Source organism: Diorhabda carinulata, chromosome 6 (assembly GCF_026250575.1).
Source record: "Diorhabda carinulata isolate Delta chromosome 6, icDioCari1.1, whole genome shotgun sequence".
NCBI classification, from domain to species: Eukaryota; Metazoa; Arthropoda; class Insecta; order Coleoptera; family Chrysomelidae; genus Diorhabda; species Diorhabda carinulata.
In genome coordinates this window covers 31366851-31511029 of record NC_079465.1, presented here as the reverse complement: position 1 = coordinate 31511029, position 144179 = coordinate 31366851, and the positions used below count along the sequence as shown (strand labels likewise).

The window sequence follows — 144179 nt, the reverse complement described above, 5'->3', positions numbered from 1 at the left end:
AATAATAAGAAAGTTTATCCACAATGTTGTTATTTCGTAAACAAATCGCTTATTTTCGATGTTAACTTTGTTAATTTTCGATTAAAAGAAATACATTCTTGAAACCAGTATGAAAACAGTTTTTAGTAACTAAAGTAGGCATCGATGCACCTTCGAGCCGGATTAAAAGAGTATTATTAGTTAAATGTTGGTCCTTCGAGCCTCATCGACAACAATTGTTCTAAAAATGGATAAATCTTGTTCCTGATGGTTTTGTTTGGTAAAAGAATCGATTATTTCCACTTTAAACTTTCCAAATTGTATAAAAATTCGATGATACTGATTGGAACTCAACTTCCATTGGTCCTTCGAGCCGGATTATTCGAATATTCAGTCAGAATCAATCAAAAATCAGTTTTTTGTAACTAAAATTGACATTAAGGCACCTTCGAGCCGGATTAAAAGGTATTGTTTGTCCTTCGAGCCTCATCGACGACAATTGTTCCAAAAATGGATAAATCTTGTTCCTGATGGTTTTGTTTGGTAAAAGAATCGATTATTTCCACTTTAAACTTTCCAAATTGTATATAAATTCGATGATACTGATTGGAACTCAACTTCCATTGGTCCTTCGAGCCGGATTATTCGAATATTCAGTCAGAATCAATCAAAAATCAGTTTTTTGTAACTAAAATTGACATTAAGGCACCTTCTAGCCGGATTAAAAGGTATTTTTGGTCCTTCGAGCCTCATCGACGACAATTGTTCTAAAAATGGATAAATCTTGTTCTTGATTGTTTTGTTTGGTAAAAGAATCGATTATTTCCACTTTAAACTTTCCAAATTGTATATAAAGTCGATGATGCTGATTGAACATCAACTTCCTTTGGTCCTTCGAGCCGGATTATTCGAATATTCAGTCAGAATCAATCAAAAATCAGTTTTTTGTAACTAAAATTGACATTAAGGCACCTTCTAGCCGGATTAAAAGGTATTGTTTGTCCTTCGAGCCTCATCGACGACAATTGTTCTAAAAATGGATAAATCTTGTTCCTGATGCTTTTGTTTGGTAAAAGAATCGATTATTTCCACTTTAAACTTTCCAAATTGTATAAAAATTCGATACAGATTGAGACTCAACGTCCCATGGTCCTTCGAGCCGGATTATTCGAATATTGAGTAACTAAAATTGACATTAATGCACCTTCGAGCCGGGTTAAAATGTATTGTTGGTCTTTCGAGCCTCATCGTTCTAATAATAAATTACTGATGGTGCGAATTCTTTCAAAATAGTCAAAAAAAAAATGTCAAACTCACCGTTTGATCAAGGCATTCCAGTTTTTCCTCAAGAAATCGAAAGCAATCTGCGTTCCGATTTTATTACTAACAACCGACCCGAACAAACGATCGGCGTCCTGAATCCTTATGCTGTAATCATCGAGAAGTTTATCGAGATACCTGGAAATGAATCATTTTTAAATCTTTTTTTTAACAATCCCACTTTTAGAATTAAAGATCAACTGGGGTTATTTATATAATGGAATCGAAATTATAGCGTGTACCTGGAAAGCAGCCACGTCAATTTCGTACAACCCAAAGCGTCCAAAAGGATTTTTTTCTCGGAAAGCGATGCCGTTTCCAAGAATTTCTTGTAAGCGAAATTCCATTCGACTTGTCCGCCTTCGCGTAACGCCGTACAATAAACGATTTTACGTAGATTAGGCTCGATCCTTCGAACAAAAAAAAAATAACAAATTCGATTATACGGATTAAAGAGTGTCCTCAACAAATTACTTTTTCGTTCCTGATAACCACGATCTGAAAAACGTCCTCGACATATGAGAACATCTGGAATCCGGACTTCGACACGACCAATTCAACACAGTCGAACGTATTCTTCTTGTCCTATAATCATCTATGGGATCTACTAATGTCACTTTGTCGTAAGTTTCCTTGAATATCGTCCTGTGATATTCCTGAAATAAATTTTTTGTAAACTAGCGAAATATTTCGAAAAACAAGCGTATCTATGGTCGAGTCTAGCGCAGCTATTTTATTAAACTAAAACTCTTACCCCAGCTTCGAATTTTGAAAAAAGCTGCAGGAAATTAAATACGGCTTTCCGATTTAAATATTTTTATTGTTTGCTAATTATTAAAAATAATCGAGAGTTTATACAAAATCGATAGTTTTGGCAACGCCGAAAGGTCAGTAAGTCATCTGTCATATGTCATATGTCACCTTGCGCTTTCTGTCATCTATTACCGTATGACATATGACACGTGTGAGCGTCAATTAAATATACCGAGAACTCTCGTAATTTTTAATTTTGGAAATATATAATTTAGACAAAAAAAAATCGAGAAATCGATTACCACTTACCTCGAATAAACCGAAAGCCGGGGTCGAGGATAATATGTCGCTCAAATACCTCAATTTTTCGAAAGCTATGGCGGTCGGTACGAACATAATGTCTTTATCGTTGACGGCCATTCTTGCGATCATCTTCAAGGGTATATCGTAACTGATCAAATTTGCCCTCGCCAAATCCATGGAATCAGCGATGAGTTGCGCCCTTATCGTCGTCGGTAATACCATGATATTATCGATGAGGTTCATCCAATTTCTTTCGTCGTAATTAACGACGAAATAACCTTAAAATTAATCGAAAATTAATCCAGTATATTCGCCAGATTTAGTGCCGCTATACCTGTTTGATATAAATTCAAGAGATACCAGGTGGCGTTGGTGAGATCGACGTCTCGGTCGATTTCGTATTCACCTTTCAACCAAAATTTCGGCGTGGTATCGTTATACGTGGTGTTTATATTAGTCGTGAACGATAACGGGATCCACCAAGAAGATTTTTCATCTTTTTCACGGAAATAGAATCGTTTCTGGAAAAAAAAACATTAATATTCGTGACGATTTTTTTGTATTCCCGTGTTCTAGACTAATTATTTCGAGAATTATAAAAAAATTGGTCCTTCGAGCCGGATTATTTCATTATTTCGTTCATATTTGTCACTATAAAGTCGTAAGTTGTATAAAAGTCCTAAGAAGGAGATTATTTTAGAGTCACACGTCGCATATTGGTCCTTCGAGCCGGATTTTTTCATTATTTCGTTCATATTTGTCACTATAAAGTCGTAAGTTGTATAAAAGTTCTAAGAAGGAGATTATTTTAGAGTCACACGTCGCATATTGGTCCTTCGAGCCGGATTTTTTCATTATTTCGTTCATATTTGTCACTATAAAGTCGTAAGTTGTATAAAAGTCCTAAGAAGGAGATTATTTTAGAGTCACACGTCGCATATTGGTCCTTCGAGCCGGATTTTTTCATTATTTCGTTCATATTTGTCACTATAAAGTCGTAAGTTGTATAAAAGTCCTAAGAAGGAGATTATTTTAGAGTCACACGTCGCATATTGGTCCTTCGAGCCGGATTTTTTCATTATTTCGTTCATATTTGTCACTATAAAGTCGTAAGTTGTATAAAAGTCCTTAAAAGGGGATTATTTTAGAGTCACACGTCGCATATTGGTCCTTCGAGCCGGATTTTTTCATTATTTCGTTCATATTTGTCACTATAAAGTCGTAAGTTGTATAAAAGTTCTAAGAAGGAGATTATTTTAGAGTCACACGTCGCATATTGGTCCTTCGAGCCGGATTTTTTCATTATTTCGTTCATATTTGTCACTATAAAGTCGTAAGTTGTATAAAAGTCCTTAAAAGGGGATTATTTTAGAGTCACACGTCGCATATTGGTCCTTCGAGCCGGATTATTTCATTATTTCGTTCATATTTGTCACTATAAAGTCGTAAGTTGTATAAAAGTTCTAAGAAGGAGATTATTTTAGAGTCACACGTCGCATATTGGTCCTTCGAGCCGGATTTTTTCATTATTTCGTTCATATTCGTCACTATAAAGTCGTAAGTTGTATAAAAGTCCTAAGAAGGAGATTATTTTAGAGTCACACGTCGCATATTGGTCCTTCGAGCCGGACTATTGCATTATTTCATTATATTTTCCAATTTTACTTCGTTATTTTTATAGAAATCCTTATGATATGACTATTTCGATGAACCTACTTTCGTTATTTACCAAATTCACTAAAAAAACGTTTTTTTTTCAATTCAAAGTATTATTATTGGTCCTTCGAGCCGGGTTATAGAATCGCCGCTCATTAATATTGGTCCTTCGAGCCGGATTGTTTTGATACTCCTTCCATTATCGTTTATTAATGTGACAAACTAAGTTTTCTATGAATATTTCAAAGTTTTTCTATGAATTTTCTTTAAATACCGACATTTTTCAATCATCTGAAGTCGACGCCATGTTTTTATCCATTTTAAACAACCAAATTCTATGGAAAACTTTTTTTTTTCAACTAAAATTATTATTATTGGTCCTTCGAGCCGGGTTATAGAATCGCCGCTCATTAATATTGGTCCTTCGAGCCATTATCGTTTATTAGTATGACAAACGACGTTTTTTGTGAATATTTCAAAGTTTTCTATGAATTTTCTCTTAATACCGACATTTTTTTAATTATTTGAATTCGACGCCATGCTTCCATCCATTCCAGACAATCAAAATTACTAGAAATTATTATTAATGGTCCTTCGAGCCGCATTATAAACCACTGTTTGTTTATTATTGGTCCTTCGAGCCGTAATATTTCTATAACTTTGGTTCATTGTTATATGGCGTAAGTTTTTATTGAGATTCCAATGTTTCCCTTTATTTTTTCATGAATTATAGTTTAATATCGACAATTTCTATTTCAAACCGACGTCATATTTATTTCCATTTGAAGATAATCAAATGGAATATTCGATTCGGCTTATAAAAACGCTATTTGTCAATAATTGGTCCTTCGAGCCGGGTTATAAAAGCGCTTTTTGTTATTTATTGGTCCTTCGAGTCGGATTTTTTACAACTTTTCGCGAAAATATCGAATAAATTTTAAATAGAACTCACCTGAAACAATTTGATTTTATTCTGTGCGTAATTAGCAATAGCGTTAACGACAGGATAACCGGCACGCTCCACCCAAGTATCCATGATCGTTTTAACGGATTCATTCGATGGTAAAACGTTATTTGTATGCGCGGCTTCAGTAAAAGTTTCGAATAAATCATCGCGATCAGCATTAGAATTTTGATATTTTTTCAAAAACTTGACGAGACCCGCTTTGAACGTTTCTTCGCCGAGAAAGTGATTCATCATTCTAATTATAGCAGCACCTGAAAATATATCAAAATCACCGGTTTTTTTTTCCCTTAAAAATGGTGCTTAAACTATTATACCTTTACTATACGAGATGGGGTCGAAAAGTTGCCGGATTTGATTCGAATTTTTCGCTTCGTCCAACGATATCGGTCTGGAATTTTCCAGAGCGTCCTCGTTCATCGCTACCAAAGTTTCGCTCGGTATAAATTCCTCGCCGAATCTCCACGTCGGTTCTACCGTATCGATGCCCATGTATACCATGTAATTAGAAAAACCCTCTTTCAACCACAAGTCGTTCCAAAACGAAGGGGTAACTAAATTACCGAACCACTGATGGGCTAATTCGTGCGATAAAACCGTAGCCGTAAGTCTCTTATCTTCATTCGTGGAACTTGAGGGATCGTATAAAAGAACGTCTTCTCTGAATGTTATCAACCCCCAATTTTCCATGGCGTTAAAACCGAATTCGGGAAGAGCGACGACGTCGATTTTCGGTAAAGGAAATTCAACATCGAAATATTCCTCGTAGAATTTCAATAATTTCGAACCGATTTCGGCGGGGTAAGCAGTTTGAGATACCAAATCTTCCCTAGCCCAAAATTTTATTATCTCGCCCTTAGTCGGACTCTCTATTAAATCCGTCACCATAAAGGCAACTAAATAAGTCGACATCTTCGGCGTTTCGGGGTATTCGTCCCAACTCCAAACACCAGATGTGTTTGTTCTAAAAACAAAACATTTCACAATTTATTATAAAAATAGAAACATCAATTTCACATCATAAAAAAAGTGAAGGTTTGAGGTGGAATCTGCGTTAATTCGGATCCAGTAGCTCGAGACCTGTTAATCCGAATGAAAAGTAACAAAATTTTTGACTTACGCGAATAAAGTTGAGTTTAGAATTGGCATATTAGATAAAGTCGTCATGGAAGACGGTCTTCCTAAGGTAATTTGAAATTTGGCTTTGAAAGAAGGTTCGTCGTAGCAAGGAAAAGCACTTCGAGCGTCGACTGGCGAAAACTGAGTGGACGCTATCAATCTACAATAAACCAAAAACTTTATTGACGAATTTCAATATAAACATAACCTCACCTTTTCTTTCCTTGACGATCGTAGTATTTACTTTTGTAAAAACCTTTTAAATGACCATTTAATTTCCCTTTAAACTCCAAATTTAATACGTATTCTTCATTTTTGTTTAAATTCTTTGAAAGTTTTATTTTGTATTTATCGCCTTCGATATAATTTTGTTCTTTGATATCCAATTGACTAGAATCGCTCGTGGATCTTATACTAACGGAATGTTTATCTATGAAAATGTCTCTAAGATGAAATAAAACTTCATCGGTGTCTTGTATTACTTTCAAAGTTATTGCAATCGAACCTTGAGTCGTACCGTTTCGCAAATCCGGTAAAATCCTTAATCTAAAAGAAATATAGACGATCTGACAACAGTGCTTGCATAAAATGACCTTCCTGAAGAAAAATTTAAGGTTATTAGATGAATGATGAATAATTACGTCATTTTCTCTAAATTTTTTTCACTTATTGAATACAGTATGATTGTTTTAGAAAAAAACAATCAACAATCAACAAAAATAACCACCAATAATCGCGTAGGTTAGTAATGAAAAGATCGTAAAATTTCTAATGTCTATTTTATTATTTTAACTATCGATTTTCATATTTCTAAAATTAATGATCGTTAAATTTGATACGTTTTCATGGTTCCAATTAATTTTCAATATCTTGTTACATATCGTGTTTTCGGAAAAATCTTTCGAGTACAAATTTGGATTTTCTAGAACCGCCGTACTGAAAAAAATCACTACTACACTCGGGTAGTACAAGTGGTGCCTTTTTGGTTCGATGGAAGTGCCTTTTCAAACCAATTGGTGCGATAAAAAAGAAATGCATCTCAGGGAAACTCTACTGAAATGTATCTATCTAGATACTCATATGATTAGTATGCCTGATCCTGTCAAAAACATTCGATATGTCTATGAAGATGATTATTTAGTTAGGTTATGTTAGGTTAGGTATGCCTGATCCTGTCAAAAACATTCGATATGTCTATGAAGATGATTATTTAGTTAGGTTATGTTAGGTTAGGTATGTCTGATCTTGTCGAAAGCATTCGATGCGTCTCTGAAGATGATAATAGATAGATAGAAATCTCACTTGTAATGCGTCGGTTCAACGTTTTTAGGTAATCTCTCATCAATTTCGTGTCCCACGGCGGATTCTTCGATTTTTTCGGGCGTATCATTGACAGATGAAGTTTGTTGATTAGGAGAAACCGCTGGTAACTTTTCTTGATCACAGTATCGAGGAACTACGAAAAATACTATCAGACCTACTAATATAGCCAAAAGTAACGCCCCTATGACCATTAGGACGCATAGAGCTGTCGGAATTACGACGCCGTGTTTTCCATTTCTATTCACGGTGTATTTTTTTTGATTCGAGTTGTTTTCCAAGTCCGCCGAATTGGGAACACCTTAAAAAGAAAATTTCCGAAGTTTATAATATATAAAGCAAATTAGATGTGTTTACGTAATATAGTGAGGTTATAAAAAAATACCTTGATAGAAATTGAATTGAAACGTAACTTGATGCATCGTTTTTATGTAGAAAATTAAATGTAGATTCTATAGACTACTAATTATAAATAAATAAATGACTAAATTGGTAATTGCGCCGATTTTAAACCGAATTTAGTCCAGTAAACAACAACAATTCCTTTTAAGTACGAGAGCCGTTGTTTTTTCAACCTCCGATCGCTCCGTGCAGACGTGCCGACGGGCAAAAGAAAGCGCTGTAAGCGACTGCGAAGCTTTCGCACTACACACTCCGCCATTGTTGACATTGAGGCGTCAGTCGGCGTTGTGCTACAGCTACAAGTCCCCCAAGTGTGAATTGCATGAAAACTCACAGTTTTATATTGAAAATAAAGTATCTGGAAGCATTTTAAGGGGCGAAAATTAGGGGTGGTTTCTTTATAAATAAATCACGAACCGCTACATTTAAAAAAATCTAATATTCATCATAAATACTTTGTTCAAATTCAAAATTTTCATACAAATATCTTATTTTCATCTTTGTTGACTGGACTAACGGTGTAGGTCATTGAAATAAGGAAAAACAAGTCACGATAATGAGAATTTTGTTTGTTATGGTCGTTGTTTTTTTAGTTCATCTATATTGAAAAAAAAAAATAGGTTTCTTTGTGGTTAATATCTGATATCGAATATAATCAATGAAATTTATTTCAATACCACCCTATATAATCGAAACTACATCATGTTTATTCCTTTTGTGAAAAATTTGTGAACAAATAATATCGGGTCACTGTTATTTTCGATTTTCCCCGTATATTCATATCGTTGTACGAGAATTGCCCCAGAAATACCCCTAGATACGATCCTGTATATTTAAAATCAAAGTAAAAATTTAAATTGTGAATTTTCTTGTACGTTAATTTCATTTTTTTTGTATTCGTTTCATCGAAAAAATAAAATGCCCAGATTGTTTTACGAGGGTCAGTCGTATTTCTTTGAGTTAAAATTAACCAATGATAATTTATAAATACGTCAAATTCAGTTGTTCACTTGTACACGAAAAAAAAAAGCGATAAATCATCTTTACCAATAGTTTGTGGAATGAGGTCGAATGAAACACATGGCGAGCTGAAAAAAAAACTCTCCGCCGGCTTGTAAATATTATCAATAACCCATGAAATTAACTGCAACTTCTCAAGCATCCTACGTACAACTATCATGGTGCAATTAATAAATATACGGTGAATACTAAAAAAACACATAACGACCTCTGAAGAAATCTCAAAATTTGGTCTAGAAAGTTCTAGAATTAGTGCAATTTAATACGATTGATTTATAATGTTCTAGAAAGATTTTAAAGTTTCTAGAATGATTTGGAAAGTTCACAAAGAGAATGCGTTTTATTATGATTAACTTAGAACGTTCTAGAAAGTTCTAGAAATCTTCCAACTGATCTGATAAGTTCCAAAATGAGTGCAAGCTAGTGTAATCAATTTCTAGTGTTCTAGAAAGTTCTAGAAACTTCCCAAATGATCTGAAAAGTTCCAATATTAGTACAATTAATTGAGATTGATTAAAAACATTCCAGAAAGTTCTAGAAACCTCCCGGATGATCTAGAAAGTTCCCAAAAGGAGTGTAATTTATTATGATTAATTTAGAACGTTCTAGAAAGTTCTAGAGACTACTCGAATGATCTGGAGAGTTTCAAAAAGAGTGCAGCTTATTATTATTGATTTAGAAGGTTCTAGAAAGCTCTAGAAATTTCTTAAATGATCTGGAAAGTTTCAAAATGAGTGTAATTCATTATGATTTATTTAGAACGCTCTAGAAAGTTTTAGAAACTTCTCAAATGATCTGGAAAGTTCCAATATTAGTACAATTAATTGAGATTGATTAAAAACATTCCAGAAAGTTCTAGAAACCTCCCGGATGATCTAGAAAGTTCCCAAAAGGAGTGTAATTTATTATGATTAATTTAGAACGTTCTAGAAAGTTCTAGAGACTACTCGAATGATCTGGAGAGTTTCAAAAAGAGTGCAGCTTATTATTATTGATTTAGAAGGTTCTAGAAAGCTCTAGAAATTTCTTAAATGATCTGGAAAGTTTCAAAATGAGTGTAATTCATTATGATTTATTTAGAACGCTCTAGAAAGTTTTAGAAACTTCTCAAATGATCTGGAAAGTTCCAAAATTAGTACAATTAATTAAGATTGATTAAAAACATTCCAGAAAGTTCTAGAAACCTCCCGGATGATCTAGAAAGTTCCCAAAAGGAGTGTAATTTATTATGATTAATTTAGAACGTTCTAGAAAGTTCTAGAGACTACTCGAATGATCTGGAGAGTTTCAAAAAGAGTGCAGCTTATTATTATTGATTTAGAAGGTTCTAGAAAGCTCTAGAAATTTCTTAAATGATCTGGAAAGTTTCAAAATGAGTGTAATTCATTATGATTTATTTAGAACGCTCTAGAAAGTTTTAGAAACTTCTCAAATGATCTGGAAAGTTCCAAAATTAGTACAATTAATTAAGATTGATTGAAAACATTCCAGAAAGTTCTAGAAACCTCCCGGATGATCTAGAAAGTTCCCAAAAGGAGTGTAATTTATTATGATTAATTTAGAACTTTCTAGAAAGTTCTAGAGACTTCTCGAATGATCTGAAAAGTTCCAATATTAGTACAATTAATTGAGATTGATTAAAAACATTCCAGAAAGTTCTAGAAACCTCCCGGATGATCTAGAAAGTTCCCAAAAGGAGTGTAATTTATTATGATTAATTTAGAACGTTCTAGAAAGTTCTAGAGACTTCTCGAATGATCTGGAAAGTTTCAAAATTAGTACAATTAATTAAGATTGATTAAAAACATTCCAGAAAGTTCTAGAAACCTCCCGGATGATCTAGAAAGTTCCCAAAAGGAGTGTAATTTATTATGATTAATTTAGAACGTTCTAGAAAGTTCTAGAGACTTCTCGAATGATCTGGAAAGTTTCAAAATTAGTACAATTAATTAAGATTGATTAAAAACATTCCAGAAAGTTCTAGAAACCTCCCGGATGATCTAGAAAGTTCCCAAAAGGAGTGTAATTTATTATGATTAATTTAGAACGTTCTAGAAAGTTCTAGAGACTTCTCGAATGATCTGAAAAGTTCCAATATTAGTACAATTAATTAAGATTGATTAAAAACATTCCAGAAAGTTCTAGAAACCTCCCGGATGATCTAGAAAGTTCCCAAAAGGAGTGTAATTTATTATGATTAATTTAGAACGTTCTAGAAAGTTCTAGAGACTACTCGAATGATCTGGAGAGTTTCAAAAAGTTTGCAGCTTATTATTATTGATTTAGAAGGTTCTAGAAAGCTCTAGAAATTTCTTAAATGATCTGGAAAGTTTCAAAATGAGTGTAATTCATTATGATTTATTTAGAACGCTCTAGAAAGTTTTAGAAACTTCTCAAATGATCTGAAAAGTTCCAATATTAGTACAATTAATTGAGATTGATTAAAAACATTCCAGAAAGTTCTAGAAACCTCCCGGATGATCTAGAAAGTTCCCAAAAGGAGTGTAATTTATTATGATTAATTTAGAACGTTCTAGAAAGTTCTAGAGACTTCTCGAATGATCTGGAAAGTTTCAAAATTAGTACAATTAATTAAGATTGATTAAAAACATTCCAGAAAGTTCTAGAAACCTCCCGGATGATCTAGAAAGTTCCCAAAAGGAGTGTAATTTATTATGATTAATTTAGAACTTTCTAGAAAGTTCTAGAGACTTCTCGAATGATCTGAAAAGTTCCAATATTAGTACAATTAATTGAGATTGATTAAAAACATTCCAGAAAGTTCTAGAAACCTCCCGGATGATCTAGAAAGTTCCCAAAAGGAGTGTAATTTATTATGATTAATTTAGAACGTTCTAGAAAGTTCTAGAGACTTCTCGAATGATCTGGAAAGTTTCAAAATTAGTACAATTAATTAAGATTGATTAAAAACATTCCAGAAAGTTCTAGAAACCTCCCGGATGATCTAGAAAGTTCCCAAAAGGAGTGTAATTTATTATGATTAATTTAGAACGTTCTAGAAAGTTCTAGAGACTTCTCGAATGATCTGGAAAGTTTCAAAATTAGTACAATTAATTAAGATTGATTAAAAACATTCCAGAAAGTTCTAGAAACCTCCCGGATGATCTAGAAAGTTCCCAAAAGGAGTGTAATTTATTATGATTAATTTAGAACGTTCTAGAAAGTTCTAGAGACTTCTCGAATGATCTGAAAAGTTCCAATATTAGTACAATTAATTGAGATTGATTAAAAACATTCCAGAAAGTTCTAGAAACCTCCCGGATGATCTAGAAAGTTCCCAAAATGAGTGTAATTTATTATGATTAATTTAGAACGTTCTAGAAAGTTCTAGAGACTTCTCGAATGATCTGGAAAGTTTCAAAATTAGTACAATTAATTAAGATTGATTAAAAACATTCCAGAAAGTTCTAGAAACCTCCCGGATGATCTAGAAAGTTCCCAAAAGGAGTGTAATTTATTATGATTAATTTAGAACGTTCTAGAAAGTTCTAGAGACTTCTCGAATGATCTGGAAAGTTTCAAAATTAGTACAATTAATTAAGATTGATTAAAAACATTCCAGAAAGTTCTAGAAACCTCCCGGATGATCTAGAAAGTTCCCAAAATGAGTGTAATTTATTATGATTAATTTAGAACGTGCTAGAAAGTTCTAGAGACTTCTAGAATGATCTTGAAAGTTCCAAAATGAGTACAATTAATTGAGATTGATTAAAAACATTCCAGAAAGTTCTAGAAACCTCCCGGATGATCTAGAAAGTTCCCAAAAGGAGTGTAATTTATTATGATTTATTTAGAACGCTCTAGAAAGTTTTAGAAACTTCTCAAATGATCTGGAAAGTTCCAAAACTAGTACAATTAATTAAGATTGATTAAAAACATTCCAGAAAGTTCTAGAAACCTCCCGGATGATCTAGAAAGTTCCCAAAAGGAGTGTAATTTATTATGATTAATTTAGAACGTTCTAGAAAGTTCTAGAGACTTCTCGAATGATCTTGAAAGTTCCAAAATGAGCACAATTAATTGAGTTTGATTAAAAACATTCCAGACAGTTCTAGAAACCTCCCGGATGATCTAGAAAGTTCCCAAAATGAGTGTAATTCATTATGATTAATTTAGAACGTGCTAGAAAGTTCTAGAGACTTCTAGAATGATCTTGAAAGTTCCAAAATGAGTACAATTAATTGCGATCGAATAAGATCATTCTAGAAAGCTTTAGAAAGTTCTCGAATAATCTGGAAAGTACCCAAAATGAGTGTAATTTATTATGATTAATTTCGAACGTGCTAGAAAGTTCCCGAATGATCTGGGAAGTCCTAAAATATGAGTACAAGATATTATCATCAATTTAGAACGTTCTAGAAAGTTTTAGAAACTTCCGGAATGTTCTGGAAAGTACCCAAAATGAGTGTCATTTATTATGATTAATTTAGAACGAACTAGAAAGTTCCCGAATGATCTGGAAAGTCCTAAAATGAGTAAAGGATATTACGATCAATTCATAACGTTCTAGAAAGTTCTAGAAACTTCTCCAATGATCTGGAAAGTACCCAAAATGAGTGTTATTTATTATGATTAATTTCGAACGTGCTAGAAAGTTCCCGTATGATCTGGAAAGTTCTAAAATGAGTACAAGATATTACCATCAATTCAGAATGTTCTAGAAAGTTGTAGAAACTTACGGAATGTTCTGGAAAGTACTCAAAATGAGTGTAATTTATTATTATTAATTTAGAACGTGCTAGAAAGTTCCCGAATGATTTGAAAAGTTCCAAAATGAGTACAACTTATTATAATCGATTTAGAATGTTGTAGAAAGTTCCAGAAACGTCTAGAATGATCTAGAATCAGTATCTGTCGGGTTTAGTTGTTAGTAAGTTCTACAAACCCAATTTAATTATCGATTTATATAAAATTATTTGTTTACATCATAAATAGTTTTTAAACAGCTATCACATTAACAAAGCTCGATATTTTTTTCACGAATGTTTATACGGAAATATATTTATAAAAAAAAAAATCTTTAACCAGATCACCGTTTAGATAAACATTCTAAAAATAGAATACGTTCAAGTAAAAATAAAATCTACCTGATTCAATTTAATTATTGTCTCTAAACAAACAATCATTAACGTTCGTTTATTTATTATAAATACCAGTTATATACGGGGTGCATGTAAAAAAATGTTAACGTAAACGTTAGATTAAAGTTACAGTTTACATTTGAAGAAAAAGTTTCATCCAGAGTAGAATCTAGTGGAGTTTTTATATTGGTTGGGATAAGATATTTCAAATAAAAGTGTCGTATTCAAATATTGATTCTTATACAGTGATATTTCTTAAGCAACTACTACAATTTCTAGGTTAGGTCAAGTACTTCTCGAATCATCCTCGTATACTATTTATTATAAAATATTGAATCGTCAATAAACATAGAAAGAAAGTGAATAAATTGTATTCTACAACTATTATCAATATAATTAAATTGAGACGTGGATATTTTCAAATATCAAAACCGATATTACTTAGAAGACTTGATATAAGATATTTCGTATGAAAAAAAATTCCCGAGCGCTTTAAATTTCAATCTCCGTAAACAAAAACTAAAAATAATAGTCCTCAATCTAATCTAAATATAAATACCTTGGTTATTATAATATCCCACCATTGCAACGCGTATCTATATATTTTTTGTTTTTTTTTTCCCTACGACGAGATCCGTCGTTTGCGCCTAATTAGTTACCCGAAAAAAAAAAAATTAACACATCCCGATGGCACCTGTCACTGTTAACAAGTCGCACGCGTCGAGACGCTTTTCGATATCCGTAAAATGAGAGACGCTTTCGGACTGGACGTCGAACTTCCCGGTCGTTCGTTCCGAATGTTTTTGCGAAGATTTCGCGCAAATGTATCAGCGACTGACTGATTTTTTTCTACCTAATACATTGTTATTTTTTTTATATAAACTAATACTGCAATTCCGACAGTATCGTAGAATTTTGAGGAAGTAAACTAACCGATTGGATTGACTTAAACAAAATATTAATGTCTTGAATGATATCTACGTAATCAAACAACATCCAAGCACTTCAATAATAATTTAGAAGCTTTTGGTTGTTTTGGTACAAGAAAAAATCAATTAGAACAGGTAATGAATGACGATTTTACTCCTAGGTAATCCAGGAATCGATTGGAAGCGCAACCAAAGATGTAACCGTATAAATGGATAGTTCCAATGGCCAAAATCTGAACATATATATATATATATTGTGACTTCTAAAACTACATATCGATCTATTTTAACATCAAATTTGTAGCTCCAACTGCTAAAAGAAAGTATAGAAACGCAGTTGTACCAAGACGATCCGCAGTTCCAGATATAACAATCTTCGAGCTGAAATTACAGTCAACGCGACTAGAATTCGTTGAAGAAGAATTAATCTTGCTTGGGGTCTCGTGGATCCGTACTTTTTTGAAAGTCACGTGACTAAACCAAAGTTATCGGGAAACAACGATCCAAAATTCGTTAACATCCTTCATTTCACGCAGGTTGGAGGTTCGTCGTTGGAATAATGGATCGCGTTTTTTGTAGAGGATCACGCGCTATTCCCGAGCTCCGAACTGCAAAAGAAGAAAAAATTTTGAACCCTTCGTGAACAGATTGACATATTTCGTCAGACCTACCGGTCCCCAGACAATTTTAGGAAGCATTTTATCCATTTCGATAGAGGTATCATCAAAATATGTAATTTGAACGCTTCAACCGCTTCTTCACGTGTCAAAAAACGTTGAACTCGCAATTTATTTTTATAACAACAAATGATTGAGTGCCAAACAAGGCAGACGACTCATCAATTCGATGTTTTAACTGTTCAAAAACGTTTTCGTTTGAACTGATTCGTGAGAATTCACAAAAAAACGAGAAAAATGAAACTGGATGACCCTAATTTTGTGCTCGGCAGTGTATTTTTATCAAAAAACAATGATTGAGTGCCAAACAAGGCAGACGACTCATCAATTCGATGGTTTAACTGTCGAAAAACGTTTTCGTTTGAACTGATTCGTGAGAATTCACGATAAAAACGAGAAAAATGAAACTGGATGACCCTAATTTTGTGCTCGGCAGTGTATTTTTATCAAAAAAAATCATTGAGTGCCAAACAAGGCATATGACTCATCAATTCGATGTTTTAACTGTTCAAAAACGTTTTCGTTTGAACTGATTCGTGAGAATTCACAAAAAAACGAGAAAAATGAAACTGGATGACCCTAATTTTGTGCTCGGCAGTGTATTTTTATCAAAAAAAATGATTGAGTGCCAAACAAGGCAGAAGACTCATCAATTCGATGTTTTAACTGTTCAAAAACGTTTTCGTTTGAACTGATTCGTGAGAATTCACGATAAAAACGAGAAAAATGAAACTGGATGACCCAAATTTTGTGCTCGGCAGTGTATTTTTATCAAAAAAAAATGATTGAGTGCCAAACAAGGCAGACGACTCATCAATTCGATGTTTTAACTGTTCAAAAACGTTTTCGTTTGAACTGATTCGTGAGAATTCACAAAAAAACGAGAAAAATGAAACTGGATGACCCTAATTTTGTGCTCGGCAGTGTATTTTTATCAAAAAACAATGATTGAGTGCCAAACAAGGCAGACGACTCATCAATTCGATGTTTTAACTGTTCAAAAACGTTTTCGTTTGAACTGATTCGTGAGAATTCACGATAAAAACGAGAAAAATGAAACTGGATGACCCAAATTTTGTGCTCGGCAGTGTATTTTTATAAAAAAAATGATTGAGTGCCAAACAAGGCAGACGACTCATCAATTCGATGTTTTAACTGTTCAAAAACGTTTTCGTTTGAACTGATTCGTGAGAATTCACGATAAAAACGAGAAAAATGGAACTGGATGATTCTAATTTTATGCTCGGCAGTGTATTTTTATCAAAAAAAATGATTGAGTGCCAAACAAGGCAGACGACTCATCAATTCGATGTTTTAACTGTTCAAAAACGTTTTCGTTTGAACTGATTCGTGAGAATTCACGATAAAAACGAGAAAAATGAAACTGGATGACCCCAATTTTGTGCTCGGCAGTGTATTTTTATAAAAAAAAATGATTGAATGCCAAACAAGGCAGACGACTCATCAATTCGATGGTTTAACTGTCGAAAAACGTTTTCGTTTGAACTGATTCGTGAGAATTCACGATAAAAACGAGAAAAATGAAACTGGATGACCCTAATTTTATGCTCGGCAGTGTATTTTTATCAAAAAAAATGATTGAGTGCCAAACAAGGCAGACGACTCATCAATTCGATGTTTTAACTGTTCAAAAACGTTTTCGTTTGAACTGATTCGTGAGAATTCACGATAAAAACGAGAAAAATGAAACTGGATGACCCAAATTTTGTGCTCGGCAGTGTATTTTTATAAAAAAAAAATGATTGAGTGCCAAACAAGGCAGAAGACTCATCAATTCGATGTTTTAACTGTTCAAAAACGTTTTCGTTTGAACTGATTCGTGAGAATTCACGATACAAACGAGAAAAATGAAACTGGATGACCCTAATTTTGTGCTCGGCAGTGTATTTTTATCAAAAAAAAATGATTGAGTGCCAAACAAGGCAGACGACTCATCAATTCGATGTTTTAACTGTTCAAAAACGTTTTCGTTTGAACTGATTCGTGAGAATTCACGATAAAAACGAGAAAAATGAAACTGGATGACCCAAATTTTGTGCTCGGCAGTGTATTTTTATCAAAAAAAAATGATTGAATGCCAAACAAGGCAGACGACTCATCAATTCGATGTTTTAACTGTTCAAAAACGTTTTCGTTTGAACTGATTCGTGAGAATTCACGATAAAAACGAGAAAAATGAAACTGGATGACCCTAATTTTATGCTCGGCAGTGTATTTTTATCAAAAAAAATGATTGAGTGCCAAACAAGGCAGACGACTCATCAATTCGATGTTTTAACTGTTCAAAAACGTTTTCGTTTGAACTGATTCGTGAGAATTCACGATAAAAACGAGAAAAATGAAACTGGATGACCCAAATTTTGTGCTCGGCAGTGTATTTTTATAAAAAAAAAATGATTGAGTGCCAAACAAGGCAGAAGACTCATCAATTCGATGTTTTAACTGTTCAAAAACGTTTTCGTTTGAACTGATTCGTGAGAATTCACGATAAAAACGAGAAAAATTAAACTGGATGATTCTAATTTTGTGCTCGGCAGTGTATTTTTATAAAAAAAAATGATTGAGTGCCAAACAAGGCAGAAGACTCATCAATTCGATGTTTTAACTGTTCAAAAACGTTTTCGTTTGAACTGATTCGTGAGAATTCACGATACAAACGAGAAAAATGAAACTGGATGACCCTAATTTTGTGCTCGGCAGTGTATTTTTATCAAAAAAAAATGATTGAGTGCCAAACAAGGCAGACGACTCATCAATTCGATGTTTTAACTGTTCAAAAACGTTTTCGTTTGAACTGATTCGTGAGAATTCACGATAAAAACGAGAAAAATGAAACTGGATGACCCAAATTTTGTGCTCGGCAGTGTATTTTTATCAAAAAAAATTTTTGAGTGCCAAACAAGGCAGACGACTCATCAATTCGATGTTTTAACTGTTCAAAAACGTTTTCGTTTGAACTGATTCGTGAGAATTCACAAAAAAACGAGAAAAATGAAACTGAATGACCCTAATTTTATGCTCGGCAGTGTATTTCACGTCTTTTGATATCAATAGAACGTATGATGGAATATGTAAAATAAAATCTATTCGAAAATACTACGGATTCTCTTTACTAAATTTACAAATCGAAGAATTTCTTGATTGATCATTTCAATTGATCATAATTATTTTAACTGTCATTTTTGTTTGATTTTCTATAAGTTCAAACGATAATTATTTCGTTTTGAGTTATTCGCTGATGATTTAAATGAAACATTTTGTGAATATCACATCTCGAAACGTAAATATTTTAAATAAACTTTGAGTGATATCCCCCACATTTATAAGGTGGATGGTATTCAAGTGGTATCAGTCGTAGATCTATAAAAAAGAAGACGAAATCAATTATTGACATAACCTACAGGACTACAGACTAACAGGACTTCAATCTACAAACACCTGAAGACTCTAGATTAAATTAAACTCATAAACGTGACTCAAAAATCGGTAATACAGTCAAGATCTAAAAATACGTACTGCATCAGTTTCCGTTGGAAACGTTTTACATGAAAATTTAGTCATTGCTTAGAATGACTGAATGCAAACAATGATGTAATATAAACAATTAAAAATCCTGCGGTATTGCGATTGGAGGATAATAAAAATTAACAGACGACGCGTATTACGAATAGAAATAAGTCGATAATAAGACAGATAAATGACCAGTCGTATTGTCGATAATTTTTTTTTAGGAATCGAGTTAAGTGTTAATGGGATTAAGCAATTCTTATACATTCACATTAGTAGGTAGAATGTTTCAAAAAAAAAATAATAAGTAGGTCAATACCTACGTGATTTATTATAATAAAAATAAAACGTAAAAGAAATTACTCGATTTAATAAACTCTTTTTTTCGAATTTAGTTATTGCCACCAGAAGGCGTTACTTATAATACGAGGGTGATTCTAATATAAACCGAAATATTAAATGATATAAAAGTGGTTGAACTGGGGCCAGGTATTCAAGCATTTCCCCTCCAAAATAACAACAGAAATCGAAAGATCGGGAAATTTAAAGTAAAAAATTTTATATAAAATATTTTCCCAAGATCAATAGTTTTTGAGCTATTCTCAATTGAAAAGTACGTTAAAAAAACCGCATTTTTCAATAGTTTTTTACGTATAACTCTGTAATAATGCATTTTATCGAAAAAATTGTAATGAACAAAAATAAAGTATATGAAAAAACAAACAAATTGAGATATATTTTAAGATCTTAATGTTCTAATTAAAACAAGTTATAGATACTTGAATAGTTTTTCTTTTACGTAATTGAGAATTTAACCTCAGATAACGGGAAAAAAGTACATTTTTCAAAAAAAAGTATATAAGAATACTTTTTATAGAGCTTAAAAAGATCTTTCGAATGATTATTAATAAGAGTCGTTTCGACTAAAATTACAGTGAGATATGATGTAAAATAGTTAAAACTTAAAAAAAGAAATTGTACTAAAACTAATGCCATTTCATTGAAAATCAAAATTAAACTTATTCCTTGTACCAAATAGTTTATTTGGATGTTATTTACGACATATGAAAATTTGGCTGATTAGAAATGCATAATTTTGAAAAAAATAAGAATTATATAACAAATTTTTAAAAAAAATTTCTTTTGCTCAATTTTTCTCCATAATTATAAGAGATACAAAAACAAATTAATAGTCAAATTAAAGCATTTTTTATGACGATTATTTTGCTTTTTTTATTTTTTTAGTAGCATAAAAATTGACGGAGCTATAACCAAATTAATGTCACTATAGTGCGAGGATTGCTTATCCACAGCCCTTTGACCCTTTATTAATAAAATGTGGAGGATCTCAAGCCCTTTTAACATATATAGACTTGTAGCCCTGAAAATTACCTTTAAAATGGTTTTTTGTAGGATGTAATAGCTTCAAAATTAATGGAGTTATATAAAAAATTTTTGGTGAATTATAATTTCAAATTTTGGCAAATATTACCGAACATAAAATTTTTTTGCTCTAAATTTCGACTCCCTAGACCTTCAATAGAAACAATTTATAGATAATTCTCTAATTAATTAAGCACGTCATAACAGATGTTATCAATTATGATATGAATAAATTATTAATTGATGGATCAAATTCTTTGGATACAAACAGAGGTCGAAGAACTTTTCTCGTTTGTTATGATTTTCTCTATTGATTCGAAATACGATAAATGTTAAAAAGTACGTTATCAATCATAAAAATGTATATTTTTTCAATATATACCTCGTTAAAAAGTAATTAAACAAGAATTAACGAGAGAAAGTTATTATAGTGTTAAATACTAACATAACCTTATTGTTTTACATTTCCTTCAACGCCTTATTACATTCTAAACGTGGCAACGTTGTCTACATGTGCGCGACACCTGCCCTCGACAATTATTGTGTATTATGAAAAATTTGACCCTGAGATACTTTCGAAAAAAAAAATTTTAATAATTCGGGCGTCGAGAAAGGATGGTAATTTTTTTTTTTTTGAACATATGCTACAGGAAAATTTATATTATCAATTTACCTAGCGGTTATTTTTAGAAATATCATCATTTTGAACCTTGGAAATGATTAAAAAAAATCGGAAATACACACTATTAACTTTTTATCAACTTATTAGCTATTCTACATTCAAGTACGATCATAATAATTATAAAATGTACAATAATCGAGTACTTATCGTGTGGATACCAGTGCGGAGGCGGCTGTATTTATATAAATCATCGAAGAAAAGTGATAACAGAGAGAAAGGAGGGTTTAAGAGAGAGAAATTAGATAAACTAGAGAAAGGAGGGATTGGAGAATGTATAGAAATTGGAGAAACTACAATAAATCGAGTCTACAAACATTAAATAACCCCAAATAGTTGAAAGAGATGATTGGAGAAACTACAGAGACTACAACGAATAGAAAAACTACAATAATTCGATTGAGGAACATAGATAAAAGGAAAAAAAGTGTTTAGAAAGACCGAGAAGGTTGGAGAAACTGTAGAAACTACAAAAATAGTTGAACAAGATCAACCAAGAGGAAGGAGGGATTGGAGAATGTATAGAAATTGGAGAAACTACGATAAATCGAGTCTACAAACATTAAATAACCTCAAATAGTTGAAAGAGATGATTGGAGAAATGGCAGAGACTACAACGAATAGAAAAACTACAATAATTCGATTGAGGAACATAGATAAAAGGAAAAAAAGTGTTTAGAAAGACCGAGAAGGCTGGAGAAACTGTAGAAACTACAAAAATAGTTGAACAAGATCAACCAAGAGGAAGGAGGGATTGGAGAATGTATAGAAATTGGAGAAACTACAATAAATCGAGTCTACAAACATTAAATAACCTCAAATAGTTGAAAGAGATGATTGGAGAAATGGCAGAAACTACAACGAAAAGAAAAACTACAATAATTCGATTGAGGAACATAGATAAAAGGAAAAAAAGTGTTTAGAAAGACCGAGAAGGCTGGAGAAACTGTAGAAACTACAAAAATAGTTGAACAAGATCAACCAAGAGGAAGGAGGGATTGGAGAATGTATAGAAATTGCAGAAAGTACGATAAATCGAGTCTACAAACATTAAATAACCTCAAATAGTTGAAAGAGATGATTGGAGAAATGGCAGAGACTACAACGAATAGAAAAACTACAATAATTCGATTGAGGAACATAGATAAAAGGAAAAAAAGTGTTTAGAAAGACCGAGAAGGCTGGAGAAACTGTAGAAACTACAAAAATAGTTGAACAAGATCAACCAAGAGGAAGGAGGGATTGGAGAATGTATAGAAATTGGAGAAACTACAATAAATCGAGTCTACAAACATTAAATAACCTCAAATAGTTGAAAGAGATGATTGGAGAAATGGCAGAAACTACATCGAAAAGAAAAACTACAATAATCCCATTGAGGAACATAGATAAAAGGGAAAAAAGTGTTTAGAAAGACCGAGAAGGTTGGAGAAACTGTAAAAACTACAAAAATAGTTGAACAAGATCAACCAAGAGGAAGGAGGGATTGGAGAATATATAGAAATTGCAGAAAGTACGATAAATCGAGTCTACAAACATTAAATAACCTCAAATAGTTGAAAGAGATGATTGGAGAAATGGCAGAAACTACAACGAAAAGAAAAACTACAATAATCCCATTGAGGAACATAGATAAAAGGGAAAAAAGTGTTTAGAAAGACCGAGAAGGCTGGAGAAACTGTAGAAACTACAAAAATAGTTGAACAAGATCAACCAAGAGGAAGGGGGGATTGGAGAATGTATAGAAATTGGAGAAACTACAATAAATCGAGTCTACAAACATTAAATAACCTCAAATAGTTGAAAGAGATGATTGGAGAAATGGCAGAAACTACAACGAAAAGAAAAACTACAATAATTCGATTGAGGAACATAGATAAAAGGAAAAAAAGTGTTTAGAAAGACCGAGAAGGCTGGAGAAACTGTAGAAACTACAAAAATAGTTGAACAAGATCAACCAAGAGGAAGGAGGGATTGGAGAATGTATAGAAATTGGAGAAACTACGATAAATCGAGTCTACAAACATTAAATAACCTCAAATAGTTGAAAGAGATGATTGGAGAAATGGCAGAGACTACAACGAATAGAAAAACTACAATAATTCGATTGAGGAACATAGATAAAAGGAAAAAAAGTGTTTAGAAAGACCGAGAAGGCTGGAGAAACTGTAGAAACTACAAAAATAGTTGAACAAGATCAACCAAGAGGAAGGGGGGATTGGAGAATGTATAGAAATTGGAGAAACTACAATAAATCGAGTCTACAAACATTAAATAACCTCAAATAGTTGAAAGAGATGATTGGAGAAATGGCAGAAACTACAACGAAAAGAAAAACTACAATAATCCCATTGAGGAACATAGATAAAAGGAAAAAAAGTGTTTAGAAAGACCGAGAAGGCTGGAGAAACTGTAGAAACTACAAAAATAGTTGAACAAGATCAACCAAGAGGAAGGAGGGATTGGAGAATGTATAGAAATTGGAGAAACTACAATAAATCGAGTCTACAAACATTAAATAACCTCAAATAGTTGAAAGAGATGATTGGAGAAATGGCAGAAACTACAACGAAAAGAAAAACTACAATAATTCGATTGAGGAACATAGATAAAAGGAAAAAAAGTGTTTAGAAAGACCGAGAAGGCTGGAGAAACTGTAGAAACTACAAAAATAGTTGAACAAGATCAACCAAGAGGAAGGAGGGATTGGAGAATGTATAGAAATTGCAGAAAGTACGATAAATCGAGTCTACAAACATTAAATAACCTCAAATAGTTGAAAGAGATGATTGGAGAAATGGCAGAAACTACAACGAAAAGAAAAACTACAATAATTCAATTGAGGAACATAGATAAAAGGAAAAAAAGTGTTTAGAAAGACCGAGAAGGTTGGAGAAACTGTAGAAACTACAAAAATAGTTGAACAAGATCAACCAAGAGGAAGGAGGGATTGGAGAATGTATAGAAATTGGAGAAACTACGATAAATCGAGTCTACAAACATTAAATAACCTCAAATAGTTGAAAGAGATGATTGGAGAAATGGCAGAAACTACAACGAAAAGAAAAACTACAATAATTCGATTGAGGAACATAGATAAAAGGAAAAAAAGTGTTTAGAAAGACCGAGAAGGTTGGAGAAACTGTAGAAACTACAAAAATAGTTGAACAAGATCAACCAAGAGGAAGGAGGGATTGGAGAATGTATAGAAATTGGAGAAACTACGATAAATCGAGTCTACAAACATTAAATAACCTCAAATAGTTGAAAGAGATGATTGGAGAAATGGCAGAGACTACAACGAATAGAAAAACTACAATAATTCGATTGAGGAACATAGATAAAAGGAAAAAAAGTGTTTAGAAAGACCGAGAAGGCTGGAGAAACTGTAGAAACTACAAAAATAGTTGAACAAGATCAACCAAGAGGAAGGGGGGATTGGAGAATGTATAGAAATTGGAGAAACTACAATAAATCGAGTCTACAAACATTAAATAACCTCAAATAGTTGAAAGAGATGATTGGAGAAATGGCAGAAACTACAACGAAAAGAAAAACTACAATAATCCCATTGAGGAACATAGATAAAAGGAAAAAAAGTGTTTAGAAAGACCGAGAAGGCTGGAGAAACTGTAGAAACTACAAAAATAGTTGAACAAGATCAACCAAGAGGAAGGAGGGATTGGAGAATGTATAGAAATTGGAGAAACTACAATAAATCGAGTCTACAAACATTAAATAACCTCAAATAGTTGAAAGAGATGATTGGAGAAATGGCAGAGACTACAACGAATAGAAAAACTACAATAATTCGATTGAGGAACATAGATAAAAGGAAAAAAAGTGTTTAGAAAGACCGAGAAGGTTGGAGAAACTGTAAAAACTACAAAAATAGTTGAACAAGATCAACCAAGAGGAAGGAGGGATTGAAGAATATATAGAAATTGCAGAAAGTACGATAAATCGAGTCTACAAACATTAAATAACCTCAAATAGTTGAAAGAGATGATTGGAGAAATGGCAGAAACTACAACGAAAAGAAAAACTACAATAATCCCATTGAGGAACATAGATAAAAGGAAAAAAAGTGTTTAGAAAGACCGAGAAGGCTGGAGAAACTGTAGAAACTACAAAAATAGTTGAACAAGATCAACCAAGAGGAAGGAGGGATTGGAGAATGTATAGAAATTGGAGAAACTACAATAAATCGAGTCTACAAACATTAAATAACCTCAAATAGTTGAAAGAGATGATTGGAGAAATGGCAGAAACTACAACGAAAAGAAAAACTACAATAATTCGATTGAGGAACATAGATAAAAGGAAAAAAAGTGTTTAGAAAGACCGAGAAGGCTGGAGAAACTGTAGAAACTACAAAAATAGTTGAACAAGATCAACCAAGAGGAAGGAGGGATTGGAGAATGTATAGAAATTGCAGAAAGTACGATAAATCGAGTCTACAAACATTAAATAACCTCAAATAGTTGAAAGAGATGATTGGAGAAATGGCAGAAACTACAACGAAAAGAAAAACTACAATAATTCAATTGAGGAACATAGATAAAAGGAAAAAAAGTGTTTAGAAAGACCGAGAAGGTTGGAGAAACTGTAGAAACTACAAAAATAGTTGAACAAGATCAACCAAGAGGAAGGAGGGATTGGAGAATGTATAGAAATTGGAGAAACTACGATAAATCGAGTCTACAAACATTAAATAACCTCAAATAGTTGAAAGAGATGATTGGAGAAATGGCAGAGACTACAACGAATAGAAAAACTACAATAATTCGATTGAGGAACATAGATAAAAGGAAAAAAAGTGTTTAGAAAGACCGAGAAGGTTGGAGAAACTGTAAAAACTACAAAAATAGTTGAACAAGATCAACCAAGAGGAAGGAGGGATTGGAGAATATATAGAAATTGCAGAAAGTACGATAAATCGAGTCTACAAACATTAAATAACCTCAAATAGTTGAAAGAGATGATTGGAGAAATGGCAGAAACTACAACGAAAAGAAAAACTACAATAATCCTATTGAGGAACATAGATAAAAGGGAAAAAAGTGTTTAGAAAGACCGAGAAGGTTGGAGAAACTGTAGAAACTACAAAAATTGTTGAACAAGATCAACCAAGAGGAAGGAGGGATTGGAGAATGTATAGAAATTGGAGAAACTACAATAAATCGAGTCTACAAACATTAAATAACCTCAAATAGTTGAAAGAGATGATTGGAGAAATGGCAGAGACTACAACGAATAGAAAAACTACAATAATTCGATTGAGGAACATAGATAAAAGGAAAAAAAGTGTTTAGAAAGACCGAGAAGGCTGGAGAAACTGTAGAAACTACAAAAATAGTTGAACAAGATCAACCAAGAGGAAGGAGGGATTGGAGAATGTATAGAAATTGGAGAAACTACAATAAATCGAGTCTACAAACATTAAATAACCTCAAATAGTTGAAAGAGATGATTGGAGAAATGGCAGAAACTACATCGAAAAGAAAAACTACAATAATCCCATTGAGGAACATAGATAAAAGGGAAAAAAGTGTTTAGAAAGACCGAGAAGGTTGGAGAAACTGTAAAAACTACAAAAATAGTTGAACAAGATCAACCAAGAGGAAGGAGGGATTGGAGAATATATAGAAATTGCAGAAAGTACGATAAATCGAGTCTACAAACATTAAATAACCTCAAATAGTTGAAAGAGATGATTGGAGAAATGGCAGAAACTACAACGAAAAGAAAAACTACAATAATCCCATTGAGGAACATAGATAAAAGGGAAAAAAGTGTTTAGAAAGACCGAGAAGGTTGGAGAAACTGTAGAAACTACAAAAATAGTTGAACAAGATCAACCAAGAGGAAGGAGGGATTGGAGAATGTATAGAAATTGGAGAAACTACAATAAATCGAGTCTACAAACATTAAATAACCTCAAATAGTTGAAAGAGATGATTGGAGAAATGGCAGAAACTACATCGAAAAGAAAAACTACAATAATCCCATTGAGGAACATAGATAAAAAGAAAAAAAGTGTTTAGAAAGACCGAGAAGGTTGGAGAAACTGTAGAAACTACAAAAATAGTTGAACAAGATCAACCAAGAGGAAGGAGGGATTGGAGAATGTATAGAAATTGGAGAAACTACAATAAATTGAGTTGAAAAAGATGATTGGAGAAATGACAGAGCCTACAACGAAAAGAAAAACTAAAATAATTCGATTGAGGAACATAGATAAAAGGAAAAAGATCATAGATCATAGAAACTATACAATCAAGAGAAATTCTATAAACTGAAAAAAATTAAAATTACTAGAAACCGTAGAGGGAGGTCATCTCAATATATTTTACTTGCAAATGCTTATTTTCTAATAAAAATTCCATCGGTTTCCATTATTTACGTGAATAGATTGTTTAAATGGCTACTCTTTTATCATACAGGGTGTTGATCTTAATGACGTACATCGCGATGAGATATTCGATCGAAAAATTGAAGCTCCGATTATTTTTATTGTACTCGAGCCGCAATTATTATTAGAAAAAAACCCCCCGACATTACATTGTTCCAGTTACATTGTACGTATGTGTATATATGAGCTAACTAATATATTTAAAACACATAAACTTCGACTAATATGGGCCGGGGTCGATGACTCGACTTTTTTTTTTTTCGATTTTAACGATGCAGGAAATACTCTACGGCTTTTATGAAAGCGAAGAATGCAATACTTCATCCATAGTTTATGAAGGGATGTGATTTTATGGCTTATTCAATACTAATATCGATTTATATTTGTATTATACCGGACGTATCGACGAAATTATATTATTTTCACCCTGTAATATTGATACTAGATAAATAATTCCGACCAATTAATGGTATTTCATCTGTTTCGTATATATTTTATATCTTAAACGTCGAAGAAAAAACAATATAATCCACCGATTCACAAGTTTCCTCGACCACCTTATAATGCAGATCTAGCCCACAGTGATTACTGATTTTTTAATCCACCAAATACTTCAAAAATTTTATTTTGAACAAATTAAGACGATTTTTTTTTAATTTTGGAGCACACAGTATAAGGTTAAGTCGACGTAAATTTTTTAAGGGTTGAAAAATATAAATAGTATCCTAAATTATCTTTATTTTAATCCTACAAATTTTTTTATATAACTTTCTAAAATTTCTAAATTTTATTTAATTGAATTTTGACGATATAGGGGGTAGTTTTTACCACTCACGATAATTTTTACGTATTGGTATAGGGTAGATTTTGTAGTGAAGGGTAAATAGAATTTAATTCCAGAATTTCACGTAAATCCATGCGTTTTTACATCTCAAATCCGTAGTTTAATATTTATGGTATTGATGAGTTTTTAATCTATTTTCTAAATACCGAGATGTCTGTCCTATGTAAATAGCCTAATCATCATTACAAGCTACTTGATATATAATATTATTTTATTTTTTTTTGTTTTAGATTGAAATTTAGTGAAATATTTGGATAATATATAATGTTTTTAATGACACAAAGTAATATCATATTTATTAAAATAATTCGATAATTTTTTGGAAAAACCTTGTACATAGGGTAAGAAAATTTAGAATAATAAAAGAAATTTATATTAAAATACGTACTAGAATAATCCACTTTTCCAACCATGGTTTATTAAACGAAATCACCACTCGCGAAATATAAAAAAAAAATTGTCATTTAAACAAAACTTTCAACGATTGTTTTCACTCATGATACGTAATCGAAATTCTGACAGCATTTAACGTAATTCGAGACTCGAGATGGTAATTCGTGTAAATCAAGTAAACAAATTCTCTAGTCGTGTGAGTGAGGGAGACAGTGAGGGCCCTAACACCCACCAGAAACGTTTTGTCACCAGCCGGTTCACCTACGATGACTCATTTTTCTTTTTAATAAATATTTTAATGACTTTACGATCACCGGTATATATCTATTGTTTAACAACTACGAAATGACAATAATCACTATACATATAATATATTTATAGTGTATGACACTATTAAGCGGTTAAAAACGTACCGGGGGTACCGAAAAGTGTAGTTAAAAACACGGAAAAACGTTTTTCTCGTTGTTTCACTCTAGAACACCGAAAAATCGTCGCAATTTTCGTGATATCTTTGTTTTTTATAAAAAAAAAAGTTCAGAGATCACTTTTTTTAACTTTTTCAACAATATATACAATAATTTTCAACTCATTCTAAAAAATATTATGTTTTCCTTTTATTTTGTTTTAGAATTTCTATTTAAAACTTTTCTCAACGTATAATTTTGTATTTAACATATTTCTCCTATAAACCGCACTTCATTTTCATAAATTTCAACTGGCGCAGTCAATAGGATACGCAATCTTGGTCGCATATACGACGAATCGTTCTCTTCTGTAATGAGTCGAGCGTCTTCAAAGAACGAGCACGAAACGTGCGAGCAAGAGTCCAAAGATGGACGAATCTGGGCCTTCTAGAAGATTAGAAACAGTATTGGTGTGTAATATTATGTTATCCTTTTATTTTGTTTTAGAATTTCAATTTAAAACTTTTCTCAACGTATAATTTTGTATTTAACATATTTCTCCTATAAACCGCACTTCATTTTCATAAATTTCAACTGGCGCAGTCAATAGGATACCAAATCGTGGTCGCCTATACGACGAATGGACCTTCTAGAAGATTGGAATCATCTAAAAAACGACTTATCTTTCCAATTTCGTAAAAACCTTTGTGTTAAACAACTTTGAATTACTTTGAAATTGCGCTGTTCAATAATATTATTGAGTTTATTAAAAATTTTGACCAATGGAATCAACTAATTTCGATAATTTTAAGTAATTCATTGCCCCCTTTAGATATGGTAACACAAATTTTTATCTAATTTCAAGGTTTTAATGAAATATTTTATCTAAAAGTTAGTTTATAAACAATTTTATTGATTTATTTTAAAACGGCCGGTAAAGTTTAATAATTTCTATATTAATTTTAGTAAATGTACATTATCTTTTAATTGCTTTAGTTATGTGTAAGGTCATGGGAATTTCGAAAGATAATACATTTTTGATTGAATTACGAGTTTCAAATTTCGAAATTGTAAATATCTTCAATGTCAAAATCAAATAAAAAAAAAGTTATTTAGAAATTATTCCTAATATTCTCGAAATTTCAATTTTTGGTGTACGATTCAGAGAATTGAGAAATCCAATGAATGCAGCTACTGTTTTTTTGTGATTCGCTCTGTATAATTCTTCTAGGCGCGGTCAGTGTACTATTCTGTATATAATATAACGTTTGGCTCGCGATCTGACAATCTACTTGACGTCTGCACGTCATAATCGAATGAAATCGAAGTTAAGATATCGTTTTACCTTCTCATATTATACAATAGATTAGATCCCTTATTTTAACCTAAATAATAGACCTAAATGAACGGAAAAGGGCTCGTCCTAAAAGATATATCGTTTTTATACAGATACCACGATAAAAAATATAAGGATAGTCCATTCGAACTTTTCGTTTCTAATCACTTTTAAATTCTTATAAATTTGATCATATAAACACTTTGAAATTCCAAAAATAATGAATAAATCCGGATTTTAATGTATCCTTTTACAAAAAAATTAAAAAATTATTATTTTATTTCAATAACACGCAGTATTTTTTGACCTCATTAACATGTTAAACATGTAAACGTATACATAACTTAAATCGTGTGACTGACATACAGATGACGCTGTCATTGTCAATTTCATATGACGTTTACGAAGTACCAACTTTAAGTAAATTATGTGTCAAATTTCGTGACATTTCGATTAGTCAAAAAAAAGTGACAGCCATTTAAGTAAAATGGTTGAAACATCAAGAAAATCCACAAATACCTTATATCTAATCGTAAATTTAAATTGCGTGAGTTATATTAGAATGTAGATATGTGATAATGGATGAAACATGGATCCATCACTTCATTCTGGAATCAAAACGATCGTCATCTGAATGGAATACAGGCAGTTAATCACGTCCGAAGCGTCCAAAAGCACAACAGTTAGCTGGGAAAGTTATGGCTTGAATTACATTTCTAATTGCCACTTTATAGTCCAGATTTAGTCACCAGTGACTACTGATCTCAGAAAAAATACTCTCCGGTAAGAAATTCAGCTCAAATGAAGAAGCAATTGGTGAAAATGAAGTCTTGGATGGATTTTTTTTTATATTATCACACGATTTAAAGTGTAAATAATTTGTTTACCAATGAATTAAACATTTCTATATTTGTTTAACACATTTTAGTACCTCTCATCTAATATTTGCCTATTATTTCGACACCAAGGTCGATATTAGATAATATATACAGGGTGTCTATACTTAAACGATGTATTAGATATTCTAGTATGAAAAAAATAGTTTTTTCATTCGAATTAGTGCCCAAATTTTCACATTACAAGTGATTAGAATCGTTTTATATTGTCCCAAATATAATTTGATAATCGTGGGGGTAATAAAATTCTAACTGTTTATCCTAGAAAATAAACGCGTTTTCGCTCGTGATGATGACATCATCGAAATAATGTTTGCTATAAAATTAGAACAGATGGGTCAACAAAAGTTATACCCTAATTCGGTCGCTGTACTTAATTATTTTCATTAAATTTTCTATTTTACGTCTAAATAAAATTTTAAACAAACGGAACGTATCGTAAAAATATATTTTCTAAATACAGGGTGTTTAAAAAAAAAGGTGATTCGGTATAAAACCGAAAAATAAAACGGGTTTGATTAGTAAAAAATCCGTATTCGAAATACAAAACGAAACTACTGACAACATTGTAATGGCATATGTTTTTGTATCTTACACTCATAGAGGGCGCTAATTATACAGTTTGTACGAAGTTTTATCACACGTACCTTTTTTGAGGTTAGATTTACGAATCAAAACGATCTTGAACAACTTTCTGATCTAAATTTTCAAATGAAAAGTGTTTTACGTGGTTAATTTTAACTATCAGGCGTTGAGCTAGAATCAGGTATAAATATGAAGGTAAAATCTGTATTATTACATCTTAGTATTCAAAATACAAGACGAAACTATTGGCAACATTGTAATGGGATATGTTTTTGTATCTTACTCTCATAGAGGGCGCTAATTATACAGTTTGTAGGGAGTTTTATTGAACGTAACTTTTTTGAGGTTAGATTTACGAATCAAAACGATCTTGAACAACTTTCTGATCTATATTTTCAAATGAAAAGTGTTTTACGTGGTTAATTTTAACTATCAGGCGTTGAGCTAGAATCAGGTATAAATATGAAGGTAAAATCTGTATTATTACATCTTAGTATTCAAAATACAAGACGAAACTATTGGCAACATTGTAATGGGATATGTTTTTGTATCTTAGTCTCATAGAGGGCGCTAATTATACAGTTTGTACGGAGTTTTATTGAACGTAACTTTTTTGAGGTTAGATTTACGAATCAAAACGATCTTTTCTTCTTTTCTTTCTTAGAAAAAAATGACAGTAATTTAAATACCAAACAACCCTCGTAAAGTAACATTAATAAACGATATTTAGATTAAACAAATTAAAACCGACTTCTATTATTGTTTGTTTTATGTTTTTCCTAACATAAATTTTATAGTAATAAATCGTCATAATCAAAAAACTTTGATGACACCCTCGCAATATCTATTTTAAAAACGTCGACCATAAAATTTCGATGATTACTTTAACAGACGCACATACATTTTGTGGGAATACAAAGCGAGTGATTAGGTGTGATAAATTCGAACTACGACAAAAATTTAACACGTCGACTGCCGAAGAAAACATCGACCACGTTTCATTTAAAATAGAAACTATTTTCGGAATTTAGAAACAATGTGTTTGTCCTAAAAACGAAGCCCTTGACATTTCTGTTTATTTCCTTTTGTTAACCTGACACTTTAATTACATAGGGAATCATAAAATCTATTTCGGTTTCTTTTTAAACATCGACCTTAGCCTTTATTTCCTTTTGTTAATGGAACAGTTTCTATTTGAGGTTTATTACTTTGGACATTTCGTCTATTCGGCGATACCACGAGCTCTTATTTTTTTCATTGATCTACGGGGGGTATCGAAAACATTAGAAGTTTGTATAACAAAAATTACGCAAAAAAAAAAATCATAAATAAAGTAAATCATCTCGCAATTTTAAAGACTTTCATGGATTAGTTTGAAATTTTGACAGAAGCTCGAAAATGATGCAAATAACAAACCTGATTTGGTGCCAATGTATGGTTCTACCGTAGGGGTGAATGCCACCCTTACTCGGGGGTGGTAATTTAAAATTTGAAATTAACACCGGGAATCGATAAAGAATTGAATTTTATGAAGAAAATGTGGAATGAAGTTTTTAAATTAACTCAATAATTTATGAGTTATTCGTGATTGAAAATTTAGAAAAAAACCACGGTTTTCAATATTTTTTCACGAAAAACTCGAAAATTACGCATTTTCTGGAAAAAATTATTCTTATCAAAATTGAAGCTTATAAAAAAACAAAGAAATTAGTCGGTTTAGATTAAATTTTTTTAATAATATTCGGCAACTTATAAGTCACTGAAAACCAATTTTTTCTTTTCGTAAATTTATGCAAAAGTTTGAGCTCAAATAACGGAAAAACGATAAAATTTTCATGAAAAACTGTAATAAACATTTTTAAAGTACTTTTTGAGACCTTCAAAATGAGGTTTTATAAAACCGTCTAGCAAGAAAATTAAGCGAGTTATGACGAAAATTTAAAAAAAAACATGTTTTTCAACATTTTTTCACGAAAAACTCGAAAATTACGCATTTTCTGGAAAAAATTATTCTTATCAAAATTGAAGCTTATGGAAAAACAAAGAAATTAGTCGGTTTAGATTGAATTTTTTTGATAATATTCAGCGACTTATAAGTCATTGAAAACCAATTTTTCCTTTTTCGTAATTTTATGCAAAAGTTTGAGCTCAAATAAAGGAAAAACGACGAATTTTTCATGAAAAATTGTGATGAACATTCTTAAAGTACTTTTTTAGACCTTCAAAATGAGGTTTTATAAAATCGTCTAGCAAGAAAATTAAGCGAGGTATGACGAAAATTTAAAAAAAACATGTTTTTCAACATTTTTTCACGAAAAACTCGAAAATTACGCATTTTCTGGAAAAAATTATTCTTATCAAAATTGAAGCTTATAAAAAAACAAAGAAATTAGTCGGTTTGAATTAAATTTTTTTGATAATATTCAGCGACTTATAAGTCATTGAAAACCAATTTTTCCTTTTTCGTAATTTTATGCAAAAGTTTGAGCTCAAATAACGGAGAAACGATAAAATTTTCATGAAAAACTGTAATAAACATTTTTAAAGTACTTTTTGAGACCTTCAAAATGAGGTTTTATAAAACCGTCTAGCAAGAAAATTAAGCGAGTTATGACGAAAATTTAAAAAAAACATGTTTTTCAACATTTTTTCACGAAAAACTCGAAAATTACGCATTTTCTGGAAAAAATTGTTCTTATCAAAATTGAAGCTTATAAAAAAACAAAGAAATTAGTCAGTTTGAATTAAATTTTTTTAATAACATTCAGCAACTTATAAGTCACTGAAAACCAATTTTTTCTTTTCGTAAATTTATGCAAAAGTTTGAGCTCAAATAACAGAAAAACGATAAAATTTTCATGAAAAACTGTAATAAACATTTTTAAAGTACTTTTTGAGACCTTCAAAATGAGGTTTTATAAAATCGTCTAGCAAGAAAATTAAGCGAGTTATGACGAAAATTTAAAAAAAAACATGTTTTTCAACATTTTTTCACGAAAAACTCGAAAATTACGCATTTTCTGGAAAAAATTGTTCTTATCAAAATTGAAGCTTATAAAAAAACAAAGAAATTAGTCAGTTCGAATTAAATTTTTTTAATAACATTCAGCAACTTATAAGTCAGTGAAAACCAATTTTTTCTTTTTCGTAAATTTATGCAAAAGTTTGAGCTCAAATAAAGGAAAAACGGTGAATTTTTCATAAAAAATTGTTATGAACATTTTTAAAGTACTTTTTTAGACCTTCAAAATGAGGTTTTATAAAATCGTCTAGCAAGAAAATTAAGCGAGTTATGACGAAAATTAGTTGAGTAACTCGAATTTGAAAAAAAAAATGTCTATAAATTTGATACCATGTGCGGCAAAATTAAAATCAACCGTAGCCCATGTAAAATTATCTTTGTTTAAGCCCTAACAACACGTTCCAAAAGTTTGAATGGTTTGGAACACGTATATTTTGAAAAAAGTTGTTTAACGTGAAATTTTGTTTCGATTTTAAAAAAAAAACGTTATTTTTTTAAAATATCTCAAAAACTATTGGATCAACGAAAAAATTTATTTTTAACTAAAATTTAACTTTTATTTTACTAAACATTTTGCTTTTTTTTAAACTCACGTACCTTGAAAATTAAACGAGATATAAGCGTTTCAAGTATTGATTTCAATGCTAAGGAAAAGTCTTTTTTACACTTTAACATCAAAATTCTCTAAAGAAAAGGGCCTAGAAGGGTTGCAACTCTCGTGGTTTTGTAGCTTATGAAATTCCCTACAAAATGATGTATGTATGAATACAAAAAGCTTGAAGGGAAGTCGAGTTATTATTAAAAAACCGAATACATTTTTCTAAAGATAATGCTGGAAAATCACGAAGCGTCAAGTCAAAATCGAAAATAAAGTGATTTGATACTTCCAACCGTTTTTCAAATAACTGTATTGGGGTAGTTTTTAAGGGTAGTTACATTGTAAGGGTCAGATTTCTTATATTTGAAGAAAACAAAATCGAATCTAAGAAAAATTTCATGTTTTTTACCACATTTTTTAAATAAGCTTTGTACGAGGGGTTGTTTTTAAGGGTAGGTGAACTGTAAAATATCAAAATATCAAAGTCATGATACAAAACAATCAACATTTATTATATTTGAACATAACTAGAACCCATTACCGGTTTAATTAATTAGTTTTCAATTTATTGGAGTAAAGGGCGATTTTCATCCCTTAAAAATAAAAATCATACTTTGCGACCAAGTCAGGTTTGAAGGGGAGGGTAAGATTAATTCAAAATTTTTAAAAAGATCGATGAAGGTCTTTAAAATTGCGACGTTTCGGTCGATTTTAAGCTCGAGTGACCGGAATCAATAAATACGAATTTCCGAGATACCTTGTATACACGTCACGAACTAGTTACTACAAAAACATAGTAAATTATAATGTCCCGCTAACGACGCTTAAAAATACAGTTATTTTTATACAATAATTCTTATTAAAAATTGTAGATTCAGTACGAAAAAACTTCTAGACCTAAAACCGTGTAGAAATCTTCGATTACGTTAAAATGTCGGCCTTATCCACTTTAGGAATAAACAAATTACTTGGCGATCCTAATGATCTGTTAAAACAAACTTTCTCAACAACAACCCCACCGAAATTACTCAAAAAACATTACAGTGGACATGAGGATTATCACGAAGAGTAAGTTATAATTTTTTAACATATTAACTAGTAATTTTAGGGGTAATTAACCCTTATAAAAGTTTATCTACAATTATCTCTTAGTCATCAAACGTTAACAATCAAGAAGAATTGAGACCGAATTACTCAAACAAACACGAGGAGTTGCTGTAGAAGACTTGAGGTAGTTAACCTCAAATTAACACATTTGGAGGATGATTTATTTGTTTGTTTGTTTGTATATAATAAATAATTGATTTTCAGATACCATTACACGAAGAAGAAGAGTCGCGGCATAGCTCTAACCGCTCTAACTTTATTGGCTTTCCTATTTTTCCTCCACATCCTTCAACAATGTCTGCACGATCAAATCGAAATGCAAACAACAACGACGCCATCGACTCTGTTAGTTCAGGCTAATATCCAAGCGAAAAATGATATACAAGACGTCGGTAAAAACGTTCCCAGAGACTCAAATAATAGAGCCGACGACGACGATCTAGAAGTAACTACAACTTCCGTTGACGAAGACAAAATAAAAAACGAAGATCTGTATTGGTACGACAAAATTCATGTTCCCATAAAAACGAAAACTGTTCAATCGGTTTCTAGAATTAAAAAATTTTAATTGGGTTTCAATAAATGTTACTACGACTATTTTTTTTTTTATTATAAAAGTATCTACTAGCTTAAAAAAAAGATCTTGTCCATTACATAATCAATCAAGTCGAGTTTCAACGCTAAACGATACGCAAACGTCTTATCTTAGTGTTAAGAGTTAACCTGTTGGCTATTTACTGTTGTCTTATTGGTCCGGAGGTCTTAATATGTGTTTCCGATTAGTTTTTGACCCTTTTAACTTGCCCTTATGAAATACTGGGGATGAATTCTTTGTAAGTATTTTCCGTACATCAAATAAAGCATTTAATGGTTTACCACGTACGCCTTTTAGAAGTAACTACCTTATCCCGCTTGACTATTGCCCATTCCTCGATAAAACCATAATCCTTCGACCCCAGGTAATTCCGATTTACCATCCTTTTAGGAATTCCAAGTTTATTTTCTTTTATAAACGTTTTAATGTCCCAATTCAATTAATCATCTCCTATATACTTGAGGCACGTTTTATGAAAAACCAATATAATTGCATCCCTCTACTTTCTTAATGTCCCATACTTATACAAAACCAGGTGAGACGTGTCAATATCAATCTGTTTTTTTTTGCATCGATAATAAAGCTGACTAATTTCATGTTTAGCTTGTTAAATTTTATGTATTTTTGAAAAAATATTGTATAAATGAATTATAGATTACAAGTTTTCATAGTTAATTAATATACGTAATTTAAATAAAAAATAATATTTGTATTCTCAAAATTATAACATTTTTTTATAATACGGCGCCTAAAAGGGTAAATTTCAACCTCCCCTAGTAATAAATCGGATTTTTCACACGTATCTAATATAAATTATGAGGGTGTCGTGATTTGTACACCCTCATAATTCATATTAGGTAACATCTTAAGGTCAAAAAATAATGTTTAATAAACCGATATGTAAAACGACAACATGTTTTTCAAAAAAGCGGCGTCTTTGATACCAACTATCTGATAAACTCAGTCGTTTAACGTTTATAGAAAAAAAAAACAGATATTTAATTAGGATGTTTTCATATTAACACCCACTGAAATATATCGTACAATAATACAGTGTGACCAATAAATTATTTACGTAATTCTGAATGAAATCCATTTATTAATACGAAATTATTTTTCCGTAAATCGTACAATATGTCAAATTGACGGGGAAAATTCAGTTAACGAGGTTTGTTTTTCTTATCTTGCAAAAACCCCGGTCGATATTCATTGCAGGGTTTTAATTGATTGAGCTCAAACATGGCGTCTTAAGCAACTACCGCCATCTATAGGTCAGGATAATTACTTCTGGAATTGTACTCGTATTTAAAAATTTTGCTAAAACCTTTACAAAAAACGTTACAACGAAATAAAACGATTTTTAACTGTAAGGGACAAATAAAAACATCCCTCGTCGCTTTTGGTATTAAAAACAATCGTAAATCTCGAAAACCAAAAAAAAACTATTCACCAATTATGTGACGAATTAATTTTAACGCCACCCACAAACTAATCTTGACAGAAGCCGATTGGTTCGGCACAGGAAATGTGTCAAATGCTAATGAGGTGTCTTTAAAATCAACAGGACCCATCTTCCAGTTAATTACATTAACAGTATGTTCGGTATGTGTAAAGGAAAATCTCGGGGTTCATTCAACATTCGTAATATTGTACAATTAGAAGTGTTTATGTCTATAATTTGTTTAAAAATACTCGTATTAAATTAATAAAATAAAGTAAGTACATTAAGGTTTATTATTTATTGAAATTTATACAAAAAAAAACTAATTTCTAATCTAAGTGTAACAAATATAAACAAATTTATATAGTTGTTTCAAATTTTTCACCAAACAATCATCGTTATTGATATATCGATAATTTTTTATCAAAATTACGATTCTTAACGTTCCACAAATTTAATGAATCGAAGTTTAGTTATTTATCCACACTCTCGAGAAAAATCCAAACCTACAATCATCGATAGAATATAAACAAGAAACTCAAGTACGATTTTGAACCAAATTAATAAGCTCAACAACACCTTGGATTTTGCAACGTCCCCAGAAACGACTACCACGACGATGATGGTAATATTTGAACCATCACAGCATCATTTACTAGTTCAAGACTGTTTACGACTACTCGAAAAGTTTATCGTGGAAAAACTTCTCTAGTCAGAACCATCAAAATCAAATTTATATTATAGATCTAAGTTTTTATTTTTTTAATTTCAGGTACATATTAATTAGTATATAAAGTTATTTGAAATGGACCAAACTGTATTCGATGATTTTACTCAAAATTCCAATACTTATTGTCACTATTCCGATCAATTGAAATCGTCTCCGATTTACGAACAATCTACAGAAATTCGCAATCAAAATATTTCGAACGATTTTGGAAATTCTTATCAATATCAACAATTTTTATGTTATCTACCCACCAACGTTAAATACATTAATAATTATTACGAAGATATAGGAAACGTCGAAGGAAAAGAATATTTAGACGCCGCCTCGTGTTCAGATGATTGCAGAGGTAATTTCCAATCACTAAACTTTAGTTTACACTATTATATACCTGAAAAAATTAATTTTCCTAATTTTCCTAAAGCCGGCACTGGAATTTCCAAGTTAAGTTTCTTCTTAACTCACCCTGTATACGTATATATGTACTTGTACTATACGTTCGTACCCCGTATAACTAAATTATTTTATAACTTTAATAATATTATTAATCTATTACTTCTGATAAACCCTGTATATAAAAAATGCGTCCGTCCAGTATTAAAACGTTCCGAAATACCACCCACGAATAAGTGACTCAAATTGTATTACAAATTAGTAGAATTTTCTGGTTGTCACACTCTCTCCATACATATTTCAATAACTTCTCGTTTTCGAACAGATGGCGTTATAACCGATATTTCATTATTCTTCATCGTTCCAATATTATTGTTTTTACAAGGGGATGATTTATGGGGGTATCCTGTTTTGTAATGTGGGTGAAACTTCCATAAACAACTAAAAATTTACAGATAACAGGGACGTCGAATGTTTGACAAAACCACGGAAAGAACGAACGGCTTTTACGAAAAATCAAATTCGAGAATTAGAAAAAGAATTTTTACATTCGAATTATTTAACGAGATTGAGAAGATACGAGATTGCTGTTGCTTTAGATCTAACAGAAAGACAGGTAACTACAGATTATATAAGTTTACGATTTAACCAAAAAGAGTACGCTATTAACACATACAAAATATTATTTTAATAATGTTAAATATAATTAAGAATTATTGTAATAAAATCTAGTTAATCTCTATAAATTATTTATAATGTTGTATATATTGAATTTTATTACGCCATCTATATTATCAACTACAAACTTATACGTTGCTTGTTGGAGCTTATTATAGAAAACTGTAAAATGTGTCAACATAAAATATAGAGATGGGATTTTTATTTACACCTCCATAATATTGATTAATATTGTTAATATTATACGTGAATTTTTATTTAAGGTGAAAGTATGGTTTCAAAATAGAAGAATGAAATGGAAAAGAAACAAATCTGGAGAGAGGCAAATTAAATCGAAACACGTTAAAATTATTTGATGAAATCAAAATGCCTATAATAAGAATAACTTATGTATACTTTTTGTAACTATATCCAACTTTAATTTAGTGAATTAATAAAATGGTACTAATTTAGAAAATTCTGTTACATTATTTTTGCGGTAAAACGTGTTTGAACCAAATATAAATATTTTGGATTTGTTGAAAGAAGTTGCCAAATTTTCTAATTGCAAATAGCATTAAGTTATGACATTAGTAAATTTAACTTATATTTAATACAGTAGAAAATACAAGTGAAACGCTGAAGTATGAAATATTTGTTATTAGATTCAAGTTTTGTCATTTTTTGAAAACTAGTAGTTTTGAATAAATGAAAATGGCGAACAATAATTTCTCCGTATTTAAAGTTTATCTATGGTCATATGTCATTATTTTCTGACTAAAACAAAATGGCAATGGTACGTCATTACTAAATGTTGATGTACATTATCTATTTCTAACCTCAAAGTAACTGAATATTGTTATTGGATCCTAAATGTTTGAGGCCGTTTTTCAAATTTTGACATTATAAATAAAACGTATTATGTCGTAATTGATATATAATTTTTGAAAACATCACAATCTAGCATTTATAATTTGATTCTATGAATATTATACTGTCATTTTTGACAGGTGCAGTTAGGTTATATATAGAAAAGGATCAGGATAATGGTGAATAAAATAAAACAAATTTTTTACTTCAAAGAGTTTATTTTAAAAAATTAAATTTTATTTTTTCGCAGTTTTCTTTTTAGTCGTTTTACTGGTTTTATCTACAGGTCGAGTCAACAACGATTTGCCGCGTTTCCTGATTAATTCTCTAGCGATTTTTTTAACAGTGTCTGCGTTTAGGGGTTGGGTTTTCTTCGCGTTCTTTTTCGAACTTTTAATTTGCGAAGATTTTTTAACGATCCTGGATTTGGGAGTTTTCGATTTTTTACTCGGGGTTTTCGTTTTTTTACTCGGAGTATTCGCAACTTCCTCACTAGAACTTCCTTCTTGTTTGATAAGAGCTATGTCTATGGGTGTATACGTGGGTTTAACCCCGATTTTTTCCAACCAAGCTAACTTTTTATTCACTTTCGATAACCTAGTAGTCGTCCTTTTTATATGAGTCTGATCGTCTAAATTCAAATTTGCTCTATACTGTTTTTCCCTTCTCACTTTCACTGAATACCTCGTCGGTGTATTATGCTTACCGCTAAATAAACCTTTAGGTCGTTTTTCGTAAGGCACATATTCTGCTATAATCCTTTTTTTGAACATCAAATAATTATTCATAGTTTCTGCCGCGATTTTAGCCACATCCGGATTTTCGAATTCGACGTATCCGTATCCTTTACTGTTTCCGGTTCGGCCCGATCTACAAACTTGAACGTGTGTAACTTTTCCGAATTGTTTGAAATATTTATTTAATTCTTCTTCGTAAAAACCGTGCGGTAAATGTGATATAAATATAAGACCTCTGCGTTGCTCGACCTTTAACTTCTTTTCTTTTTCTATATCTTTAGCAGTAATCGTACCTTCCTGTTTTAAAATAAAAAAATATTCAATTTGAAAACATCGTGTATATATACAAATATCACGTACCTTAAGTTGCTTCTTTAATTGCTTGATTTCTTTCACTACTTCTCTCTGTTTGGAAGTGTCTATCGACAAAACTTCCGTGCTTTTAATTTTACTCATTTTAAATTATAAAATAAACTGAATTTAAAGAAAACCTCGTGGTTTATACTAAAATCAAAATAAAAGGTTAAAAATGTCAATTGTCAAATTATTACTTGAGAGCTAATTTCACGTCTATAAAATAAATTGCTTACATATGATCATTAAATATAGTAATTAATTATAAAATTTATAGAATCTAATAATTTTTAATCTATTCTAATTAATAAATGAAGATTTTTTTCTCGATACTTTGCAATTGATTGAATAAAGTTTTCCGATATATTTAGTTTTATGACTGAATTCCTGTCATTTGTCAAATCGTTAATACCAAATAATTTAATTCTACGGCCACAATTTATGAAAACCAGAGTATTAATGATATAATTATAGCTAATTATTATAAAATGAATTTCGAAATTCTCCTAAAATTATTATAGGAATTTCTTCATATATATATATATTTTTATGATAGAATTTCTGTCACTTGTCAAATAGGTAATACAAAATTATTTAATCTATGACCTGTCAGTTTTTCTTAAACAAGTGTCAGTGCTGTTGTATTACTAAACGTAATTTATGTTTATAAAATGTGCGGTGGTTTTACTTGTTCAAAAAATGCTCTTATCGCTCTCAACGTCTTATATATCGTAAGTACTAATAACTATCATTAATAAATATAAATTACGAATGGTTTTTTAGGTGGTAGCGTTTGTATTGATAGGAGTAGCAGTATACGGACGTGCCGCTACTTTGGTAACAAACTTACCAATAGTCGGAGGTATTTTAGCATGTGGTATAATACTGATGTTAATATCGGTCTTAGGACTGTTGGGAGCCGTAAAACACCATCAAGTCATGTTATTTTTCGTATCCTTTTCCTAAGAAATAAAAATAAATACAGGAAGTGTAATTTTATCATTTATCAACCCACGTCTTGAATTAACTAATTTAAACAATAAAATTTATATATTTACTATGGAAAATTCCTTAAATAACGTATTTAGTATATGGTTATATTATTTCTTTTATTTCTAATACAATTTTCTGTGGCTTGCGCTTGTCTTGGAGTGAATCTGGAACAACAGACGCAATTAGCCGAAGAAGGTTGGAAAAGGGAGAAGAATATAACGAGATCTAATGTACAGAACGTGTTTAGTTGTTGTGGATTCGATCAGAAAGTCGATAAGGAGGTTGTACCCCCTGATTATACCGCCATAGAGGTAAGTCTTCTTCTACCCCCCGCGTTTTGTTAATTACATAATTGAATTTTAGAATCGTTTATGCGTCGATCCTATTACAACTTGTCATTGTCCTAATTGCATGGAAAAGTTACAAAATACTATTAATTACGCTTTCAAATTGTGCGGTTGGATTGGGTTGTTTTTCAGCTTTACAGAGGTAAGAAAATCGTTAATTTTTTGGGTAAAAATTGGAAAATGTTGGTGGAATTATGTATATTAAAGGATAATTAAGGATTAATATCACATGTTCTTGTCCCAATTTATTTTTTTTTATTAATTTCTAAAAATAAACAATTTTCTATATATTATCAGTTCCAATCGCCCCCACAACTCGATATCTTTCGTAAAAAAATTTGGTTTCCCTCGAATTTGTTCTATAATATTCAATTTGGGGTATTTTATTCCAATTTTTTAATATCCTTGAGGTACTTTAGGTGCTAGTGTTTCTCAAATGTACATTTTCGAAGCAGTTTTCAATAGTAATGAATCAAATTTTTCACTTTTAGACAAAAAAATTGCGAATTGAAACCGCCATTGATGAAATTACGAATTTCTTGTTATATTTACCAACTATGCATCGAATATTACATACTCGGTGACTTTTCTCTGTTACATAACCTTAAAATTTTACTTTGTATATATAAGTTTTCGTTGAAGGTATAAAGGGAGCATGTTAGGAAGAAAATTGAAATTTTTAGGTCAAAAACTTTACAAACAAACCTCTTATATTAGTTATACATTTTATTTTAATAAGATTTTTTATAAAACTTCGTATTTAATGGTGTCTGGTTGTTTGATATTAACATTTTTTATATCGACATCGATAAAACATTTGATTATAACAAAAAAATTATATTTCGTTTCAATGGTTGAATTATCTTATTTTTCAAATTTCGTTCATATCCTTCGTGTTATCATTAGTTTAAAGGAAAACTAAAGCAGAATGGCAACGTCGTAAAACACGGTTCGGATATCGATGGCCGACGACGTTCTGAAATTCCGCTGTTGCCAGAACTGAAATATTTCTTTAAATATGAATAACTTTAAACCAAAATTACTACCGAAACTTTTTCTTTAGTCGACATTTTATATTTACTAATTAATCCGATAATCTTATTAATTAATTTGTTTCTACTATAATTTATTAGTTGCATAAAACAAAATGTGAAATGCAATCGTCGCCAGTTAAATAACTAAAACATAAATCAGTAAGGCAACGCCGCTAGGATCTATCAATACGTCGATGGCCGCCGATATTCCTGTATTTAAACACTTGTTGTTTTATACCATTGTTGCCAGAACTGAAATATAACCTTACATTGGAAAGATTTTGAAACAAATTTTCATACTTTCCTATTCTTCCATTAATTTTATTTTCATTAAAATTAATTATTCTCACAAAACAAGATACGAAATTACATTAATGTCATTTAAATTAATCTTTTGTTCGTTTCTATTAATCTTTTACCTGACGTATTTTTATATCTCGATTGAAGTTTGGCAACACCGAATTTCGCGTTCTGTCAAAGTCAACAACTGATCTAGAAGTTTCACGAATAAATTTAATAAAAACCGTGAAAATATTTGAATCTTTTTATAAATTTTGTAGTGTACAAGTGTTTAAAAAATATAGTTTAATCTACATTATAAAAAGTTTTGAAATAAATACAAAGTGGTGCTGGAAAACATTCAACATCGTCGACAATAATATTTCTGAATATCAATTTGATGTAAGTTTTTATAAACAACAATATAAAATCGTTTTATATAGCTAATCAGTTATTTTTATTGTATGCTTATTAACTGGGTTTGTAATTAATCAATTTAAATCTTTAGTAACGATCAACGATAGGTACATAACCTAACTTTTAATCCCGTCGATATTGATGATAAATAGATATTAATATAGTACGTAAAATGAGTTAGAATTGTCATTTATTCCATAATTAAGTACATTAACATAAAACTATAGTTAAATATTTCCCTATAATATATATTTTTATGGTTTTCGAAATTAAAATGAAGTTTTCATTACTACTAACTTTATCTTTAACATTTCAATTTTAAATACAAGATTATTATTCTATTGGATGCTTTTTTTAAAATATTTTCATTTATTTAGTGAAATCTCTCGATATATACTACAAAAATTGTTTTAAAATATGTTTTATTGTTGTCGATGTTATAAATACGAGGTGCGGTTATTAAATAACGAGACCAATAATATAAAACATTTTTTTTTATATTAAGTAAATTTGTTTAATATCAATTTCAATATATATCCCTACATCGCGTGTCTATACAAATATTTTTGTGATTTTTTCGATATTTTCACCAGTTTTTGACCTCAAAGGGCGTTCCAAACACGTAAATCATCCCCAATATTTTAGTTAAAACAAAAAATTTCTGTCTCGTTATTTAACAACCCCACCTAGTATACTAACAAATTGGTGGTTCGGTTTGCATGTTTCTAAATTTTTTTCAGTTTATGGGTGTACTACTAACAGTTCGTTATCGTAATCAGAAAGACCCACGAGCCAATCCGAGCGCTTTTCTCTAGTGAAATCTAACGGGTGGGTTTCGCATTTATATTAACGATTTAGTAGAAATTTTTGATGCCGAAACTAAAATTTGAACGTTTTTATAGTTGATAGGTTTGGTTTGGACGAGGCATTATCGTAATCTGCATGACCCGAACGAACTGAGAGCAACGGCGGTCTTTCCAAAGCACAACTTTACGTATTGAAATCTAGTCTCGTATAAATTTTTTTTTTATGTTTTCCCGTAGCCATATAAACCAAAGATTTTTTTTTACCCTCTATTTTCTATATAATGTGTATTATATGCGTGTAAATCTTTGTAGATATATAGAAAATAGTTTCTAGCAATATTTCGACGGTATGCTGCAGTTTGTTTTTTGATTCTGGTTGTGATTCTTAAAATTGGCCATATTGGTACCACTTTTTTGGTTGGTACCACTTTATTTGTATACGTGCATACGTTTTAATTAGTGATATCAACCAATCCGCATATTTCGTCAGGTTTTTTATGTTTTGGTGTACAAAATGGTGTCCTACAATCCAGTTACTGTTCCAACAGGATTTTTGATATATTCCGTCTTTCCTTCATATCTTCCTAGAGTTCTTTGGGCTCCTTATCCATCTGTAAAGGTGCATAAATGCCTCAAGTGTCGTAAAAGTCACGTCATCTTGAACTTGATGTGTTCTTGTATGATTTTCAACGTTTCCTAACTTCCTTCTTTGTCTTCTGTAGGTTCTTTATGCTCCTGAGGATCTGTTTTGGTCTAAAATTGCTTTGGGTTTCTCTGGATTCACACCTGTTTGAATTTATTCGACTTTAGCAGGATTTTCGACGAATCCTGATTCATTTTCATTCTCTTCTTTGTGTTCTTTGGGTTCCTTTCAACACCTGAGGATCTGTATCGGTCTAAAATTGCTTTGGGTTCCTCTGGATTCGCACCTGTTTGAATTTATTCGACTTTGGCAGGATTTTCGACGAATCCTGATTCATTTTCATTCTCTTCTTTGGGTTCCTTTTAACACCTGAGGATCTGGATCGGTCTAAAATTGCTTTGGGCTCCTCTGGATTCGCACCTGTTTGAATTTATTCGACTTTGACAGGATTTTCGACGAATCCTGTTTCATTTTCATTCTCTTCTTTGTGTTCTTTGTGTTCCTTTTAACACCTGAGGATCTGTATCGGTCTAAAATTGCTTTGGGTTCCTCTGGATTCGCACCTGTTTGAATTTATTCGACTTTGGCAGGATTTTCGACGAATCCTGATTCATTTTCATTCTCTTCTTTGTGTTCCTTTTAACACCTGAGGATCTGTATCGGTCTAAAATTGCTTTGGGTTCCTCTGGATTCGCACCTGTTTGAATTTATTCGACTTTGGCAGGATTTTCGACGAATCCTGATTCATTTTCATTCTCTTCTTTGTGTTCTTTGGGTTCCTTTTAACACCTGAGGATCTGGATCGGTCTAAAATTGCTTTGGGCTCCTCTGGATTCGCACCTGTTTGAATTTATTCGACTTTGGCAGGATTTTCGACGAATCCTGATTCATTTTCATTCTCTTCTTTGTGTTCTTTGGGTTCCTTTGAACACCTGAGGATCTGGATCGGTCTAAAATTGCTTTGGGTTCCTCTGGATTCGCACCTGTTTGAATTTATTCGACTTTGGCAGGATTTTCGACGAATCCTGATTCATTTTCATTCTCTTCTTTGTGTTCTTTGGGTTCCTTTGAACACCTGAGGATCTGGATCGGTCTAAAATTGCTTTGGGTTCCTCTGGATTCGCACCTGTTTGAATTTATTCGACTTTGGCAGGATTTTCGACGAATCCTGATTCATTTTCATTCTCTTCTTTGTGTTCTTTGGGTTCCTTTGAACACCTGAGGATCTGGATCGGTCTAAAATTGCTTTGGGTTCCTCTGGATTCGCACCTGTTTGAATTTATTCGACTTTGGCAGGATTTTCGACGAATCCTGATTCATTTTCATTCTCTTCTTTGTGTTCTTTGGGTTCCTTTCAACACCTGAGGATCTGGATCGGTCTAAAATTGCTTTGGGCTCCTCTGGATTCGCACCTGTTTGAATTTATTCGACTTTGGCAGGATTTTCGACGAATCCTGATTCATTTTCATTCTCTTCTTTGTGTTCTTTGGGTTCCTTTTAACACCTGAGGATCTGGATCGGTCTAAAATTGCTTTGGGCTCCTCTGGATTCGCACCTGTTTGAATTTATTCGACTTTGACAGGATTTTCGACGAATCCTGTTTCATTTTCATTCTCTTCTTTGTGTTCTTTGTGTTCCTTTTAACACCTGAGGATCTGTATCGGTCTAAAATTGCTTTGGGTTCCTCTGGATTCGCACCTGTTTGAATTTATTCGACTTTGGCAGGATTTTCGACGAATCCTGATTCATTTTCATTCTCTTCTTTGTGTTCTTTGGGTTCCTTTGAACACCTGAGGATCTGGATCGGTCTAAAATTGCTTTGGGTTCCTCTGGATTCGCACCTGTTTGAATTTATTCGACTTTGGCAGGATTTTCGACGAATCCTGATTCATTTTCATTCTCTTCTTTGTGTTCTTTGGGTTCCTTTGAACACCTGAGGATCTGGATCGGTCTAAAATTGCTTTGGGTTCCTCTGGATTCGCACCTGTTTGAATTTATTCGACTTTAGCAGGAATTTCGACGAATCCTGATTCTGTTTCCTTTTTTATAGTCTTCAGGATCCTTCCAACACCTGAGGGCCTATAAACGTTTGTAGTTTTTTAGGTTCCTCTGAATTTTTTCGTAGTTTTGATGAATTAGTTCAACTCCGGGGTTCTTCAGAGCCTTTAGGTACATCTAATTTTAACTTAACATATTTTGGAAAGGGATTTTTAAGTTCTTCGAAGACATTAAGATATTTCGAGCACTTTTTGACAATTTATACGAATTTTTTAAAATATAAAGTGACTTGTAACAAAATCTGGCGAATATAGTGGTCTAGATGACATCGGGAAAGTTTGTAGGTTAATTTATTGGTTCCTAAAATCCCAGTGGACAAATTTTTTTCTACTGCGACTGATTTGGTGTTGAATTTTTTTTATTTCTTTATTCTATTTTAAGACATTCCAGTGTGTGTTGTAAATTCGAGTGAATTTCGCCATTTCTGTTTTTTTTTTTCATATAAAAAAATATCTTTCGACGCTTCTCTCTCTTTTTTTGCAATTCTTCCTGCTTACCAAGTGAAAATTGCGGTAATTTCAAAATATAGTGATGAAATTGGAAAAAAAAAGACAGAAATGGTTTTTTTTACAATTTGTTATGCCTCTTTTTCTGTTCTGTTTAATTTTAGAATAAATATTACGATCAAATCAACGTTTTTTTTTTATTATTTTGACCTTTATACAAGACGTCCATTCCCCCAATCGTATACTTTATAAAAATATCACAATCTGTTGATTATATGAAGGATGGGATCCTATTTTATTGACTTTTGACACTTCTCGAGAGAACGAACTAGTTTCATTTCATCAGAAGCTTCTAGAATGAAATTCCAAGTATTTGGAATGGAATTAATCACCTGGATCTGATGATCAAGGACCACGATGAAGATTTAGATCCAATCTTGTTGAAATGCTCCTCAAAACTATCAGATATCGATATAATTCAATATTTTAGAAGCAGCAGATGATGAAATTAACGAAATTACAAGAAAATTAGAATTAGAAGTCGACTGTGTAACGAAGAACCAGTTCCAACTGTTAATGATGGTTGCAAAGAGCAAAAAACAAGATGAATTCATAGAAAAATGAATAGTATAGAACTACATCATCATCAGAAGCTTCTAGAATGAAATTCCAAGTATTCTGAATTGAATTAATCACCTGGATCTGATGATCAAGGACCACGATGAAGATTTAGATCCAATCTAGTAGAAATGTCCCTTAAAACTATCAGATATCGATATAATTCAATATTTTAGAAGCAGCAGAGGATGAAATTAACGAAATTACAAGAAAATTAGAATTAGAAGTCGACTGTGTAACGAAGAACCAGTTCCAACTGTTAATGATGGTTGCAAAGAGCAAAAAACAAGATGAGTTCATAGAAAAATGAATAGTATGGAACTACATCATCATCAGAAGCTTCTAGAATGAAATTCCAAGTATTCTGAATTGAATTAATCACCTGGATCTGATGATCAAGGACCACGATGAAGATTTAGATCCAATCTAGTAGAAATGTCCCTTAAAACTATCAGATATCGATATAATTCAATATTTTAGAAGCAGCAGAGGATGAAATTAACGAAATTACAAGAAAATTGGCGAGGAAATTGAAATGGAAGATTAGAAATCGTCTGTGTAACGAAGAACCAGTTCCAACTGTTAATGATGGTTGCAAAGAGCAAAAAACAAGATGAGTTCATAGAAAAATGAATAGTATGGAACTACATCATCATCAGAAGCTTCTAGAATGAAATTCCAAGTATTCTGAATTGAATTAATCACCTGGATCTGATGATCAAGGACCACGATGAAGATTTAGATCCAATCTAGTAGAAATGTCCCTTAAAACTATCAGATATCGATATAATTCGATATTTTAGAAGCCGGAGATGATGAAATTAAAAGAAAATTAGAATTAGAAGTCGACTGTGTAACGAAGAACCAGCTCCAATTGATAATAATGGTTAGAAGGGGCAAAAATATGACGAATTCATAGAAAAATGAACAATAAAGGACGAGATAATTGAAAAACTCCTTTTCTCCATTAACCTGTGCCAGTTTTTTCCCCATACATTCGAACTAAACCGAAATTTTTGTGAAAAAAATTCGTTTGAGGGATAATAAAATATGTTCGTCACTTGCAAATAAAATTTTTTTATTTCATTTTTTTATACGTTCGATCATACATTTCATAGCAGTCGTCGTCAAGTTTAACAATCGTCATTTTAAAAAATTAAATTAATCACTACCATAAATATTTACATTATACATCATTTAAAAAAAAAATAAGTGCTTGTTATTATTTTACGTAAATTGATTTCAAAAAAAAGAAGAAGAAAATCTTCTAAACAACGTCAGTCCCTTATTATTAATTCATACTGTCGATGAAATAATTTTATGGGCACTTGAAAATAAAATACAACGAAAAAGAAGATACACAACTACGTAATTTATAACCTAAAAACAACATTTTTCGTAATACACCTCGTATAATATGATTATAATAACTATAAATTGTGGGAATCACCCTGTAGTTCATCACATAAGTTAATTCCGCGTGAAAAAAATCCGTATTTATTGCATTTTCTTACTCAAACCCCTATCATTAATAATAATACTTATAAAAGGGATGATGTTTGTAGAAATTGCTGGAATGATGATGTCCCGCCATACTGTTAACGCCTGCTCCATTATTGAGTCCGTACATTGATCCGCTGTTGCCATATTTTTTCTCGCCGTACCTAAACACGACATTATTTTAATATTATAACCCTAAATACAACACTGACAGTTCATAGATATTTTCATTGGTCTAATTATTAGTTTTAAATGTCAAAATTGTCGTTCGCGGTGCGTTCGTTTGTGTAGTTTTAGTAACAGTTTCGTATTCACAGGTCGTATCAAATCGTCAGTGGTGAATTGAAATCTTGAACCGGTTCGTAACCGCAACGATTATTAATGGTTCGCGAATATAGTTATTTTTTATATACAGGGGTTGTACGAATTGTTTGCGATGAGGGAATCGTTGAAATGATAGATTTTCGTTGGGGAAAATTTTAATAATACAAAAGTGATATTTGTAAGTATGGAAATAAGTGATTTTTTTAGATAAAGTTTTATTTTGGTTTATGTTTTTTTCAAAAATTTGGAGATTTAGAGTTGTGGTATATTTTTATGTGATTTTTATATTTCGATAGAGACTAATATGAAATTTGTTTATTGAAATTTGATTTTCTACAAAAATTGAGAAAAAAAATCCGAATAGAAAATTTATAATTTTGAAATTTCAATTCCAAAAGGTGAATATATGAAAAAATTACATAATTATTACATATTTGTCGTAATTAAAAACCTATTTGTTATGAATTAAAATATTATTAAACAGTGAATATCACAAGGAAAAATATATAACCTTTAAAATGGTTATTTGTTTGGTTACATAACCTCAAATAGTTCGAAATTTTGAGGTTATGTACAAAAAGATTTAAATAGGAAGCTATTTCGATGTTTAAAAAGATAAAAGGATAAAAGAAAAAGGATTCTAAGGACGAAATAGTTTATAAAATCAAGTTTTAATATCGATACATACCTTCCTTGGTTAGCATTAGCCTTATCAGCAAGAAACTGTTGTTTAAAGTGTCCCGATTTACCGGCTTCTTCGGCGGAAAATTTACCGATGTCTTTACCTCCCTTGAACGCGGCTCCGGCGTTTTCGCCGAAACTTCCTGCTTGGTTATTGAACAAGTAGTTGCCGCCTTCGTCGTGATCTTCGTCGTAGAATTCTTCAGTTTTTCCCGATTCGTGTTTTTGATGAGAATTTTTGAAACCTTTCATCTTGTGTCCCTTCTTATGACCTTTCATCATACTTTGGACACCTTCGTTTTTACCTTCCTGATCGAATTTTTTGGCGCCGTGATATACTTTACCGTCCTCGTAGATTTTTTTATCGCCTTGGGCGCCGTTGTAATAACCTATATCGCCTTTCATGTCTTTAGCTGCCATTTCACCTTGATTATAACCCGATTGACCTTTGCCGTATTCACCGCCGTGATGACCGTGAGCCTTTTCGTATCTTAAATCGTTCAAATTTTTATTTCCTTTACTGTATTGTCCTTCGTTCATGCTACCACCTCCGTAGCCGTGTATACCGATTCCACCTCCCATACCGCCTCCCATCATACCTCCGCCTCCCATCATACCGGCACCTCCCATCATTCCGCCACCTCCCATCATCCCGGCACCTCCCATCATTCCGGCACCTCCCATCATTCCGGCTCCTCCCATCATTCCGGCACCTCCCATCATACCGGCGCCTCCCATCATACCAGCTCCTCCCATCATTTCTCCGCCTCCCATCATTCCAGCTCCTCCTCCCATCATACTACCTCCTCCCATACCTTAAAATATGTCGTAATGAAATAATTTTTTTTTATTTTAGTGTCATTTAAGTTACCGCCCGACATTCCTGCACCCATCATCGCTCCCTTAGTCATCATACCAGCTCCACCTGTCATCATTCCTGCTCCGCCACCTCCCATCATTCCGGCTCCGCCTCCCGACATCATTCCGGCTCCGCCTCCTGACATCATTCCGGCTCCTCCGCCTCCCGTCATCATACCTGCTCCGCCTCCCGACATCATTCCGGCTCCTCCGCCTCCCATCATTCCGGCTCCCATCATTCCACCGCCTGTTCCGATTAGATTCGCGCCGCCGCCGCCGCCGCCCATTCCCATAGATAAATAACTACACAACACATTTTCTAAAAATAAGGTGAAAACTAAGGGAGCACTGATTCTAATCATCTTCTTCCGATTAAACTGAAGATTCGAATGATTTGAAAATTGTCGATCGAGAGTTTTTATACCCGAATCGTTTTCAACGGTCGTTCGAGCGTCTTTTCACGGTTTGTATTGTTGGTCGAAATTTAGGTCTATTAAGACGGGATATACGCTAGAAGAAAAATTAAGGTTATGTCCGTTCTACAACGGAATATTTGGTATCAAACTTTGAATAAAACGGATTAAATTTAATACTGAAATGGACGGTTATTGAAATCGTAAATAACGATATTAATATTATCGCTGCGAAAGATTGCGGAAGAGATCAGCGTTTGGTTTGTGGAGGTCTTCCAGATTGACCTCCTCGAAAATTAACTCGTTATTCAAAAAAAAAATGAAGATAAAGAATACCAACTATCACACGAAGTCATCCGCTACTAAATATTGTCGAAGACGTCGACGCGAATTCTGCGGATAAGGATTATTGACCCCTGGACTTCGTTTGCCATAATCTGGACTTTGTATTAGATATGGAGAAGCTGGTCACAGAAGGAGTTATCAGAAATACCAAATACGAGAAGTTACTTGATCAAAGAACCAAACTCTAAAGTCAATTTAGTCTTTATCAACAAACACCGAATCCTAGATGGATAGGTTAGGTTAGAAAGCTACCAAACCGAATTGGAACGATGATCTTAACTAATCGGATACCAGATGTTGTCTACAGACTTTAGTCCATGTGTTGGTAACATAATTTAAGAGATACCCAATAGCTGATGTCCTCAAGATCAATATTTACTGGTTAACGATGTTCTCCGGGAGTTTGCAGACGCCCGGAAGGTCTTCGGAGAAGTGCAAACTTGGAATATGTTGAAATACGATGATTAGATTTCGAATTAATTTTTTTTTCTTCCACCATGATAAACATATTTGTTCAAACAATATTTCTCGTTAACAAACCATGAAATTACTTCGATATTTTTTCCTTCCCAACGGTTATGAAATAAATAATTTTTTTCCATATTCCCGACAATATTTAAGGTCACGAAAATATACCACAATAATTTGTTTAAATCAAATTTTTTTTTCTTCTTCTAATATACAAACTTAATCAACCGACAAATCTATGGTTGTATATATATGTATCGATCCTAAAATCAACATTATCACTTATCGAAAATGTTCTCGACGTTGTTATTAGTTTTATTTTCAACTGTTTACAAAACAGAAGCGAAATTTTACGAAACCGAATTAGGGCCGTACGGTAAATACAGCACCCAGGAATACGATCACGATTTGGGGTATCCATATGGTCTGGCTTACAAAAAATATCCTTACGAACACGAAGTTGTTGTACCGAAAAGTGTAGGTTACGCGGGAGGCATCCCAGGATACGGAGGATTGCGTGAGGACGTTGGATATTACGGACGAAAAGGATTAATTGGGGTTCCTTTAGGACCCGGTTACGGGTAATTATCTTTGAAATATTTGTAGTTGTATAATTTATTTAATGGAACAAATATTGTTAAAAGTAGCGCCCAAATGATTTGTTTGGGTATTTTTAGTTAAAATATCGTCAAACTTTTGGTATTGAATGTTTTATTGATCAATCGGCGCCCAAATTAACACGAAATTGTCCAGAATTTGATTATTTTGGTTATTTTCGGTGACGCCCTCACTGTAAACTATTTATCTTTAGTAAAAATTCCAATCTAGTGCTACTGTAAGTGATTGTTCAAATTGACGACCAAATTAGGGTTAAATTCTTCCGAAATCTAATAATTTTAGTTGTTTCCAGTATTAATAGTAGCGCCCAAACTATTAATTTTGAATTATTTTCGTTATAAATCTCAAACTTTTATTTCTACGTGCTATTATTCAAATTGGCGTCCAAATTGGGTTCAAATTTGTTCAAAATATTATAATTTTAGTACTTTCCAGTATTAATAGTAGCGCCCTAACTATTAATTTTGAATTATTTTCGTTATAAATCTCAAACTTTTATTTCTACGTGCTATTATTCAAATTGGCGTCCAAATTGGGTTCAAATTTGTTCAAAATATTATAATTTTAGTACTTTCCAGTATTAATAGTAGCGCCCAAACTATTAATTTTGAATTATTTTCGTTATAAATCTCAAACTTTTATTTCTACGTGCTATTATTCAAATTGGCGTCCAAATTGGGTTCAAATTTGTTCAAAATATTATAATTTTAGTACTTTCCAGTATTAATAGTAGCGCCCAAACTATTAATTTTGAATTATTTTCGTTATAAATCTCAAACTTTTATTTCTACGTGCTATTATTGAAATTGGCGTCCAAATTGGGTTCAAATTTATTCAAAATATAATAATTTTAGTACTTTCCAGTATTAATAGTAGCGCCCAAACTATTAATTTTGAGTTATTTTCGTTATAAATCTCAAACTTTTATTTCTACGTGCTATTATTCAAATTGGCGTCCAAATTGGGTTCAAATTTATTCAAAATATAATAATTTTAGTACTTTCCAGTATTAATAGTAGCGCCCAAACTATTAATTTTGAATTATTTTCGTTATAAATCTCAAACTTTTATTTCTACGTGCTATTATTGAAATTGGCGTCCAAATTGGGTTCAAATTTATTCAAAATATAATAATTTTAGTACTTTCCAGTATTAATAGTAGCGCCCAAACTATTAATTTTGAGTTATTTTCGTTATAAATCTCAAACTTTTATTTCTACGTGCTATTATTCAAATTGGCGTTCAAATTGGGTTCAAATTTATTCAAAATATAATAATTTTAGTACTTTCCAGTATTAATAGTAGCGCCCAAACTATTAATTTTGAATTATTTTCGTTATAAATCTCAAACTTTTATTTCTACGTGCTATTATTGAAATTGGCGTCCAAATTGGGTTCAAATTTATTCAAAATATAATAATTTTAGTACTTTCCAGTATTAATAGTAGCGCCCAAACTATTAATTTTGAGTTATTTTCGTTATAAATCTCAAACTTTTATTTCTACGTGCTATTATTCAAATTGGCGTCCAAATTGGGTTCAAATTTATTCAAAATATAATAATTTTAGTACTTTCCAGTATTAATAGTAGCGCCCAAACTATTAATTTTGAATTATTTTCGTTATAAATCTCAAACTTTTATTTCTACGTGCTATTATTCAAATTGGCGTCCAAATTGGGTTCAAATTTGTTCAAAATATTATAATTTTAGTACTTTCCAGTATTAATAGTAGCGCCCAAACTATTAATTTTGAATTATTTTCGTTATAAATCTCAAACTTTTATTTCTACGTGCTATTATTCAAATTGGCGTCCAAATTGGGTTCAAATTTGTTCAAAATATTATAATTTTAGTACTTTCCAGTATTAATAGTAGCGCCCAAACTATTAATTTTGAATTATTTTCGTTATAAATCTCAAACTTTTATTTCTACGTGCTATTATTCAAATTGGCGTCCAAATTGGGTTCAAATTTGTTCAAAATATTATAATTTTAGTACTTTCCAGTATTAATAGTAGCGCCCAAACTATTAATTTTGAATTATTTTCGTTATAAATCTCAAACTTTTATTTCTACGTGCTATTATTCAAATTGGCGTCCAAATTGGGTTCAAATTTGTTCAAAATATTATAATTTTAGTACTTTCCAGTATTAATAGTAGCGCCCAAACTATTAATTTTGAATTATTTTCGTTATAAATCTCAAACTTTTATTTCTACGTGCTATTATTCAAATTGGCGTCCAAATTGGGTTCAAATTTGTTCAAAATATAATAATTTCCAGTATTAATAGTAGCGCCCAAACGTTTAGCTTGGGTTCTATTAATTACAATATAGTCTACTTGGTTTTTTGATCGATTTCTTGATAAATAGGCGTCCAAATTGGTAATAAATTGCTCTGACTCTGATGATTTAGATTATTTCCTTTATTAATAGTAGCGCCCAAACTTTAAGCTTGGGTTCTTTAATTTAAAATGTCGTCAAACTTGTGATTTTGATTGTTTTATTGACAAATAGGCGCCCAACTTGAGATGAACTTGCCTAGAATCTGAAGATAGTGTATATTCACGTTTTTGAAATTGTCGCCCAAACTATTAACTAAAAATTTCAAATTGCTAGTTCAAATTTGTCCAAAATAGATTAATTTTGGTTGTTTCTAATATTAATAGTAGCGCCCAAACGTTTAGCTTGTGGTACAAGTAAAGTAATTTCAGTTATGGTCCTGTCGGTTATTCCCACGTAGTCCCCTACGAATCCGGTTTAATAGCAGGACACGCTCCTTTCGGTATATCCCAAATCGACAAAGGAATTTACAGCGATGGTAAACAAAATCTGGTAGGCGAAAAATTCAATTACGCGAAAGGGTATAACGGAGAATTGGTGAATCACGGGGACGCCGGTTACGCCGCGGGAACTGTAGGTTTCAAGGACATCAAAGGGGATTCGTTACATTTTATCGACGCCGACGGTTTAAAAAAAGGACACCACGAAGGTAAACAGTACAACGGGGCGGAATATTTCGATTCGGAGGGTAAACACGGCGACGAGAAAGTTTTGAACGCGAATCATAATAAAGGACACAACATCAAAGGTTTCAAAAAATCGCATCACCTAGACGAAACCGGTAAAACAGAAGAATTTTTCGATCACGACCACGACCAAGGAGGAAACTACGTCTTCGACGGACGATTCGGAAAATTCGGGGAAGCCGGTGGACAGGGATACAAGGGAGGATACAGCGACGGTAGATTTAAAACAGGTATGTTTTTATATGTGAATTTTTTAGGTGAACCTCGTATATTATGAAAAAAAAATTCGTATTTTCCAAAAGTTTGAGTTGTCGTACAGATACAGATACAAAAATTAATAGTTTAAGTGGTATAAATCGGGAAATTTAGTTGGTTAGATTTTCAAAATTTCCCATTATTTCAGTCTGCAATGAAGATAAAAGAAAATAAAAAACACCACGTTGTAGGATAAGTTTTCTTCGATATAAAAGATCCTTTACACTTTTTTTGTAAAAGCAACAGTTTCCTCGGAAAAAATTCTAAATCTATCAAGTCGTTTTTCTAAGGCAATTAAACTTATAAATACCTCGTATATACGCGAAAATTATCAAATTTTATTTATAAAATTAATTTCGCAGAAGAAATTACCGAAAAATTTTCAAATAAATTCGTATTTAACGCAGCCAAGCGGGTTTTTGGCGCGCGGGATCCATTAATACTTTCTATAATTTTTTCCGAGGAAATTACAGCTTTTACAAAAAAAGTGCAAGGGATCTTTTTTATCGAAAAAAACTCCCTCTACAACGTGATATTTTTTATTTTCTTCTATCTTCATTACATACTAAACCTATTCGATCGGCGTACGATTTAACTTTCCGGATGTGCCTCGTATATATATATATATATATTCGTTAAAAAAAAAAACAGTTTTTCTTATATTTGAATGCGTCAAATGTGGTGGTAGATTTTTGTTTTCGTATTATAGGGGAGGCGACTAAAGAAGGTCACGTCGGTAACGAATATTTCCAAGATAAATCTCAAGGAAACCACGGGAAATTCGGCGAAAACAAATTCGCCGAAAACGAAGAAGCGTACGGTTTGAATAAAGGATTCGGCGAACGCGGATTAACCGCCCATCACGAGAACAGCGGTATTTACAAAAAGCATCCCGGTTTCGGTTATTATTGATAAATGATCATGTGATAAAACTTTCACTTACCTTAATATTTTTTTTTTCAATTAAAATATTTATATAAGTAGTTAATAAATAAGGCATTTCAATCACGTATTTTTATTTATAACCTTAAAATAATAATTCGACGTAAAAATAAGTCCAACGGGACTAAATCGGGTGTCGTAGCTGATATCTACAGGATGGTTCGTACTAAACGCATATTTTTCATATTAATCTCGTTAGGGGGTTAATTAGAACCGGTCTAACCTTAAAATTTCACAAAACTTCTTTATCTGTCACTTGTCAATTCCGAATCAATTGACAGATAAAGAAATTCTGTGGAATTTTGAGGTTAGATCGCTTCTAATTAACCCCTTAGAGCGGTTCGAACGACTACTTATAATTATTTAATGCCCTTATTAGTATCACAACAAATTTGGTGTTTAGAAAATTTCGAAATTTTCGAATCATATAATTCCTCAAGGATGCAACTTGATTTGGGGGCAAATAGCCCTCATTCGTCATAATTTGGGTTCTTCTAAACATTTCTACCCTTTGTATTCGATTATATTATGTAGGGTAGAGGGTTGAGTTTGAATTTTCATTCCAGTGCCTCTAATCTGTTCAAGATAGATCGTCAAGTTAAAATTCTGAGTAGGAAAAATATATTTACGGCTATTTTTTAATATTAAAAGATTTTTTTTTGATTTTTCATCAGGGAAACATATTTTCTCACATTACGATTAGAGACAGGACTAAAATTGTACTGAAAACCCACTATATTCATCAAATTTGACCTTCAGTGACTTTTTCTGTTTCCTAACCTTAAAATGTCACAGAATTTTATCATCTGTCAGTTGTCGATGTCAAATTTTCCAATCAATTGACAGATGAAAAGCTTCTGTGACATTTTAAGGTTAGATCGCATCTAATTAACGCCTACGTTTGAAGATTAGAACATTTTCTTTTCGATTTTCTATCAGTAAAACAATTTTTTTCACATTTCGGCCAACGACATGACTAAAATTGTATTTAAGACCCACTATATTTACCAATTTTGGCCTTCAGTGACTTTTTCTGTTTCCTAACCTTAAAATGTCATAGAATTTTATCATCTGTCAGTTGTCGTTGTCAAATTATCGAATAAATTGACAGATAAAAAGCTTCTGTGACATTTTAAGGTTAGATCGCATCTAATTAACGCCTACGTTTGAAGATTAGAACATTTTCTTTTCGATTTTCTATCAGTAAAACAATTTTTTTCACATTTCTGCCAACGACATGACTAAAATTGTATTTAAGACCCACTATATTTACCAATTTTGGCCTTCAGTGACTTTTTCTGTTTCCTAACCTTAAAATGTCATAGAATTTTATCATCTGTCAGTTGTCGTTGTCAAATTATCGAATAAATTGACAGATAAAAAGCTTCTGTGACATTTTAAGGTTAGATCGCATCTAATTAACGCCTACGTTTGAAGATTAGAACATTTTCTTTTCGATTTTCTATCAGTAAAACAATTTTTTTCACATTTCTGCCAACGACATGACTAAAATTGTATTTAAGACCCACTATATTTACCAAATTTGGCCTTCAGTGACTTTTTCTGTTTCCCAACCTTAAAATGTCACAGAATTTTATCATCTGTCAGTTGTCGATGTCAAATTTTCCAATCAATTGACAGATGAAAAGCTTCTGTGACATTTTAAGGTTAGATCGCATCTAATTAACGCCTACGTTTGAAGATTAGAACATTTTCTTTTCGATTTTCTATCAGTAAAACAATTTTTTTCACATTTCTGCCAACGACATGACTAAAATTGTATTTAAGACCCACTATATTTACCAATTTTGGCCTTCAGTGACTTTTTCTGTTTCCCAACCTTAAAATGTCACAGAATTTTATCATCTGTCAGTTGTCAATGTCAAATTTTCGAATAAATTGACAGATAAAAAGCTTCTGTGACATTTTAAGGTTAGATCGCATCTAATTAACGCCTACGTTTGAAGATTAAAAGTTTTTTTATTGGATTTTGTGACTTTTTTCTGTTTTCTAACCTCAAAATTTCCATTGCAAGAGAGATATTTTGTTCAGACGTGTACATGAAAGCCAATTTTGAGTCGACAGTCATTATTTAGAAAAAATAATTAGTCTAGAGAAATGGTTTGAAATTATTCGAAATTGTTTTTTTTTTGGATATTTTTTATTAAAAAAATTTATAAATTAGAACCTGGATGATGTTTCCAAAACGTACTAGATCCGCTATACTCCCCTAGATCTCCATTATTCAAAAGTTTATGTTCCCCGAACGATTCTCCATCTCCATTGAATCTATTTTCCCCAAAATGTTCTTCTTCTTTACTAATTTGTTTCGACTTGGTACCTTTATCGATGTCGGCGATTTTTTTCTTTTCTTCGGTAACCGATCCTTTATCCAAATAACCTCCTTGGTACCGCGACGATCCCGATTCCCCAAATCCCCCCGATCTTCCTACGAATTCTTCATTATCCGCTTCGTCGTGTGCTTCATCGTAATATTCTTCCGTTTTCCCGGATTCATCGTTATGATGCGATTTCGAAAACCCTCTGATTTTGTGACCCCTACGATGACCGTGTATAGCTGATTGTTCGTCCCCAGATTTTTCTATTAACATACATATAAAATAAAAAAAATTAAATAACGAAATACCTCGTATAAATAAATACCTTTTTTATTAAAATGATGTCCTTCGAAATAATCCTTTTCGTCTACGTGTTGGTTTTTGTTACCATCTTCGTTCAATATAGAAACTGATTCGCCTTTCGAATTTTTCAAATTTTCTTCGTCGTTAAAACCGCCGAAATTACCTCCAAAATAATTATTTTCTTTGAAATTTTCGTTACCCTCTTTGATATTCAAATGGGGTCGAAACAAACCGAGACCTTTGAATTGATAATGCGAATTCAGGAACCTCGGATCGGGATAATTGTACAAATCGAATTTATCGAAACCGAATACGTTTTTCGAAATTAAGAAAATTATTGGAAATAATTGTTGTTTCTTCATGATTAAAATAAGGATAATTTATACAGGAAATCGCTTATTTATATAAATCAATACACGCTTCAGTAAATTAATAATTACGAGTTTGTTTTTTTGTTAACCTTCATAAAGTAATTAGATTGAGGTTATGGGAAAGGTGAAGGGACTAAATACATTTAACACATAAATCGTATTACGATCGAAAATCGATTTTATTCATCTTGGGAGAAAAGAAGTAATTAACTTTTTCTATTCAAACAACCCCTGTATATAAATTAACAAAATATTTGAAGTACGCTAATAAAAATTGTTTGAGGTCATCTGAACAACGTTGCCAGATTTAAAAAAAAAACAGTATAAAAAATAAATTTGTAAATACGAATAAATTTTGGATTTCTACTATTTTTTAACCCAAAAATTTATTGATAATTCAATTTTGAAGGGTTCAATTAAATTTTTATATAAATTTTAGTTGAATTTTCTACAATTTCATTTGATATAAGATTCGACATGTTTGTGATAATATTTGTGTATTTAGTTATCGTTTATTTTTGGGAAAACCCCTATAGCTACAGTTACCAATCAAGTCTCAAATGGAAGCTAATAAAATTTACTACAACTTTATTAGTAACAAAATTTGACGTGGGGTGTGTATTTTAGAAGATATTCCACAAAATAAATGACAATTTCGAAAAAAATTATGGTAAGAAGTCACGTAGTTTCAAAAAACTGTATTTCGGGAACCAATGACTTTATGAGGCCCGTTTTGGTCCCAAATTGTAGTAAATTCCGTCTTCTTCAAAAATGTTCTGGATAACTACAACGATCAAATTCTTTTTTCATTGAGATATTGAGCAAAAACTAAAAAAATCCAACAGTTTTATGTTGTTTTGATTCCACCGTCACACTTTAGTTAACTGGTATTTTTGAGAGAACCCCTGTAATTACAAAAACCAATTTTGTTTCAATTGGAAGCTAATAAAATTTACTACAACTTTATTAGTTACAAAATTTGACGTGGGGTGTGTATTTTAGAAGATATTCCACAAAATAAATGACAATTTCGAAAAAAATTATGGTAAGAAGTCACGTAGTTTCAAAAAACTGTATTTCGGAAACCAATGACTTTATGAGGCCCGTTTTAGTCTCAAATTGTAGTAAATTCTGTCTTCTTTCAAAGTGTTTTGGATAACTATAACGATCAAATTCTTTTTTCATTGAAATATTGAAAAAAAAACTAAAAAAATACAACAATTTTATGTTGTTTGAAATCCACCGCCACATTTTAATTATCGTCCATTTTTGAGACAACCCCTGTATGTATAAAAACCAATCAAGTCTCAAATGGAAGCAAATAAAATTTACTACAACTTTATTAGTAACAAAATTTGACGTGGGGTGTGTATTTTAGAAGATATTTCATAAAATAAATGACAATTTCGAAAAAAATTTCTATTTTAGTAAAAAATCACGTATTTTCAAAAAGCTGTATTTCGGGAACCAATGATTTTATGAGGCCCGTTTTGGTCTCAAATTTTAGCAAATTTAGTCAACTTCAAAATAATATACGAAAAACAAAAAATAGAACCATCGTATTTTAGTTATCTTTTTTTTGTATATTTATATTGAAAGGACTGTTCACCCTGTAATAATTTCTCGAAATTATCCCCATTTTCTCACCTACAGTGACATATTCACTTCAAAAACTCTTTTCCAAATACGTCTACGAATAAATATCTTCCATAGACGTTATATAATTTAACCGAAAAAAAATCCAACGTTACAAGATCTGGTGATTGAAGTGGTCATTCTATTGAATCTCCTTTGGGAAAAAAGAATGTTGACAAAACTCAATAAATCATTCAAAAAAGTTTGTCAAGTGTTTACTGAAGCTCAGCCTAAGTTTTCACAAGCGCTTGGATGTAGTTCACATGCTCGCGAGCGCGTTAGTGAACACTACGAGCAGGTTTTGTGCGAGCAAATACAGCAGACGTCGATTAATACGTTGATATTGACAGATTTTTATACAAAAACAAAAATTTCGACAAGCTCGCGTAAGCCAAGTTTACACGTCTGTATTTACGAACGTCCACCAAACGTGTAAACGCAGCTTTACCGATTTCTTTCAATTTTGAGGAAGTTTGTGTAAGAAATCGTGTCAATGCACCCACACAAAGGTTAAATTTAGTTCCATACTAATTAGTTTCATCATTGTATTAATCCGATCAAGCAGAAATACCAACTTTATAAAAATAAAGTGGAAATTTACGTCTGTCCACATACGAAGTCAACTAACTCCCATCATGATTAAGCTCGCCAGGTTATTAGTCGGGGGTATTTTATTGTATATTAAATACGTTTCGGGGATGATGTCGATGGGTGGAATGGGAATGGGTGGTATGGGGTACGGGGGTAAGTATATTCTAATTATTTATCAATTATCTAGTTTAATGTGTCTTCTTAGGATCCGGAATGGGTTACGGTGGAGGTATGAACCTCTTCGGGGGTAGCGAATCCAGTGGCGGTTCCTTCGGACAGGGTAAAAAAATGTTCGACGATATTTTTTTCAAAAAAGGTTTCGGTAGCCAAGAGGGAGGTTTCGGAATGGGTCAATCCGGATACGGAAGCGACGACGTTTTAGTGAAAGACGTTAAAGGGGAGATGGGGTTTCACGGTGGTCACCATGGGGGGAAAAATATAATGTCAGACGGAAAAGGGTATTTTGGTACCAATCATATTGGCCATGAAGGTTTGTAAACGTATTTTGGGTAATAGAAATTTTTACATTTTATGTTAATAATCGTAGGAAAAAACGCGGGGGCTATAAATAAGAAAGAAGGTCATAAAAAAGGTCGTACCGTTAAAGGTTATCACACCCAACACGAATCTAACGAAGCCAGTAACACCGAAGAAGTTTACGACGAAGAACATGACGAAGCTGATAAAAAAGCACTAAAGAAAGTCGAAGGTAAGTAATTTTCGACTTCCACTGTATATACAGTTAGTTTTTATTAGGATTTACATTTTTTTCGTATTTCTCCTCGATTTAACATAATTACAATAACAATACGAGGGATGATTAGAAAATATGCACAACGTTATATTCTAAACACCCCTCGTATTATTTATCGGTGTGGTTTTTAGGGGAATTCGGGGAACAGGGTGTGGACGCTTACAAAGGAGAAGAAGGCGACGCTAAATTTGCTTCGGGACAAAGTGGAAGTACCGGGAAATTTGAGAAAGGTGCTAAAGAAGGAAAAGCTATCGCCGAGGGGGGACAATTTGGGGGGAAGAAATACGGGGCTAATGATAATAATTATGTTGTTAGTGAAGGAGGTAACGTTAATGGAATGGCTGGGCATCACGGAGCTAATAACGTGTTCAAAACCTTTAAACATTAATTATTTATATATTAATTTTGTTGGAAAAATTATTTAAATAAAATGCAAATATATATGGACGTTAGTTGATTTTATTTATAATTTTTGGAATATTTCCAATTGATATATTCCTCACTGACTAAAATATCGAACATGAAGTGAAAAAAATTGAGAATGCAATACAACTGGTATTTTTGATAGAACCCCTGTATGTACAAAAACCAATTTTATATCAAAAGAAAGCTAATTGAATTTACAAACTTTTTCTTGGATATAATTTTTGACGAGGGATGCATATTTTGGAAGATATTTATAAAAATAAATGACTATTTCGAAAAAAAATTTGTTGTTTTTCGAAAAAATTTGGTATTTTCAAAAAGTTGTATTTCGGAAACCAATGGCTGTATGATAGTCGTGTTTTTAATCTCAATTTGTAGTAAATTTAGTTTTCTTTAAAAATGTATGAATTGACTATAAGGATCAGAGTCTTTTTTATTGAGATATTGAAGAAAAACTGAAAACACTTCAAGAATTTTATCAATTTTTCGAATATTATTAAACTTTAGTTAACTGGTATTTTTGAGAGAACCCCTGTATGTACAAAAACCAATTTTGTCTCAAATGAAAGCTAATTTAATTTATAAACATTTTTGTAGAGATAATTTTTGACCTGGGATGCATATTTTGAAAGATATTTATAAAAATATGGGACTATTTCGAAAAAAAATTTGGTTTTTACGAAAAAATCTGGTATTTTCAAAAAGTTGTATTTCGGGAACCAATGGCTGTATGATAGTCGTTTTTATTTCAATTCGTAGTAAATTTAGTTTTCTTTAAAAATGTATGAATTGACTATAAGCATCAGAGTCTTGTTTATCGAGATATTGAAGAAAAACTGAAAACACTTCAAGAATTTCATCAATTTTTCGAATATTATCACATTTTAGTTAATTGGTATTTTTGAGAGAACCCCTGTATGTACAAAAACCAATTTTGTCTCAAATGAAAGCTAATTTAATTTATAAACATTTTTGTAGAGATAATTTTTGACCTGGGATGCATATTTTGAAAGATATTTATAAAAATATGGGACTATTTCGAAAAAAAATTTGGTTTTTACGAAAAAATCTGGTATTTTCAAAAAGTTGTATTTCGGGAACCAATGGCTGTATGATAGTCGTTTTTATTTCAATTCGTAGTAAATTTAGTTTTCTTTAAAAATGTATGAATTGACTATAAGCATCAGATCCTTTTTTATTGAGATATTGAAGAAAAACTGAAAACACTTCAAGAATTTTATCAATTTTTCGAATATTATCACATTTTAGTTAATTGGTATTTTTGAGAGAACCCCTGTATGTACGAAAACCAATTTTGTATCAAATTAAAGCTAATTGAATTTACAAACATTTTTGTAGAGATAATTTTTGACCTGGGATGCATATTTTGAAAGATATTTATAAAAATATGGGACTATTTCGAAAAAAAATTTGGTTTTTACGAAAAAATCTGGTATTTTCAAAAAGTTGTATTTCGGGAACCAATGGCTGTATGATAGTCGTTTTTATTTCAATTCGTAGTAAATTTAGTTTTCTTTAAAAATGTATGAATTGACTATAAGCATCAGATCCTTTTTTATTGAGATATTGAAGAAAAACTGAAAACACTTCAAGAATTTTATCAATTTTTCGAATATTATCACATTTTAGTTAATTGGTATTTTTGAGAGAACCCCTGTATGTACGAAAACCAATTTTGTATCAAATTAAAGCTAATTGAATTTACAAACATTTTTGTAGAGATAATTTTTGACCTGGGATGCATATTTTGAAAGATATTTATAAAAATATGGGACTATTTCGAAAAAAAATTTGGTTTTTACGAAAAAATCTGGTATTTTCAAAAAGTTGTATTTCGGGAACCAATGGCTGTATGATAGTCGTTTTTATTTCAATTCGTAGTAAATTTAGTTTTCTTTAAAAATGTATGAATTGACTATAAGCATCAGAGTCTTGTTTATCGAGATATTGAAGAAAAACTGAAAACACTTCAAGAATTTCATCAATTTTTCGAATATTATCACATTTTAGTTAATTGGTATTTTTGAGAGAACCCCTGTATGTACGAAAACCAATTTTGTATCAAATTAAAGCTAATTGAATTTACAAACATTTTTGTAGAGATAATTTTTGACCTGGGATGCATATTTTGAAAGATATTTATAAAAATATGGGACTATTTCGAAAAAAAATTTGGTTTTTACGAAAAAATCTGGTATTTTCAAAAAGTTGTATTTCGGAAACCAATGGCTGTATGATAGTCGTTTTTATTTCAATTCGTAGTAAATTTAGTTTTCTTTAAAAATGTATGAATTGACTATAAGCATCAGATCCTTTTTTATTGAGATATTGAAGAAAAACTGAAAACACTTCAAGAATTTTATCAATTTTTCGAATATTATCACATTTTAGTTAATTGGTATTTTTGAGAGAACCCCTGTATGTACGAAAACCAATTTTGTATCAAATTAAAGCTAATTGAATTTACAAACTTTTTCTTAGACTTAATTTTTGACCTGGGATGCATATTTTGAAAGATATTCATAAAAATAAATGACTATCTCGAAAAAAAATTTGTTTTTTACGAAAAAATTTTGTATTTTCAAAAAGTTGTATTTCGGAAACCAATTGCTGTATGATAGTCGTTTTTATCTCAATTCGTAGTGAATTTAGTTTTCTTAAAAAATGTATGAATTGACTATAAGGATCAGAGTTTTTTCTATTGAGATATTGAAGAAAAACTGAAAACACTTCAAGAATTTCATCAATTTTTCGAATATTATCACATTTTAGTTAATTGGTATTTTTGAGAGAACCCCTGTATGTACGAAAACCAATTTTGTATCAAATTAAAGCTAATTGAATTTACAAACATTTTTGTAGAGATAATTTTTGACCTGGGATGCATATTTTGAAAGATATTTATAAAAATATGGGACTATTTCGAAAAAAAATTTGGTTTTTACGAAAAAATCTGGTATTTTCAAAAAGTTGTATTTCGGAAACCAATGGCTGTATGATAGTCGTTTTTATTTCAATTCGTAGTAAATTTAGTTTTCTTTAAAAATGTATGAATTGACTATAAGCATCAGAGTCTTGTTTATCGAGATATTGAAGAAAAACTGAAAACACTTCAAGAATTTCATCAATTTTTCGAATATTATTAAACTTTAGTTAACTGGTATTTTTGAGAGAACCCCTGTATGTACGAAAACCAATTTTATATCAAACGAAAGCTAATTTAATTTACAAACATTTTTGTGGAGACAATTTTTGACATGGGATGCATATTTTGAAAGATATTTATAAAAATAAATGACAAATTTTGTTTTGAAAGAACCTCTGTATATACAAACGTCGACGTCGTAGCCATGGCGTCTCGATAGCCTTAACGGGCTTCCTCTTATTCCCGAAAAATTGACAATCGGTCGAATTGACATTTTTCTGTAATGAATTAACGATTATGTCAAGATTTTACGAGGGGTGTTCTCATTTTTGGGTAGAACATCGACAGCTGATTTCTTGATATAAAAATCGAGAAAAAGTTATGTAAATATTATCCTGAAAGGTTAAAAACAGCACTAATAGAAAATTTAGTTTCCTGGTCTATTTTACGTAGGGAAAAGGAAAAAAATTATCAAATAAAAATAGAAAATCATTAGTTTTATTAATTATATATAAAAAAAAACAATTAATACATAACTGATACCTCATTGGAGCTTAATATCGTCAACAATAGTACAAACTTAACAACTAAATAATAAATTAAAGAGAAAAAGAGAAGTAGTTTTGTTTTTTTTTGTCACAAAACATCGATACAATGGCAATCAAAACTTTCCGTCGCTATTTTTTCAAATCCAAGAAATAAATAAAAAAAAAACATTTTCCCAATTTCTAAGGTTGGTAAAAAGGCACCACCAACGGATGAGACTTGACGAATTTACTAGATTCCTCGTGCCCTAAAAGACTCTGTTCGTCCGCCCCCGTTTTATACCCAAACAAAGCTTGATTTCCGGCGAATTTATTCTCCCCGTATTTTCCTTGATCGCCCTCGACTTTTTCAACGGAATGCTTATTCTCGAACTGTCCTTCTTTTTTAGCTTCCGCTTGATTATATTTCGAATCATGATGACCGCCTGAAAAAAATTTAGATACATATATAAAAAAAAACTACCCCTAACAGATGATTAATCGTAATTACCCTTAAAACCTGACGCTCCTTGTTCTCCGAAACTACCCGATTGACCATTAAACACGTAGTTACCCCCTTCGTCGTGAGATTCGTCGTAATATTCTTCACTTTTACCGGTTTCGTCCTTGTGATGCGAATTTTTAAAACTCTTCACTTTATGTCCCTTTTTGTGTCCCTGTTTCGCCGTTTTCTCCTCCCCGCTTTTACCTTCTTTATTGTAATGTTGCCCCCCCTGATATTCCTTACCGTCTTCGTATACTTTCTTCTCCCCGTTTACGTTGTTATAATGCCCCGAATCGCCTTTGAAATCTTTAACTAGAACCTCCCCTTTAGCGAAACCGGCTTTATTATGATTCAGTTCATCCCCTTTTCTACCCTCGCTTTTTTCGAATTTTTCATCGTTCGCGTTCTTCTTCCCCGAACTGAATTGGCCTTTAATGATTTCTTCGCCTCCGATATGGTGTGGATGATGTTGCAGACCTCCGTATAAACCTCCCAACATACCAGCACCACCGTGGATGTACTGCGGGATAATCTGGCCTCCGAAGGTTGTTCCTAAAGGAACGGCTTGACCTAGCGCTACATTAGGACCTAGAAATTGACCACTACGGAACCGATATTATAATAAATTAATACGGAAACTGATAGTTTAGTACAAACCTGAATGCTTGGTTACCCAATGGTGATCCCGCGAAACCGAAACCTCCACCAGCTGCTCCGATTTGTGGATAGTAACCACCTTCCACGACGTGATATCCTCTAACCGGTAAATTCGAAGCGGCGGTTTTCATCAGATCTTCAGTTTCGTATCTGATTTATAACAAAATTCGATTCAAAAAAATTTGGTTTTGATATATAAATGTGAGTAGGTTTATGGAAACTCTTTGGGATGTAACTGAGTAGATCTACTGTATTTAAATGAGCCGAAGATTTCAAAAAAAAAAAGGCAGCGAATGAGCTTCGTGATTTCGGAATATTTTTTAATTGATAAATTCCTCACTGACTAAAATATCGAACATAAAATGAAAAAAAATTAAGAGTACAATACAACTGGTATTTTTGAGAGAACCCCTGTATGTACAAAAATTAATTTGGTCTCAAATTAAAGCTAATTGAATTTACAAACATTTTTGTGGAGATAATTTTTGACGTGGGATGCATATTTTGGTAGATATTAATAAAAATAAATGACTATTTTGAAAAAAAAAATAGTTTTTTTACGAAAAAATCTGGTATTTTCAAAAAGTTGTATTTCGGAAACCAATGGCTGTATGATTGTCGATTTTATCTCAATTCGTCGCGAATTTAGTTTTCTTTAAAAATGTATGAACTGACTATAAGGATCATATCCTTTTTTTATTCATATATTGAAGAAAAACTGAAAACACTTCAAGAATTTCATCAATTTTTCGAATATTATCACATTTTAGTTAACTGGTATTTTTGAGAGAACCCCTGTATGTACAAAAACCAATTTTATATCAAATTAAAGCTAATTGAATTTACAAACATTATTGTTGAGATAATTTTTGACATGGGATGTATATTTTGAAAGATATTTCTAAAAATATGGGAGTGTTCCGGAAAAAAAATTGTTTTTTACGAAAAAATCTGGTATTTTCAAAAAGTTGTATTTCGGAAACCAATTGCTGTATGATAGTCGTTTTTATCTCAATTCGTAGTGAATTTAGTTTTCTTTAAAAATGTATAAATTGACTATAAGGATCAAATCCTTTTTTATTGAGATATTGAAGAAAAATTGATAACACTTCAAGAATTTCATCAATTTTTCGAATATTATCACATTTTAGTTAACTGGTATTTTTGAGAGAACCCCTGTATGTACAAAAACCAATTTTATATCAAATTAAAGCTAATTGAATTTACAAACATTATTGTTGAGATAATTTTTGACATGGGATGTATATTTTGAAAGATATTTCTAAAAATATGGGAGTGTTCCGGAAAAAAAATTGTTTTTTACGAAAAAATCTGGTATTTTCAAAAAGTTGTATTTCGGAAACCAATTGCTGTATGATAGTCGTTTTTATCTCAATTCGTAGTGAATTTAGTTTTCTTTAAAAATGTATAAATTGACTATAAGGATCAAATCCTTTTTTATTGAGATATTGAAGAAAAATTGAAAACACTTCAAGAATTTCATCAATTTTTCGAATATTATCACATTTTAGTTAACTGGTATTTTTGAGAGAACCCCTGTATGTACGAAAACCAATTTTGTATCAAATTAAAGCTAATTGAATTTACAAACATTTTTGTGGAGATAATTTTTGACGTGGGATGCATATTTTGGTAGATATTAATAAAAATAAATGACTATTTTGAAAAAAAAAATAGTTTTTTTACGAAAAAATCTGGTATTTTCAAAAAGTTGCATTTCGGGAACCAATGGCTGTATGATAGTCGTTTTTATTTCAATTCGTAGTAAATTTAGTTTTCTTTAAAAATGTATGAATTGATTATAAGGATCAGATCATTTTTTATTGAAATATTGAAGAAAACCTGAAAACACTTCAAGAATTTCATCAATTTTTCGAATATTATCACATTTTAGTTAACTGGTATTTTTGAGAGAACCCCTGTATGTACAAAAACCAATTTTATATCAAATTAAAGCTAATTGAATTTACAAACATTTTTGTAGAGATAATTTTTGACCTGGGATAGGATTTTGAAAGATATTTCTAAAAATATGGGAGTGTTCCGGAAAAAAAATTGTTTTTTACGAAAAAATCTGGTATTTTCAAAAAGTTGTATTTCGGAAACCAATTGCTGTATGATAGTCGTTTTTATTTCAATTCATAGTAAATTTAGTTTTCTCTAAAAATGTATGAATTGACTATAAGGATCAAATCCTTTTTTATTGAGATATTGAAGAAAAATTGAAAACACTTCAAGAATTTCATCAATTTTACGAATATTATCACATTTTAGTTAACTGGTATTTTTGAGAGAACCCCTGTATGTACGAAAACCAATTTTGTATCAAATTAAAGCTAATTGAATTTACAAACTTTTTCTTAGACTTAATTTTTGACCTGGGATGCATATTTTGAAAGATATTTCTAAAAATATGGGACTGTTTCGAAAAAAAAATTGTTTTTTACGAAAAAACCTGATATTTTCAAAAAGTTATATTTCGTGAATTTTGTATGGGTGTTGTCGACGAATAACTACTCTTAGAATACGCCTTGTATAATGCTCTGCCCTCCTGGCTGTAGAAAGTAAAAATTGGAGGCATGAAGAATGAGAGGAAGTTTAATGCAGACTCAAAGTTTGAGGTTTTCGGGTCTAAAAAGTAGAGTAATCGGCCGGTGATGGTTTGGGGATTTTTAAAACTGGAGAAAATTGAATTGATTTTTGAATAAAGAAGGCACCAAAAACCAAAAATTCATCTCCTAGCATGACAACGATCATTTTCCATGAGTGAAGAAAGATTTGGCCGTCTGAGTAGACGACGATTATTTTTCGAAATAATTGGGGGGAACCACTAATAAAAATACCAATAAAAAACGCGAATAAACAAAAAAAATTATATAAATCAAATGTTTATACCTAAATTTGTACACCGGGTGATTGGTTACTTGCACGCAAACAACAATCGGTAAAATCAACAATAAACCAAACTCTTTGTCCATGTTTGGTATTAAGAAAACGAAAATAAACACTAACTGTGTAATTTGTCTTAATTAGATATTTATAGTTGACGATTTTGTAAAGTAACGATACGCTTCGACGGATTTTCCTTCGTACAGGGTTAATCATCTGACAAGTCACTTTCTTCATTTCATTTTTCCGGTTCACCGCCACTGAATAAGGAGACGTCGAATGGTTTTAATTGTTAGTTCCACCGATTGGGGCAACGAAATCATTTCGATTCGACAATTAAATATATACGCAGTGATATAACCTAACAACAACAAAAAATACTTTCGAAACTTCCCCTTTATATTTTCATTTACCCCAGCCCCAATATAGAAGCTGTAGAAACGGTAAAACATCGTTTAGACGAGACCGTACGACCTTCGAAGACCAAATTAGGCGACGAATCCAGAAACGTTGGAGAAAATCCACTGGATAATCGTCCTCGGCTTATTTTCTGTTACCAGACTTGAAAAAATGTCGCGGTGGTCGAAGATTTTCCAAAAAATGAAGGATCTTGACGATTCTCGCTTTTCAGTCCATCGTTTTCGTTCAAAATTTCTATGTTTTCTGATTCTGCGAGTTCAGCATCTCGCACGATAATATTTAAATAACTTTTCTTCGGTTTCTTGTAGTTTAAAACCGAATTTCGTGAAGTAGTTGAATAAATATCGAAGGATGAAGGAAAACGATACAAATACAACATACTTTTTTCGCTTTGGCAACGCTGCTTTATTTGCAAATTGATTTGCTACAGTTTTTGGCGTATATCCTAAACGGAAATCATCTAATCAACAATACTTCGATTCCGATATAAATTTAAGGTGTGGTATCGGAAAAATCGCCATTCTACATCAGACAGTCTCGAGAATAAAGAAAAAAAAAACACGATGATCAAATTTTTGTTAGTCCTTTTTTGTCTTTTTTATTTTAGCCACGTGGATGCCCGGAAATTGATCGGGATGGCCATACGACCAATGGGAATGATGAATATGGGTCCTATGGGCATGGGAATGGCGGGTGGCGGTATGGGAATGGGAATGTCCGGGATGGGTATGGGCGGTTCCAGGATGGGTATGTATGGTATGAGAGGCGGTATGGGGATGTCGAATATTGGTATGATGATGTAATATTTATGGTGAGTATGAGTTTTTTTTTTTGTAAAATAAGGTATAGAATCATTTATTTATTTATTTTTAGGTTTAGAAATCATTTCGAAGGACGATTGTCGTGATTAATTTAATTAAAAAATTATATTAGATATGAATTAAATAAATAAATTTTCAAATCTCAAAATTAGTGTTTAATTTTTATATTATGGATCCGATTGAGTTTTTTATCGTAATATAAATATTTAGTTTTCGATTTTTGTCTATTTTTAATATTTTTAATCCATAGGCGTACAAAGTAAAAATTTTTTTAATTAAAAATTTTAATTTCAACTTTCACCCTGTATAATTTCTACTAATAAGTAATTGGAAAAATAAAAGTAAGATAAATGATTAGATCCGTCTTTTCTCTATCTAATGCTGTAGTTTTGACATTTCTAACTTCAATAGTTTTGGAGTTATCGGAAGTTATATAAAAGTATGTCGAATTTTTTTTTTGAAAATTATTGAAAATTTATAGAAAATGTGACAAAAAAATCATAATAATGTGAACTAATATATAAAATGAAAATTTTGTTTTCGATTTTTGTCTATTTTTAATCCATAGGCGTACAAAGTAAAAATTTTTTTAATTAAAAATTTTAATTTCAACTTTCACCCTGTATAATTTCTACTAATAAGTAATTGGAAAAATAAAAGTAAGATAAATGATTAGATCCGTCTTTTCTCTATCTAATGCTGTAGTTTTGACATTTCTAACTTCAATAGTTTTGGAGTTATCGGAAGTTATATAAAAGTATGTCGAATTTTTTTTTTTTAAATTATTGAAAATTTATAGAAAATGTGACAAAAAAATCATAATAATGTGAACTAATATATAAAATGAAAATTTTGTTTTCGATTTTTGTCTATTTTTAATCCATAGGCGTACAAAGTAAAAATTTTTTTAATTAAAAATTTTAATTTCAACTTTCACCCTGTATAATTTCTACTAATAAGTAATTGGAAAAATAAAAGTAAGATAAATGATTAGATCCGTCTTTTCTCTATCTAATGCTGTAGTTTTGACATTTCTAACTTCAATAGTTTTGGAGTTATCGGAAGTTATATAAAAGTATGTCGAATTTTTTTTTTGAAAATTATTGAAAATTTATAGAAAATGTGACAAAAAAATCATAATAATGTGAACTAATATATAAAATGAAAATTTTGTTTTCGATTTTTGTCTATTTTTAATCCATAGGCGTACAAAGTAAAAATTTTTTTAATTAAAAATTTTAATTTCAACTTTCACCCTGTATAATTTCTACTAATAAGTAATTGGAAAAATAAAAGTAAGATAAATGATTAGATCCGTCTTTTCTCTATCTAATGCTGTAGTTTTGACATTTCTAACTTCAATAGTTTTGGAGTTATCGGAAGTTATATAAAAGTATGGCGAAATTTTTTTTTTTGAAAATTATTGAAAATTTATAGAAAATGTAACAAAAAATCATAATAATGTGAACTAATATATGAAATGAAAATTTCGTTTTCGATTTTTGTCTATTTTTAATCCATAGGCGTACAAAGTAAAAATTTTTTTAATTAAAAATTTTAATTTCAACTTTCACCCTGTATAATTTCTACTAATACGAAATTGGAAAAATAAAATTTAGATAAATATTTAGATCCATCTTTTCTCTATCTAATGCTGTAGTTTTGACATTTCTAACTTCAATAGTTTTGGAGTTATAGGAAGTCATATAAAAGTATGTCGAATTTTTTTTTTTTAAATTATTGAAAATTTATAGAAAATGTGACAAAAAAATCATAATAATGTGAACTAATATATAAAATGAAAATTTTGTTTTCGATTTTTGTCTATTTTTAATCCATAGGCGTACAAAGTAAAAATTTTTTTAATTAAAAATTTTAATTTCAACTTTCACCCTGTATAATTTCTACTAATAAGTAATTGGAAAAATAAAAGTAAGATAAATGATTAGATCCGTCTTTTCTCTATCTAATGCTGTAGTTTTGACATTTCTAACTTCAATAGTTTTGGAGTTATCGGAAGTTATATAAAAGTATGGCGAAATTTTTTTTTTTGAAAATTATTGAAAATTTATAGAAAATGTAACAAAAAATCATAATAATGTGAACTAATATATGAAATGAAAATTTCGTTTTCGATTTTTGTCTATTTTTAATCCATAGGCGTACAAAGTAAAAATTTTTTTAATTAAAAATTTTAATTTCAACTTTCACCCTGTATAATTTCTACTAATAAGTAATTGGAAAAATAAAAGTAAGATAAATGATTAGATCCGTCTTTTCTCTATCTAATGCTGTAGTTTTGACATTTCTAACTTCAATAGTTTTGGAGTTATCGGAAGTTATATAAAAGTATGTCGAATTTTTTTTTTGAAAATTATTGAAAATTTATAGAAAATGTGACAAAAAAATCATAATAATGTGAACTAATATATAAAATGAAAATTTTGTTTTCGATTTTTGTCTATTTTTAATCCATAGGCGTACAAAGTAAAAATTTTTTTAATTAAAAATTTTAATTTCAACTTTCACCCTGTATAATTTCTACTAATAAGTAATTGGAAAAATAAAAGTAAGATAAATGATTAGATCCGTCTTTTCTCTATCTAATGCTGTAGTTTTGACATTTCTAACTTCAATAGTTTTGGAGTTATCGGAAGTTATATAAAAGTATGGCGAAATTTTTTTTTTTGAAAATTATTGAAAATTTATAGAAAATGTAACAAAAAATCATAATAATGTGAACTAATATATGAAATGAAAATTTCGTTTTCGATTTTTGTCTATTTTTAATCCATAGGCGTACAAAGTAAAAATTTTTTTAATTAAAAATTTTAATTTCAACTTTCACCCTGTATAATTTCTACTAATAAGTAATTGGAAAAATAAAAGTAAGATAAATGATTAGATCCGTCTTTTCTCTATCTAATGCTGTAGTTTTGACATTTCTAACTTCAATAGTTTTGGAGTTATCGGAAGTTATATAAAAGTATGTCGAATTTTTTTTTTGAAAATTATTGAAAATTTATAGAAAATGTGACAAAAAAATCATAATAATGTGAACTAATATATAAAATGAAAATTTTGTTTTCGATTTTTGTCTATTTTTAATCCATAGGCGTACAAAGTAAAAATTTTTTTAATTAAAAATTTTAATTTCAACTTTCACCCTGTATAATTTCTACTAATAAGTAATTGGAAAAATAAAAGTAAGATAAATGATTAGATCCGTCTTTTCTCTATCTAATGCTGTAGTTTTGACATTTCTAACTTCAATAGTTTTGGAGTTATCGGAAGTTATATAAAAGTATGGCGAAATTTTTTTTTTTGAAAATTATTGAAAATTTATAGAAAATGTAACAAAAAATCATAATAATGTGAACTAATATATGAAATGAAAATTTTGTTTTCGATTTTTGTCTATTTTTAATATTTTTAATCCATAGGCGTACAAAGTAAAAATTTTTTTAATTAAAAATTTTAATTTCAACTTTCACCCTGTATAATTTCTACTAATACGAAATTGGAAAAATAAAATTAAGATAAATGTTTAGATCCGTCTTTTCTCTATCTAACGCTGTAGTTTTGACATTTCTAACTTCAATAGTTTTGGAGTTATCGGAAGTTATATAAAAGTATGTCGAATTTATTTTTTCAAAATTATAGAATAACTTCTAGGATATTTATATTGAGTCATTCTGTATAGACAAATTGCACTAATGAAGGTTACGAGAACTTTCATTATAACTGACTTATTTTCACACATAAAAAACAAAGGGTACGGTTGTTTGAATAATAATAGGGGATATGGTGCGCCGTTCGAATCCTGCGTTGGAATCCTGCGACTACAACGATAGATCCTGCACGTATTCCAACCAATAGTAAACGTCGTTTACGAAGCGCCCGCATTTGTAGAGATGGGAAATCATTTTATAAGAAAAGAAAACTGTACAGAGAACGATTATTTGTGTGTGGAAATTATTTTCAAAATCTTAGGTCCACCACTACACTTTCAAACGACCTTTAAACCTCTATAAGACGATTTCTGATCTTTAGAGCTCCTATAAAACGGTTTCTGATCTTTAGAGCTCATTTCGAATTACATTAATACGTTTTCTGATCTTTAGAGCTCCTATAAAACGATTTCTGATCTTTAGAGCTCATTTCGAATTACATTAATACGTTTTCTGGTCTTTGGAGCTCACTTCGAGCTCCTATAAAACGGTTTCTGATCTTTAGAGCTCATTTCGAATTACATTAATACGTTTTCTGATCTTTACAGCGCACTTCGAGCTCCTATAAAACGGTTTCTGATCTTTAGAGCTCATTTCGAATTACATTAATACGTTTTCTGATCTTTACAACGCACTTCGAGCTCTTTTCAAAACGGCTTCTGATCTTTAGAGCTCATTTCGAATTACATTAATACGTTTTGTGATCTCTGGAGCTCATTTCGAGCTCATATAAAACGGCTTCTGTTCTTTAGAGCTCATTTCGAATTACATTAATACGTTTTCTGATTTTTAAAGCGCACTTAGACCTCTTTTAAAACGGCTTCTGATCTTTAGAGCTCATTTCGAGCTCCTATAAAACGGCTTCTGATCTTTAGAATCCACTTGAAGCTTCCGTAAGACAATTTTTGAGTTTAAGAGCTCATTTTGAATTAATTTAATACGGTCCCCACCCCGAAACGTGCAAAAAAACCGATCAGAATATCCCGCTTTCTGAGAGTTCTAATGTAACCGTTACATGAACGGGATAACGGACCGTTCCCATCTCAATACGTTTCAGTGTGTTCGATTCTGAGTCGCACCCTATTTGATTGTTTATCGTTTTTAGTTCAATTGGATTAAAAAAATATGTGTGGATTTTGTTGAGATTTTGATAGAGTGAAAATTTTACTTCCACCCTAATCCTTAGTGATTAATATTCGTTTTCAACGTTTACACCAGGCTTCAAAATTTTCTTCAATATGTCTATATCCGAGGAGGAGAGAGACGAGTAAGTTTCATTTTTTTTTTATTAATAAAAATTGAGTTTTTATCCAATAAAAAAGGTTCGAATTTACACGAATCATACAAAATTAGAAATAATTGAAAAAAATTTGTCACATAACCTCAAAATTATCGTAAAAATACCAAACGAATATATTTTTAACTTTCTTAAGGGATGAATAAGTTTTTTTTTTATTATATTTACTGTTTTTTTTTCTTTTAAATGGTTTTAAAAACGAAATTTAACAAGGGACATCCTGTATAGATTGTACTTTAATGGTATTTTCAAATCAAATTGCCACATTTCTCTTAAGATCCCTCTATCAATAAATATTTATCTATTGACTCACAACCGATAAGATTTGAGGTTAATTTTTATTTTTTATTAAATTCCTCTACCAATTTATATTTATCTTTAATTTGTTACTTTGGAACCCTCTATGACTATATTTTTATCTATGATCTTTTGATGACCAAATAGAAAGAAAGTTTGTCTACAATTTGTTACTTTCGAACCCTCTATGACTATATTTTTATCTATGATCCTTTGATAACTAATTGGAATGAAAGTTTGTCTACAATTTGTTACTTTGGAACCCTCTATGACTATATTTTTGTCTATGATCTTTTGATAACTAATTGGAATGAAAGTTTGTCTACAATTTGTTACTTTTGAACCCTCTATGACTATATTTTTGTCTATGATCTTTTGATAACTAATTGGAATGAAAGTTTGTCTACAATTTGTTACTTTTGAACCCTCTATGACTATATTTTTATCTATGATCCTTTGATAACTAGTTGGAATGAAAGTTTGTCTACAATTTGTTACTTTTGAACCCTCTATGACTATATTTTTATCTATGATCCTTTGATAACTAATTGGAATGAAAGTTTGTCTACAATTTGTTACTTTGGAACCCTCTATGACTATATTTTTATCTATGATCCTTTGATAACTAATTGGAATGAAAGTTTGTCTACAATTTGTTACTTTGGAACCCTCTATGACTATATTTTTGTCTATGATCCTTTGATAACTAATTGGAATGAAAGTTTGTCAACAATTTGTGACTTTGGAACCCTCTATGACTATATTTTTATCTATGATCTTTTGATAACTAATTGGAATGAAAGTTTGTCTACAATTTGTTACTTTGGAACCCTCTATGACTATATTTTTGTCTATGATCCTTTGATAACTAATTGGAATGAAAGTTTGTCTACAATTTGTTACTTTGGAACCCTCTATGACTATATTTTTATCTATGATCCTTTGATAACTAATTGGAATGAAAGTTTGTCTACAATTTGTTACTTTGGAACCCTCTATGACTATATTTTTATCTATGATCCTTTGATAACTAATTGGAATGAAAGTTTGTCTACAATTTGTTACTTTGGAACCCTCTATGACTATATTTTTATCTATGATCCTTTGATAACTAATTGGAATGAAAGTTTGTCTACAATTTGTTACTTTGGAACCCTCTATGACTATATTTTTATCTATGATCCTTTGATAACTAATTGGAATGAAAGTTTGTCTACAATTTGTTACTTTTGAACCCTCTATGACTATATTTTTGTCTATGATCCTTTGATAACTAATTGGAATGAAAGTTTGTCTACAATTTGTTACTTTGAAACCCTCTATGACTATATTTTTATCTATGATCCTTTGATAACTAGTTGGAATGAAAGTTTGTCTACAATTTGTGACTTTGGAACCCTCTATGACTATATTTTTATCTATGATCTTTTGATAACTAATTGGAATGAAAGTTTGTCTACAATTTGTTACTTTGGAACCCTCTATGACTATATTTTTGTCTATGATCCTTTGATAACTAATTGGAATGAAAGTTTGTCTACAATTTGTTACTTTGGAACCCTGTATGACTATATTTTTATCTATGATCCTTTGATAACTAGTTGGAATGAAAGTTTGTCTACAATTTGTTACTTTTGAACCCTCTATGACTATATTTTTATCTATGATCTTTTGATGACCAAATAGAAAGAAAGTTTGTCTACAATTTGTTACTTTGGAACCCTCTATGACTATATTTTTGTCTATGATCTTTTGATAACTAATTGGAATGAAAGTTTGTCTACAATTTGTTACTTTGGAACCCTCTATGACTATATTTTTGTCTATGATCTTTTGATAACTAATTGGAATGAAAGTTTGTCAACAATTTGTTACTTTGGAACCCTCTATGACTTTATTTTTATCTATGATCTTTTGATGACCAAATAGAAAGAAAGTTTGTCTACAATTTGTTACTTTGGAACCCTCTATGACTATATTTTTATCTATGATCCTTTGATAACTAGTTGGAATGAAAGTTTGTCTACAATTTGTTACTTTGGAACCCTCTATGACTATATTTTTGTCTATGATCCTTTGATAACTAGTTGGAATGAAAGTTTGTCTACAATTTGTTACTTTGGAACCCTCTATGACTATATTTTTATCTATGATCCTTTGATAACTAATTGGAATGAAAGTTTGTCTACAATTTGTTACTTTGGAACCCTCTATGACTATATTTTTGTCTATGATCTTTTGATAACTAATTGGAATGAAAGTTTGTCTACAATTTGTTACTTTGGAACCCTCTATGACTATATTTTTGTCTATGATCCTTTGATAACTAATTGGAATGAAAGTTTGTCTACAATTTGTTACTTTGGAACCCTCTATGACTATATTTTTGTCTATGATCCTTTGATAACTAATTGGAATGAAAGTTTGTCTACAATTTGTTACTTTGGAACCCTCTATGACTATATTTTTGTCTATGATCCTTTGATAACTAATTGGAATGAAAGTTTGTCTACAATTTGTTACTTTGGAACCCTCTATGACTATATTTTTATCTATGATCCTTTGATAACTAATTGGAATGAAAGTTTGTCTACAATTTGTTACTTTGGAACCCTCTATGACTATATTTTTGTCTATGATCTTTTGATGACCAATTGGAATGAAAGTTAGCCGACGTCTTATTTCTTTTAGAAATACCTCTATCAATATATTTTTATCGATGTTCTCTCAACCGATTCTTCTTTTTTATCTCAATATAAACATCGTTTATAATAGTACTTGAAGTTCTTTTCAAGATTCCTCTATGAATATACGTTTGTCGATGTTCCCTGGACGAATTCTTCTTTTTCTCGTTTATATAAATCTATTGGTTCATCGAATTCAAAGAAAAATATGAGGAAATGAATGTCCAGCAATAACAACAATAAGAATTGTCTTCAAGGACTTGGTTAAATTTCGATATTTATTACAAAACAGTTGATCGTATTTATTTAGAATCTACCGGAATCAATTGTGAAATCGAAACTGTATTTTACGGTATTTAAACTTTGTGGTTATGGTAATTCAATTCAAATCCAAGGTCACTGAATCGTTTACAATACACTGCGATTCAAAACTGTAAATTAGTACGAAAAAGAAAAAAACAAAGTAATTAGTATCAGTTTAGTGAAATCTAATTTAGAATATAATGATACATGGTGATTCAGAGAGCATTGTAAAGTCATTTCTGACCTCTAAAGCTCATTTCGATCCGATTTTGAACTTTTTCAAGACGATTTCTTATCTTTAGAAGTTACAGAAACGAATCATGACATTTAGAGCTAATTTCCAGCTTTTGTCATATTTCCGACCTCCATACCTCATTTCTAACACTCATTAGACGTTTTCTGAACTTTAGACCTCATTTCGAAGCAATTTCTGAGCTCATAATCGATTTCTTTAAGGCTATTTCCGACCTTTAAAACTTATTTCGTCCTTATGTTGAACAATTTATGATTATTAAAGCCACTTCGCAGTTCTGTAAGACAATTTCTGATCTTTACTGTTCATTTCGAACTTATTTAAGGTTATTTCTGATATTTAGAGTTCATTTCGAGTTCCCTAAGGCCTTTTCCGATCTTTGTAGCTCAATATGAACTCCCTTAAGCGTTTTCTGATCTTTAGAACTCTCTTCGACCTTTATTAAGACGATTTCTGATCATTAGAGCTTATTCGAACGTCTTTCTGATCTTTAAAGCTCGTTATGAGCTCCTTTCTGAGGTTTAGAATCCTCTTAGACCCACCTTTAGACGATTTCTTATCTTTAAAGCTCGTTATGAACTCCTTCAGACGTTCGCTGATCTTTAAAATCTTCTATGACCTTCTTTAAGACGATTTCTGATCTTTAGAGTCTACTTCGAGCTTCTATAAAGCGTTATATGTGCTGATTTTCTGATCTTGAGAGCTCTTTCAGACACTTTATAACCTTTAGGCGTTTTCTGATCTCAAGAACCGTCTTCGACCTTTATTAAGACGATTTCTGATCTTCTGGACGATATATGATTATTAGATCTCATTTCGAAATTCTGCAAGGTGATATTTCAATTTTGGAGATCGTTTTGAACTTCTTTTAGGCGTTTTAAAAACTTTAGAGTGCATCATGAACTGCTTTAAGCGTTTTCTGATCTTTAGAACCCTCTTCGATCTTTAGTAAGACGATTTCCGATCTTTAGAAGCCACTTTGAGCTTTTCTGCCGATTTCTGATCTTCCGAGTTCATTTTTCTAATCTTTGAAGGTTGTTATAAACTCCTTTGAGAGTTTTCTGATCTTTAGAACCCTCATCGACCTCCTATAAGATGATTTCTGACTTTTAGAGCTCATTTTGGACTTCTTCAGGACGATTTATGATTATTTAGTGCTTCTGTAAGACGATTTCTGATCTATAGACGACGTTTTGTAGCATATTAAGGTTATTTCTGATTTTTAAATGAACGTTTCCGACCTTTAAACTTCATTTCGTTCTTCCGTGAGACAATATCTGAGGTTTAGAGCTTCCGTACGTCGGTTTCTGATCTTTAGAGGCCACTTCGAGCTTTCATATGGCAATTTCTGATCTTCCGAGTTCATTTTGACTTTCTTTAAGATGTTTTTTCTAATCTTTGAAGTTTGTTTTTAAGTCCTTTAAGGGTTTTCTGATCTTTAGAACCCTCTTCGACCTTTAGTAAGACTTTAGTAAGACGTTTTCTGATCTTTATCGCTTACTTCGAGCTCTTATAAGACGATTTCTGACTTTTAGAGCTCATTTTGGACTTCCTCGGGACGATTTATGATTATTTAGAGCTTCTGTAAGACGATTTCTGATCTATAGACGACGTTTTGTAGCATATTAAGGTTATTTCTGATTTTTAAATGAACGTTTCCGACCTTTAAACTTCATTTCGTTCTTCCGTGAGACAATATCTGATGTTTAGAGTCTAATTAGAGCTTCTGTAAGACGATTTCTGATCTTTCGAGCTCATTTTAAATGCCGGCGAAATAATTTCTGATCTTTAGACCTTATTTCGAACCTTTTCGCGTTTATTTAAGACTATTTATGATTATTAAGTCTTATTTCGCAATTTCGTGTTGTTGATGATGAGTTTATTGGAATATTATTATACAGGGTTATTCAGGAAATATTGTAAGTGAGGGGGAAATAAAGGTAAGCGATTAAAATCAGTTTTATTGAAATATAATTTAAAATATCGTTATACAGGGTGGTTTAGTACGAAAAATGTATAAAGTAATATGTGAAATGTCATTTTTTCGCTGGTAAACCGAATAATTCGGGTCGAAAATGTTCCAATGACGTAAGTACCAAAGTTGCTTTATCTCGTATCGGATGACGAGGATCCAGATCCGGATTTGGTACCATAACGACTTGCATACCGGCGTTCAGAGCTGCCAAAACACCATTTGGGGAATCTTCTATTACGAGACACTGAAATTGGATAAATACCAACCGTGTATTTTTTTTAGAGCGGGGTGAAATCGAGTAAATTAGCTTTACCTTAGACGGATCGGGGTTTTCTGGGAACCTAGAAGCGCAAACTAAAAATATATCGGGCGCTGGTTTATTATTTTTAACGTCGGGATCCGAGCTACCGCATACGACGTGATGAAACAAATCGACCAATCGCCTATGAGGTTTCGTCTTCATTTCCATTATATCCTGAAATTTCAATTACATACAGGCGCTAGTCGTCGAAATAGTCGCCGATTAGGTACCTGTCTAGAAGACGTGGCTATCGCTATAGGAACCGCGTGTTTGTGCAAATGTCCGACGATATCTTCAACGCCAGGCAATAATGCCGGATGTCGAAGTTCGATCAACACTTTTTCTTCGTATTTTTTCAAAAATTCCTCCGGACTTATCGGTAGATTTAATTCGTCGACAATCGTTTTGCACGTTTCGAATTCCGGGGTTCCCATTACTTTAGATTTGAGTTGTTTGCTGTACGTTTTACCGTATTCTCGGGCGAGATCGTTTGATATTTTTTCATAAATCGTTTCGGAATCTAGAAAATGTTAAATCGATGCCAAATTTTGATATAGTAAACTGTAATATTCTACAGAGATCAATTTTTATTGTTTGATTTACAAATTTACGAACTTTACAGCTCGCAATAACGATTTATGATCTTTAGAGCTCATTTCGAACTTCCATGAAACAAAATATGATAATTGGACCTAATTTCGAAACGCTGTGAGGCTATTTCTAATCTTTGGAGCTCATTTTGATTTATTTAAGGTCTTTTCTGATCTTTAGAGCTTCTATGAGAAAATTTAAAATCTTTTGAGTTGATTTCGAACTCCCGTCGGGCCGTTTCTTATCGTTCGAGCTCATTTCGAGATTGTGTGAGGTGATTATGATCTTTAGAGCTCATTTCAAACTTCTCTAACTTCTATAAGACGATAAAAAGATCTTTAGAGCTCATTTCGAACTTCCATGAAACGATGTATGATAATTGGACCTAATTTCGAAACGCTGTGAGGCTATTTCTCATCTTTGGAGCTCATTTTAATTTATTTAAGGTCTTGGAACCAATTTAGAACTTATATAAGAAAATTTAAAATGTTTTGAGTTGATTTCGAACTCTCGTCGGGCCGTTTCTTATCGTTCGAGCTCATCTCGAGATTGTGTGAGGTGATTATGATCTTTAGAGCTCATTTCAAACTTCTCTAACTTCTATAAGACGATAAAAAGATCTTTAGAGCTCATTTCGAACTTCCATGAAACGATGTATGATAATTGGACCTAATTTCGAAACGCTGTGAGGCTATTTCTCATCTTTGGAGCTCATTTTAATTTATTTAAGGTCTTGGAACCAATTTAGAACTTATATAAGAAAATTTAAAATGTTTTGAGTTGATTTCGAACTCTCGTCGGGCCGTTTCTTATCGTTCGAGCTCATCTCGAGATTGTGTGAGGTGATTATGATCTTTAGAGCTCATTTCAAACTTCTCTAACTTCTATAAGACGATAAAAAGATCTTTAGAGCTCATTTCGAACTTCCATGAAACGATGTATGATAATTGGACCTAATTTCGAAACGCTGTGAGGCTATTTCTCATCTTTGGAGCTCATTTTAATTTATTTAAGGTCTTGGAACCAATTTAGAACTTATATAAGAAAATTTAAAATGTTTTGAGTTGATTTCGAACTCTCGTCGGGCCGTTTCTTATCGTTCGAGCTCATCTCGAGATTGTGTGAGGTGATTATGATCTTTAGAGCTCATTTCAAACTTCTCTAACTTCTATAAGACGATAAAAAGATCTTTAGAGCTCATTTCGAACTTCCATGAAACGATGTATGATAATTGGACCTAATTTCGAAACGCTGTGAGGCTATTTCTCATCTTTGGAGCTCATTTTAATTTATTTAAGGTCTTGGAACCAATTTAGAACTTATATAAGAAAATTTAAAATGTTTTGAGTTGATTTCGAACTCTCGTCGGGCCGTTTCTTATCGTTCGAGCTCATCTCGAGATTGTGTGAGGTGATTATGATCTTTAGAGCTCATTTCAAACTTCTCTAACTTCTATAAGACGATAAAAAGATCTTTAGAGCTCATTTCGAACTTCCATGAAACGATGTATGATAATTGGACCTAATTTCGAAACGCTGTGAGGCTATTTCTCATCTTTGGAGCTCATTTTAATTTATTTAAGGTCTTGGAACCAATTTAGAACTTATATAAGAAAATTTAAAATGTTTTGAGTTGATTTCGAACTCTCGTCGGGCCGTTTCTTATCGTTCGAGCTCATTTCGAGATTGTGTGAGCTGATTATGATCTTTAGAGCTCATTTCAAACTTCTCTAACTTCTATAAGACGATAAAAAGATCTTTAGAGCTCATTTCGAACTTCCATGAAACGATGTATGATAATTGGACCTAATTTCGAAACGCTGTGAGGCGATTTCTCATCTTTGGAACTCATTTTAATTTATTTAAGGTCTTTTCTGATCTTTGGAACCAATTTAGAGCTTCTATGAGAAAATTTAAAATCTTTTGTGTTGATTTCGAGCTCCCGTCAGGCCGTTTCTTATCGGTCGAGCTCATTTCGAGATTGTGTGAGCTGATTATGATCTTTGTGATTGTCAGACCTAATTTTGAACTAATTGTTTTATCTTTAGAGTTCATTTTAAACTTTTAAATTCGATTTCTGATCTTAAGAGCTCATTTCGAGCTTTTGTAAGACAATTAAATATCTGTATAACTCATTTTTAACTTCTTTAATACGATTTTCGATCGTATTCAGCTCATTTCGATTTTTAGAGCCCTTTTCGAATTCTCGTACGATAATTTTTTATCTTTAGAGCTCATTTCAAACGATTGTAAAATAATTTTTTATCTGTAGAGCTCATTTTGGGCTTCTGTAAGGCAATTTATGATATTTAGAGCTCATTTCAAACGGCCGTAAAATAATTTTTTATCTGTAGAGCTCATTTTGGGCTTCTGTGAGGCAATTTATGATATTTAGAGCTCATTTCAAACGCCTGAGAAATAATTTTCTATCTTTAGAGCTCATTTCAAACGGCTGTAAAATAATTTTTTATCTTTAGAGCTCATTTCGGGCTTCTGTGAGGCAATTTATGATATTTAGAGCTCGTTTCAAACGCCTGCGAAATAATTTTTGATATTTAGAGCTCATTTCGAGCTTCTGTGAGACGATTTCTAACATTTAGAGCTCGTTTCAAACGCCTGTGAAATAATTTTTGATCTTTAGAGCTCATTTCGAGCTTCTGTGAGACGATTTCTAACATTTAGAGCTCGTTTCAAACGCCTGCGAAATAATTTTTGATCTTTAGAGCTCATTTCGAGCTTCTGTGAGACGATTTCTAACATTTAGAGCTGGTTTCAAACCCCTGTGAAATAATTTTTGATCTTTAGAGCTCATTTCCAGCTTCTGTGAGACGATTTCTAACATTTAGAGCTCGTTTCAAACGCCTGTGAAATAATTTTTGATCTGTAGAGCTCATTTCAAGCTTCTGTGAGACGATTTCTAACATTTAGAGCTCGTTTCAAACCCCTGTGAAATAATTTTTGATCTTTAGAGCTCATTTCGACTTTGTTTAAGGCGATTTCTCATCTCTAGATCTCATTTCGAGGTTCTTTGAGGTAATGTCTGATCTTACGAGTTTCATTTGTGATCTTTAGAGCTCTTTTAGAATTTTCGTAAGACAATTTTTGATCTAAGATCATAAGACCTTATTTCGAGGACTATTTATTTTATTTTTAGAGCTCATTTGGAACTTCAAACCTTTAAATAATCATAAAAAAAACAGTACATCATACGAATTCAATAGATATGCTATTTCGAATCTTATATTCATTCAATCTCGTATCTCGACGAAAAGAAAACGAAACTTACCAATGATGATGCCATCAAGATCGAATAGAACGTGCGTCACAGGTAAAATACGGGATTTAGAACAAATAGTTGCATTACTTGTCATTTTATTATATGATACGTCAACTAGAACAAACGGCATACCTTTAGTTTACGTACGAGAGAGAAATAAGTAATTTGATAATTAGTTAATAATCAAGTGTTTAAGGGACGTACGGAATCGCTTAACTACGACGTTGGTTCCCATCAGTTTACACGTTAATATGAGACAAAAATCAGGTAATCTGAGACGATTAACCTCCTACTTGATATTAATGAAAATTTTGTAAAAAAGTCAAGCAAAATAATTTTTATTTTATTTAATTCAAAAAGTGTTTGTATGTAGTTTTTCGCTTACCGTGTCGTTACGGCTCCGTTGGAAACACAAAGAACAATAAAAAAATGTTTTTAATCAATTACAATTTATATATTTATAGATTTTGATTTATTTAACGAGATCTTATCGTCAGTAAATATCATATTGAAGTCACGCTGTTAAAAGTTCATATGCAAGCACGTGTCATCACAATAATACATTAAACAATTTATTTTTCACGGCGATTCGAAACGTGATAATCAAGTGTCATTATCACTCGAAAGTTCATCAAATTTTTTTTTGTACTCGGTATCGAGATAACAACTGGATGTATTCGAAAAAAATAAATATTCCACTAAACGACTATCGATAAATTTTACGAGGATTCTTCCAGTAGTACGGATTACAGTCTCGAAAAAAAACTAGACTACAATCTGACAACACTGCCGCGCGCACTTAAAACGCTCCGCGTTCGCTTGACAGCTGTCGTATGTCAATTAAAGCCATCGAATTAATTCGAACAAACCACGGCGTGCAATGCAGATCGAGAAAGAAGATTCAAACCGACACCGTACGACGTACGTTTCGATAATCGAGTTATCGTCTTCAGAGACTGAAGGTTAACGGCATTTCCGGGCGATTATCTTTCATTTGTTGTTCTCCTGTAGATGGCGTTCTTGATAGATCTCTTCGGAGGTTTGTATGTTTATAAAATGCAACAAAAAATAAATTGACATAACCTCATATTAATTAGCTTGATACAACAGCGATAAGGAACGAAATAAAGTTCATCCTACCACAATAATGGTGTTTAAATTATAATAATTACGCAAGAATATGTTGTTGTTTAAAGATATGAGATCATTACACTTTTTTATGTACTAACATTTTATTTATTTGCGTTCCATCTATAGGCAAGGTCGTGGCCTCGAAAATTAATAGCTTTCGCTTTTTTTTTTTCTCAATATTGTGGACATTCAACCGCCCCATTGCAATTCCGAGAGGTCCTAATCGTATTTCGCGTGGCGGATTCGCGCGAAGTCTACTTTCCGATAGTTGTACACTCTTTGTACTATTTTTGCTTTCATTTGAGGTGTTCCTGTCTACGATGTATAGCTCGGTACTTGCTTATGAAGTACTTTATCCTCTTACACCCTTAGCGAGACGCACCTCGCCTCGGTGGGATCTTTCCAGCTTGTTACCACCTCGATGGGGAGTATTTCGTCTTCACCATGTCGTTTATGGTATTTCCGAGTTATATTATAACTTTTTACCTCGAAATAATCGTTTAAAGTACGAGGATTATCGATAAAATAACGAGATCCCAACGAAATGAAAGTTTCGACGAGACTGGAATGTAGGTTGGATTCTTTTCTTCTTTTGTATGATTTGAATATATTAAAACCCTCGTAAATATTTTCAATTACGTCAAATAATAAGAGATCGTGCAATTATTATGTCTAAATATGATAAATAATTAAATTTGACATTGGCATTAATTCGATAATCGTTTTATTTCGAAATATCTATCCCAGTAACCTAATTTATCATTTCGGTATTGAATTTTCGGATAGCGTACGTGTTTGTTGAGATATGATGCAAAAAAACGGTTTTTCCAACTATAAAAACGGGGAAAACGATCGTAAAAATGATATTTCCGATTTTGGGAATAACCAAATTGAAAATGAGGAAGATACGCAGTAAGTTTTTTAATATTTAATTCCTTTCTTTTTATTTGAATACATCGAAATTATATAATTTATTTATAAATCTAAGGAGTAATAAACCATATTTGACCTCATGCAAAACCAATACAAGGTGAAATAACAAAGTAATGTTAATAAAGATCGAAATAGTTCGAAACGTACTTTTTTAAAATAAATTTTCTATTAAAATAGACCTAAAATTGAGAAAAAGAAGATTTAAAAGCAGTAAAAAATGGTTTTGAACCGAAATTCGTCCTTGGTTCGGTCAGGTTAACGCGCGTCCTCGTACCGCGCGTCTCACGCTCGATACAACATCGCAAATGGAATTGGAGGTACTGGAACAGTCCCCCTACAGTCCGAATGTATCACCCAGCGACTACAACGTGTTTAGATCGTCGAAAGAATCTCTCAGAGGTCAAAAATTCAACACCTCGTTTGTTTACGTGTAATCGAACAAAAAAAAATGTTGAAAACGAACCGAAATTCGTCCTTGGTTCGGTCAGGTTAACGCGCGTCCTCGTACCGCGCGTCTCACGCTCGATACAACATCGCAAATGGAATTGGAGGTACTGGAATAGTCCCCCTACAGGCCGGATTGATTACCCAGAGACTACAACGTGTTTAGATCGCCGAAAGAAGCTCAGGGAAGTGAAAATTTCAACACCTGCATGATAAAACCATCCGGGGCGGTAGGAAATGATAAAAAGAAAACGAAATTAGTCCTTGGTTCGGTCAGGATAACGCGCGTCCTCGTACCGCGCGTCTCACGCTCGATACAACATCGCAAATGGAATGGGAGGTACTGGAACAGTCCCCCTACAGTCCGGATTGATTACCCAGAGACTACAACGTGTTTAGATCGCCGAAAGAAGCTCAGGGAAGTGAAAATTTCAACACCTGCATGATAAAACCTTCCGGGGCGGTAGGAAATGATAAAAAGAAAACGAAATTAGTCCTTGGTTCGGTCAGGATAACGCGCGTCCTCGTACCGCGCGTCTCACGCTCGATACAACATCGCAAATGGAATGGGAGGTACTGGAACAATCCCCCAACAGTCCGGATTTATCACCCAGCGACTACAACGTGTTTAGATCGCCGAAAGAAGCTCAGGGAAGTGAAAATTTCAACACCTGCATGATAAAACCTTCCGGGGCGGTAGGAAATGATAAAAAGAAAACGAAATTAGTCCTTGGTTCGGTCAGGATAACGCGCGTCCTCGTACCGCGCGTCTCACGCTCGATACAACATCGCAAATGGAATGGGAGGTACTGGAACAATCCCCCAACAGTCCGGATTGATTACCCAGAGACTACAACGTGTTTAGATCGCCGAAAGAAGCTCAGGGAAGTGAAAATTTCAACACCTGCATGATAAAACCTTCCGGGGCGGTAGGAAATGATAAAAAGAAAACGAAATTAGTCCTTGGTTCGGTCAGGATAACGCGCGTCCTCGTACCGCGCGTCTCACGCTCGATACAACATCGCAAATGGAATGGGAGGTACTGGAACAGTCCCCCTACAGTCCGGATTGATTACCCAGAGACTACAACGTGTTTAGATCGCCGAAAGAAGCTCAGGGAAGTGAAAATTTCAACACCTGCATGATAAAACCTTCCGGGGCGGTAGGAAATGATAAAAAGAAAACGAAATTAGTCCTTGGTTCGGTCAGGATAACGCGCGTCCTCGTACCGCGCGTCTCACGCTCGATACAACATCGCAAATGGAATGGGAGGTACTGGAACAATCCCCCAACAGTCCGGATTTATCACCCAGCGACTACATCGTGTTTAGATCGCCAGAAGAAGCCCTCGGAGGTTAAAAATTCAACACCTGCATGAAAAAACCTTCCGGGGCGGTAGGAAATGATAAAAAGAAAACGAAATTAGTCCTTGGTTCGGTCAGGATAACGCGCGTCCTCGTACCGCGCGTCTCACGCTCGATACAACATCGCAAATGGAATGGGAGGTACTGGAACAATCCCCCAACAGTCCGGATTTATCACCCAGCGACTACATCGTGTTTAGATCGCCAGAAGAAGCCCTCGGAGGTTAAAAATTCAACACCTGCATGAAAAAACCTTCCGGGGCGGTAGGAAATGATAAAAAGAAAACGAAATTAGTCCTTGGTTCGGTCAGGATAACGCGCGTCCTCGTACCGCGCGTCTCACGCTCGATACAACATCGCAAATGGAATGGGAGGTACTGGAACAGTCCCCCTACAGTCCGGATTGATTACCCAGCGACTACAACGTGTTCAGATCGCCAGAAGAAGCCCTCGGAGGTTAAAAATTCAACACCTGCATGAAAAAACCTTCCGGGGCGGTAGGAAATGATAAAAAGAAAACGAAATTAGTCCTTGGTTCGGTCAGGATAACGCGCGTCCTCGTACCGCGCGTCTCACGCTCGATACAACATCGCAAATGGAATGGGAGGTACTGGAACAGTCCCCCTACAGTCCGGATTGATTACCCAGAGACTACAACGTGTTTAGATCGCCGAAAGAAGTTCAGGGAAGTGAAAATTTCAACACCTGCATGATAAAACCTTCCGGGGCGGTAGGAAATGATAAAAATAAAACGAAAATAGTCCTTGGTTCGGTCAGGATAACGCGCGTCCTCGTACCGCGCGTCTCCGCTCGATACAACATCGGAAATGGAATGGGAGGTACTGGAACAATCCCCCAACAGTCCGGATTTATCACCCAGCGACTACATCGTGTTTAGATCGTCAAAAGAAGCCTAGGGAAGTGAAAATTTCAACACCTGCATGAAAAAACCTTCCGAGGCGGTAGGAAATGATAAAAAGAAAACGGAATTCGTCCTTTGTGGGGTATGAAAGCTTCTAGTACTTAAAAAAAATTGATAGCAATGACGATGATCGTTATTTTATACATACGATTCGGTCGCAATCAAAACGCCGCGACGCGATTGTCGAAACATGATTAAATAGAGGAAAAAAAAAATAGTAAAACTAGCAACCGATGTCAAAGAAACGTCATTCGTCAAAATCCAAATAAATATCTGTAAATATTGCATTTATTCGCGATACCTTGAACCGAGATTAAGTAACGGTTGATACTGTATTATCAAGAATTATAACGATAAATTCCAGTTTAGATTTCCGCAGTATATTCTAGTAGAAGCAACAAATAAAAACAGTTTTTTCATTATTATTCGATGATATGGATGATACGGTAACTGAAAATGACGATAATACATCAGAAGAAAACGAATCTCATATAGGTATCGACAGGTGAGAAATAATTTGATTCCTTATTAAATTTCATACGTTAATCGAAAGCAAAGGTCAAAGTTATTATCATTATCTTCGATGATATAAATAGTTATTAGAATTGGGAAAGATACTAAAAAAACTGAAGGATTTAATGATGAAACTACAGATAATTCAATTTGAAAGCGTATAATTTTTAATCTCGACTTTTTGCTTGTATTATTTTCATTTTTTTCGAATCTTTGTTCTTGGTGTAGTTTATTTCATCTGTTTTTAATTTCTTCGCTGATTTCTTCCATCCGGATCTTGTTATCAACAGCGTGGAGACTACTTCTGGTCACCAAATCGAAAAATTACACGATTAGGAACAAACTCGAGCAAAATTTGATATTTAACGGACGGTATGACATGTAACAACGTCTTACTGAAACTACACGTCGTCGAAATCAATTTTTTTCCAAATGAGACACAAGAAAATGTGTTTAGAAGAACGTGGAGGCCAATTCTGGTCACCAAATCGGAAAATGACACGTCCAGGAGCAAACTCGAGCAAAATTTGATATTTTACGGACGGTATGACATGTGGCAACGTCTTACTGAAACTACACGTCGTCGAAATCAATTTTTTTCCAAATGAGACACAAGAAAATGTGTTTAGAAGAACGTTGAGGCCAATTCTGGTCACCAAATCGGAAAATGACACGTCCAGGAGCAAACTCGAGCAAAATTTGATATTTTACGGACGGTATGACATGTGGCAACGTCTTACTGAAACTACACGTCCTCGAAATCAATTTTTTCCAAATGAGACACAAGAAATTGTGTTTAGAAGAACGTGGAGGCCAATTCTGGTCACCAAATCGGAAAATGACACGTCCAGGAGCAAACTCGAGCAAAATTTGATATTTTACGGACGGTATGACATGTGGCAACGTCTTACTGAAACTACACGTCGTCGAAATCAATTTTTTTCCAAATGAGACACAAGAAAATGTGTTTAGAAGAACGTGGAGGCCAATTCTGGTCACCAAATCGGAAAATGACACGTCCAGGAGCAAACTCGAGCAAAATTTGATATTTTACTTACGGTATGACATGTGACAACGTCTTACTGAAACTACACGTCGTCGAAATCAATTTTTTTCCAAATGAGACACAAGAAAATGTGTTTAGAAGAACGTGGAGGCCAATTCTGGTCACCAAATCGGAAAATGACACGTCCAGGAGCAAACTCGAGCAAAATTTGATATTTTACGGACGGTATGACATGTGGCAACGTCTTACTGAAACTACACGTCGTCGAAATCAATTTTTTTCCAAATGAGACACAAGAAAATGTGTTTAGAAGAACGTGGAGGCCAATTCTGGTCACCAAATCGGAAAATGACACGTCCAGGAGCAAACTCGAGCAAAATTTGATATTTTACGGACGGTATGACATGTGGCAACGTCTTACTGAAACTACACGTCGTCGAAATCAATTTTTTTCCAAATGAGACACAAGAAAATGTGTTTAGAAGAACGTGGAGACCAATTCTGGTCACCAAATCGGAAAATGACACGTCCAGGAGAAAACTCGAGCAAAATTTGATATTTTACGGACGGTATGACATGTGGCAACGTCTTACTGAAACTACACGTCGTCGAAATCAATTTTTTTCCAAATGAGACACAAGAAAATGTGTTTAGAAGAACGTGGAGGCCAATTCTGGTCACCAAATCGGAAAATGACACGTCCAGGAGAAAACTCGAGCAAAATTTGATATTTTACGGACGGTATGACATGTGGCAACGTCTTACTGAAACTACACGTCGTCGAAATCAATTTTTTTCCAAATGAGACACAAGAAAATGTGTTTAGAAGAACGTGGAGGCCAATTCTGGTCACCAAATCGGAAAATGACACGACCAGGAGCAAACTCGAGCAAAATTTGATATTTTACGGACGGTATGACATGTGGCAACGTCTTACTGAAACTACACGTCGTCGAAATCAATTTTTTTCCAAATGAGACACAAGAAAATGTGTTTAGAAGAACGTGGAGGCCAATTCTGGTCACCAAATCGGAAAATGACACGTCCAGGAGAAAACTCGAGCAAAATTTGATATTTTACGGACGGTATGACATGTGGCAACGTCTTACTGAAACTACACGTCGTCGAAATCAATTTTTTTCCAAATGAGACACAAGAAAATGTGTTTAGAAGAACGTGGAGGCCAATTCTGGTCACCAAATCGGAAAATGACACGACCAGGAGCAAACTCGAGCAAAATTTAATGTTTGACGGACGGTATGACATCTGGCACCGTCTTGCCGAAACTACACGTCGTCTAGAACTTCCTCCAGGCCATATTGCACACCATACAGTGACCCGTCGTGGATTTTCCAAGTCCCAAATGCCTCAGTTTTGCCTATGCCTGTTGGATTGTCAGTTGGATTTTGTAGACATGCCGCTGTTAATATTTAGTAAGATGTCCACTGAAACGTCCACTTCTTGTCGTCGTGGTGGTTTGTTCTGAACGACCTCTACGCAGCTCGGAAAGAGCAAAAGAAAACGATTTTTACGATCAATTTCATATCTCAATTTATGTTTTATACACGAATAATCTTTGTCAACAGATACCCTGATGGATCAGTACGATTACGAAATCCGCACATCGAACTCATGGACCAAGATATTTTGTATCATCTCGCTTTAGGTAGCGAATCTCACGACCTCGTCGAAATGTTCGGCGACGTGAAGGTAAAGTATAAAATATTATATTTCTCATATACCCCGTAGTTTCGTTAACCTAACAACGATCGGAGCGAGCAGATGAGCGAACATCCTGGCCATAGAACCTCATCAATGCGATCATGTAAAACCCCCCATCGTATCCACTATAAATCTGTTATAAACTCTCGTATTTAATCACCGATGTTTTTTTTTTGCTCGAGACGAACCATTTTGATACGTACTTGACAAAAATCGAATTTTTTTGTTTTCCAGTTTGTATGCATGGGGGGTACGCCGAAAAGAATGGAAAGTTTTGCCGAATATATAATGAAAGAAATCGGTCACAAATTACCGACTGGTACCCAACTGATGGACATAAGTCAGTATTCCTACAGATACAGTATGTATAAAGTCGGACCGGTATTATCTATCAGTGTAAGTATGCTATTTCCTATATCAAATACTTCCCGAAGGCTTTCGACACGAATCTTGGCGAATGGAAACGACAAGACTACCAGTCATCCACACTCTCGGTTTTTTCAGTTACTCGCGGCATATAAATTGGATTTAGAAAAACAGTTACGTCAAAAAAAGATCGAAAATAGACGCGGCACAATCAGCCGAGGCGTGACAATGCTCTAGTGCACGCAGCTTCGATTTCCAAGACCTCTGTACACAAATAAGTCTTCGCGTAGATTGAAGACCCGCCATCTAATACCTCCTGGAGGTTTTCGACTCGAATATTAGCGAATGGCGACGACAGGAGTAGTAGTCATCCACACTCTCGGTTTTTTCAGTTGCTCGTTACGTTTACTATACAATTAACGTGTATAAACGTCTCGATTCTTTCATTCTCGGTTTAGATTGATTTCAATGAATATAAGTTTGATTTAGTGAGGCAGTCGGGTCAAAAAATTATCGAAAACAAGCGCTGCACAATCAGCGGAGGTGTGACAATGCTCTAGTGCACGCAGCTTCTATTCCCAAGGCCTCTGTACACAAATAAGTCTTCGCGTAGATTGAAGACCCGCCATCTAATACCTCCTGGAGGTTTTCGACTCGAATATTAGCGAATGGCGACGACAGGAGTAGTAGTCATCCACACTCTCGGTTTTTTCAGTTGCTCGTTACGTTTACTATACAATTAACGTGTATAAACGTCTCGATTCTTTCATTCTCGGTTTAGATTGATTTGAATGAATATAAGTTTGATTTAGCGGGACAGTCGGGTCAAAAAATGATCGAAAATAGACGCAGTACAATCAGCCGAGGCGTGACAATGCTCTAGTGCACGCAGCTTCGATTTCCAAGGCCTCTGTACACAAATAAGTCTTCGCGTAGATTGAAGACCCGCCATCTAATACCTCCTGGAGGTTTTCGACTCGAATATTACTGAATGGCGACGACAGGAGTAGTAGTCATCCACACTCTCGGTTTTTTCACTTGCTCGGTACGTTTACTACACAATTAACGTGTATAAACGTCTCGATTCTTTCATTCTCGGTTTAGTTTGATTTCAATGAATATAAGTTTGATTTAGTGAGGCAGTCGGGTCAAAAAATTATCGAAAACAAGCGCTGCACAATCAGCGGAGGTGTGACAATGCTCTAGTGCACGCAGCTTCGATTCCCAAGGCCTCTGTACACAAATAAGTCTTCGCGTAGATTGAAGACCCGCCATCTAATACCTCCTGGAGGTTTTCGACTCGAATATTACTGAATGGCGACGACAGGAGTAGTAGTCATCCACACTCTCGGTTTTTTCACTTGCTCGGTACGTTTACTACACAATTAACGTGTATAAACGTCTCGATTCTTTCATTCTCGGTTTAGATTGATTTCAATGAATATAAGTTTGATTTAGTGAGGCAGTCGAGTCAAAAAATTATCGAAAACAAGCGCTGCACAATCAGCGGAGGTGTGACAATGCTCTAGTGCACGCAGCTTCTATTCCCAAGGCCTCTGTACACAAATAAGTCTTCGCGTAGATTGAAGACCCGCCATCTAATACCTCCTGGAGGTTTTCGACTCGAATATTACTGAATGGCGACGACAGGAGTAGTAGTCATCCACACTCTCGGTTTTTTCACTTGCTCGGTACGTTTACTACACAATTAACGTGTATAAACGTCTCGATTCTTTCATTCTCGGTTTAGATTGACTTCAATGAATATAAGTTTGATTTAGTAAGACTTTTAATTTTTAGCACGGTATGGGAAGTCCATCTATCGGTATTTTGTTGCACGAAACAATCAAACTTATGTATCACGCTAAATGTAAAGATCCGATCTTCTTCAGAATCGGAACTTGCGGTGGAATCGGCTTGGAAGGTGGTACCGTCGTCATATCCGACGAAGCGTGTGACGGCATGCTGAACAAATACTATCAAGTGGTAATTATATTTAATAAATTCACTTCTCTTATTGTTAAATCGCTTCGAACACTAATTTTCTCGGCACTTAAATCATTTTTAATGGTATTTCAGTACAAACAACACGCGTGTTTGTATGAATGTAAATACCGAACGAAAAACGCGACAAAAATTTTTCTAAAATTATTTTTTATGTCCTTATCGTTTAGATAGTATTAGGAAAAATGATGAGAAGACCAGCGAAGCTCGATAAGAAACTTGTGAGGGAATTAAAAGCCTTAGCTAATCCCGACGATCCATACGATACCGTTTCCGGTACGACCATGTGCGCCGACGATTTTTACGAAGGTAAATTTGTAAATAATAATCGTGGGATTTATTTATTTGATTATTTAAGGTCAGGGAAGGTTAGATGGCGCTTTCTGCGAATACACCGAAGCGGAAAAAATGGAATATTTAGAACGTTTACGAGCAGGGGGTGTGAAAAATATCGAAATGGAATCGACCATGTTTGCCGCCCTTACCCATCACGCCGGAATCAGAGCTGGGATCGTGTGCGTCGCTTTACTCGATAGGCTCAAAGGAGATCAGGTAAAAAAAACTTCGCGTTTTGAGGTTATGTTCGGTTTATGTCACTCCTTTCCTTCGTTCATTTTTCTTTTCGTAAAATTTATTTTTTTCAGTATAATTTATTCCAAAAAGTGTTAATATCATTCAATTTCACCTTTATATAATATAATTATCAGAAAAATTGATGAAGAAATATTGTTTTTTCGATGTTTTTTCATAACAAAATACTTGAGACACGATTTGACTTTACTAACATAACCTATTTTTTACTCTTATTAAAATTAACGAAACTATATAACCATTAATATCGTTAATACGATTAAGTTTCTGGTTTTCTTAACAAAAATATATTGTACTAGAATCTAATTCAAATTAATATTATTTTCGTAGTGTATATTTTGAAAATTACAAACAGCTATTGAACTATATTCAACCATATCTATTTATACGTTAAAAGTAATACAAAGATAAAAATTGCGATAGTTTCTATTCACTTATTCAACGTTAAAATACTGATAATAAGATTATTGATACATATTTAACAAAACGTAGTACGAATCCCACAAATTTTAAGTTAATATAAGTACATGCATTGTTGGGACTCACCTATAGAATATTATTCCTTATAATTTCGCTGTTTATTTAACACTAATACTACACTAATAAAAGTAAAGCACCGAATAATATAGTTATAAATAAAAAAGTTTTTAAATTCAAAATAAACACAAATAACACAACATAACCTACTAAAACATTAATCGCCTCTTGACAATATGGCGGTAGTGGTCACGTGATGTGGTCTCTGTTCTAGTTACCTATCATCTTCTATCATAGACATCGCTTTAATATGATTGTACAATTTATAATTTGTTTTCAGATTAATCTCAATTTTTAGGTAATTTAAAGACTAATCAAATTGTTTTTTATTTCTATAATATAAAACTCGTTATAATATATTTATATATATTACATTTAAAGACCGGCAACGTTGTAGAATTGATGTGAAGAGATTTTTTTTGACACACGTGTTATTTCAGGTGTGTACTCCGAAAGAGGTGTTGACAGAATGGCAACTCAGACCGCAAATTTTAGTAGCGCGTTATATTAAAAGATATCTACAGACTAAAGGACGACTCTCGTTCGACGGACACGGATCGATGTCTGTGAAGAGCCCCAGAAGATTTAAATTGGTCCAACAAGAATCTCAAACTTTCGAATGAAATAATTCTCGAACGCCAAATTTCATTAACGGATATCTCATGATAATTATATATTTATAAATATTTTTTTTTATTTAATTTATAGGTTAAAAATTATGATGATTTTAGTCAAATGAATTCATTAATCATGTGGAGATTATATGGAAACTGCTAGAAACGGTGGACGATTTTTAATTTTGAAGTTAGGATTTAGTCTACCGTCTCTTGTTACTTATTTTACGCACATAATTCATTTTTCCAAATAAAAAAATCAATTTCTATACAATTAATGTCGTAATGAGTCATTAACCAAATTACGAGACGTATTTCTGGTAAATTTAAAAGTATGTAGAATCGAAAATGATAATTACTTCGCCGTGGCAGTATAAATGTGAATTAGAAAGCTTGAAATTTCAAAAACTAATTATTTTCATTTCCTAAATTATATTCGAATTTTAAAAATTATAAACACAATGCGTGAAATGTATGCAACCAACATTTACTTCAGCTGACGTTTTACATCGTTGCCACGTTGTAATTTTTTTCCACTTGATGATATTAAATTATATTGTAAGGACTATTGTTACAATTATTTCAACTAATAGGAAATAAGAGAAATAATTTTAGAATTTTGAATATTGTTAGTATATCATGATATCAAAGTTTGAAACTTTAATTTCTATAAACAAGTAATTCTTAATGTTTTACTCGATTTTTATGAGAATAAATTTTACAACACTGAAAACCGATGCTACACGGTTGCCAAAACATAATTTCATCTTATACAGGAGGAAGTTTTTATTTACTTTTAGTATATGTAAATTGTGTTCAATTACTACAAATTTGAAGAGTTTCCACATACATATCATGAAAAATTATCAAAAAAAACTGAGACAGACCACATAACCAATGTTTTATCAAAATAGCGATAGGGTAAATGAATTTTTGAACTAGATCGCTGTTTTGGACAAACTGTACACCAGATACATATTATAGACATAAGATAAATTGTAATACTTTATTTTTCTTATTATTATAATGATATTTGATCCCAGAACGTTCTAAAATATCTAAAAGTCAAGTAGTTTTCTTATTAAATTTATATATACAGGGTTGTTGAGAAATGAGTCGAAAATTTGGTTCACCAGGTACAATTTATACCATATACGATGTCAATAGAAGCAGTTTTTTATGCTGAATCGAATGGTTCCTCGTTTCACCATCAGGAAACGTAAAAAAAGGGCCGAAAACCACTAAAACTCATAAAAATGACTAAACACATTATCTTAATGCCAAATCTCATCTAACCTAACCGAACCTAAAGTAAACTAGAAGAGTTCAACCCATTCTAACCTAACTTATTCGAACATAACCTAATTTAACCTAACCCAATCCACTCAACTTAACTCATCCTAATCTTAATCAATCTAACTTAACGTAAATTATCATTGTAAACTGATTCATATATATATATATATATATATATATATATATATATATATATATATATATATATATATATATATATATATATATATCATAGCGAAAAAAACTAATATAACTTAACCTGACCTAACCAAATATAATCTAAACCAACCTAACCTGCTCTAACCTAACTTAAACGAATCTAACCTAACCTTCAGTTATTGGTCCTAACCTTGATTAAATTCAACTAACCTCAAATGACGTGTAAACGCAAATGACATTCATAATATAACATTTGCGTTAGATTATTTATCTGAAGAATCAAGCATGCTACAAACATCAACTTTATACTACAAAATTTTGACGTTTTTCTAAATAGTTTGACAATGTCAATAACCCTGGAACGGGCTGTAGCCGCGTAGTTATATAGATAAAGGCCGAAACATAGGAAAGAGAAGAATAACCTATATGACGTTTTTACAATATTTTCAATGGTACAACTTCTGTATAAATAAATTTGAACTTGATTTTTTTATATATAAAACCGTATTCTGACGCTGATATAAATTGATTCGAGTGATTCAAACTATTATTACTTACTAGAAACTCGTTAATTATCTACAATTCTTATCATTTTACGGAATATTTTTTTATCGACGAGTCACCCTGTATAGTAGAATCATATTTAAAAGTTTTATTACTCGCTATAATCTATTAGATACGCATCTTATACACTTTGCGCTACTACTAACTTAAATATTTTAAACAATTTTGTAAAATTATTCTTTTCTACTTTTAATGGACGTTGGTGAATATTTCATTTTGTTTTATATACGACATTGTTGTGTTTTATAAATCTACAAATAAATGCGTTGTTGTTACCGACGAATGTTGATTTTTTTTTATTACAAATTGTTGTTAAACGATGTCTTGCTAAATTTTATAGTTTATAAGTGTATTGATAATTAAAAATAAAATCGGTGTGTAGTGTAAGCTTATTACTGAATGTTGCTATGAGAATTAAAAAAACGTGTTCAAACAATAAAGTTGTTTTATTACTATTTAAAATGAGATACTTCGAATTCGTCCTTTTCCTGAGTTAAATTAAGTGATAAATTGTTCAATTATCCAATTATAAATGTATCAATAATTTAATAATAAAAAGATATTTTTATTATTATATAAATTATTGTATAGACAACACACATTACGTGAAAGTATTAGTGTTTATTTTCTTAAAGTTACCTAACCTGACGTAACTATAATAATGTCAGTTGTCTAACGTCTTCCTATCCCCGTAAAACCTCCTTCGTTAAAAAAGTTGCCAGTGATTAGTTTATACGAAGTTATTTTTAACGTAAATGTTAAAAAAATCAACGAAAAGTACATCATTTCGGATGACGGCTGACAGTTAAATTTTGACTTGTGTTTTAAATCAGTTTCAACATCAAACACACATGTATGTAATGCTTATTAGCACTCGGATGTTAGACTAATTATATCATTTCCTCCTTTTTATTCGTAGGAATACTGAAGAAGATGACAATTCTAGAGAATGATGTGATTCCTATGCGCAACAAATTATCTCTGACAAAAACAAAATACAAAACAAGCGATCAACTGAAAAGAAAATACGCCTTCGAAGAAGATTCCATTCCGGCTAAGAAACAAGCATTTAACGAAATGTTGAACGGTTATAGAGGAGAGCAGCGTAGCAACGGGGACTCTTCCCAAGATCCTCCGGTCGCTACTTTATCGAATATGGGAAATACTTGTTATTTGAATAGTGTTTTGTATACTTTGAGATTCGCGCCTACGTTTTTGCATAATTTACATCATTTGATCGGCGATTTATCTCTAGTCAGTTCGAAATTAAATCAAACTAAAGCCAAGACGTCGTCTTTAGGTAGAAATATTGGGTCGATTACGGGGCCGAGTTCCCGTAGTACGAGCAGTAAAGACTTGTTATCTTTAGGCAGTTCGTGTGACATTATTCCCAAATCGAAAGTGCAAGTGGTTACTGAAAAATTACACGAATTATTTATGACTATGCACACTTTGGAAATGAAAGAATCCAATGATCCCTATCAACCTGTGGCTTTGTTACAAGCCGTAAGGGAGGCCAATTCCATATTTGAAGGAAACAATCAACAAGTAAGTCATTAAATTACTTTTTTTCACTCATAATAATCGACATTAAAATTTTATATTTACTTGTTTTCTTTTAACATCTAGTGCCTAATTTCTTTATTACATTTTTCATATTTTCATTGAATTTCATCAAAAAAGTGAATTCCTGCATGTGATTGCTTAGTAAACGTATTAAATTTAATATATTTTGATGATTTAATCACTTTTACTTGAATTGAAATAGTCAAATCTTGTCTAAATTTGTGTCCCAAATGAATTTAAACAATTACAAACCTAAATTCTAGAAATTTTCATCGAATTTCATTAAGAAGATTGGAATTCATGCAAGTGTGTATGGAATTTATGTTAATTTTGAAAAATCAATGTTTTGATTACTTCTAATTTGCTAGAAGGCTAAAAATTCGTACCCACCTGTATATTAGTTGATTATTGTTTCTCCTAGAATCGAGTTTCAAAAATTTTCATTGAATTTCATCAAAAAAGTGAATTCCTACCTGTGATTGTTTAATGAAGGTATTGAATTTGATAGATTGATGATTTATTCACTTTTAATTGAACTGAATGACTTAAATTTTGTCTAGAGTTGTGTCCTAAATGGAATTGAACATTTATGAACCTAAATTCTTGAAATTTTCATTGAATTTCATTAAAAAAGATTGAAATTCATGAAAGTGTGTGTGGAATTCAAATTTATTTTGAAAAATCCATATTTTGACTACTTTTAATTTGCTAGAAGGCTGAAAATTCGTATGCACCTGTATATTAGTTGATTATTGTTCCTTTTGGTATTGATTTTCTAAAATTATCGTGGAATCTCATGAAAAAAAAATGAATTTATGCTAGGAACTGTAAGCAGTTGCTTGGAAATCATATTAATTTGGATAAATCAAAATTTGGACTACTTTAAGTTCAGCTAGAAAGTTAAAAATTGGTATCCACCTGTACATAAGTTGACTGTAGCAATTTGTGTTATCGATTTTCGAAAGTATCCATCAAAATTTATGAAAAAACTAAGTTTATGCAAGTAAATGCTTGAAAATGAACGGAACTCATAGAAATTTTGATAATTTTTATTTAGGCTACTTTAAGTTAGGCTAGAAAGTTAAAACTTCGTATCCGCCTGTATATTGGTTGACTGTAACCATTTGTGTTATTGAATTTTGAAAATTTTTGTCAAATTTCATTAAAAAAGGGAATTCATGCAAGAGTGTGTGAATAGATGTTTGGAAATCATACCAATTTCATTAATCAATATTTGGACGACTTTAAGTTCAGTTAGAAAGTTACACGGTTGCCAAATCTCCATCTACATTAATGCTATTAAATTCATAGGACGCTCACGAACTCCTTGTATATTTATTGGACAATATTCGTGAAACCTGTGATGTTTTAACCCAACAAGTTCAACAGAATCCCGAATTACTCACCGAAACCGAAGCCCTACCTACAGTAAATAGCAGCAAAATATGGAACGTTCGAAATTCTTGGAAAAAAAGCCTCAAAAAGAAAGACAAATCAACAAAAGAATCCATTACGGAAGAGCAAGTTAGTTTAGCTCTTTATCTTCCAAAATATTAATAATATTTATCAATAATCCCTTAGGTAAACGGTTCCCATATAACCGACGCCGAAGATGCGACTTCGGTGGACGGCTCCAACAGCTCCACCAAGAGGAAACTCTGCTACAATTTCGTAGCCGAAGATTTCGAAGGAATAACGTTGAGACGCACCAAGTGTTTGGAATGTGAAGGCGTCACCGAACGCAAGGAACCTTTCTACGACATACCCGTGCCCATATCGTTGAAGGACGAAGACGCCGAAGACGTCAACGTCAGCGATATATTTCGAAGGGCGTGCGTCACTACCGAGAAATTGTGCGATTCCAATAAATATCTTTGCGAAAATTGCGAACGTTACAACGAGGCCAGCAGGGAAGTGCTGTTCGAAAAATTGCCTAACATCATGGTGTTGCAATTGAAGAGGTTCACCACGTCTACGATGGGCGTACAAAAAGTTAATACTTATCTACCGACGCCGTTGGCTTTGGAATGTTTTTGCGAGAGTTGTTGTAAGGTAAGATCTTTTTTTAATAATTTCATTGTTGGTTTTAATGTTTTTTATTGATATTTTGATTTATTTGTTTATTTTTGATAGCTCCCGGTATATTCTTTCACGTTAAAGTATCAAAATCTTCTAATTTGGTCGTAGAATTTCAGAAAAAATTTCCCTTCCTACTGAACGTGTGTTGAAAATTACGAAAACATCAACGAAATTTCGATATTAGATTATATACAGAGTGTTTGAAAATTATTATACATTTTTAGTTGGAAAATTTTGATTCCTTAATGTTTTTTTATCATTTTTGTGTGATTATGTTTATTTAATTTCAGTTTTTCAAGTGAAAATTGTAATTTTAGAGATATCTTCGGTCATTAAGTCGGTTCTATTCGAAAAATGTCTTTCGGCACACCCCCGTACACCATTTTACGTTAAAATATCGAAATCTTCAAATTTGGTCCTAGAATTTCGGAAAAAATTTCCTTTCTTACTAAACTGAAGTCAAAAATTGCGAAAACGTAAATGAAATTTCAATACTTGCTCATATACAGGTTGTTCTAGGAATTTGTCATTAAAAATTTGATTAAAGTGACAAAAAATTTCATTCATCATTCTATTTATATTATTTCTTCGCCTGCTCTTGTGTTTGATTCCTCATAATGTATTTTTAAACTTGGTTCTATTGAAAATCAATTTGGTATGAATCTATACAACTTTCTCGCTATACCCTGTATACTGTTTTTGATAAAACATCAAAATCTCTATATTTGATCGTAGAATTTCGTTAAAAAATTCGTTATCAACTAAACTGATATCGTAGAATACGGAAACGTTGACTAAATTTCGACACGAGTTTATATACAGGGTTTTTAAAAAGTAATTGGCACTAAAAATCTCGTTTTAATCTGGTGTTTTATTGTTTGTTACAGTTTGTTATTTCTAATTGCACTTTTTCCAATAAGTATTTCAAATTAATTCAAATTCCGTTTTATTAAAAATTCATTTTGGTATATATTCTCGTAACTTTCTCACTTTACCCCGTATACTGTTTTAATAAAATATCAAAATTCTTATATTTGGTCGTAGAATTTCGAAAAAAAATCCCTTTCCAACTAAACTGATGTCGAAAATTACGAAAACGTTAACCAAATTTCGATACGAGTTTTTATACAGGTTGTCCGAAAAATATATTTGGTCGTTTGGCTTATAGGTGGAAGAAAATCAATCGCGCATCCACCGATACAAATTGTGTTGCGTTATAATGCATTTGGGGGGTACGATGGCATCCGGACATTATATAGCGTACGTCAAAGCTACGGATCATTTGGAAGATTATACGGATTGTACGAGGGATTTACCGAAAGGTAGTTTATCGGCCAGCAGCAGCGAAAAATCATTGAATATATTGAAATTTTTGAAACCGAGATCGTTGGGGGGTTCTTTGATTGATAGCAGGAACGGTTTGACGTCTAGGAGCGTCAATTCTATCAGGACCTGCAAGAGTATGGATTGTTGTGGGGTAAGTGACGTAATTTTCATTTTTGACGGTCGTTTTTTTTTATTTTAATAATTTGTTGTTATTTTCATTTGGTATAGGTCAAAATTTAAAGATAAAAATTATATGAAAAATGGGAAATTTATATTTGGAATATTAGAAATTTTGTTTTTTTTATAAAAAATTTGACAAACTGGAAAGTAAAAATTTTACTCGTTTTTTTAATTTTTAGAATTACTTGATATTTTTTTTGTTTAGGTTAGGTTAGGTTGTATTTAAAAAAAATCATAACAATATGCGTAATTTTACGTTTTTATTATTTTTTGGGTGACTATTTTAAATTTTTTTCGGTATTTTTCAAAATAAATCAAATAAATACCGTTGTTTTCGATATTAAGCAGATTTTTTTTATTTTCTAGAAATTAATTACAAATTTCTATTTGGATATTATAAAATTACTTTAAATGTGTAGAAATTGTTATTTTGGAAGTTTTTTGAAAAAAATTTCATAAAATATTTTTTTCTTTATTTTTTTGCTCCCATTTTTTTCGTATAAACTTGTCAGATTTTTATATTTTAGATATTTTTTATTTTTCTAAATTTTTATCCTCTTATTATTTTCGAATTTTTAAAAAGAATAGTTTTCAAATTTTCAAAATAAAAAAGTTTTTTTTTAAATAAATTAAATTTGTGTTTCTCTCAATTAGTACGATAAGTTAGTATTTTTAGAATTTTTCGAAATGTTAATTTTTGAAATTTTAATTAATAAATGATATGTTTCACCAAAATTTCTATTTTGAAGCAAATAAAAAAAGAATTTGTGTATTTTCTAAAATTAAATAATTTTTCAAATTTTTTCGTAAAATAAATTTTTCGAATTTTTCTTCATTTTAACTTATAAAAAAATCTAAAATTCCGAATTTTTTCTTTAAATTTTTCGTGTATAACTTTTTTCTTATTTTAAAAATTTTTTCGCATTTTTTTCGAAATTGTTTCCCTCGGATTTAAAAAATAAAATTTTTAATAAATTTCAAAATCAAAGCACGATTTTTATCATATTTTTCTATTTGTTTTTTTTTTGATTAAAAAATTCCAATTTTCTCAGTATATTTCCTATTTTTAAACTTTTCGAAAAAATATCGTTGTTTTTTAAATTTTTCACGTACAATTTTTTTTTATTAAAAATATTTTGCATTTGTTTTTCAAAATTTTTTTCCTTTTGAAAAAAAAAAACAAATAATTATGAATTAAAATATATCAATTAAGATTATTTATAGGTTAAAATCAACAAAAACGTCGTGGAAAACGTGATAAACAGTTTTTCGCGTAAAATTGTCCACGATTACAAATGGCATCCGAATAATAATTGTGCGTCGTCGCCTTCCTCTGAAGATATGTGGTTGGAATGCGACGACGAGAACGTTAGGGCGTTAACGACTCAAGAATTCATCGAAGAGTTGGCCCACAAACCGAATTCGACGTCGACGCCCTATTTACTCTTTTACGCCAAAATAACCGACCAACATACTGAATAGTGATATGATGGTAGATAGTTCGATAGGTTTATTCAAAAGTTAGATGTGGATATAGTACAAAAAGAGAAAAGTTATATTGTATTATACTTATATATACATATATATATATATATTTATGGAAAAAAAAAATTTCGGTTTCTCTTGTATATGTATATTTTTTTTTCTTTTCGTTTGGTAAAAAATCACATTCCTTTTTCCCGTTGCCGAAAAAAAAAATTATTTTTATAATTTCTTTACTGCACCCTGTATACTATTTCACGTTAAAATACCGAAATCTGTAAATTTTATCGTAGAATTTCGGAAAAAATTTCCTTTCCCGCTAAACTGACGTCAAAAATTACGAAATCGTCAAGGAAATTTCGATACTTCCTCATATACAGGTTGTTCGAAATTTAGTTGACTTTTTAAAGTTGAAAAATTTCGTTTCATCAATTATTTTTTGGGATTTTTGTCATAAATTACAGTTTTTCATATGAAACGTTCAATTTCGATTATTATATTTGTTCAATTTTTGAGAAATGTCTTTCGGTGCACCCCCTGTATACTATTTCACGTTAAAATACCGAAATCTGTAAATTTTATCGTAGAATTTCGGAAAAAATTTCCTTTCCCGCTAAACTGACGTCAAAAATTACGAAATCGTCAAGGAAATTTCGATACTTGCTCATATACAGGTTGTTCGAAATTTAGTTGACTTTTTAAAGTTGAAAAATTTCGTTTCATCAATTATTTTTTGGGATTTTTGTCATAAATTACAGTTTTTCATATGAAACGTTCAATTTCGATTATTATATTTGTTCAATTTTTGAGAAATGTCTTTCGGTGCACCCCCTGTATACTATTTCACGTTAAAATACCGAAATCTGTAAATTTTATCGTAGAATTTCGGAAAAAATTCCCTTTCCCATTAAACCAACATCGTAGATTACGAAAATTTGAACGAAATTTCGATCCGGTGTTGCCAAGTCTGTATATAGGATGTTCGTTGTTTGAAAATTTTGATATTTCCGAAAGAAAATTATAATTTTGTTTTCGATAGTTGAATTTTGTTATTTGTGGATATAATTCCAATCCGTTCCCTTTTCTTTATATTAATTTACAGTTTATTATACCAAATTAAGCTGATGATTTGACTAAAACATTTTTTTTTTAAGAAAAAAACTTCTTTTATCATCAATTCGACGATGATATGTTTATTATATAACGAGTTGTTGTTCTACATTTTGTTTTCGCCGTTTTTTTTGTATTTTCAATTTTATTCATTTTATAATAAATATTCATCATTGCTAAATAGATTTTTTTCATTTATCTCACCCAGAAACGATTCCTCGTAACCATCAATTACTCCAAATCTGTCGATATTATGGAAATTATGATGCCAACTATAGAAAAATAAATTTTACTATATGCGACGTTGCCAAGCCTAATTTTTTTCCGAAAATTACCGGATTTTTATGTTTCTTTTTATTCGAATTGAATCAAAAGCTGAATTTTACCATTTTCGACGTTGCCAAATTAAATTTTATTACGAAAATTATTGTTTTTATTACTGGACGTTGCAGGATTTTTACGTTTTTTCATTTAAATTCAGTTAAAAACGAAATTTCACGATTCGCGACGCTGCCAAAAACAAATTTTGTACGGAAATGGCGGAATTTTTCACTTCAAAATTCGAATTTTAGTTTTTTTTTTTTCAAAGAAATCACCGGATTTTCATGTTTTTATTACCGAATTTAAATAAAAAAAAAGGAAAAACCTCAATTTGCGACGTTGCCAAATTGAGTTTTTTTTACGGAAATTATCGGATTTTCTTGTTTTTTCATTAGAGTTCAATTAAAAACGAAATTTCATCATTTGCGACGTTGCCAAATCAACTTTTTTCTACGAAAATTTTCGGATTTTCAAATTAATTTAGTGAAAATACTTTTTGAATGGAATAATTTTATTATGCAGATTACGTGCAACATGAATAAATTATATAAATAGAAAAAAAAATACACACACATATTTAAGTACATATCGCATTTCGAGGCGCGTCATTAAGATCATCGACATCGTTTTTTGGGCTCGAACATTGATACGCGTAACCCAAAATCGAATCGCGACCACAAAAAAAAACTTTTTTCCCGTACCTCGTAAAACGATTAGGGTAATAAATGTTCTTTGTGACGCTCCCCGTATAACGTTCCTCTATTTAAATCTGTTTAAAATATTTTCGATTTCGTCTGCGTGCGTCTGGTACCATTGGACGTTAATTTTAACAGTTTCTAACGATTGATCGACGCCCTTTCTAACATCCGAGAAAAGTTTCTTATTTTCTTCCAGGAATTTCTCGAACTGTAACAAAAAAATTCCATTTCAAAACTTTCCTTTTCCAAATTTCAACTATTTACATCGAAAAATTTCATTTTTCTTCCATAAAAATACCTAAAATACGAAATTTTCATTCGAAAAGACGACATTTTATCAAAATCACCCTGTATACTTCGCAATATGTCATTTGTCACTGATTAACCTCAAAAGTTCAATCATCGATAGAGATACAACCGTTATCGACGTTACGTAACGTATATATCCAGTAACCGTTATAAAATAACTGTCAGTTACGCCATCTCTACTTCAAATGTCAATCACGCCGTTATTTCTATTTTCGACACAAAATGGCGTTTCTTGTCGTTACTTCTTGTGTATGCAATCATCGTATCAAAATAACTGTCAGTTACGCCATTTCTACTTCGAATAACGATCTCCAAATGTCATTTACTTCGTTATTTTCGTAAAGTTGAATCAATATTATAGTTTTCCTTGGATTTTGGTCATAAATTCCACTTTTTCATATGAAACTTTCAATTTCGATTATCTAATTATGTTTTATTTGAGAAATGTCTTTCGGTGCATCCCCCGTATTCCGTTTCACCTTAAAATTATAAAATCTTCAATTTTCATCGTAGAATTTCGGAAAAAATTTCCTTTCCTACCAAAATGATGCCAAAACTGACGAAAAATTTAACCAAATTTCGATACGAGTTCATATACAGGCTGTTTCAAAATAAGTTGACATTCTAAGCTGGAAAACATTCCTTCTTAATTATTTTTTTTTCTCATTTCTCTGAGATTTCGTTCTTAAATTTAACAGATTTTCATATAAAAATTTCAACTTGATTGTTCCATTATTTTTTATTCGAGAAATGTCTTTCGCTACACCCCCTGTATACTTTTTCTCGCTAAAATAGGGAAAACTTTAAATTTGGTCGTAGAATTTCGAAAAAAAGTTCCGTTCCCACTAAAACCGATATCTAAAAGTACGAATACGTCACCGAAATTTCGATACTTGGTCATATACAGGTCGTTAGAAATTTTGTTGGCTTTCTAAAGTTGAAAAATTTTACTTTTTCAATTATTTTTTATCATTTTCCTGGGATTTTGGTCATAAATTACAGTTTTCCATTCGAAAATTTCAATTTTAATTATTTTTTCTTGAAAAATGTCTTTTCTAACCCAACCCCCTGTATACTGATTCACGTTAAAATACCGAAATCTACAAATTTGATCGTAGAATTTCGGAAAAAATTCCCTTTTCTACTAAACTGATGTCAAAAGTTACAAAAAATCAAAATTTCGATACGAGTTTATATACAGGTTGTTCGAAAATTAGTTGACATTCTAAGTTGGAAAACTTTCCTTCAATATTATTTTTTTCTTTCGTTTTTCTGGGATTTAGAGCATAAATTACAATTTTTTATGTGAAACGTTCAATTTTGATTACTAAATTTGTTCAATGTTTGAGAAATATCTTTCGGTACACCCCCTGTATACTACTTCACGTAAAAATACTGAAACCGTTAAATTTCATCGTAGAATTTCGGAAAAAGTTCCCTTTCCCTCTAAACGAACATTGTAGATTACAAAAATTTGAACGAAATTTCGATCCGGTGTTGCCAAGTTTGTATATAGAAAGTTTGTTTTTCAAAAATTTTAATATTCCCAATATTGGCGTAAAAATGGGGGTTCTTGTCTATTGTCGTTACTTCTTGTGTATCCAATCATCTCCGCGCGTTATTTCTAAGATGTCGAATCAAATTTCGACACAAAATGGCGTTTCTTATCGTCAATTTTGGTTTATATAATCGTCGTACCAAAATAACTGTCAGTTACGCCACCTCTACTTATGACACATAGTATTAACTCAATTAACGGCCACCAGGAGAATGAAAACAATCAACAACGTTGCCAAATTGCTGATATTTCCGCTATTCAAATTAAAACTGAATCACGTAATTACAAAAGCTACGCCATCTCTACGGTCAAATATGAATTATTCTACGGTAAAATAAAAGGAAACTGTAAAAAAATATTGGAAACTTACCTCTTGTTGTTCTTTGACGTTGGTAATTTGGGATGACAACGGTGACAAGTATCTTGTGAGTGTTTTTTTATTGGACAAGAAACTAGAGGAAAAAAAATTGAATTGAAACATTTTTTTATGGAAAAAAAATCGAGACACTCACTATTTATGTATCTTATCGATGTTATTGTAGAAGAAATTCTTGGCTATGAAATATCCGACGTTGTTTCTCGTCACCGTACCGAATACCGAACTACTGTCCTGTTTTCTGATGGTGGTATCGTTCAGAGACCAATCCAGATATCTGGATAATAACCAAATTTCCTCGGTACAACCCAATGTACTGAGTATACTATTTTTTTCGGTGGCGACGTTGGAATTTTGATATTTCTTCCATAGCAACTCCCATTCGGATTCCCCGCCGTGTTTTAGGCTTGTACAATAAACGGCGCCGCGCAAATCTTTCGGTATACTAAAAATCCATACGAAACGAATCGAATTTTTAACATTTTGTGTCGGAAAATGGAAAATTTACGCTCCTAATTGTGAAAAATATGAGTACGGCACTGGACTATTTCCCGAATATCGACTTTATTTAATTAGATCAGGATAGGAGACGTCGAAAATGATAGAAATTGAAGAAAAAATAATTTCCGGTCTCTAATTTTTTTTTTATAAGACTTGTAGTTTCACCAGAAATCGAGTAAAACCGTTGTTTACGCCAAAATAATCACCTACATCCCTTTACCGACCTCAGATCTCCCTTAAATTATTTTTCCTTCCGTTTTTATCATACTCTCCTCCTTTTCCTAATTTCCTAATTTAAACCCCTTATCAATAGAAAAACGCACGTCACTGTTATGTTTTATCATATACTCGTAACGAAAAAAAATCGGCAACACTGTATTCAATTGACGTGCCATAACAAACTATATTTAGAAGAATATTTAATCAGTGTTGCCAAGATTATAGAATTTCCTAGATTAAAAAATTTCTATACGAATTTGAAATATTTAAAAAAAAGTATATTTAACAAATATATCATCTGTTCAATTAATTTAAATTTTTTGTATTTTCATTTTTTGGGTAAAATTATTTTATTATTTCGCCCACCCGCCACTGTTTAGAACGATATAAAAAAAATCCTATCATACAGTTGAAGGAAGTTAAAGAAAATCTGACAACACCGAGTTTAATTTAGACGCGATGATCGACTGTCAAGATTCTCGTTGATATGTGAAAGGTTAGAATTTTGTAGTTCTCAACATTGTTTTGAAATTTTATCGTGTTAGTGTTAAAAAATAATTATAAATGTAAGTAAACTAAGTAATTTGCAAATTTATATAAGTACTTACGAATCTTCTTGTTTTAGTTTAATTTTATTAAACAATTCTTTCGCTTTAGTTACGCATTTGGGTACTTCGAACAAACAAGCTCTACTCACAATTAGAGCTTGCAATTTAATAGAATCTAATTTATCGGGATCGTTCATTACTTCGAAACCGTCGACTTTTTCATACATAGGCGTCAATAGACGCTTCATATATTCCTTAAAAAATAACCAGACAATAAACATTCCATCTTAAAAAAAAATTACAACTCACCTTATATTTACCGTAAATGGCGGATTTTTTTAATTGTTTCGTAATAACATCGGTTTTTTCTATAGCCGCTTTCCAAGGCATATATTCGTCTTCTTGATTCAAATATTTAAGTAAATTAAAAAACACTTCGTACTTTATGGTACCTATATATGCCAAATCAGCGGCGTCGCTTATTATTTGAACCCGATTTAAAGTCGGTATTTTACGAAAATCGGGACCTTGTAAATATTTCGTTATCATTTCCCAATTTTTTTCGTCGTAATTCACTTTATATATTCCTACAAAAAAAAAATAAACAAACCCCTTTAGAAAACGGAAATGATGAAAGCCGTGACGTGGCGTAGACACGTAACCAAAATGGTAGTAAACGGAAGTAGGTAAATAACAAAAGCAGTGACGTGGCATAGGCACGTCACAAAAATGGTGGTAAACGGAAGTAGTAAATAACAAAAGCAGTGACGTGGCGTTAATGTAAGTGTGATATTATCAGTGAAAAAACAATAATAGTGTAAAAACAAAAGTGATAAAGTGAACGTAAACGGAAATGTAACCAAAACCAATGAGTTAACAAAAGTGATAATAAACGGAGGTGACAAAAGCGGTGACGTGGCGTAGACACGTAACAAAAATGGTAGCAAACGGAAGTAGGTAAATAACAAAAGCAGTGACGTGGCGTAAACGAAAGTGTGACATTATCAGTGAAAAAAACAATAGTAGGAAAACAAAAGTGAACGTAAACGAAATGTAAGACAAATCAATGAGTTAACAAAAGTGGTAATAAACGGAAGTGACATAAGTAAGGAAAGTGAATAGCAGAAACAGTGATAAACGAAGGGATAACAAAAGTGTCGATGTGTGATTGTGTGGAAATTCCGTTTCTTGTTGCGAGTTGAATAAAATTTACACGTACACTTTGAAAGGTAAATTTTCTACATTCACGTAATGTTACTATGTTTCCATAACCTTAAAAATATTGAAAACAGTTTAACGATTTTCCCACATTAAAAAACATACCATTTATATTGTTTTTCGTTATTTTACCTGACATTTTATTATTGAATATAACCCATTCTTCTCCTTTAGCTATATTTTCGATTATATGCTCGTGTTTAGGACACGCCAGCCAATCGTCTGGTACGGTTTTGTTAAATTTTTTATTCGATTCAGTTGAATAAGTCAGAGGTACCCACCAACATGAATTTAGTTGATCTTTTGTATTTATAATGTCTCTTAAATGTCGATTCTAAAAAAATACAATATAATTTGTTAATCTGAAAATTCTCGAAATTGATTTTCTATTTTAATTTATTGTTTTTTTTGCAAATAAAAATCTAATATACAGGGTCATACAGTCTTCATCATTTTTGGTGTGTTTTAACTTATTTTTTTGGTAATATAAAATTTTTATTTTTAATATTTTCAAAGACAGACCCAAGTTTAAAAACCAAACACTTTTTTGATCAATAAAAAATGCAAAAACCACAAATTCCTCGATTTGTCTACAGAAAACTGTACTTGAAACTTTTTTTTACAAAGAACATCGAGTGATCTACCCTCAAAAATTATTTCCATCTATACAGATTGTCCCAAAACAGATAAAACATTTTGAAAATATACAGGGTGTGCCAATTGAAAATAAAAAAGTAATTGATGTTTGAATGCAGCCAAAGTGGACATCCTGTAGAACTGAAAATTATTACCTGAGTGATTTCCGCGGTTTTTTTTTCGTAATTTCTCGTTATCGTTATAAGCGGATAACCTGTTTGTAATGTCCACGTGTCCATAATCACTTTCACCGTCAAATTCGTCGGCAGACTTTTTTGTCTGTGAGCTTCTTCGGTCAAAGCCTGCCACAGATCGTCCTGCTCGGCGTTGCCGTATTTATGTTTTTTCAAATAATTACTGACGCCCCTTCTCAATATATCTTCGCCCAAAAATAACGTCATCATCCTGATCAGAGAAGATCCCTTTTTATAAGATATCGTATCGAATATTTCGTCTATTTCCTTAGGATTACCTATCGGTACGGAAACCTTAAAAAAAATTTGAGGTTAAGTTATTGTTAGTACGGCCAACCTCGATCTAGATTGATCCTGGTTCACTCCGAAGCATGTGGAACATTTTGTTACCCCCAAATTTGAGGTTATACACATGATAAATTGGAATTTGAGGTTATAAACACAATCAATTCATATTTGATGCTATAAATTCCGATATTTCAGCTTCGAAATACAATAAATTGATATTTGAGGTTATAAATATCGACGTTTGAAGTTATACACGCAAAAAATTGATAATTGAGGTTGTAAAAATCGATATTTGATCCTAGAAATACAATAAATTAATATTTGAGGTTATAAACATCGAAATTTGAGGTTAGAAATACAATAAATTGATATTTGAAGTTATAAACATTGAAATTTGAGGTTATAAACGCAATAAATTGATGTTTGAGAATCTAATCGCAATAAATTGATATTTGAGGTACTACACATAGAAATTTGAGGTTATTAATGCAGTTAATTGATAATTGAGGTTACAAACATCGTTATTTGAGGCTATAAATACAATAAATTGATACTTTATGTTAGAAACTTCGATATTTGAGGTTATAAACTTCGATATTTTAGTTTAGAAATACAATAAATTGATATTTGAAGCCTAAAACTTCGATATTTGAGGTAGAAATACAATAAATTGATATTTAAAGCTAGAAACATCGATATTTGAGGTTATAAACACAATAAATTGATATTTTAGGCTAGAAACTTCGATATTTGAAATGAGAAACACAATAAATTGATATTTTGTGTTAGGAACTTCGATATTTGAGGTTAGAATCACAATAAATTGATATTTCAAGTGATAAACATCGATATTTGAGGTTAGAATCACAACAGTTTGATATTTGAGGTTATAAACGCAAGAAATTATTATTTGAGGTACTAAACATCGAAATTTGATGTTATAAATACAATAAATTGATATTTCAAGTAATAAACATTGATATTTGAGGTTATAAACGCAAGAAATTGATATTTTGTGTTAGGAACTTCGATATTTGAGGTTATAAATACAATAAATTGATATTTCAAGTGATAAACATCGATATTTGAGGTTAGAATCACATCAGTTTGATATTTGAGGTTATAAACGCAAGAAATTATTATTTGAGGTACTAAACATCGAAATTTGATGTTATAAATACAATAAATTGATATTTCAAGTAATAAACATTGATATTTGAGGTTATAAACACAATAAATTGATATTTTAGGCTAGAAACTTCGATATTTGAAATGAGAAACACAATAAATTGATATTTTGTGTTAGGAACTTCGATATTTGAGGTTAGAATCACAATAAATTGATATTTCAAGTGATAAACATCGATATTTGAGGTTAGAATCACAACAGTTTGATATTTGAGGTTATAAACGCAAGAAATTATCATTTGAGGTACTAAACATCGAAATTTGAGGTTATAAATTCAATAAATTGATATTTTAAGTGATAAACATTGATATTTGAGGTTATAAACACAATAAATTGATATTTTAGGCTAGAAACTTCGATATTTGAAATGAGAAACACAATAAATTGATATTTTGTGTTAGGAACTTCGATATTTGAGGTTAGAATCACAATAAATTGATATTTCAAGTGATAAACATCGATATTTGAGGTTAGAATCACAACAGTTTGATATTTGAGGTTATAAACGCAAGAAATTATCATTTGAGGTACTAAACATCGAAATTTGAGGTTATAAATTCAATAAATTGATATTTTAAGTGATAAACATTGATATTTGAGGTTATAAACACAATAAATTGATATTTTAGGCTAGAAACTTCGATATTTGAAATGAGAAACACAATAAATTGATATTTTGTGTTAGGAACTTCGATATTTGAGGTTAGAATCACAATAAATTGATATTTCAAGTGATAAACATCGATATTTGAGGTTATAAACGCAAGAAATTATTATTTGAGGTACTAAACATCGAAATTTGAGGTTATAAACATAATAAATTGATATTTATACTTACCGGATGTGACGTTCTCAATGAATCGAAAGAGAAAACGTTCAACATATTATCGGCGTCTTCTTCTTCCAACGAATTCCATTGCGGAAAGAGAGCTCCTAATGCCAAGCTCGCCATATAAGTAGCGAAACCTTCGTTCAACCATAGATCCGTCCACCAATTCATCGTAACCAAATTTCCGAACCATTGATGGGCCAATTCGTGAGCTATGACGCTGGCGACGTTGTTCTGACTAGTTTTCGAAGATATTTTGGGATCGTATAATAAATAAGTTTCTCTATAAGTGATCAGACCCCAATTTTCCATAGCGCCGGCGCTAAAATCCGGTATGGCGATCATATCTTGTTTCGGTAGGGGATATTCGATATCGAAGAATTTCTCGTAATATTCTAAACATTTCGGACCGACTTCGGCAGCGAAATCCACCTAGAAATAATAATTACTTCCAATAATGATTTATCTTTGAATTTAGTCATCCTCAACCTCTTCCTTTACGAGCTACTTCTACCTCAGGAAACGTTCGAGGTCTAGCAGATTCTGTGGCGAGGTCTCCCACCTCTTTACAAGGCGTTACTACATCAGGAAACGTTCGAGGTCTAGCAGATTCTGTGGGGAGGGCTCCCACCTCTTTACAAGGCGCTGCTACCTCAGGAAACGTTCGAGAGGTATGGCAGATTCTGTGGCGAGGTGTCCCACCTCTTTACATGGCGTTGCTATCTCAGGAAACGTTCGAGGTCTAGCAGATTCTGTAGGGAGGGCTCCCACCTCTTTACAAGGCGTTGCTACCTCAGGAAACGTTCGAGGTCTAGCAGATTCTGTGACGAGGTCTCCCACCTCTTTACAAGGCGTTTTTACCTCAGGAAACGTTCGAGGTCTAGCAGATTCTGTGGGGAGGTGTCCCACCTCTTTACAAGGCGCTGCTACTTCAGGAAACTTTCGAGGTCTGGCAGATTCTGTGGCGATTGAAATAGATTAAGAAGATGTACGTACCTGATCCAAAGCGTCTTTTCTCGCCCAAATTCTAAACGTAACGTTGTTGTGCTCGACCGGTTCGCCTTTTTTGTATTCGAAATCGGATACGACGTAAGCTACTAGATAAGTCGACATGGGAACCGACGTATCGAAATGATCCCAATACCAACCCGGTTTTTCTTTCCTGAAATACCATATATCCGAACGTCAAATTTCGATATAATAAAAATAAATTTCGACTCACAATGGTTGTGTGTTGATTAGAGGCATGTTACTGATGGATTTGTAGCCTTCTCTTCTTCCTATGCTGATATCGAATGTTGCTTTCATCGCCGGTTCGTCGAAACAAGGAAAAGCCATTCGAGCGCTTATAGCTTCGAATTGCGTTACTCCCAACCATTTCTTTCGACGTTCTTTTTTATTATAATAACTGCTTCTATAAAAACCTATGACAAAAAAATACAATTTCAAACTGGGACAGTCTAGATCCGTCTGGAAGATATCCAACAATGGAAAATCAAATTTCCCAGCAGTCTTGAGGGTTTACTCCAAAACGGTTCAAAGAATCAATATTTTAGAGTAAATAGAAAGAGAAAAAAATAAGATCAAACCTAGAACAACATCAAGAAACGCGATATCTTGAAAATGCGGTTTCACAACAACCTGGAGAAACCTCCGACTTCTTGGAGGTGTCTTACTCTTACTATACCCCTCACGAACGTAAAGGAGGTGATGGATTCATCCTCCTCAAAAGATCCAATACGCTTTTTGAATTATTCCTAGTTTCCTCTCAGAAAGTTCAGATTGTGGAACGTCCGCAGCTACCATCTTTTATTTCGTAGTTTCCAAGTGTAGTGCTTCGGAATTCCGTAGTTTTCCAAACTTTAAGATGAAGGTGAAGATAATCTGCTAATGCGTTGAAGCATCAGTGGGTGTTGGGTTGAAAAAACGACAAACGAAAAACCAAGGAGACTCCGATCTATACTGAATAATGGAGCCGTAGATCGCACAAAAGGATCCAGGAGGAGTAGCTCGGCTGGAGCGGGTTTCCTCGGAGGAAAACCCAAAATAAACGAATCTTTTTCGCTTGGGGAACAAACTACTTGGTCCTATGAGGTAGATCCACTCCACTGGGATCACCAATGGACCTAGAAAGTCTCTGGATTCTCTACGGTTTGTTTGCAAAACGGGCACCGCAATTATGGAGACGGTGATGTAGCGAATGGAAAAATTGGGGTGTTTCGGGGGTGTATTGAGAAGTTGTCGTTGTAGCAAATATTATACGAGGTCGTTTAGATATTATCTTACCTGCCAAACCGTCGTCGAGTTTACCAGAAAAACCAATATAAATATCATATTTACGACGTTCGGGTATTAAATTTTTATCCAGAACCAATATTAGAAAATCGTTTTCTTTCTCAACAACGACATCCGATATTTCGATCGATTTCAAATCGTCGTTCGATTTGACGACGATCGTATCCTTATTTATATTCAAATTTTTCGAATGCAATGTTATATTTTGAGTTGGATTCAAACAAGTCACCTGCAAAGAAAATATTCATTTTTTTTTTTTTTTCGAAACTCGATTCATTTGAATATTGGGTTAACTGTGGACGTTATCGTAATCAAGGTCGCTATAAAATACGTTAACAAGAACGCGCGGACAATTTACGCGAGGTTAGTGACACAAATTTTACGGTTTCTTCAAGTTACGAACTTGACCTTAACGTACAAGTGGCTCAATATAATTTTATTCGTACTTTGCACGTCGAAAAAAAGAAATTTCTTTATAATATTGAAGTTATTTAACTCGCTATTCCTTCTCATGTTCCTAGCAAGAGGAAAGTTGCAAAATTACTATCCCAAATAACATATATCTTTGCTTAAAAGATTGTTGTTTGAGCAACCTCCTCCTATCAAGTTTTTTTTTCTTCAAAAAAACCTTTCCTGGTATCATTCGTGTCTTTCTTGCATCTTTATACCCTTTTGGGATCAAGAGATAAGGAAAATCGTCTTCCTAGTTATCCTTATCAAGGTAGATGACTTTAAATTTGCTTCTGCACATTTGGGATGATTAAACGCGCTTTTTGCACTCCAGAATCCTTGTTCGGGAGCCTCACGTTTATTTGGGGTAGTTATGATGAAAAAATTACTTCCCGAATCATGTTTTAGTAATCGAAAATATTTTTGGATCATTTTAGAGTCATTAGAATAGTCAAAAACGGTTTTTGGGTTATTTTAGAGTCGTCAAAGGCAACCAGAAAAATATAGAATTATCAAAAACCGGTTTTCGGTTATTCTAGGGCCAATAAAAGCATCCAAAGGAATTAAAAACCGGTTTTCTGTTATTTAAGAGTCATTAAAGGCAACCCAACGATTATATAATAATCAAAAACCGGTTTTCTGTTATTTTAGAGTCATTAAAGGCAACCCAACGAATATAAGATAATAAAAAACCGGTTTTCGGTTATTCTAGGGTCAATAAAAGCATCCAAAGGAATGTAGGTTCATCAAAAACCGATTTTCTGTTATTTTAGAGTCATTAAAGGCAACCCAACGAATATAAGATAATCAAAAACCGGTTTTCGGTTATTCTAGGGTCAATAAAAGCATCCAAAGGAATGTAGGTTCATCAAAAACCGGTTTTCTGTTATTTTAGAGTCATTAAAGGCAACCCAACGAATATAAGATAATAAAAAACCGGTTTTCGGTTATTCTAGGGTCAATAAAAGCATCCAAAGGAATGTAGGTTCATCAAAAACCGATTTTCTGTTATTTTAGAGTCATTAAAGGCAACCCAACGAATATAAGATAATAAAAAACCGGTTTTCGGTTATTCTAGGGTCAATAAAAGCATCCAAAGGAATGTAGGTTCATCAAAAACCGATTTTCTGTTATTTTAGAGTCATTAAAGGCAACCCAAGGAATATAGGATCATCAAAAACCGATTTTCTGTTATTTTAGAGTCATTAAAGGCAACCCAACGAATATAAGATAATCAAAAACCGGTTTTCGGTTATTCTAGGGTCAATAAAAGCATCCAAAGGAATGTAGGTTCATCAAAAACCGGTTTTCTGTTATTTTAGACTCATTACAGACAACCCAAGGAATATAGGATCATCAAAAACCGATTTTCTGTTATTTTAGAGTCATTAAAGGCAACCCAACGAATATAAGATAATCAAAAACCGGTTTTCGGTTATTCTAGGGTCAATAAAAGCATCCAAAGGAATGTAGGTTCATCAAAAACCGGTTTTCTGTTATTTTAGACTCATTACAGACAACCCAAGGAATATAGGATCATCAAAAACCGATTTTCTGTTATTTTAGAGTCATTAAAGGCAACCCAACGAATATAAGATAATCAAAAACCGGTTTTCGGTTATTCTAGGGTCAATAAAAGCATCCAAAGGAATGTAGGTTCATCAAAAACCGGTTTTCTGTTATTTTAGAGTCATTAAAGGCAACCCAAGGAATATAGGATCATCAAAAACCGGTTTTCGGTTATTCTAGGGTCATTAAAAGCATTAAATAGGTTAATTAAATCATCCAAAAACCGGTTTTCCGTTATTCTAGGATTATTAAAAACAACAAAGGGATTTTAGTATCATTCTCGACTAAAATATCATTATTTGTATGATTCTTAGATGCTATTTTTAACTTACAGTTATCCAAACTTTTCCATCGAAATTAAAATTGTTCTCTTCTTCTCCCAAATACGAAATGATTTCCAATTTGTAATGTTCGGGAAGGACATCATTAGGCAATCGATAACAAATCGATATATGTATTAAGGTCAGCAAAAATATCAATCGAGACATAATCAGAAACGAATCTGAAACGAAATAACACTGTCAAATAACGTATTCCAGGTATTGAGACAGCGTGACGTAAAAAAAAAGAAGTTGGTAACACTGATTTGTACACAACGATGACGTTGTTGACGTTTTTATCTGTGGCCGATTTTAATTGCGTTTAAAAAAAGAAGAAGAAAATGAAATCCGTACTTATAAAAGTGAATACAATTGAAATGGTTGATAGAGCACGTAAATTGAGGTTATGAAATCAGGAAAAAAATATAAATAACGAAATAACTACTTGAGCATGAATAAATATTATACGATATGAGTTGAAAGTATAAAAACATCGACCTGACTACGATAATTTCACGAATTTATTAAATTATCGTTTTGCAATCCATATTTAATAAAGGTACAAAATTTCAAATCAATCTGACGTTTTGAAATGGGAAAAAATCGAGTCTAAAAGTTTCTTTAAGTGTTTCCCTATCGACCTGACTACGATAATTTCACGAATTTATTAAATTATCATATCAATCTCCAATCAATAACCAAAATCTCAAATCAATCCGAAATTCCCATGAAATGAACCTAAAAAAAGCTTGTTGGAAACTGGGAATTTCTCGACGTTTCGACTTCCAATAAAAAGCTATCATCAATAAAAAGCGAGGTTAGAATAAATTATCGTTAATAAGTATTCGATTCCATGGACCCCCCCCGTATACTAAACCTTTATAATGGAGTACAGCGTTGCCATGTTGTATTATTAAATGTGTTTTAATTACTTAACCTAACTTTTGATTCAAATTTCACATAAAATGTAAATAAACAATGACACAACAGTATTTTGACAACGTCGTGAAGTGTTACCAACTGTCTAATTTTAATTTCCCAGTGGATTGATCAAAAATTCTTATTTGTTTTTTTTTGGCTATAAAAATCACTAAAAATTCGTTATCTACCATCGAAAACATAGACTCGTTACTACCAACTGTTGTTTTTGTCATAATTTCTTCGAATTAATCAGTTGTTTCATTATTAAAGTTTTTTTAATTAAAGATATTATCGTTGTACGTATATTTTATTTTCATTTCCTTACTTTGGACCCGCACTGTATAATAAATTCCTGTCATTACAGTAACATCTTAACAACAAAAATATTATTCAATTGTTTATCTTCCTATCTATTAAACTGACTGTATTAAAAATATCTTTTATTGTTATGTAATAACATAACCTAACTTTTATTATATCAAGTACTAGGTTCGCATTTAAAATGAATTCGAATCGAAATAAAAAAAAAATATTGAATAATATTAATTTAATTTCATTGTCTTTCAATGCGCCATTTTATTAAAATGAGTAATAATTAAATTACGTGGATTCTTGTTTATATACGAGGTTCGCTTAAAAATACCTCGATAAATATCAATCCTACGTTAACTTGGTTATTATAAATTTTTTTCTAAAAAAGTTATTGACGAAAATTTCAGGTAACAGCATTTTGAATATCTGGAAAGTATACGGACATATACAGGGTGACTCATAATTGCGTGATTAAGCAAACATAATTTTCTTAACATACCTTGTATATATTTTCATATTTAGTTTTCTTATTTATTATTGTTGATCGTAAAATAAATAATTATTAATTCGCTAGGCTATTTACATATATATAGGGTGTTTAATTTTTTATGACGTAGTTATTTCGATATAAAAATGGTTGTATTTTGATAAAACCGCATATTGTGAAAACGAGGATTGGAGTAGGGATTTGAATATGTTGAAATATACGAGGGTTGTGTTAAAAATTATCGATCTCATTCTGAAAAAGTCGATACTTACGGTGTGGGAAACTTTTCGGACGAACCTCGTATAAATGATATTTTGCGTAATTGAAAAAAACCAGATTCTTAGTTAGCGTATGATTAATATTAATCAAATGATACGAATCCATCTGTTTTGGTAGATAATTTCGCGTTTTTTCCAAATGGAATACACTGGTCGACGAAAAACACCCAAATAAAAAAAATTATCATCGTCCAATAGAAAATATTTTGAAATTAGATATTGTGGACCAAATTTTAATGGTGGATTCACTAATTGATTAAAAATTGAAAAAAAAAAAAAATTTGGAATATTGTGATTGATATTTTTTTATGAATTCTATGCTATTTTCTTTATAAATTCTAGAAGAAACTAGAAATTTTGAACTTATTTTCGATATTTTAATCATTTTAGTTTGAAAAATGTCTCTCGCTGCATCCCCCGTATACTTTTTCTCGCTAAAATAGCCTAAACTATAAATTTGGTCGTAGAATTTCGAAAAAAAAATTCCTGTCCTACAAAAATTACGAAAACTTTAAAGAAATTTGGATAATAGTTCATATACAGGTTGTTCGGAAATTAGTTGACATTCTGAATTGAATAATTTTGCTTTTTCTTATAGATTTCAATCATTTTTGTGTAATTTTGTTCATAAATTCAAGTTTTTTAAGTGAAAATTACAATTTTTTAGCTATTTTCGATGTTTTAATCGTTTTAATTCGAACAATGTTTTTCTTTACACACCCTGTATATTATTTTACGTTTAAATACCGAAATCTACAAATTTGATCGTAGAATTTCGAAAAAAATTCCCTTTAGCACTAAACTGAAGTCAAAAATTACGAAAACTTTAACGAAATTTCGATAATAGTTCATATACAGGTTGTTCGGAAATTAGTTGACATTCTGAATTCAATAATTTCGCTTTTTCTAATAGATTTTAATCATTTTTGTGTAATTTTGTTCAAAAATTCAAATTTTTTAAGTGAAAATTGCAATTTTTAAGTTATTTTAGATATTTTAATCGTTTTAATTAGAATTTTTTAATTTTTGATTTATTTGCTGGAAAAATAAAAAAATATTTCAAATTGCCAATCAATTTTTAAATATTAGCGGGTTAAATTTTTTTTTTTTTGGAAAACTAATTCTATCATATTATTTAGCTTAAAATTTCCTACAAATTTTTTGTTCACAATTTTTTTGTACGATCAAAAATTAAGAAGATATCAACATAAATGTAGGAAACTATAAACAGTGTCATAAGCTTTAACCAATTCCATGATTAAATATTGATGTGAGGTTATTTTTAAATCTTGATTTCCGTACTAAAACGGAATATTTTCTACAAATTCCTTCATTATTTTATGACCACAAAACACGTTTATTTATTTTTTTTTTCAAAACCACTTAAATTTAATTTAATTACCCCACCTGACGTCTTTTCTATAAATTTATGACCGAATATCATAGGTTAATCGAATACGTTCAAATTTTTATCTCAAATTGCTTCCATAATCTTATACAGTGTGATACATAATTATATCATTCCAATTTTTCGAAAATCCACCTCAAAGGCATTAAATATTACTTATCATCTATTGATTCTGTATATTAATATCTGAATTGTCACCAATCGAAAATTTCAATGAAATTTCGATAATAGTTCATATACAGGTTGTTCGGAAACTAGATGACATTCTGAATTGAATATTTTCGCTTTTTCTAATAGATTTTAATCATTTTTGTGTAATATTGTTCATAAATTCAAGTTTTTTAAATGTAAATTTCAATTTTTTAGCTATTTTCGATGTTTTAATCGTTTTAATTCGAACAAAGTTTCTCTTTACACACCCTGTATACTATTTTATGTTTAAATACCGAAATCTACAAATTTGATCGTAGAATTTCGAAAAAAATTCCCTTTGGCACTAAACTGAAGTCAAAAATTACGAAAACTTTAAAGAAATTTGGATAATAGTTCATATACAGGTTGTTCGGAAACTAGATGACATTCTGAATTGAATATTTTCGCTTTTTCTAATAGATTTCAATCATTTTTGTGTAATATTGTTCATAAATTCAAGTTTTTTAAATGTAAATTTCAATTTTTAAGTTATTTTCGATATTTTAATCGTTTTAATTCGAACAAAGTTTCTCTTTACACACCCTGTATACTATTTTACGTTTAAATACCGAAATCTACAAATTTGATCGTAGAATTTCGAAAAAAATTCCCTTTGGCACTAAACTGAAGCCAAAAATTACGAAAACTTTAAAGAAATTTGGATAATAGTTCATATACAGGTTGTTCGGAAATTAGTTGACATTCTGAATTGAATAATTTTGCTTTTTCTAATAGATTTCAATCATTTTTGTGTAATTTTGTTCATAAATTCAAGTTTTTTAAATGTAAATTTCAATTTTTTAGTTATTTTCGATATTTTAATCGTTTTAATTCGAACAAAGTTTCTCTTTACACACCCTGTATACTATTTTACGTTTAAATACCGAAATCTACAAATTTGATCGTAGAATTTCGAAAAAAATTCCCTTTGGCACTAAACTGAAGCCAAAAATTACGAAAACTTTAAAGAAATTTCGATAATAGTTCATATACAGGTTGTTCGGAAACTAGATGGCATTCTGAATTGAATATTTTCGCTTTTTCTAATAGATTTTAATCATTTTTGTGTAATATTGTTCATAAATTCAAGTTTTTTAAATGTAAATTTCAATTTTTTAGCTATTTTCGATGTTTTAATCGTTTTAATTCGAACAAAGTTTCTCTTTACACACCCTGTATACTATTTTACGTTTAAATACCGAAATCTACAAATTTGATCGTAGAATTTCGAAAAAAATTCCCTTTGGCACTAAACTGAAGCCAAAAATTACGAAAACTTTAAAGAAATTTGGATAATAGTTCATATACAGGTTGTTCGGAAATTAGTTGACATTCTGAATTGAATAATTTTGCTTTTTCTAATAGATTTCAATCATTTTTGTGTAATTTTGTTCATAAATTCAAGTTTTTTAAATGTAAATTTCAATTTTTTAGTTATTTTCGATATTTTAATAGTTTTAATTCGAACAAAGTTTCTCTTTACACACCCTGTATACTATTTTACGTTTAAATACCGAAATCTACAAATTTGATCGTAGAATTTCGAAAAAAATTCCCTTTGGCACTAAACTGAAGCCAAAAATTACGAAAACTTTAAAGAAATTTGGATAATAGTTCATATACAGGTTGTTCGGAAATTAGTTGACATTCTGAATTGAATAATTTTGCTTTTTCTAATAGATTTCAATCATTTTTGTGTAATTTCGTTCATAAATTCAAGTTTTTTAAATGTAAATTTCAATTTTTAGGTTATTTTCGATATTTTAATCGTTTTAATTCGAACAAAGTTTCTCTTTACACACCCTGTATACTATTTTACGTTTAAATACCGAAATCTACAAATTTGATCGTAGAATTTCGAAAAAAATTCCCTTTGGCACTAAACTGAAGCCAAAAATTACGAAAACTTTAAAGAAATTTGGATAATAGTTCATATACAGGTTGTTCGGAAATTAGTTGACATTCTGAATTGAATAATTTTGCTTTTTCTAATAGATTCCAATCATTTTTGTGTAATTTTGTTCATAAATTCAAGTTTTTTAAGTGAAAATTTCAATTTTTTAGCTATTTTCGATGTTTTAATCGTTTTAATTCGAACAATGTTTTTCTTTACACACCCTGTATACTATTTTACGTTTAAATACCGAAATCTACAAATTTGATCGTAGAATTTCGAAAAAAATTTCCTTTAGCACTAAACTGAAGTCAAAAATTACGAAAACGTCAATGAAATTTCGATAATAGTTCATATACAGGTTGTTCGGAAACTAGATGACATTCTGAATTGAATATTTTCGCTTTTTCTAATAGATTTTAATCATTTTTGTGTAATATTGTTCATAAATTCAAGTTTTTTAAATGTAAATTTCAATTTTTAAGTTATTTTCGATATTTTAATCGTTTTAATTCGAACAAAGTTTCTCTTTACACACCCTGTATACTATTTTACGTTTAAATACCGAAATCTACAAATTTGATCGTAGAATTTCGAAAAAAATTCCCTTTGGCACTAAACTGAAGCCAAAAATTACGAAAACTTTAAAGAAATTTGGATAATAGTTCATATACAGGTTGTTCGGAAACTAGATGACATTCTGAATTGAATAATTTCGCTTTTTCTAATAGATTTCAATCATTTTTGTGTAATTTTGTTCATAAATTCAAGTTTTTTAAGTGAAAATTTCAATTTTTTAGCTATTTTCGATGTTTTAATCGTTTTAATTCGAACAATGTTTTTCTTTACACACCCTGTATATTATTTTATGTTTAAATACCGAAATCTACAAATTTGATCGTAGAATTTCGAAAAAAATTCCCTTTGGCACTAAACTGAAGTCAAAAATTACGAAAACTTTAAAGAAATTTGGATAATAGTTCATATACAGGTTGTTCGGAAACTAGATGACATTCTGAATTGAATATTTTCGCTTTTTCTAATAGATTTCAATCATTTTTGTGTAATTTTGTTCATAAATTCAAGTTTTTTAAATGTAAATTTCAATTTTTAAGTTATTTTCGATATTTTAATCGTTTTAATTCGAACAAAGTTTCTCTTTACACACCCTGTATACTATTTTACGTTTAAATACCGAAATCTACAAATTTGATCGTAGAATTTCGAAAAAAATTCCCTTTGGCACTAAACTGAAGCCAAAAATTACGAAAACTTTAAAGAAATTTGGATAATAGTTCATATACAGGTTGTTCGGAAATTAGTTGACATTCTGAATTGAATAATTTTGCTTTTTCTAATAGATTCCAATCATTTTTGTGTAATTTTGTTCATAAATTCAAGTTTTTTAAGTGAAAATTTCAATTTTTTAGCTATTTTCGATGTTTTAATCGTTTTAATTCGAACAATGTTTTTCTTTACACACCCTGTATACTATTTTACGTTTAAATACCGAAATCTACAAATTTGATCGTAGAATTTCGAAAAAAATTTCCTTTAGCACTAAACTGAAGTCAAAAATTACGAAAACTTTAACGAAATTTCGATAATAGTTCGTATACAGGTTGTTCGGAAATTAGTTGACATTCTGAATTAAATAATTTCGATTCTTTAATAGATTTCAATCATTTTTGTGTAATTTTGTTAATAAATTCAAGTTTTTTGAGTGAAATCGAAACCAAAAGAAATATTTCATTTAATTTCGAAAAAAAAAAAGAAACACTTTCATTGATTCTAATACGGAGAAGATTATTTTCTGAATGAATTAATATTGCCTCAATTTGTTATTCAACATTTTCTTTTCTACAACGCACTGTACAATAAGGAATTAGAAATCTGAGACTCACCTAGTATTACGACACGTTACATATACTTATCAAAATATTGAATAGAATGTAAATATTATACACTCAACTACATTTATTAAAATATCAATGTTAAGCTTTATATTTTTTTTCTTCTCAAAGCGAATCGACTTCTACGACTGCGACATAGTATCAACTTGAATCATTATATATTGCGGTACCCTCATCGATAATTTTACATACACACAGTCTCTCTCTAATTGATCGAATGTCATGTCATATTATGTTTATAAATTGATACAGTACGATCTCTTTTTTTCATACGTATAAATCTGATTATAAAATGCGGTTTAGTACATCGCATAATAAATAATAACAATGTAATATAGTCCAGTCAAATTAAATCCTAATAGCTTAAATAATAAATAAATGATAAAATGTCTGCGATATCTAATGAAATGTTACGAAATTAACCCGAATCACGTTCGGAAACTGATCTAGTTGATCAATTGTTTCATTTGTCTATGGTTTTTTAAACTTCTATAGTTATTTATGCGACAAGTATGATAAAAAAAGAGATTTTTACGACGATTGTGTATCGAAAAAATGCTTTTACACACAAATTACGTAAAAGCGCGACTTGAACCCGGGACCTTCCGCGTTTGGGCTTCGTACTCTAGCCGCGACATTACGGAGACCTTAATAATACGTTTTGTTTTTGTTAAAGTATGTTATTGGGATTTGCTGTTACAACTAAAGCGATATAATGGAAGAATTAACGCACAAAAAATAATAAAAATCAAAAATTCTTCTCCTTTTAGACCTTTTTATATGTTTTTCCCGCTAAACTTTCTTGATTTTAGCACTGTTTTGATTAAATATAAATTTTTTATAACTAAAAGTACGACGAAACGTCAATTTTTTTACCTTCTTTACAAACTAAACAGAAACGATCTGGAATTTAGACAATTAGGAATAAAAAACGTATAATTTTACCACACTATTAATCAGAAGTATTAATATTATTACTAATATCAATATAATCAAAATTAATTGCGAATTTATTAATTATAAAAAATCAATAAATACTAAATTGATCTTTTAATATTTCGTAACAATTTGCTTTCATATAATACAGTTGGGATAAATTTAAATAACCGTTAGTAACGCCATCTTCACTCCCAATGTCAAATTCAAAAGTTGTTTATTTCATCTTATTACAGAAAACTGCAAAAAAAAAGTTTTTTTTCTTTTGTTACATTTATAACTAGATAATTTAACAACAGATGGCGGGATTTACTTCATTACTTTACAGTCGCCATATTTAACCCGAACTCAGCTGATTTAGCAATTGTTTTTCTCATAATAAGGCTCATAGAATCGTAATTCACATTCTCAAATACTAAATCAAAATTTTTTCAAGAACTCAATAATATTTTCAACTAAAAAAAAGAAAATAATTAATTTTGCGTCATAATTCGACCACTTTCATATGGCCACACTGATTTAACTAACCATTAGTTACGCCATCTTTACTTTTAACTTCGAATCTCGAATTCATTTATTACAGGAAACTGTAAAAATTAATTTATTAGACGCTTCTCATCGCGATAGTTCTATAAATTAACAATAGATGGCAGGATTTATTTCACTATTTATCATTTTTGAGGTTATATTCGTATAAAGTTTTACAGTGTGTTCCATAGTTACGGTCTTTTTGAGATTCAAATTATTTCAGTTAAATTACACCAAAAATTTGAGGGGATAACTTCGATTTCAGTTAAATTTCTGTTGTTTTAGTAAAATTCCACCAAAAATTGGATCTATTTACTAACATTTGCCATGTTTTATTGCTTTCATAGATAAAGTATGTTGCGCCATCTTTACTTCCAGCTTCAAAACCAAAAGTTGTTTATTCTACCGTATTACAGGAAACTGTAAAAATAAAATGAGTGTAATAAAGAGTTTTCTACAAGCGTTTCGGCGCAATAGTTTCATTATTCAACAACAGATGGCGGGTTTTATTTCATTACATTACATTACACAAAATTTTGATGAATGAATTATTATTGTAATTGGTAGAATCAATGAAAATAATACAAAAACATCATTTATGAATTAAATTTATTTATTTTTATGATATTTTTATCAACTCCACCCTGTGTTATATTTTACAACATATTACATAACTACATTCCTTTTATTAATAACATGGTACAAATATTGGTTACGTTCTAATTTAAAAAAAAAAGAAATAATAATTCGCTTGATTTCACACATCTAATTATTTCTCACTTTTTGCGTTATAAATAAAATCACTTTAAACAACGTAATAATTGTAAATATTCGTTTAATGTTGATAAAAAAGTTTATTCTTTAAGAACATACTGTCTGTCATTGTTTTTATCGGCCAGTGTATTTTTTACGATCTAATTATAGTACAACCTTGTTTTGTTATGGAACATATCCAATTCCGTAATCAATCATTCTTTTTAATATGATAAAAGTCATAATAAGGGAGCGGTTAATAATCCATCATTTGCTTCAAGATAAATTGAGACACTGGCAGATGACGTATCATCACAAGAAATAATTATAATCATCAGTTTTACTAGACTAGACTGTACATGCGATGATACCATTCAGCAATCCACTTTAATTCCTTGTCACTGCTCGGTTCGTGTTCGATTATATGCACTTTTGAACGCTTCTAATCTTGAAATTTGTTTTGACGTTTAGTTTGACATTTCAATGCTTATCAATTAGTATTTTATTAAAACGTTATTTGTACTTATGTATTGTGTGTTGTTTTTGTATACATAAAATAAAAAGTTTTATTCGTAAAGTATAAAAACTGTTTATCCGTTTACTATTCGGTAATTACTACAATTAATCTATTCCGCGAACAACTTTACCGAACGCAGCTATAGAAATACACGATATCATAGAACTAAAACGTACTGTCAAATGTGTCATTTGTCTCTTATAAAAGTGTAGTAGGTTATATCTGTTAATGTAATAAGTTTTTAATAATTTTTGAATAAATATGAACAAAATAACAAATAGTATAGAACTTTTAGATATAGACAGTAATACTTTATTGAAAAATCAACAAGTTGAATCTAAATCTACGATAATAAATAAACAAGATCCGGTAAGTACTGACTAATACGTAATAAACATCTATTAGTTAATTTATATTTTTAGACATGGGGTAAGACTTCACCTAGTAAAAGTTACGGTTCGTCAAGTTCTACATCTACGGAAAACGTAGTATCTACACTAGAACGGAAAAAAGTAATTTTTCCTTATATACAAAGTGAAATTATAACAGTCTTTTTTAGGTTACTACCGATACTATTATACCGACTCGCCCGGACGATCCCCCGCTTTTACCGGGCGAAAAAGTGACCGGTCAAGCTAGAGATGTAACTTATTTATGCCCCTATCACGGCCCCGCTAGGGGTATACTCACAGTTACAAATTATAAATTGTTTTTCAGATCGATGGATAAAGATATGCCGAATGTGATCGACGTCCCTTTAGGCGTGGTACGTACTAATTAATTATAATTAAACTTAATTAATGTTTGATTCTTAAGGTAACTAGGATTGAAAAAGTCGGTGGGGCTTCTTCGAAAGGGGAAAACGCTTACGGTATAGAAATATTTTGTAAGGATATGCGCAATCTTAGGTTCGCTCATAAACAGGAAAATCATTCGAGGAGGAATGTTTTTGAAAAATTGCAGATGTACGCGTTTCCTCTGTCGCATAAATTGAATATATTCGCATTTGAATATTCCGAAACTTTTCTTGAAAATGGTTGGGCCGTTTATGAACCCATTGCAGAATTGAAACGAATGGTAAGGTATTAAATCATTAGAACAATTGAATTTTTTTCTTTATGTATCAATTTTTTATTTTTTTTATAATTTTATATATACAGTGTGTCCCATAGTTGATTTATATCATTTTAGTGAAAATCCACAAAAAATTGGTAAAATATATAATTTAACCTTCATAGTTGCAGTAAAATTCTAATTTTTTTGTTTTATAGATACAAGGTTGTCCAATAGTTACGATTTTTTAATTTTGGTTTAATTTCATATCATTTTAATGAAACTCCACTTAAAATTGATTTTATTTTCCAAGGTTCAGCGACTGTCCTCTTATTTACTTTCGTTTATAAATACAGGGTGTCCAGTATTTTGATTCTGGTTCCAAATTCATATTATATTATTGAAATTCCACCAAACAATAAGAAAAAATGCTATTCTCATTATTTGAGTGAAATTCCATAAAAAATTGATTGAATTTTCATCAGTTCAGTGATATTCCTTTTGTTTTTTATAGATACAGTGTGTCCCAGATTTTTATTCTGGTTCAATATTTATATTTCAATAAAATTCCACCAAAAATGAACTTTTCCCATGAGTTCCGTGTCATTATTCTAGATTTTTAGCTTTTATAGATACAGTTTGTCCTATATTTTGATTCTGGTTCATTTGATTGATGCAGTGTGTCTTTTTTTATGGTATTCTAGCTCTGCTTCATAATTCATCTGATTTCAGTGACATTCCACTAAAAATTGGAATAATTTCTATCAGTTCATCGACCTTTCTCATTGATTCACCTTTATAGATACAGTATGTCCTATAATTGTAGTTTAAAATGAAATTTGACAGGTCTTGCATGATTTCTTCCACCTTTTAGGGCGTGAACAACGATATGTGGAAAATATCCAAAATTAACGAGCAATACGATATTTGCGACAGTTACCCAGCGGTATGGGCGGTGCCGTCGCACGTTACCGACGACGATATTAAATGCGTGGCGGCTTTCAGAAGTCGAGGTAGAATACCGGTATTGAGTTGGATACATCCGGAATCTCAAGCAACTATCACGAGATGTTCCCAACCGTTAGTCGGAGTAAGATTTTATACGAGGTTGCGATCGAAACTTGTTCTGATTTCAATTTCGTCTTAGGTTGGTGGTAAAAGGTGTAAAGAAGACGAAAAATATATTCAGTTGATAATGGACGCTAACGCCCAAAGTCACAAATTATTCATCATGGACGCCAGACCGAGCGCTAACGCTATAGCTAACAAAGCTAAAGGAGGAGGGTAAGAAATGTTCGGGGGTAATTGGAGATTGAGTAGATGTGTGAGAGATTGGGGGAGATGATAGTTTGAGAGAAATTTGAAGGTTAAGGAAAAATGGGAGAAACTGGAGGATGGAGGAAATGCAATTTTAAGGAATAGGGGGAGATTTCGAAAAAAAAAAATTTTTGAGGAACACGCATATGTAGTAATACTGAAAAAGGGGTGAAAGGGGGAGATTGGGAGGAAAATAAAAATACTGGGAAATGAGGAAGCGATGATGGGGGAAATTGGATGCAAAGCGAATTTAAGGCATTAAGAAAATTTGAAATATTTCAGGTACGAATCCGAAGACGCTTACCAACACGCCGAATTAATATTCCTCGATATCCACAATATACACGTGATGAGAGAATCGTTGAGGAAATTAAAAGAATTAGTTTATCCCACGATAGACGAAATAAAATGGTTGTCGGGACTCGAATCGACATATTGGTTGAAACACATCAAATGCATATTGGCGGGAGCGTTGAGGATAGTGGATAAGGTAAAAATTGACATAAAAATGACCAGGATCGAATTTTCGTTTTGAACTTTTTCAGGTGGAAAGTCACAAAACTTCGGTGCTGGTGCACTGCTCCGACGGTTGGGATAGAACGGCGCAACTTACCGCTCTGGCGATGCTGCTGTTGGATCCTTTTTACAGGACGATCAAAGGATTCGAAATTTTAATCGAAAAGGAATGGTTGTCGTTCGGACACAAATTCCAACAGGTCGGTGAAAATAATCATCGGTGGTTTCGATGCGACGGATGATGATTTTTCTTTTTTTTTTTTTTACAGAGAGTCGGTCACGGCGACGATCACCATTCGGACGCGGATCGTTCGCCCGTTTTTTTGCAATTTATCGATTGCGTTTGGCAAATTACTCAACAATTTCCGAACGCTTTCGAATTCAACGAACATTTTCTAATTACCATATTGGACCATTTGTATTCGTGTAGGTTCGGTACTTTTTTGTATAATACCGAAAGGGAACGACTTATCGAAAGTGAGTTTTTATCCGATTCTTTTTTTTTTTTTTTAATTATCCGAGTTGTTTTTGTATCGAAATACATCGAATCCTTTCAATCGATTGTTTATTTATTATCGGTGTTTTAACTTTTGGTGGAATTCAACGGAAAGTCAAGTTTTAAATGGATTTTCGACTTTTTTATTGATATTACATCAAAATTTTGGATAAATTCGTTATTTTTGGTGGAATTTTACGAGTTTAATTCCACGAAAAGTAAAGTTTTGAATGGATTTTCGACTTTTTTATTGATATTCCATCAAAAATTTAGATAAAATCGTTACTTTTGGTGGAATTTAACGGAAAGTCGGGATGAATTCCACCAAAAGTCAAGTTTTGAATGGTTTTTTCGACTTTTTTATTGATATTCCATCAAAAATTTAGATAAAATCGTTACTTTTGGTGGAATTTTATGAGTTGAATTCCACGAAAAGTCAATTTTTTAATAGATTTTCGACTTTTTTATTGATGTTATATCAAAATTTTGGAAAAAATCGTTACTTTTGGTGGAATTTAACGGAAAGTCGAGTTGAATTCCGAAACTATCGAAATTTCAATTGTTTTTCGTCTTTCCAATGATATTCCATCAAAAATTTGGAAAAAATCGTTACTTTGGGTGGAATTTTACGAGTTGAATTCCACCAAAAGTCAAGTTTTGAATGGTTTTTCGACTTTTTTATTGATATTTCACCAAAATTTTGGATAAAATCGTTACTTTTGGTGGAATTTAACGGAAAGCCCAGATCAATTCCGAAATAATCGAAATTTCAATTGTTTTTCGTCTTTCCAGTGAAGTTCTACCAAAAATTTCGATAAAATCGTTACTTTTGGTGGAATTTAACAGAAAGTCGAGTTGAATTCCACGAAAAGTCAAGTTTTGAATGGTTTTTCGACTTTTTTATTGATATTTCACCAAAATTTTGGATAAAATCGTTACTTTTGGTGGAATTTAACGGAAAGCCCAGATCAATTCCGAAATAATCGAAATTTCAATTGTTTTTCGTCTTTCCAGTGAAGTTCTACCAAAAATTTCGATAAAATCGTTACTTTTGGTGGAATTTAACGGAAAGTCGAGTTGAATTCCGAAACTATCGAAATTTCAATTGTTTTTCGTCTTTCCAATGATATTCCATCAAAAATTTGGAAAAAATCGTTACTTTGGGTGGAATTTTACGAGTTGAATTCCACCAAAAGTCAAGTTTTGAATGGTTTTTCGACTTTTTTATTGATATTTCACCAAAATTTTGGATAAAATCGTTACTTTTGGTGGAATTTAACGGAAAGCCCAGATCAATTCCGAAATAATCGAAATTTCAATTGTTTTTCGTCTTTCCAGTGAAGTTCTACCAAAAATTTCGATAAAATCGTTACTTTTGGTGGAATTTAACAGAAAGTCGAGTTGAATTCCACGAAAAGTCAAGTTTTGAATGGTTTTTCGACTTTTTTATTGATATTTCACCAAAATTTTGGATAAAATCGTTACTTTTGGTGGAATTTAACGGAAAGCCCAGATCAATTCCGAAATAATCGAAATTTCAATTGTTTTTCGTCTTTCCAGTGAAGTTCTACCAAAAATTTCGATAAAATCGTTACTTTTGGTGGAATTTAACGGAAAGTCGAGTTGAATTCCACGAAAAGTCAAGTTTTGAATGGTTTTTCGACTTTTTTATTGATATTTCACCGAAATTTTGGATAAAATCGTTACTTTTGGTGGAATTTAACGGAAAGCCCAGATCAATTCCGAAATAATCGAAATTTCAATTGTTTTTCGTCTTTCCAGTGAAGTTCTACCAAAAATTTCGATAAAATCGTTACTTTGGGTGGAATTTAACGGAAAGTCGAGTTGAATTCCACGAAAAGTCAAGTTTTGAATGGTTTTTCGACTTTTTTATTGATATTCCACCAAAAATGTGGTAAAAACTATTACTTTGATGAAATTTAACGAAAATTCGGGTTGGATTTTTTTGTTGGGATTTTCGTATTGTATTTTCGACTTTTCGGAGACATTTCATCAGATATTTCAAAATTTTATTACTGATATTGTTTTTATTATCATTTTAATGAGATTCCACCAAAATTTTGAAAAAAAAAAATTTTGGTAGCATTTAACGGAAAATCGAGTTGAAATCCAAGAAAAGTCAAGTTTTAATTCAATTTTCGACTTCTTATTGATATTCTACCAAAATTTTGATAAAACCATTACTTTTTAATTCGAACTGAATTCCAAAATAATCGAAATTTGAATTGTTTTTCGTCTTTTTAGTGACATTCATCCAAAATCTTATGAAAACATTACTTTTGATGGAATTTAATGGAAAATCGTGTTGAATTCCAAGAAAAATCAAAATTTGAATAATTTTTCATCTTTTTAGTTAAATTCATCCAAAAATTTGATAAAATCAATACTTTTGGTGGAATTTTACGATAATTTGGGTTGAATTCCACCAAAAGTCGAAATTCAAATTGTCAATTGTCATTTTAGTGACATTCTTCTAAAAGTTGGCAAGTTATTAAAAAATCAAATTTGTTTTCGTAGATTTAGTGATATTCCACCAAAAATTAAAAACTTAATAAGCACTCTTTAAATTTATGTTAATTTTTCAATTTTTGGTGGAATTCCGCTAGAATCATTACCTTCATTTGATGGAATATTCATTGCAAATAAATTTTATTTACTTATAACTTTTGGTGGAATTGAATAAATCACTTATTGGCGTTGTCGTGGCATTCCACCAAAAATCGAAAAATAAATAAAAAGTTTAACGTTATTACAATTTCGTAACGTTCTATATATATACAAAAAATTCCATTAACTGCTAGAAATTTTCAGATTGGACTCAAATTTTGTTTCATTACGTTTCATTTGCCAATTTTTGGTGGAATTTCACTGAAACCTTGAAGGATTATTTCATATCTAGAATGGAATATTTCAGTGCCTTCCTTTGAGGAAACGAATTTTTCTCTTCCATATTTAACTTTTGGTGGAATGTAACGAAAATTTTATTTAATATCTTATCCGTAGCATTCCACCAAAAACCGAAAAAACAGTAATAACTGGAATTTTATTACAATTTCGTGACATTCCACTAAAAATTCAATTTTATTGACCGGAAAACATTTTTAGATTGAAAATTATGAACAATTTTTTTGCAAATTGTATTCGAAACTCATTTCATTTCGTTAATTTGCAAATTATTGGTGGAATTTCACTAAAACCTTGGAGGAAACGAATTTTTCTCTTCCATATTTAACTTTTGGTGGAATGTAACGAAAATTTTATTTAATATCTTATCCGTAGCATTCCACCAAAAACCGAAAAAACAGTAATAACTGGAATTTTATTACAATTTCGTGACATTCCACTAAAAATTCAATTTTATTGACCGGAAAACATTTTTAGATTAAAAATTATGAACAATTTTTTTGCAAATTGTATTCGAAACTCATTTCATTTCGTTAATTTGCAAATTATTGGTGGAATTTCACTAAAACCTTGGAGGAAACGAATTTTTCTCTTCCATATTTAACTTTTGGTGGAATGTAACGAAAATTTTATTTAATATCTTATCCGTAGCATTCCACCAAAAACCGAAAAAACAGTAATAACTGGAATTTTATTACAATTTCGTGACATTCCACTAAAAATTCAATTTTATTGACCGGAAAACATTTTTAGATTGAAAATTATGAACAATTTTTTTGCAAATTGTATTCGAAACTCATTTCATTTCGTTAATTTGCAAATTATTGGTGGAATTTCACTAAAACCTTGGAGGAAACGAATTTTTCTCTTCCATATTTAACTTTTGGTGGAATGTAACGAAAATTTTATTTAATATCTTATCCGTAGCATTCCACCAAAAACCGAAAAAACAGTAATAACTGGAATTTTATTACAATTTCGTGACATTCCACTAAAAATTCAATTTTATTGACCGGAAAACATTTTTAGATTAAAAATTATGAACAATTTTTTTGCAAATTGTATTCGAAACTCATTTCATTTCGTTAATTTGCAAATTATTGGTGGAATTTCACTAAAACCTTGGAGGAAACGAATTTTTCTCTTCCATATTTAACTTTTGGTGGAATGTAACGAAAATTTTATTTAATATCTTATCCGTAGCATTCCACCAAAAACCGAAAAAACAGTAATAACTGGAATTTTATTACAATTTCGTGACATTCCACTAAAAATTCAATTTTATTGACCGGAAAACATTTTTAGATTGAAAATTATGAACAATTTTTTTGCAAATTGTATTCGAAACTCATTTCATTTCGTTAATTTTCAAATTTTTGGTGGAATTTCACTGAAACCTTGGAGGAAACGAATTTTTCTCTTTCATATTTAACTTTTGGTGGAATGTAACGAAAATTTTATTTAATATCTTATCCGTAGCATTCCACCAAAAACCGAAAAAACAGTAATAACTGGAATTTTATTACAATTTCGTGACATTCCACTAAAAATTCAATTTTATTGACCGGAAAACATTTTTAGATTAAAAATTATGAACAATTTTTTTGCAAATTGTATTCGAAACTCATTTCATTTCGTTAATTTGCAAATTATTGGTGGAATTTCACTAAAACCTTGGAGGAAACGAATTTTTCTCTTCCATATTTAACTTTTGGTGGAATGTAACAAACATTCTATTCACTAGCTTACCCGTAGCATTCCACCAAAAAAAAAGTTAACTTTAATTTTTCTTTTCCTTCTCCAGAAGTGAAAGAAAACACCGTATCCCTATGGTCTTATACGAACAGTAACCTAAACATGTACAAAAACCCCCTGTATTGGGCAAATCCTCTGCAACAAGTAGTTCTAGTACCGATAGCGAGCATAAGGCACATAAAACTGTGGAAATCGTATTATTGCCGATGGAATCCGAGTATGAGAACACAAGTAAATGTTTGATTCGAGAAAAAACCGCGTCGTCGTTAATTTATTTTTTGTTTGTTTCGGTTGCAGGATCCCGTGTACCTTCGAATAAGGGAGCTTCTCCTTTTGAAGGAGCAGTTGGAGCACATCGTAGACGAATGCCGGAAAGAACAACAGGCGAGAATACAAAAAACCAGCGTTTCGCCTACGTGAAACGTCAATTGTCATTATTTGACAATTTTTTTTTAAGTGTTTGTTTTAGGATGATACCAAGGAGTAGTACAATCAGTCGATATAAATTTCTCGTTCAGGTTAAATAATTCATTTGGAACTTGTAATAATAAAAATTATTTTTAGGTCAAACGGTTGTTTTTTTTTATTACCTATACATTTTTCCTTTATTAAAAATGATAATTTATAAATCCCGATTCTTGGTGGAATAATTTACAATTTTTGATTAACAGTTTTGTTTTATTCAACCTTTTGGTGGAATATTTTATAATCATTTCGAATCTGGATTAAAAATTTTGTCGTTTATGAACTTTTGGTGGGATATTTCACAAAAATTTTTATATTTAAAAATTTTTGGTGGAATATTTGTCATTTATTTTGACTCGTTCATGGAAAATTG

General features: G+C 31.6%; 14 protein-coding genes and 1 long non-coding RNA gene across 21 annotated transcripts in view; 8 read left to right on the top strand and 7 right to left on the bottom strand.

The window, feature by feature from the left end:
- Nucleotides 1-29139, bottom strand: part of LOC130895084 (aminopeptidase N-like) — a 30251-nt gene extending 1112 nt beyond the window's left edge. Inside the window, exons 1-11 of one of the 2 annotated variants that reach the window (XM_057802207.1) lie at nt 28782-29139; nt 7397-7715; nt 6308-6640; nt 6096-6254; nt 5293-5939; nt 4964-5229; nt 2690-2876; nt 2362-2633; nt 1774-1955; nt 1542-1709; nt 1297-1437 (exon numbers count right to left, since the gene is read on the bottom strand). In XM_057802207.1, the coding sequence (XP_057658190.1) occupies nt 1297-1437; nt 1542-1709; nt 1774-1955; nt 2362-2633; nt 2690-2876; nt 4964-5229; nt 5293-5939; nt 6096-6254; nt 6308-6640; nt 7397-7715; nt 28782-28806 (2699 nt within the window). In that variant the 5' untranslated portion in view covers nt 28807-29139. Of the gene's footprint in view, nt 1-1296; nt 1438-1541; nt 1710-1773; nt 1956-2361; nt 2634-2689; nt 2877-4963; nt 5230-5292; nt 5940-6095; nt 6255-6307; nt 6641-7396; nt 7716-14497; nt 14743-28781 lie in introns of those variants that run through there. The other variant, XM_057802206.1, reaches the window with a different exon arrangement.
- Nucleotides 29140-38876: 9737 nt separating this feature from the next.
- On the top strand, nt 38877-41002 carry LOC130895169 (homeobox protein MOX-2). Its single transcript, XM_057802343.1, has 4 exons — nt 38877-39044; nt 39543-39846; nt 40346-40506; nt 40832-41002. Exons 2-4 carry the CDS (start codon nt 39576-39578, stop codon nt 40922-40924), a joined length of 525 nt encoding a protein of 174 aa, XP_057658326.1. The 5' UTR covers nt 38877-39044; nt 39543-39575; the 3' UTR covers nt 40925-41002.
- A 613-nt stretch (nt 41003-41615) lies between these two features.
- LOC130895036 (MKI67 FHA domain-interacting nucleolar phosphoprotein-like) lies at nt 41616-42688 on the bottom strand. Its single transcript, XM_057802145.1, has 2 exons — nt 42515-42688; nt 41616-42451 (listed from the first exon to the last, which is right to left on the bottom strand). Exons 1-2 carry the CDS (start codon nt 42608-42610, stop codon nt 41654-41656), a joined length of 894 nt encoding a protein of 297 aa, XP_057658128.1. The 5' UTR covers nt 42611-42688; the 3' UTR covers nt 41616-41653.
- Nucleotides 42689-43097: 409 nt separating this feature from the next.
- On the top strand, nt 43098-51790 carry LOC130894883 (tetraspanin-31). Of its 3 annotated transcripts, XM_057801906.1 has the most exons (6): nt 43099-43239; nt 43292-43459; nt 43597-43812; nt 43865-43990; nt 46319-46406; nt 46481-49712. In XM_057801906.1, exons 1-5 carry the CDS (start codon nt 43180-43182, stop codon nt 46391-46393), a joined length of 645 nt encoding a protein of 214 aa, XP_057657889.1. In that variant the 5' UTR covers nt 43099-43179; the 3' UTR covers nt 46394-46406; nt 46481-49712. The 3 variants fall into 3 exon arrangements, with proteins under 3 accessions (XP_057657890.1, XP_057657889.1, XP_057657888.1); XM_057801907.1 differs by lacking the exons at nt 46319-46406; nt 46481-49712 and adding an exon at nt 51715-51790 and having other exon boundaries at nt 43098-43239; XM_057801905.1 differs by lacking the exon at nt 46319-46406 and having other exon boundaries at nt 46481-49718.
- Nucleotides 51791-51825: 35 nt separating this feature from the next.
- Nucleotides 51826-53799, bottom strand: LOC130895837 (uncharacterized). The gene is made up of 3 exons (XM_057803388.1): nt 53526-53799; nt 52662-53469; nt 51826-51844 (listed from the first exon to the last, which is right to left on the bottom strand). Exons 1-3 carry the CDS (start codon nt 53797-53799, stop codon nt 51826-51828), a joined length of 1101 nt encoding a protein of 366 aa, XP_057659371.1.
- LOC130894881 (uncharacterized) lies at nt 51972-59646 on the top strand. The gene is made up of 3 exons (XM_057801902.1): nt 51972-55319; nt 58072-58616; nt 59351-59646. Exons 1-3 carry the CDS (start codon nt 55030-55032, stop codon nt 59551-59553), a joined length of 1038 nt encoding a protein of 345 aa, XP_057657885.1. The 5' UTR covers nt 51972-55029; the 3' UTR covers nt 59554-59646.
- A 2111-nt stretch (nt 59647-61757) lies between these two features.
- LOC130895836 (uncharacterized) lies at nt 61758-62587 on the bottom strand. The gene is made up of 2 exons (XM_057803387.1): nt 62248-62587; nt 61758-62185 (listed from the first exon to the last, which is right to left on the bottom strand). The coding sequence occupies exons 1-2, from the start codon at nt 62585-62587 to the stop codon at nt 61758-61760; spliced, it is 768 nt and encodes a 255-aa protein (XP_057659370.1).
- A 2279-nt stretch (nt 62588-64866) lies between these two features.
- Nucleotides 64867-65320, top strand: LOC130895835 (keratin, type II cytoskeletal I-like). The gene is made up of 2 exons (XM_057803386.1): nt 64867-64975; nt 65028-65320. The coding sequence occupies exons 1-2, from the start codon at nt 64867-64869 to the stop codon at nt 65318-65320; spliced, it is 402 nt and encodes a 133-aa protein (XP_057659369.1).
- Nucleotides 65321-69644: 4324 nt separating this feature from the next.
- LOC130894879 (ribosome-binding protein 1-like) lies at nt 69645-101627 on the bottom strand. Of its 2 annotated transcripts, none has more exons than XM_057801901.1 (4): nt 101256-101627; nt 70855-71004; nt 70204-70799; nt 69645-70138 (listed from the first exon to the last, which is right to left on the bottom strand). In XM_057801901.1, exons 2-4 carry the CDS (start codon nt 70983-70985, stop codon nt 69897-69899), a joined length of 969 nt encoding a protein of 322 aa, XP_057657884.1. In that variant the 5' UTR covers nt 70986-71004; nt 101256-101627; the 3' UTR covers nt 69645-69896. The 2 variants fall into 2 exon arrangements, with proteins under 2 accessions (XP_057657884.1, XP_057657883.1); XM_057801900.1 differs by lacking the exon at nt 101256-101627 and adding an exon at nt 73771-73882.
- Nucleotides 74586-75153, top strand: LOC130894884 (uncharacterized). Its single transcript, XR_009059403.1, has 2 exons — nt 74586-74995; nt 75058-75153. It is a non-coding gene; the product is annotated as an uncharacterized LOC130894884 (long non-coding RNA).
- On the top strand, nt 79797-104162 carry LOC130894878 (uridine phosphorylase 1). Of its 3 annotated transcripts, none has more exons than XM_057801899.1 (7): nt 79797-80003; nt 97613-97736; nt 97983-98144; nt 99915-100100; nt 100289-100427; nt 100477-100670; nt 101687-104162. In XM_057801899.1, exons 1-7 carry the CDS (start codon nt 79975-79977, stop codon nt 101867-101869), a joined length of 1017 nt encoding a protein of 338 aa, XP_057657882.1. In that variant the 5' UTR covers nt 79797-79974; the 3' UTR covers nt 101870-104162. The 3 variants fall into 3 exon arrangements, with proteins under 3 accessions (XP_057657882.1, XP_057657880.1, XP_057657881.1); XM_057801897.1 differs by lacking the exon at nt 79797-80003 and adding an exon at nt 91548-91756; XM_057801898.1 differs by lacking the exon at nt 79797-80003 and adding an exon at nt 94740-95012.
- On the bottom strand, nt 85514-90367 carry LOC130894882 (pseudouridine-5'-phosphatase-like). Its single transcript, XM_057801903.1, has 5 exons — nt 90099-90367; nt 89723-89827; nt 86077-86366; nt 85859-86020; nt 85514-85789 (listed from the first exon to the last, which is right to left on the bottom strand). Exons 2-5 carry the CDS (start codon nt 89805-89807, stop codon nt 85607-85609), a joined length of 720 nt encoding a protein of 239 aa, XP_057657886.1. The 5' UTR covers nt 89808-89827; nt 90099-90367; the 3' UTR covers nt 85514-85606.
- Nucleotides 104163-104479: 317 nt separating the features above from the next.
- Nucleotides 104480-110582, top strand: LOC130895523 (ubiquitin carboxyl-terminal hydrolase 1). The gene is made up of 6 exons (XM_057802863.1): nt 104480-104732; nt 104799-105427; nt 106757-106969; nt 107027-107497; nt 108693-109001; nt 110255-110582. Exons 2-6 carry the CDS (start codon nt 104813-104815, stop codon nt 110510-110512), a joined length of 1866 nt encoding a protein of 621 aa, XP_057658846.1. The 5' UTR covers nt 104480-104732; nt 104799-104812; the 3' UTR covers nt 110513-110582.
- Nucleotides 110583-112436: 1854 nt separating this feature from the next.
- On the bottom strand, nt 112437-132759 carry LOC130895877 (aminopeptidase N-like). The gene is made up of 13 exons (XM_057803464.1): nt 132537-132759; nt 125153-125322; nt 122793-123030; nt 121729-121930; nt 121503-121668; nt 120516-120938; nt 118162-118494; nt 117503-117704; nt 116462-116739; nt 116213-116406; nt 115021-115329; nt 114879-114960; nt 112437-112849 (listed from the first exon to the last, which is right to left on the bottom strand). The coding sequence occupies exons 2-13, from the start codon at nt 125306-125308 to the stop codon at nt 112703-112705; spliced, it is 2730 nt and encodes a 909-aa protein (XP_057659447.1). The 5' UTR covers nt 125309-125322; nt 132537-132759; the 3' UTR covers nt 112437-112702.
- A 2686-nt stretch (nt 132760-135445) lies between these two features.
- On the top strand, nt 135446-143911 carry LOC130895876 (myotubularin-related protein 2). Its single transcript, XM_057803463.1, has 11 exons — nt 135446-135648; nt 135702-135791; nt 135839-136045; nt 136096-136356; nt 137207-137422; nt 137480-137616; nt 137932-138139; nt 138195-138365; nt 138435-138642; nt 143391-143572; nt 143639-143911. Exons 1-11 carry the CDS (start codon nt 135541-135543, stop codon nt 143759-143761), a joined length of 1911 nt encoding a protein of 636 aa, XP_057659446.1. The 5' UTR covers nt 135446-135540; the 3' UTR covers nt 143762-143911.
- Nucleotides 143912-144179: the final 268 nt, after the last annotated feature.

Bases quoted from the DNA above. Each gene is read 5' to 3' on its own strand.
- LOC130895835 (XM_057803386.1), top strand. From the start codon at position 64,867: ATGATTAAGCTCGCCAGGTTATTAGTCGGGGGTATTTTATTGTATATT. The intron at 64,976-65,027 runs GTAAGTATATTC...GTGTCTTCTTAG, and splicing joins GGGTGGTATGGGGTACGGGG to GATCCGGAATGGGTTACGGT.
- LOC130895523 (XM_057802863.1), top strand. From the start codon at position 104,813: ATGACAATTCTAGAGAATGATGTGATTCCTATGCGCAACAAATTATCT. The intron at 105,428-106,756 runs GTAAGTCATTAA...TTAAATTCATAG, and splicing joins TTGAAGGAAACAATCAACAA to GACGCTCACGAACTCCTTGT. The intron at 107,498-108,692 runs GTAAGATCTTTT...TTTGGCTTATAG, and splicing joins TTTGCGAGAGTTGTTGTAAG to GTGGAAGAAAATCAATCGCG.
- LOC130894881 (XM_057801902.1), top strand. From the start codon at position 55,030: ATGTTCTCGACGTTGTTATTAGTTTTATTTTCAACTGTTTACAAAACA. The intron at 55,320-58,071 runs GTAATTATCTTT...AAGTAATTTCAG, and splicing joins CCTTTAGGACCCGGTTACGG to TTATGGTCCTGTCGGTTATT. The intron at 58,617-59,350 runs GTATGTTTTTAT...TTCGTATTATAG, and splicing joins CGACGGTAGATTTAAAACAG to GGGAGGCGACTAAAGAAGGT.
- LOC130895876 (XM_057803463.1), top strand. From the start codon at position 135,541: ATGAACAAAATAACAAATAGTATAGAACTTTTAGATATAGACAGTAAT. The intron at 138,140-138,194 runs GTAAAAATTGAC...GAACTTTTTCAG, and splicing joins CGTTGAGGATAGTGGATAAG to GTGGAAAGTCACAAAACTTC. The intron at 138,643-143,390 runs GTGAGTTTTTAT...TTCCTTCTCCAG, and splicing joins AAGGGAACGACTTATCGAAA to AAGTGAAAGAAAACACCGTA.
- LOC130895836 (XM_057803387.1), bottom strand. From the start codon at position 62,587: ATGAAGAAACAACAATTATTTCCAATAATTTTCTTAATTTCGAAAAAC. The intron at 62,186-62,247 runs GTATTTATTTAT...GTATGTTAATAG, and splicing joins ACATCATTTTAATAAAAAAG to AAAAATCTGGGGACGAACAA.
- LOC130894878 (XM_057801897.1), top strand. From the start codon at position 91,650: ATGATGCAAAAAAACGGTTTTTCCAACTATAAAAACGGGGAAAACGAT. The intron at 91,757-97,612 runs GTAAGTTTTTTA...CTTTGTCAACAG, and splicing joins GAAAATGAGGAAGATACGCA to ATACCCTGATGGATCAGTAC. The intron at 100,428-100,476 runs GTAAATTTGTAA...TGATTATTTAAG, and splicing joins CGCCGACGATTTTTACGAAG to GTCAGGGAAGGTTAGATGGC.
- LOC130894883 (XM_057801905.1), top strand. From the start codon at position 43,180: ATGTGCGGTGGTTTTACTTGTTCAAAAAATGCTCTTATCGCTCTCAAC. The intron at 43,460-43,596 runs GTATCCTTTTCC...TAACGTATTTAG, and splicing joins ATCAAGTCATGTTATTTTTC to TATATGGTTATATTATTTCT. The intron at 43,991-46,480 runs GTAAGAAAATCG...ACGTTTTTATAG, and splicing joins TGTTTTTCAGCTTTACAGAG to TTGATAGGTTTGGTTTGGAC.
- LOC130895877 (XM_057803464.1), bottom strand. From the start codon at position 125,308: ATGTCTCGATTGATATTTTTGCTGACCTTAATACATATATCGATTTGT. The intron at 121,669-121,728 runs GTGAGTCGAAAT...ATGGTATTTCAG, and splicing joins CTAATCAACACACAACCATT to GAAAGAAAAACCGGGTTGGT. The intron at 112,850-114,878 runs GTAAGTTTCCAA...TTTTTGTTACAG, and splicing joins ACGTCAAAGAACAACAAGAG to TTCGAGAAATTCCTGGAAGA.
- LOC130894879 (XM_057801900.1), bottom strand. From the start codon at position 73,853: ATGGACAAAGAGTTTGGTTTATTGTTGATTTTACCGATTGTTGTTTGC. The intron at 71,005-73,770 runs GTATAAACATTT...GTTATAAATCAG, and splicing joins CACCCGGTGTACAAATTTAG to ATACGAAACTGAAGATCTGA. The intron at 70,800-70,854 runs GTTTGTACTAAA...TCGGTTCCGTAG, and splicing joins TTGGGTAACCAAGCATTCAG to TGGTCAATTTCTAGGTCCTA.
- LOC130895169 (XM_057802343.1), top strand. From the start codon at position 39,576: ATGGACCAAACTGTATTCGATGATTTTACTCAAAATTCCAATACTTAT. The intron at 39,847-40,345 runs GTAATTTCCAAT...AAAAATTTACAG, and splicing joins GTGTTCAGATGATTGCAGAG to ATAACAGGGACGTCGAATGT. The intron at 40,507-40,831 runs GTAACTACAGAT...TTTTTATTTAAG, and splicing joins TAGATCTAACAGAAAGACAG to GTGAAAGTATGGTTTCAAAA.
- LOC130894882 (XM_057801903.1), bottom strand. From the start codon at position 89,807: ATGACAAGTAATGCAACTATTTGTTCTAAATCCCGTATTTTACCTGTG. The intron at 86,367-89,722 runs GTAAGTTTCGTT...AACATTTTCTAG, and splicing joins TCTTGATGGCATCATCATTG to ATTCCGAAACGATTTATGAA. The intron at 86,021-86,076 runs GTACCTAATCGG...TTGAAATTTCAG, and splicing joins TAGCCACGTCTTCTAGACAG to GATATAATGGAAATGAAGAC.
- LOC130895036 (XM_057802145.1), bottom strand. From the start codon at position 42,610: ATGAGTAAAATTAAAAGCACGGAAGTTTTGTCGATAGACACTTCCAAA. The intron at 42,452-42,514 runs GTACGTGATATT...ATTTTAAAACAG, and splicing joins AATTAAAGAAGCAACTTAAG to GAAGGTACGATTACTGCTAA.
- LOC130895837 (XM_057803388.1), bottom strand. From the start codon at position 53,799: ATGGGCGGCGGCGGCGGCGGCGCGAATCTAATCGGAACAGGCGGTGGA. The intron at 53,470-53,525 runs GTAACTTAAATG...ACATATTTTAAG, and splicing joins GGGTGCAGGAATGTCGGGCG to GTATGGGAGGAGGTAGTATG.